Below are 121,718 nucleotides of genomic sequence, written 5' to 3'. Positions count from 1 at the left end.
TACTAACACTTGCATGAATACAGTAAAATTGTAAGAGAAACACTGGTTTTCTCCAATCATATTGCCAAATGTTTAGGTCCTTTCAAACTTTTTCCAACTTCACTTGCTTATAACTGGTGAATGGCAACTGCTATGTATTACTAGATGCTTGAGGTTAAAGGGGAAGGGGAAAGAGAAACTTTTGGGGGGCAAGAATGATTCATTTTCTTTTTATAAAATGATTGGTCACATATGATTCACCATTTTTCAGATCTTGGATCTCCTCATCACTGCCATTAAGGTATGGTAGGCAAAAGAGTGTTAAGAACCATTGACAGAATTCCATATTATCTCTTTAGGAGAATGAGCATTGTCTCTGTAAAGAGAAAAGAGAAGTCATGATTTGGTTTGTTAATAGCACCAGAAATTAACGTACTTTACCTCAATCTTCTCCTCCCATATGACCAGTGATGTTAATGGCTTGAAACACCCTCGGAGTTCTTAGCATTCACTTTATGTATGCTCTTTGGCTTAGTTTATGATTATCTATAAATTCTGCTTGCATTTTTCATGATCACATCTGTCTCCATCCTGCCCACCTTGCCATAGGTGTAATTGTGAATTATATTTACTACTTTTACCCTATTCCCAACCCACTTGACAAACTCTCAGTGATATCTCTTTGCCTTCTGCATAAAACCAGGCTTCTCCAACCCAGAACCAAGCCTTTCTTTTTATTAATTAACTAATTAATTAAAATAGCATTCTTCCAGTTATTTATAGAGGTAATTTTGAATTCATTCTTACAAAATTTTGAATTCCAAAGTTTTCTCCCTCCCTCCTAAACCTTTCTTTTTATTATTGTCTCCTACTAAATTAGATTCAATTCAATAGACCTCTATAAAATGCTGTATGCAAAGCACTATTGTTAGATGCTTGAAATAAAAAATAAAAAGAAAGTAGTTCTTGCTCTTAAGGAGCATACACTTGATGACTTATCTTTATGTGTCCTAACCTCCATGGGAAAAAAAAGGACTAGACTACTTTTTCTGGATTTCAAGACCTCCACCTTCTCTCATCTGAATCTTTGCTCATGCTGTTCCCTCCTTTTGGAATGTTCTCTCCCCAATCCCTGACCTCTCTCTTCTCCTGTCTTCATTGTTACCCTTGTAAATGTTATTTGTCCTTTAAGGCTTAATTCAAATACCTTTTTATATAGTAAGGCATATATACATATATATATATATGTACATATATAATATGTATGCCTTAATTATTCAGTGAAGGTTTCTCTGGTTTCCCACCCATTACCCTTCAATGAACAGCAACGTGTCATGGTTCTGAAAGACTATTCCTTATCTATTCCTCTGGTAATGATAACTTACTATTTTCTACTATGAGACTTATTCCATTCTGTTTTGTATGAAGGAGCTATTCTTTTGGTTTTAGTATGAATATCTTATTCAATATTCATTATTAGCTTATTGATAAGTACCTCATTGCCAAGGACCACGTCTTATTCATTTTTCAAACCATTTCTCCCTCCTACACTCAGGCTGACCTCCCTAACTTCATCCCATCACAACATGGACTCTGCTATTAGGCTTATGGGCTCCAATTGGTAAGCTTTTGTATTTTCTTTCCCAGAATGAGACCCTCAAATCACTTGTCTCCAAACCATATTTCTGTGTGCATCCCCTTTTGCAACTTCTAGCCACCCTTTTATGTATTATCTTTTCGTATTAGAGTATAAGCTTCTAGAGGTCAGTCTAATTTGTTTTTGTGTTTCTGTAACTTAACATAGGGCCTGTCACATGGTAATTACTTAATAAATGCTTATTCATTTGTTCATTTTTATATCCGTGCATCTATTGTCCTTCCTTCTCCATCACCACAGTGATGGCAGAGTGCTTTGTTAAATTACAGGACTCACTACTTTTCCTCCCAAACTCACTCATCTACTTTCCTATTGAGAGCTTCCCTGTCTTTCTTGTCATACAGTTTTGCAATCTCAGAGTCAGCCTGGACTCTTCATTTTCTCCACATTCAATCAGCTCCAGATCTTGTCATTTCACCTCCACATTATTGGTGTCCCATAAGGACTTTGGTAGAAGCCATCCTTTTACTATGTTTGCAAACAGTTTGTGTAAGGTTGGGATGAATTGTTTGACCATCTGATAGAATTAACTTGTCAGTCCATCTAGTCACCAGTTTGTTTCCTTTGAGAGTTCTTTTATGTCTAAGAAGGAAAGGGAGGGGGGGACAAAGAGAAGAAGAGGAGGAGAAATGGGGAGGGAGAAAGAGAATGGGAGGAAAGGAGGAAGGAAGGGAGGAATGAAGAAAAGAGGGAAGGGAAGGAGAAAGGAGGAAGGACAGAAAGAATGAAAGGAAGGAGAAAGAGAGAGGAAAGGAAGGAAAAGAGGAAGAGAGAAATCTAGGGGAGCAAGTGAGAAGGAAAGGAAGAAGAAAGAAAAAAGAGTGGAAGAAAGAAAGAAGTAAAAAAGTCTTAGAGACTCTTGCTTTGCTCTTATCGCTATTACTGCTATTAATGGTACCATGTCTAGCTAACATTTATATCACACTTTGAGGTTTACGAAATATTTTCCCTTATTTCATTTTTCAAACAATCCTGTGAGGTTGGTTTTATCTCCGTTTTCAGATAAGAAAATTTAGAGAGGCTATGTCCCTCCCCAAGATCACACAGCTGGGGAGTCTGGGAAGAGATCTGAACCCAGGGCTTCTCAATTCTAATTTCATTGGGCTCTCTACTGCCCCCTGCATCCTCTCATATTAACAGTATCTTTTTTCGGTCTCAGTCACCTCATCTGAAAAGTAGGATGCTGCTTTGATGCTGTCCTTCATATAAACTTATGAATGTGCTTGGTAAAACTGAAATAAGATTTACTCATGAAGGAATGTGAGTTAATGCAATCCTAAGTATGGTCAATAACGAAATTTTCCAGTAACTCACAGATATAAATTGGTTTTAGGAGGACTCTAAATCAGCTACTCATTTGTTCATGACATTGGTACAGTCATTTCCTTCTCTGGGTCTCAATATCCCCCTCTGTAAGATCACAGACTTGTAGTTCATGGAGTCTAAGATACTTTCCAGTTCTCTTGTACCATTTATTTGCTAAATAGAAACAATCTTAGACCTGGCCACCATCAGTCTGTCAAGGATAATTGAATATTGGCATGTGATCTTTTTTTATACCTTTGGTAAAGTCCTAAGCAGAAAAATAAACACTTGAGTGAAAAGGGGCTTGCAAATGGCTTTAAAACAGGAGGGAAAATGAGAAAATACCTGAAAAATTCCATTTTCCCCTAGTCATTCAGAGAATAAACAAAGGAAGAAACTGGGACTCCAACCAAATGAGAATTTTCCTGACTTTGCCTGCACTTTGTGTTGTCATCAATGTGTACCACTGAGTCCACAGATCTCTTTGGGCACCTAAAACCATTCTCTGAGAAGGGACTTTGGATTCACTCTAGGTCACATAAAAATCAGCCTGCTCACTTTTCTAAAAAAAGAAATAAACCCGACAACCCCAAAACTTACAACATTTTGCAGTGTTTATTTCATAAACATTCTCATGGTATGGACAGTACAAGTGTCATTATTCCTATTCTACTTACGAAAACACTGAGAATTGGAGAAGTTAATTGAATTGCTCAAGGTTACGTGATTAATAATAATCACTCACATTGACTGTAATATCATATTCCTAAAGCGTTCCCTGTTTCTTAATGGCACAACCTTGAGTTTATACAAAAACTATGTTGTGTCTTGAAAAAAGTTGAAAAGGATGCTAATATAAATATTGCTGGAAATCAAATGGATTTAACTATTTGTGTTTTTAAACAATTTAGGTTAGTTTGATTAGTGTCAGAGCCCAGATTCAAACCCAGATTTTTCAACACCATGTCCAGTGCTCATTCCCCTAGAGTGTAAAATGAAGGGAAACTTCCTAGAACAGAGACAATTTGATACACTGGAAAGAATGCTGTTACTAGGAGTTAGAAAGACTTGGATTCAAATCCTGGCACTCCACCATTTACAATACACGTTAGTGGATGCTGAGTAGCAAGGGAGAAAAATTGTCTATAGAATCAAAGGACTTCGGCTCAAATTCTATCTTTTTTACTTATTACCTGTCTGGGTAGTGCAGTGGATAGAGCACAGGGTGAGTTTAAATCTGGCCTCAGACACTTACTAGCTATGTAACCCCAGGCAAGTCATTTAACTTTGTTTGCCTCAGTTTCCTCATCTGTAAAATGGACTACAGAAGCAAACCTCTTCCGTGTCTTTTCCAAGAAAACCCCAAATGGGGTCACAAAGGGTCAGACAGAACTGAAATAACTGACCAACAACAAATTTGATCAGTTATTTTTGGTTTATCTGACCATCAGTTTCTTCATTTATAAAATAAAGGGGTTCAACTAGACCACCCCCAGGGTCCCTTCCAGCTGTACACCTATAGTCCTGAGAATAGTCAGTTTGAGTGGAACATAGAGCATATGTAAAGGGAGTACTATGAAATGAGGTAGAACATGTAGAGAGGAGGACAAAGTGGAGGAGGGATTTTGAGAAGGGTATGTGGATTGAGATGGGGTAGGGGCAGAGGATGGGGGGACACTTGAAAGGGAGGGTGGTATGGAATGGGAGGGTAGGAGGAAAAGATAATGTAAAAAGGATGAGGTAAGAAGAAAGGCTGAGAAAGAAAACGGTGAGTAAAAATAAGATGGAGGGAAATTCACAAATAATAACTATAACTTTGAATGTGAATGGGATGTTTATGGCAGTTCTCTTTGTGATCGCACAGAAGCGGAAATTTCAGAGCTGCTCATCCATTGGGGAATGTCTGAATAAATTGTGCTGTGTAGTTGTGGTGGAAATACTACTGTACTATAAGACCTGATAATGTCATTGATCTTAGAAAGGCATTGAAAGACTTGTGTGAAATGATGATGAGTGAAGTGAACAGAATTGCAAGCACATTGTATGCTAAGTCATATTGTTTTAAGAACAACTTTGAGTGACTAAGTTATTTTTTCTATTATAAATACACAAATTAAAAACAAGACTTAGGAAGAGACATGCTATCTGCACCCAAAGCAAGAATGGATAAAAGTATATATAGAATAAGATATATATGTATATATGCATATGTCTTCATATGTATGTGTTTGTGTGTGTGTGTGTGTGTGTGTATGACATAGGCATCTCTTGGCCAGGAAGGAAGGAAAAAGGAAAAAAAGTTACATGATAATTTTGTTGTATATTTGCAGGGAATCACAAATTGTACATGGTAAATTTGCAGTTTCATGTGCAATCGTCTTTTTTTTTTATTGTATTGTTTTTTGGAAATGCTTTTTTAGTGCTTATATTGAAAATAAAATAAATTTTAAAAAAAGACAATTTGGAGAGATGATCCCCTGGGGATCATGAAAACTTCATCAGATAGTAGTTACTGGGAAAATTGTGTGATCGTACATAGTACTATTAGACACTGTTGTTATTATTAGTATTGTTAATAATAATAATTTTTATTAATAGAGTTACCAGAAATGGGATGAACTGATTCTGTGGGTAATACGTTCCCCATCATCAGAGGTTTAGAGGGTAATTGACCATTCTTTCAAGAATGTTGTATAAGAGATTTGATTTTTTTAATTCAACATTGTTCTTAAAAAAAAAAGCCTTGAGTCCATATTTCTTACCTCAATTCCTAAGCTACTTAGGAAGAAAGACAGCTACTACAATCATCAAGGTAGAACAAGAACATGTTAAGTTGTTAAGAAACTTCTGTTCATGTTGTTTTTGCCTAAAGAGATAAAATAGGACAATATGTTTGCTGATAGTATTAAATGTTGGATTAAAAATGAAACCATGCTGATTAGCCCAGGCCCAGGGTCCATAAGAAACTAGGATAATTCGTGATGGAACAAAGCTATAGGAAAGGGAGAGTTAGAAACCACTGCGAATGTGACCCATGACTTCTATCACAAGCAACATTATTAGAATAAATAATAGCCATGAGATAGATTGGTGTCCAATTTTCAGGCTCTCAGATAAAAGAAAAATTCCTTAAGTCTATAAAAATCTGTATGAATATGTCCTGTGCAACAAATTAAAATTATGCATCATTCTGAAATAAAGATGTGTGATAGTTCCATGATCATATCCACCATACCTTGCCTTTTTTAAAATGAACTCCTTTGGACTCACCATTAAAATTACTTTATTTATAACTTCTCATGCTCTTGGGGACTTCTTTTGTCCCTGAACAATTTAAAGTTGAAGTGCCGAGGACACGGAAAGTAACATTTTGGCACTTTAGGAATAGTGTCTTAGATACCCAATTAATCTTACTTGGTTATTGGGCTATTTTTCTCCTGTACGTTAGTTAATCTTTCATACAAAGTTGCTACTCATAAGATGTAGGTTGGTACTAATTAAATGTTTTGTCATATACTCATTCAGGAAAAGATTTTCTAAGGTCTTAAGGAAAGTGTTTTTTAAGTCTTCTGTCTTGGATGTCCCATGATTAAATTATTCAAGGACTAAAAATGTATCTTAAATGCAATATACAGCTGTCAATTGCATATTATTCTATAGCATATTTTTTAAAAGTGGTGTGGGGGTTCTAAAACTTTTTGTTTGTCATGGACCCCTTTGACAGTCTGGTGAATCTTGTGGACCCTTTCATAGAATAATGCTTTTAAAGGAACAAAATACATAGGTTTACAAAGGAAATCATTCATATTGAAATAGTTATCAAAATATATATTTTAAAATATCAAGTTCAGATACTCCAGAATAAAACTCCCCTATTTTAGAGTCTTTAATTTAAAATACAGTTCAGTTGATTTCAAGTTAGTAATGGATGAGATTAGTTCACCTTAATAGTAGTGTCATTTCCTATTTTCCCTTAATGCTAGCTCCTTCCAAGATCAAACTCCAATTTATCTTGTCTGTGGTTTGTTTATAAATGCTTGTTTTCTGCCCTGAGACTGTCAGCTCCTTGAAAGTAGAGACTGCTTCCCCTCCCCTCCCTTTTGTTTTTATATCCCCAGCACTTAGCACGGTTCTTGGCACATCAAAGCTTCTTGACTTGTCTTGATTCACAGTTACTGGGTACTTTATGTTAAGCAAAGTTTTGTTTTTCACTGGTAAAATTTCAGCCAAAGAGGAATTCTGAAATTCTGAAAACTTTGAGCTGGTTCCCATTTGTGTGTTCCTTCCTACCCCTCCCCAACCCCAGTCATAAGGTATTTGGAATTTCTGGAATTCTGGAACTTCTGAACCCCTCTGAAATCTGTAAATTCAAATGTGCTTTTAAAATCACACTTCAACTTTCTCGTATTCAATGAAACAATTAAGAAAGAAATTCATCTCAAAAATTTCAAATCAGGCTTATATAACTTTAAAAAGAATTTTTCTTGAAGTGCTTCCAAGAAACAAGTAATAAAAGTACTGTACCACCCACTCAGATTCAGATCATCCAGTTTCAAATCCATATTCCATGCTTTCCTATGCTTTAGGAACCCTTAGTTTTTTTCTTAAAGAGAGAGAGAATTTGTCAGGCATGGGATTTAAACTCAGAATGGGAAGAAGCTTATTTCTGATCCACACAATAAGTGGAAAAGGGGTACATATCTAGAGAAAACTAGCTTACGATCCCCTACTGCTCACATCATAGATTCTGTGACATCAAATTTTACTAAATTGCCACTGGCATTCCCTATTGTTCATCCCTTGAGTTCTAAAGGCTGAGAAAATGAGTCAGCTGTGGAAAAAAGAAAGTATCAAAGGAGAAAGTGACTGAAGTTTTACAGCCACAGGGTAGCAACAAGCTCTGATGGGACTTCAAAAGGGAAAGTATGGGTCACTTTGCTCTTCCAGAGTAACCACATTACAAACATGGATTTTTATTAGATAGAAGACCGTAGACAAACCTTAAAACATTGCAACTACGAACAAATTACTTGATCCCTTTGTTTCCCATTTGTAAAACAGGGAGTCAGTGCTGTAGTGGAAAATGTCGAATTAGGAGAATTTCAACTGTAAGTGACCTCAGACAAGTCACTAAAGCTCTCTGGGTCTCTATCAAATGAAAAAATTGGATCAAGATTACCTACAAGTAGGAATGTGCAAGAGCCATCTCCAACAGAGAGTTCCTTGTTAAATTTTCAGGCTGAATATTTATTTACACCTTGGAAACCTGCAAATCCTTCAAATCCGGGCTCTACTTATTGTTTTGCTGATTGTCTAAATATAAGAAAGGAATGGAGAAAATGTTAATCATGAAGGCTGTGTTTTAAGTGTATATGCATTCATTTCCCCGAAGAAAGTCAGTTGTTAAACATTTACTAGCACATCAATGCCTCTAAAGTTTCATTCCGCTTTAAATCCTTGAACTAAGTAGTACTGAACTCACAAGGTTGCTGTGAGGAAAGGATGATGTCAATTTTTAAGTCTTTTGGAAATATAAGCAATTACCAGTATGGAATTTTTTATAAATGGCTTTGAGATGAAACCCTGTAAGTAGGGAGAAATGTTTGAAGCCTTGCAAGGAGAAAGCAGGATGTGTGGGTTTCTGAGAGATGTAGTTTCAGGATAACAGTTCCTGTTCCCAACTTGGAAGAGCCTGGGGATTTCCTTAGCAGTGGTGGTTGGAGACAGGGTGGGTCCTTTTGAACTTAGAGCCAGCGCTTTGCTGATCCACATGAGAGGAGAGTTGGAACCCAGGAAAAAGATAGATCAAGATAGAGACTTCATCTACAGGGGGAAGGTTGGCCAGTTGTAATCAGAGCTCAGGGAATGTCTGATTAACAGTAAAACTTTCCCCTGACTGACTTTTTTTTGCATTAAACAGTTCTTTTTCTCTCCCTTTCCCTTCCCACCTTTCCATGGAAGACAAACAAAGTCTTGTGACAAATATTCATAGTTAATCAAAACAAGTTGTCACATTGGTCTTGTCCAAAAATGTCTCATTCATTACTCAGAGTCCATTGCCTCTTTGTCCAGAGGGGGGTATTTCTCTAAAACTGTGGCTGGTGATTGCATTTGTCATAGTTTTAAAGTCTTTTAAATATGTTTGCTTTTAAATTGTTGTTTTTTGTGTATAGTGTTGTTCTTTTCTGTATTGTCCTATGTAATCTCACTTCACTGTCCATCAGTTCATGAAAGTTTCCCCAGGTTTCTCAGAAACTATCCTTTTCATCAACTCTGGTGGTGCAATAATATTTTGTTGCTTCCATATACTGTACTTTGTTCACCCAATCTACAACTTAAAGGCACCTTTTAAATTGTCAGTTCTTTTCCACTATAAAAAATTGCTATTAATATTTTTGTACAGTTTAGTCTTTTTTCTTTTTCTTTGATCTTTTTGAGATGTAGTTGGCTGAGAATTCAGGCAGCAATTTTCTTCCTTTTCCACAGATATTGTAACCTACAGTTTTCTTTAAAATTCTTTACTGGCTATTTGAGTTAGGGCTCATCTGATATAAAGATACTAAATTTCTTTTCAACTGTGTATTTCTTTGAAAATGGAGAGTTTGTAATAGGGAGAAAGTGTTTAGTAATAGACTATGGAGATACAGGAAGAAATTATTACAGAGGTAGAGACACAGACAGATTTAAGCCCTTATTCAAAATTCCTAGGCTTTCTAGTGGCTGGAGACTCAGCAATTTGAGAGAGAATGTTATGATTTTGATGTATTAATATCATTAAGTCTTTTAAAATAAAACTTCTCATGAGACAAAATTAAATTAGATCAGGGTTTTTCCTTTGCCCTAGACTAAAATGAGTCAGAATGCCATTTTGCTTTTTGAGACAAGGCTGTGTTGTCAATTCACTGATTCCTCAGTAACGCCTTCACCCCTGCTAGCTAGCACATATAGAGAAAGTTCTCTGATGGGGTGAAATTGAGGACCATGACAAGGTAACAGAAACTGCCTAGTGGGAGGAGAAAAGGTATGGCTGGATTTGGCTGGTAATGTCCACAGTAGGGAAAATGGGAAGAGTAGTTTTTTTTTCCTTCTAAATTTATTATTTATTTTAACACTTTTTAAATTTTTAAATTCCAAATGCTCTCTCTCCCTCTTACCCTCCTTGTCTCCCTCCCACTCCTTCATCTTCTGAGAAAACAATATGATATCAGTTGTATTTGTGAAATGATACAAAACATATTTCCATATTAGCCTTATTGCAGAAAAATAAAGAAAATTAGAAAACTATACTTCAGTTTGCACTCAGAGTTCATCAGTTTTCTCTTTGGAGGTATATAGCATTTTTTTCATCCTGAATCCTCTGAAATTGTCTTGGATCATTGTCTTGATCTGAGTAATTAAGTCTTTCACAGTTGATCATCATAACAACATTTCCATTAACATGCACAGTGTTTTCCTGGTACTTGTCACTTTACCTTTTATCAGTTCATATAGCTCTTGCCATGTTTTTTTGAAACCACCCCCCTTTTCATTTCTACTAGCACAATAATATTCCATTACAAACATAACCACAGCTTGTTTTATCAATTGATGAGCATGTCCTTGATTTGCAATTCTTTGCTACCACAAAAGAGCTGATATATGTATTTTTACACATAGGACCTTTTCCTTTTCCTTTGATGTCTTTGGGGTATGCATCTGGTAGTGTTATTACTGCATTAATGGATACACACACACACACACACATATATACATACAATAAATATACCTACACACACACACACACACACACACACACACACACACACACACACACACATATATATATATATATATATATACACCATTAGGCACCATTCCAAATTGTTCTCAAAAATGGTTGGATGGATCAGTTCATTTCTCTACCAACAGCTCATTAGGATGCCTGTTTTCCCTCATCCCCTCCAGGATTTATAATTTCTGATAGATATAAGGTGCTACCTCAGAGTTGTTTTCATCTGCATTTTTCTAATAAATAGTTCTTTAGAGCATTTTTTTACATGACTGAATAGTTTGGATTTCTTTCTGAAATTCCCTGTTTTTACCCTTTGACCATTTATCAATGGGGAATAGCTTCTATTTTTTATTAATGTGATTCAATTCTCTACATATTTGTGAACTGAGGCCTTTTCAAGAAAAACTTTTTGTTAAACTTTTTATATTATTTCATTATATATGGTATCTTTTGGTAGAATGTGGTTTCTCTGATTATCTCTTTTAATGAGGTCTATTTTTGCTTTGTCTGAGATGATGATTGCTACTCCTGTTTTTTTTTTTTAAATACAATTGAAGTATATTAGATTCTGCTCCAGTCCTTTATTTTAACTGTGTGTCTTTCTGTTTAAAGTGATTGTCTCTTGTAAATGACATATTGTTCCATTGTAGTGTTTAATCCATTCTGCTACTTCCATTTTATTGGTGATCTCATCTCTTTCGTACTCACAGTTATGACTACTATATATTTCCTTCCTTTCTATTTTCTTCTGTTTCTTCTCCTCCTCCTCCTCCTTCTGCTCTTCCTCCTTGTCCTCTTCTTCTTTCTCTTCCTTCTCTTTCTCTTCCTCCTCTCTCTCTTTTCTATCCCTCCTCTAAAGTCTATATTGCATGTAACCATTACTTCCCTTAATCTGCCTTCCCTTTTATCATCCTCCACTTTCTTTTCTCCCCTTACCTTTCTATTTCCCTATTGGGTAAGACAGAATTCTATATATAACCGACTATGTGTATATATACCCACATGTGCGTATATATTTTTTCTTCCTTCTTTGGGTCAATGAAAGTGAGGTTCAAGTATTGCCTGTCACTCTCCCTTTTCTATTCTACTGTAAAAGTTCATCCTTGTGTGTCACTTTCACTTGAGAAAAATTTTTCCATTCTATCTCTTCTTTCCTTCTTCTCCCAGTGCATTCCTCTTTTTCACTTTCACTTTTTTGAACACTATTTTAATGTAATCGACTCACTCCCACACCCTTGTCAATGTAAAACCTTTTAACTGCCCTAATAATGATAGAGTTCTTAAGAGTTAGATGATTCCTTTTACCACATAAAAATGTACACAGTTTAACCTTATTGACTCCTTTAAGATTTTTCTTTCATGTTTACATTTTTATGCTTCACTTGAGTCTTGTGTTCGAGTGCCAGATTTTCTATTGAGCTCTGGTCTTTTCAGCAGGAATACTTGAAATTTCTATCATTCATTAATTGTCCATTTATTTTCCTGAAGAATAATACTCACTTTATCTGGGTAGGCTATTCTTGGTTGTAATCTAGCTTTTTTGCCTTCCTGAATATCATATTCGAAGCCCTATAGTCACTTGAGGTGGCAACTACTAAATCTTGTGTGATCCTGACTGTGTCTCTACAGTTTGAATTATTTCTTCCTAACTGCTTGCAATATTGTATGTTTGACCTGGGATTTCTGACACTTGGCTATAAAACTCATGGAAGTTTTCATTTTGGGATCTCTTTCAGGAGGTGATCAATGGCTTCTTTTAATATGTATTTTATCCTCTGGACCTAAGATATCAGGGCAGTTTTCCTTTATAATTTCTTGAAATGTGAGGTATAGAATCTGTTTTTTATTCTAGTTTTCTGTTAGTCTTTATACAAGTTACAGTGCTAGTACTTGGTATCCAAAGAAAGAAATGAAAAACAGTCCTTATCCTCAAGGAGATTAGTTCCTCCTGGGGGATATAAGCAAGTAAACAAATAAGAAAATGAAACAAAATTTGAATGGGGGGATACCTTTAACTAGGGGGAATATATATGCATATGTATGTATACACCCACATAGGATTCTAAGAAGCAGAGATGAGATGGAAAGTAAGAACGATGACCCACTTAGAGACACAGTGGCAAAAGATGGAATACCAAGAAGCATAAGGTTAAAGAATGAGATGCTCTTGAGCAGCAGATTCTCACGAGGAGATTCTACCATCAAGAATCTCAGAACTTTTGTTGTGTGATAGTAATGGGGTAGTCGTCTAGGATAAGGGTCATCATCAATATGTAGATGCTACATCCCACTTCTGCAGTCATCCACGTTCGTTTGGAGAATCTTTCTTATTGTAGACAATGAAGAAATCTCTGTTTTCGTTTCTGATTTTCTTTCCAGAGTTAAGAATTTGGTCTCTGCTAATTTGAATAACTTCATAAGATTTTATTGTCTTGGTCATTTAGCTTGATGGACTTTGAACCTTCCCCTTGTGGAGAATTTTCAAAGCCCTGAATATCCATCAATCCCTTTCTCAGTGAGCCAAAGTTTGTCTCAACATTGTAGTCCTGTTGAATAAATAAAAGAATGAATTCAAACAGACAGCCCCTTTCTGTGCCCTAACAGGTCTCAGATAAAATAAATAATAACCTGACAAGAAATTGAGAATATTTAAGTAAACAATCACCTTTGCATGAGTATTATGCCTAGGAAAAGTGAAAGCTTGTGAATTTGGATTCCATTAATTAGAACAACTAGCATTTCTATAGGACTTTAGGGTTTGTCCAACACTTTATAAATGTTTTGTCAATCTTTCCTCATAATAATCCTGGGAAGCGAGTGCTACTATTATCCTCATTATACAGATGACAAAATTGAAAGTCAGAAATTAATTTGGTCAGCCACAAAAGTAGGAAATATCAGTTATGGAATTTGAACTCAGATCTTCCTTAGTCCAGTTCCAGCATGAAAGCTATCTAATTAGTTCTGATTGTGTAACAATTTCATCTAGTTTGTCTCACAGAAGTGTCTTGAACTGTGACTGACCCCAAGGTGAGGATTCTATGTACTGCATCAAGTTCCTTGACAATATATCCTCTGTTATTTCTAGCTTTTTATTTCTAGAGGCTAGTACATTGTCTACCATGAATAGGCTCTTAAGTGTTTGTTGAATTCAATCTGTTGAATTCTTTGAAAACACATTTAAAGTCAATTTTCACTAATTCATATTGTTTTGAGACTTTATTATTGTGTATGAGTCCATTTTTCTGTGCATAACCAACCATTTTCTTGGTATTGTGAAGTAGTGCCTTTAAATCATGCATACTCCTGTCAAATATAGGGAAAAAGATCTTTCCTTGAAGGGGTTACTAACAGGAAGGGTCATCCAGTTAGTCATGCTGTCAGAAGAGCTCTGTGTATTGAAAATAGGAAGATCAGATATTTTCCTGGCATAAGGATATTCTTCAGTAGCCAGTAGTGTAGAAAGACACAAGAATTGTGGTCCTATGGAAAAATGCTTAGTGACTTTACCCATTCAAAATTTTTTTCTGTGGAACTTTATATAGTAGAAAAGTAATCTTGCATATCTTCAAATGTTGAAGTGGCTAAGGTTTGTGGAAAATTAAAGACAGATGTGAGAACCTGTAGACTAGTGACACTTTGTAGTGAGCAAGCATTTCTTCTGGAACATAAAGTTTTTATTCTATCACACTGAGGATATATAGAGTAGAGTCAAAAATATTTCAAGTTTATTGGTTGTCAGTGAATAGTGGGAGCCCTTGTGGACAAGGACAAAGTGATGGATAAATAGGGAGAGTCCAGTGTGCATGAGAGGAAGCAGAGGAGTGGAAAACATCACTTTCAGGTACTCCTTTTTTCCTCAAGTAGGGAGCCTTATCCTAATGAAAAACTCCTTAATGGGTAGAAGTACAGGAAACGGATACAGATACAGATATTTTGAGGTTAAAAGGCAACAGTTGAAGAATTTGAGGAGCACATGGGCACATATTCTCAAGATATTAAAGAATGTGAGGAAAGTTTTCAATCCATTGTGTAAATATTCTATACTGCACTTTGGGGAACATATGGAAAAGAATCAATCAGTGAGCATTTATTAAGCACCTTTTACATACCCATTAGTGTACTAGGTTCTGGGGATAGGATTACTAAAGATTCATAATCACAGGGAGATAGTTATCTTTTAGAAAGAATATTCCTAAAAATTCTAAGAATTCCATTTAATGAATATCATGACAAGGAGAATGATATAATCGGGCTGGAATGGACATGGATGGAAGGATGGATATCAACACTGGGTATAGTGTCAATGACTTCTGAGTGTATTCTCTATTTTTATACTGGAAGTGTAAAACAGAGAACAATGGTACATGTTTCATGTTCTATGAGGGAACATTACATTTTGCACTGCTGTCTTCACCTCCTTTTTCCTCCAACTGTAGAAAATGGGATTTAGCATGGAGGTTCCTGTACCATAGGATAAAGCATTCAGTTTGTCTGAATCTGGGTCCTTTGCCTTGGATTTTGAATACATTGAGAGAATGGTGCCATAGAATACGATGACCACAGCGAGGTGTGCTGAACAGGTGGAAAAGCTGTCTTCCTTCTGTCAGCTGACTCTCAGAATGGTGGCAAGGATAAGTATACATTAAATGAAAACGAGCAGCACTGGAGTCATTATCATCACTGTAACTGCTCCCATCATGACAAAAGCATTGAGGGAAATGTCCACACAGGCCAGTTTCAGGACAGCCAGTATTTCACAAAAAAATGATCAATGATGTTATTTCCACAGAAGGAAAGCCTCAGTGTGAGAATCGTTTGGAATAATGAATTTGTACTCCCAACTATCCAGCTCACAGCTGCTAACTGCACACAGACTCTCATCTTCATGATGATTGCATATCTTAAAGGATTGCAGATGGTCACATACTCATCATAAGCCATCATGGCCAACAGGACAGACTCCGTGGTTCCTGAAGGATGAGTAAGGTACATTTGTAGTGCACATTCTGGGAAAGAGATGGTTTTCCTGACTGATAGGAAATTGACCAACCTTAAAGGAACAAAAGAGGATGTACCAAAGATGTCCATGAAGGAGAGGTTAATATAGAAGAAATACGTGAGGGTGTGAAGATTGCAATCCAGAATACTCAATGCAATGAGAGAGAACTTCTGCAGCAAAATGTTTACGTATATTCCCGTATAACAATATAGTATTCCCAATATAACACAAAGAGAACAATCTCAACATTGTGATACTTAGAAAGGCCCAACAGAATGAATTCCAGCACAACCATCTGATTTGCTTCATGGGTTCTTTTAGCTTTAGCATTAAGAACTCAGAGAAAGATTCAGGACATTCATATACACATTATTGTTTATGATGGGGCAGCTAGGTGGTGCAGCAGATAGAACACCAGTGCAGGAATCAGGAGGACCTGAGTTCAAATCTCACCTCAGACATTTGACACTCACTAGCTATGTGACCTTGGGCAAGTCACTTAACCCCAATTGTCTCATCCTGGATCATCTCCAGACATCCTGATGAATATCTGGTCGCTGGATTCAGATGGCTCTGCAGAAGTGAGACTGGTGACCTGCACACCCCTCCCTCACTCAAAACAAAGTCAAGTATAAGTCATGTAATTATTTCTCTGATGGCATGGTCTTCTTTGGCATCGAAGGACTAACACACACACACACACACACACACATCCTTTATGGTATGGATGAAGTGACCCAAATAGGGTTAGATCTGACTGCATTTTGCATACTTATCTTGAACTACACAGTTGGGTACCTATTCTTGAAGTACAGGCTCTAGTGTATAATCCATGACTGCAATGTCATTCCTGTGCTATACCTAATCCTACATAGTCACAAATGCTACAGTTTCTATAGATCTGCGAAAGTTAAGAAACACAAATATCCAAATAGGAAATGCAATAAGATCAACTAAAATAAGTATCTTCACTCTATCTCATAGTTTACTTGCTTAGGTATGGGGTAAGGGAGATGCTATATATTACCCTGTACATTAAGTGAGGGAAGGGAGGAAAAGGCCCTTATAATCAGATTTTAGAAATTCCTGATTTATACCATTTATACCCATGAAAGTTTACATCCCTTTCTGCTGCAGATGCCCTTACATCCACGAGATAATCCAGGAGCAGGATTCTTCAAATTTCTCAGTTTCTTTGTGAATGCCATTTGATAATTCCAGCCATGTTAGTGTTAAGAATCATTGACACAACTCTAACTCTCTATGAAAATGATCATCATAGCTGTAATGAGAAAATAGGAGCAGTGATTGAGCTAGTTGCTTGGTCTTAACTATATTCATCATCTCCAATATTATTATATTGAAAAGAACTATATTTGTCTAAGGTAACCACCATAACATACACCTGAGACAGATATCAAGATAGATGCCATTAAATTAGCTTTTAAAGGACAAAATCAAAGAAGACCAATGACTTTATAATGTTGGGGCCAAGGTACAGTGTGTTCAATTGTGGCTGATCAGTCCAATAAGAGCACAGAAAGCTCTCCCACAGGTTATGCACAAATAGTCCATTTGAACATTTTGGATGTAGATGTCTGTAGATTTGTGCATCTCATATCTCCTTTGTGCTACTGTAATTCTGCTTTGCTTGTAGAGCACAGTACCTTCTTTGATGCAGGCATGCCATGCTTGGTGGTCCTGTCCTATTGTATTCCATGTCTAAGAATTGATACTAAAGTTTTTCAGAGAGGTCTTAAGTGTGTTCTTGTACTGCTTCTTCTGACCTCTGTGTGAGCTCTTGCCTTGTGTGAGTTCTCCATAAAATAGTCATTTAGGTAAATGTTCCTTTTGGCGTTAGGGCTGCATGGCCAGCTAATCAGAATTGGGCTATCTGTAGTAAAGTTGTAATGCTTGGCAATTCAGCTCTAGAGAGGACCTTAGTGACTGGTATTTAATCTTGCTAGGTGATCTTCCCAAGATAATTCAAATAGAAGTGTTGCAGTTATCTGGCATGGCACTGGTAGATTGTCCAGGTTTCACAGCAATAAAGTCAACATAATGTTTGTGTAGAACTTCAGTTTGATAGGCAGCCTAATACCTCTTCTCTCTCACTTTCTTTGGAGCCTCCCAATGCTTTACTAGCTCTGACAATACATGGATCTACCCCATCATCTATGTGGACATCCCTGGACAAAAATGCTCTACTTCTTGTTATTTTGGAAACATGAAGGTGGAGAGTTTTATGCTTTTTATTTTTCATGGCATCCCCAAATCTCAGAATTCCAAGTAGCTCAGAGGCTCTCTAGTCCAAATCATACTTGAAGAGAAATTTTCCCTCTAGTAGTACTGACAAGTGGTCACCCAATTTTTACTTGAATAACTCTAGGGAGGGAAAACTCATTGTCTCCAAAAAGAGTTCTTTACTTTATTTTGAATAGCATTAATTATTGGGAAGTTTTTCCTTACATTGAGCCCATGGGACAATCGCAATGAGCCTAATGCCACTTTACCATGACTGTTCTTCCAAGAGTTAATAGCTATCATGTCCTTATTTCCTTCTCCAAGTTAAAGATTCTTACTTTCCTCCTCCAAACCTTTCATGACATGGTCTCAAGTTGGCTTACCATTCCAAATTTTTCGTATCCATCAATGGTGAGCATGTGCCTTGCAATACTAAGAATTTGCTTCTTAGTTTTCACTAATTCATAATGGTATATACTCTATTCATCTATATGAGTAAGATGAGAGGGTAACAAATTATTGCTGGGTTTTGTAAGTGCCTTATAGTATATGAATATATTCATTAGAAATCTTGAGTATTAGAAAGGTTGTTGTTCTTGTTGTTTGTCCTTCATTCTTGAAGAGTACCATGACTTCAAGATGATAACATGACTTGACTTTGATTTTAATTTGAGTGAGGGAGGTCTGTTCAAGGTCAGCAGCCTCACTTTCTTCTCCTGAGCCATCTGGGTTCAGGGGCCTGATATTCTTCAGGAAGACTGGAGATGGCCCACTATGCACTGTGAGAACCTAGCACTTTCAGACTAAGGGTTTATCACATTCTCACTTAGTGTGAGATCCACCCATTGAATGAATAGGCTTCTTTAAGTAGTAGTTACTCAAAGGATGGCCCCTTTAATAAAATCTAAATCAAACTGGGAGGGGAAGACACTGAAGGTTGTTAGGGGCACTGATCTCCATGCCATCTGGGATGCCACACTGGCGGACATCAGGTAAATTGAGTCCAGAGTAGGGAAGGGTGAACAAGATGGTGTTGGAAGGGATGGCCCCACCCCTGGTTTGTGTTTGTTATTATAGTTCTGGCTCATGTTCATTACTATAGTTTCGGGTTTGCTTGTGTGTGTTGCCATGGTTCATTGGGCTGGCTGGCAGAGACTATATAACCAGAGTGCTTGCTTGAATAAATCAGAGTTGCTTCATGACCTGTTCTCCCGCCTCATTCTTTTACTCGCGAGCTCCACAGGAGGATAAGCAGCCTGCTGGCCAGGCATAAGACTTGATCCTCTTGGTGTGCTATGCCAGTACCATAGCAGAAGTTTCCTGGGTAAAAAGAAGCAGTTGCTATTTAGTAATTACATTCACTCAGTGCTAGGTGGGTGGCAACTTGTCCACTCTATGAACTCCAGAGTGAATTGGATTTAAGGCCTGATCTTTGAGCAAGAACTATAGCCAGTATATCCAAAGGAAAAAGCCAACTGTTGGCCATGGTGTTTACCTTTCCCTGGGTAGAACACTAGAGGAGAGAAGAGGCAAGGAGAGCAGAGGAGAGAACAAGAGAGATCAAGAGAGGAGAGGATGTTTTAGTCACTCATAGGTTGTGTTCATCCTTTGTTCTCAAAGAGGGCCATGACATCAAGATAACTACATGACTTGCAGCTGACTGATTTCAGTGAGAGAGGGCTGTGCAAAGTCACCAATCTCACTTTCTATAACTGATCCATCCACATCAGAAAGACCTGGATCACATATATAAAAAAAAATCACATAGAATAATGGATATAAAGCTGTAAGGTACTTCAATTTTTCTCTTTTTACTTTTTTCATTTATTTATTTATTTTTAGGTTACGACGTTTGTTTCCACAAAATTTTGAGTTCCAATTTTTCTCCTCATCCCTCCCCTCCCCCTACCCCATTAAACTTTGCATTCTGATTACCCCTTCCCTCAATATATCCTCCCTTCTATCACTCCTCACCCTTCCTTATCCACATCTTCTCTCTTTTCTTGTAGGGCAAGATAAATTTCTATACCTTGTATATCTGTATTTCTTATTTCCCAGGTATATGCAATAACACTTCTCAACATTCTTTTCTAATACTTTGAATTCCAAATTCTCTCCCTTCCTCCCTCCCCACCCATCCTCACCAAATTTAACACAGGCTATATATGTATCGTTTTGCAAAAGACTTCCATTGTAGTCATGTTGTGTAAGACTAACTATATTGCCCTCCATCCTCTCCTGTGCCCCTCTTTTGTTCTATTCTCTCATTTTACCTAGTCCCTTCCCAAAAATGTTTACTTCTACTTACTCCCTTCTCCCATTTGTCCTCTCTTCTGTCATCCCCCTCATCCCGTCTCCCCTGCTTTCCTGCAGTGTAAGGTAGATTTTCATACCAAATTTAGTGAGCATGTTATTCCCTCCTTAAGGCATATGTGAAGAGAGTAAGCTTCACTTTTCCCCTCTGATCTCCTCCCTTTTCTCCTCCATTGAACAAGATTTTTCTTATCTCTTTTATGAGTGATAGCCTGCCCCATTCCATTTCTCCCTTTCTCCTCCCAATATTTTCCTCTCCCATCCCTTAATTTAATTTAATTTTTTATGGATATCATCTCTTCTGATTCAACTCAACCTGTACTCTCTGTCTATATGTGTGTGCGTGTGTGTGTGTGTGTGTGTGTGTGTGTGTGTGTGTGCATATCATCCCTCCATCTATCCAAATACTGAGACAAGCCTCAAAAGTTAGGCATATTATCTTTCTATGTAGGAATGTAAACAGTTCAGCTTTAGAATGTCCTTTATGTTTTCTCTTTCCTGTTTACCTTTTCATGCTTCTCTTGATTTCTCTTCTCTTCTAGTCTTTTCATCAAGAATGCTTGAAAGTCCTCTTTATCATCAAATGACCAATTCAATGGTCCATCCAATGGGATAGACATTTCCTGTTGGCCTTCCAGATTACCTTTGGCTGGAAACGTCTTTCACTTTGTACTGTGCCTTCTGCTGCTCTAGAATATGTTGAGAGTAATTTTTTACAAGTATTTTGTGGGCTGTGGGGGAAGCACTAGAGTATATGTGTCTTTCTATTCCTCCATCTTGGCTTTGCCCCCTTAAGGTTCTTTAAAGACCATCTAGTCCCACACATTCTTTATGCAGATCAAAAAATTGAAGCCCAGAAAGATTGAGTGACTTCTCCAAGGTCACATAGGTAGTAATTAGATCTGAATTTTGAACTCAGGTTCTGAGATTCTAAGTTCAGTGCTCTTACTACATGGGATAATAAAATGATCTTTAAATGAGAGACTGAAGGACTGATGAAGAATTTTTTATTTGAAGTTATCTCAGGGAGAAATGATATAGGGAGATCTTCTGAGGTGTGGAATTATAGAAAAGTGCTCAATATCTTGATTCTTTAAAATGTTTCCTGTGACCCTGTGTAGAATTTACTGCTACTTCTTGCATAATGTCAAACTATTCATTTCATTTGGGTTGTTGGAAATCAAACACCGGGGTGGTGGTGGTGGTAGAAATATTACTGGAGAAACTGGACATAAAGAAGACCTCCTTTAACATGTTTTTTTCCAAAGACACCTCTTTCATTACCAAATCGTAACGTCCCAAATCCTTCATGGCCGTTAGTATTCAATGAGAGATGAGCTCTGTGGAACTCACATTAACTGATAATCAGGAAGACTCGATAAATCAAAAAGCTTTTGTTAAATGTTTTTGTCAATAGATGAGTATCTATTTGCAAGGCTGTCATCCAAATTGGGGAGAAAACAAATGCTTATATAAATTTGTAAAGGACAAATATGAAGTGTGTAAATACAAGTATATAGAAACAGTTAAAAACAAGATAGTTTGGGTAGGAAGACACTAGCAATTGGGAGGAATCAGGAAAGGATTCATGTCGAAGTTGGTACTTGGGTAGTATCTTGAGAGAAGAAAGGGACTGTGAGGTGGAAATAATGTAGGAATTTATTTCAGTTGTGTACGACTGCCAGAGAAAATAGCTGAAAATGAAGAACTGCATGCAAGGAAAAGAGAGAAGATCAGCTTAGGTGAACTGCAGAGTGCAAGTGTGGTTATAGTCAATGAGGCTGAAAGGATAGACTGAGGCCAGAGTGATTGTGGTGGTTTGATGCATCCCTTTCAAGAATTAATTAGATCTGTACAAAAGTGGAATTGACTGACTCAAGAGGTAATGTTTTCCTTCTAGTTCTAGGTCTTTGAGTAAAGGTTACATGATTATTCTTGTTGAGTTAAATCATGTCTGACTCTTCATGACCCTATTTAAGATTTTCTTGGCAAAGAAATGAAGTATTTTGTCATTTCCTTCTCCAAATCATTTTATGGATGTGGAAACTGAGGCAGAGTTAAGTGACTTTCTCAGAATCACACAGGTATTAAATATCTGAAACCAGATTTGAACTCAGGATGATGTATTTTCCTGACTTCAGGCCCAACACTCTATCTGCTGTGACTCCTACCTGCTCCTAGATGAAGAATCTACTTCCCAGATATAGTATGCTTTTGTGGGAATTACTTTCAGATAAATTTTGGATTATGTGACTATTGAGACCTTTCCCAACCCTCAGTTTCTATGAGTCTGTGATTTTCCCTTTGTCTGGAGGAGATTGCCTGAAATTATACAAGCAGATGTGATGGGATATGAATATAAAACTTGTTCATGGATACAGTTTTAACCAATTTTCACATGAAACAAGATAAGGGGCCTATAGTCTCCTGCATTTCTTTTAAATATCATTGCAGACAGGTGTGCTATTCATTTTAAGTATTTGACACTCAAAGGTGAGCCTATCAATCTGTGCTATTGACTCTATGCAATTCCTGGAGCATCACACTCTTGGAAGATTCAAGTTGTAAGTGGCCAAAAGGTCAATGGAACTTGTACATGATGTTCATAAGGAGTTGAAGTATATTTCCTATAATGACTTACTGCAAAATGTGATGTAAAGGATACCACTGAGGTATTGTCTGACCAGAAGAGGAGACAGGCATGTAAGGTAAAAGCAAAGGTATGCTGGAGTTAGTTTGTACCAGCTTTCAAGAGTTAATGATAACATTTTCAGTGTGAGGATTTACACCTGGGAAATCAGCAAAATACTACAAATCTGGGGGTTAATTTATAGTTTTGTTGTCTAGGCTTAAGAAGTGATGGACAAAAAGTTACGAACATAGATTAAACCTGAATGTTTGTTTTATTAACTGGCTTTTTTTTTGAGCTAGTTGATAAACAGTTAATAGTACATCCGTTTGCATAAGAAAACCACAAAATCTCCAAACTGAAAATCATTCTACATATCATCTAACTTGCCCTTTCCTCACCAAGCATCTCTACAACTTCCCTGAAAAGCGTTCTTCTAGTCTGCTTCAAGTCTTGTAGAGAAGAAAAACTCATTACCTCCCAGTTCAGCCTGCTGATTTTTGGATAGCTGCAGTAAAGAGGGAAGTTTTCCTTATATTTGAGTGATAGTCTATGTCTTGGCTACCTCTGTCTTCTTGGTTCTGCCCACTGGGGTCAAGGAAAGCTATTCTTATTTCCCTTTACCATCACAACTCTTCAAATATTTGATGCTTTGAGAATAAAGGCAACATATTTGCGTAGCCGAACTTCTGAAGTATATCTATACATATACGTCTATATCTCTATCTCTACCTATATATATGGGGCAGCTAGGTGGGGCACTGGACCTGGAGTCAGAAAGATGCATTTTTGTGATTTCAAATCAGGCTTCAGATACCTTGTAGTTGTATGACCTTGGGCAAGTCACTTAAATCTGTTTGCCTCAGTTTCCTCATATATAAAACGAGTTGGAGAAGAAAATGACAAACAACTCCAGTAGATTTGTCAAGAAAACCCAAATGGGGTCTTAACGAGTCAGATACAACTGAACAATACACATATTTATGAATATATATATATAATGTATGTATATATGTATGTATGCATCCACACATATGTGTATCTGTGTATACACACACACACACACACACACATTCCAAGAAGGAGATTGCTAGTTCATTGTGAAAATGTATTTTTGTGAAAATATACAATTGACATCGGTGAACTGAGGATCACAGAATTCAAGGTAACAATATTTTAAAAACTAAATTTTTGAGTTCACAGACTAACAAAATGAAGGCTATTAGGTAATAATGTCATTGATTGGAGAATATATTTTGGGTAATTTTGAATATTTAATATCTATAACGAAAATAGTTGTATGTGCTTCATGTTCTATTGGAGAATACAATCTTTTGCACTGCTGCCTTCACTTCCTTGTTCCTCAAACTGTAGATGATGGGATTTAGCATGGAGGTCACTGCACCATAGAATAAGGCAATCAGTTTGTCTGAATCTGGGTCTTTTACCTTGGGTTTCAAGTACATGAACAGTATAGTTCCAAAGAATATGATGACCACAGGCAGATGGGCTGAACAGGTGGAGAAGGCTTTCTTCCTTCCTTCAGCTGAGTTGAGTCTCAAAATGGTGGCAAGGATAAACATATATGAGATGAAAATGAGCAGCACTGAAGTCATTATCATCACTGTAACTGCTCCCATCATGACAAAAGCATTGAGGGAAATGTCCACACAGGCCAGTTTCAGGACAGCCAGGATTTCACAAAAAAAATGATCAATGATGTTATTTCCACAGAAGGAAAGCCTCAATGTGAGGATTGTTTGCAGTAATGAATTTATATTCCCAACTATCCAGCTTATGGCTGCCAATTGCACACAGACTCTCATATTCATGATGATGGTATATCTCAGGGGATTACATATGGCCACATACCGGTCATAGGCCATCATGGCCAACAGAACAGACTCTGTGGTTCCCAAGGCAAGAGTTAGGTACATTTGTAATGCACATCCTGGGAAAGAGATGGTTTTCCTGACTGATAGGAAATTAATCAACATTAAAGGAACAAAAGAGGATGTGCCAAAGATGTCCATGAAGGAGAGGTTACTAAGGAAGAAATACATGGGGGTGTGAAGGTTGGAATCCAGAATACTCAATATAATGAGAGAAGAGTTCCCCAGTAAAATGATCAAATATATCGCCAGGCATAACACAAAGAGAACAATCTCGACATTGTGATGCTTAGAAAGGCCCAGCAGAATGAATTCCAACACAACAGTCTGATTTGCCCCATTCATTCTCTTATCTCTCTTTTATTTTTAGCATTAGCTACTTTGAGGAACACAGGGTAAATTCAAATACTCAAAGCTCCTTGCTCTATTAAGCAGCTGTATAAAACAGGGAGGACCCCTCTGGTTGCATTCCATATCTTCATTTAAAGTTCTACAAATGATTTTTATCTGAAATTTGAGGATAAATCTTGGCTACAATTTAATGCTGTAAGATGATTCCTGTGTTTCACCTAGTGCTGCCTTAGTTCCAAATGCTAACCCTTCTATGAATGCAGTAAAATTGTAAAACAAATACTGACTTCCCCCCCATCATCTTGCCAAATGTTTAGGTGCTTTGAAACTTTCTCCAACTTAACTTGCTTATTACTGGTAGATGGCCGCTACTACATATTACTAGATGCTTGTGATTAGAGATAAAGGGGACAAGAGGTGATTTGGGAGGCAAGAATGTATAACTTTGGTTTTTGAAAATGGCTGCTCATATATGGGTCCTTTGTATGTATAAGGTCCTTGTCCTTACACATGAATAATACAGATTCACCATTCTTCAGATCTTGGATCTTCTCCTCATTGCCATTAAGGGATGGCAGTCAAGAGAGCGTTAAGAACAATTGACAAATTAACACATTATCTCTTTAGGAAAATTTTCTCTGTAAAGAGAAAGGAGAAGTCATGATTTAGTTTGTTAATAGGACCAGAAGTTAATGTACTTTACTGCAACCTTGTCCACTTGTATGGCCAGTGATGCTAATGGCTTAAAACCCTCATGAATTCTTAGCATTCATTTTGTGCATGCTCAATTTTTTCCTTCTTTCTCTGTGACTCAGTTTATGATTATCTATATATTTTGCTTCCATTTTTCACAATCACATCTGTCTTTATTCTACCCACCTTACGGTAGGCATAATTGCAACTGAGAATTATATTTTTTGCTTCTATCCTAATTTCATCCCTCTTCATAAACTCTTAGTCATATCCTTTTGCCTTCCGAATAAAGTCAGGCATTGAAGGCCTTCTGTAATCTAAAGCCAAACCTTTCCTTTAATTAATCAATTAATTAAATAGCATTTTTTCCAGTTATATATAAAGATAATTTTTAGGATTTGTTTTTACAAAATTTTGAGTTCTAAATCCCCCTCTCACCAAAACCTTTCCTTTTATCATTGTCTCCTACAGCCTGATTCAGTTCATTTAGATTCAATTCAATAGGCTTCTTTTAAATACTGTATGCAAGGCCCTATGCTAGATGCTTGAAATAAGTAAGAAAAAAAGTATTCTTGCTCTTCAGGAGCATACATTTGACTACCTACCTTTATATGTCCTAATCTCCAGGAAAAAGAAAAGACTGGAGTACTGTTTCTGGATTTTGGGACCTCTACCTTCTCCTATCTGAATCTTTGCTTATGCTGTTCTCGCCTTTTGTAACGTTCTTTCTCCAATTCCTGAACTCTTCTGTCTTCATTCTTGCCTTTCTAAATCCTATTTGTCCTTTAAAGCCTAGTTCACTTACTGGTTCTTCAATGAAGATTTCTCTGGTTTCCCACCCACTGCACTCTAATGAACTGTAATGTGTCATGGTTCTGAAAGACTATTCTTTATCTGTACCTCTGATAATGATAACTTCCTATTTTCTGCTGTGAGACTTTCTCCATTCTGTTTTGTATAGTGGAGCTATTTATTTTTGTTTTAGTATCAATATCTTATTTCTCTAATTGGATTTTTTATAAGTTTCTCATTGCCAAGGCTCATGTATTAACCATTTTCCAAACTGTTTCTCCCTCTTCCACTCAGGTGCATCTAGCTCATCTCCTCCCATCAGAACATGGGCTCTGCTATTAGACCTCTGGGCTCTGATTTGTAAATTTTTGTCTTTTTTTTTCCGGAATCAGATCCCCAAGTCAACTGTTTCCCAACCATACTTCTGTGTTCATCACCCTCTGCAACTTGTAGCCATCCTTTTTTATGTTATCTTCTTGTATTAGAGTGTGAGGTTCTAGAGGTCAGTCTAATTTGTATTTGTTTCCATAACTTAACATAGGTCCTGTCACATGGTAACTACTTCATAAATGCTTATTCATTTGTTCATTTTATATCCTTCCATTTATTGTTCTTCCTCCTCCATCATTACAGTGAATGTAGAGTTCTTTGTTAAATAACAAGATTCACTATTTTTCCTCCCTAACTCATCCGTATCCCCAATTTTTCTGTTGAGAGCTTCCCCATCTCTCTAGTCACACAGTTTTGTAATCTCAGAGTCAGTCTGGACTCTTTATTTTCTCTACATCCAATCAGTTGTGTGACAATTGGTAAATCAGAAATTTGGACCAGTTGATATCCCTTCCAAGTCTAAATCATTCTTCTCCTTGCCCTCACCTCCTTGGTGTTGTATACTGGCTGTTCCCTCAAAATCCCCTTTTCTGTTCAAACATCCTTTTTCCTTTCTTTATGCCCTTCTCCCAATTAGAGGACTCCTAGGAGCAGATAAAGAAATGTCCAAAACACAGAAAGGATTCATGACAGGTCCAAATCAGTCATTACATTTTCCCCTCTTTATTGGCTCTCTTCTTACACAGGATCCTACACAATCCTCCAATTCATACTTATATCACCTTGTGGTTTGAACTCTGCTAGGGAAGGGAAACAAGATTTTGGGGGTGTCAGGCAGGTAAATAGCCAGTTTCTGCTCATATTCTCGTATATGCAATGGACACCAGAGATTTTTAATCTGAGGCCCCTGAATGTTTCTTAGGTCTTAATTTTTTGTTGTGTATTTCAATATAATTGATTTCCTATGTATTTTATTTTATGCATATAAAAACATTTTTCTGAGAAGTTCATAGTCTTTAGCAGACTGTCAAAGGAGTTGATCACACACACACACACACAAGCACACACACACACATTTAGATTAAGAACTTCTGACAGACCGTATGAGGACATGGACTCCCTAGGAAGAGAAATAATATGATTTAGGTCTATTATAGAGGCATTGCCCTTCCTATGAGAACTGAACTTTCCAATCACTTCTCAAGATTAGCTATCTCTTTTCTACTAGTAAGTTCATAGGTTCAGAAGGTTTACAAGATGAGTGTTTTTTATTTAGAAGTCAATGCAAACAGGATATACCTCATAGAAAGTAATGATTTCCATCCCTACTCACCTACCCCCACCATGGGCTATCCTCATTTACATATCTACCATCCATGATCAACAGCGATGTGTGGGGAAGACTCGAGGTGGGAGAGAGGACTCTCTAGGGTTGTCCTGTGATTGTCTTTCTTTCTGTCTTTCTTGTCTTTCCCCAAACCTTAAAACCAGTGCACTCTGCAAACCATAGACTGGACAACAATAGGTTCCACCCAAACTCCACTTAATGACAGTTCTCTGGACCCTCCTGGCATAGAGTGATTATCAATAGTAAGTGTTTCCCTTTCCCTTCCAGCTATATGTAGTCATTTTTTTCTTTCACTCATTAAGGGGGCCATTCCCTGACTCCATCTTAAAGAGCCCTGTTCACTGAATGGGCATCATCTCCGTCTTAAGCGAGTACCTGAAAAGGCCGTAGCCTTTAAAGGCCAAGGTCTCCTATTGCATCCTGGACTGTCTCCAGTCATCCTGATGAATATCTGGTCAGTAGATCCAAATGGCTCAGGAAGAGAAAGTTAGGCTGGTGACCTTGCACAGTCCTCTCTCACTCAAAACAAAGTCAGATGCAAGTCATGTCATCAATTCTCTGATGTCATGGTCTTCTTTGAAAACAAAGGATGAACACAACAACAAAATCCGTACAGTTCCAGATCTTATCATTTCTACCTCCATATTATTTGTGTCACATAAAAAATTTGGTAGGATCCATCCTTTTGGTATTTTTGCAAACAGTTTGTTTAAGGTTGGGATGAATTGTTTGAATATCTGACAGAATTAACTTGTGAGTCCATCTAGTACCCAGTTTTTTTCCTTTGAGAGTTCTTTTATGTCTAACAAGGAAAGGAAGGAATGGAGGGAAAAAGGGAAGGAGAGGAGGAGACATCGAGAGGGAGAAAGAGAATGGGAGAAAAGGAGGAAGAAGGGAAAAGAAGAAGGAAGGGAGGAAAGAAGGAAAGGAGAAAGGAGGAAGGACAGAAAGAATGAAAGGAAGCAGGAAGGAGAAGAAGGAAAGAGGGAAGGAAGAAAAAGAGGAAGAGAGAAATCTGGGAGAGAAAGTGAGAAGGAAATTAAGAAGAAAGGAAGAAAAAAGAAGGGATGAAATAAAGAAGGAAAAAAGTCTTAGACACTTTTGTTTTGTTCTAATCACTGCTATTGATCTATCATTACTAGCTAACATTTATATCATACTTTGAGGTTTACAAAATATTTTTCCTAATTTGATCTTTGAAACAATCCTGTGAGGTTGGTGCTGTCTCCATTTACAGATCAGGAATCTTAGAGAGGTTGTTATGTTCCTCACCAAGATCACAGAGTGAATGAGTCTGGGAAGAGATCTGAATCCAGATCTTCTTGATTCCAAATCCATTGTGTTCTCTACTGCCCCCTGCTTCCTCTCATAGTAACTGTATCTTTTTTCAGTCTCAGTCACCTCATCTGAAAAGTAGGGTACTGCCTTGATGTTATACTTCACATAAACTTATGAATGTGCCTGGTGAACAGAAATAAAATTTAGTCCTGAAGGAATTTGTGTTAATGCAATCCTAACTATGGTCAATAATGAAATTTTCCTGCAACACACAGACACAAATTGGTTTAAAGAGGACTTTAAATCTGCTACTGAGTACCTCATGACTTTGGTTGAGTCATTTCCTTCTCTAGATCTCAGTATCACCTTCTGCAAAATCATTGACTTGTACTTCATGGAATCTAGTATCCTTTCTAGTTCTCTTTTATCATTCAGTTGTGAAATACAAACAGTCTTAGACCTGGCTGCCATCAGTCTGTCAAGGATGATTGGATTTTGACATGTGATCCTTTTTTACCCTGAGTAAAGTCCTAAGTAGAAAAACAAAGACCTGAGTCAGGAGAGGCTTGCAAAGCCTCTTTAAATCAGGAGAGAAAATGAGAAAATACCTGAAAAAAAGTCCATTTTTGTCCCTAGTCATTCAGAAGATAAGAAAAGGAGGAAACTGGGAGTCCAATCAAAGGAGAATTTCCATGACTTTGCCTGCAGTTTCTGGGGTCATCAATTTGTACCACTGAGTCCATGGAGCTCTTTGGGAGTCTAAAACGTTTATCCTATGGTTCTGTTCAAAATAAAACTCTGATAAGGGGCCTTGGATTAACTCTAGGTGACAGAAAAAATCAAGGTGATCATTTTTCTCAAAACCAAACCAAACCAAACCAAACCAAACCAAACCAAAACAAAGCAAACTAAACCAAACCAAAGCACAAGAACAACCCCAAAACTTATAGAGCTTTACAGTGTTTATTTCATAAACATTCTCATCATATGGGCTGTACAAGTGCTATTATTCATATTCTTTCTATGAAAGTATTTCAGAATGGAGAAATTAATTGAATTCCTCATGGTGACATGGTTAATAATAATTACCTTGACTGTAATATCATATTCCTAAAACTTGCCCTGTTTCTTAATGGCACTTTTTTGAGTTTATACAAAAACTGTTTTTTTATCATGAAGAAATGTTGAAAAGGATGCCAATATAAATTTTTCTGGAATTCAAATGGATGCAACTATTAGTGTTTTTGAAAAATTTAGGTTTCTTTGATTAGTGTCACAGTCCAGATTCAAACCCAGGTTTATTAACACCATGTTCAATGCTCATTCCCCTAGAGTGTGAAATGAGGGGAAACTTCCTAAAACAGAGACAATTTGCTATGTTGGAAAGAATGCTTAACAAGGATTCAAAAAACCTGGATTCAGATCATGGCTCTCCACTAAAGATATCTACAACACACTTTAGGGCATGCTGAGTAGCAAGGGGCAAAAATTGCCTATAGAGTCAGAGGAGCTGGGTTCAAATTCTATCTTTTTTTACTTGTTACCTGCCTCGGTAGTGCTGTGGATAGAGGACTGAGTTTAAATCTGACTTCAGGCCCTATGACCTCAGACTAGTTGTGTAACCCCAGGCAAGTCACTTCATTCTCTTTGCCTCAGTTTCCTCATATGTAAAATGAGCAGGAGAAGGAACTTTCTTCAGTGTCTTTGTCAAGAAAACCCCAAATGGGCTCACAAAGGGTCAGAAACAACTGAAATAACTGATCAACAACAAATTTGGTCAGGTAACTTAGATAAGTAGTCCTGGAATTTCCAGTTCTGTGCTACCACAAAGAGAGCTGCTATAAACATCCCATTCACATTCAAAGTTAAAATGATCATTTGTGAATTTCCCTGCATCTTATTTGTATTCACTATTTTCTTTCTCAGCCCTTCTTTATACCATATCCTTTTTACCTTACCATTTCCTACTACCCTCCCACACCACTTCACCCACCTCTTCGAGTGTTCCCCCACCTTTTCCCCCCTACCCCATCTCAATCCACATATCCTTCTAAAAGTCCCTACCCCACTCTGTCCCCTAGTTTTCTTTCCTCTCCACATTTTCTACCTCATTTCATAGTACTCCCTCTATATATGCCCTATGTTCCACTGGAACTGATTATTTGTAGGATTATAGGTTGACACCTGGAAAGGACCTTGGGGGTGGTCTAGTTGAAATCTTTTATTTCATAAATGAAGAAACTCTTGGTTAATGGCTGAATAAGATGTGGTGTATAGTTGTGATGGAATGGTACTATGCCATAAGACATGATGAGCTCATTGAACTTAGAAAGGCGTGGAAAGACTTGCAGGAGATAATGAAGAGTGAAGTGAGCAGAATTGAAAGAACACTGTATACAGTAAAGGTCATGTTGTTTTAAGAACAACTTTGAGTTGACCAAGTCATTTTGACTATTATAAATCTAGAAATTGAAAACTAGGGACATATGAAAAGAGATGCTATCTGCACCTAGAGCAAGAACTGATAAATAAAAGTATGTATTGAATGACATACATATATATGTGTATGTGTATATATGTGTGTGTTTGTGTTTGTGTGTGTGTGTGTCTGTGTGTGTGTGTATGTATGAGGTAGACATCTCTGGGGCAGGAGAAAAGGAAACAAAGGAAAAATATGTACGTTATAATTTTGTTATATATTTGAAGGGAATAACAAATTGTACAGGGCAAATTTGTAGTTTCATGTGCAATCATCTCTTTTTTGTATTGTATTGTGTTTTGTAAGTGCTCTTTTCGTTCCTTGAACTGGAAATAAAACAAATTTTTAAAAAAAGGCAGTTTGGAGAGAAGATCCTCTGGGAATCCTGAAATCTTCATCCCAGTAGTGTTGTGCAAATTGTGTGATCATATATAGTAGTGTTAGGTGCTGTTATTACTATTAATAATAATAATTTATGTTATTAGAGTTACTGGAAATGGGATGAACTGCCTGTATGGATAATACATTCCCCATCATCAGAAGTTTAAAGTAGAGGGTAATTGACCATTCATTCAAGAATGATGTATAAGGGATTCGATTTTGTTTTAACTCAACATTTTTCTTAAAAAAAAAAAAATTTGAATCAATATTTCTTACCTCAATTCCTAAGCTACTTAGGACCAGAGACGTCTCCTGCAATCTTCAAGGTAGAGCAAGAGCATGTTCAGTTATCAGGAAGCTTCTGTTCACATTGTTTTTTTACTACAGAGATAACACGGAAGAATAGGTTTGGTGATGGTATTAAATGTTGGATTGAAAATGCAACCATGCTGATTAACATGGCTTATAGATTCACAGGCCCATGTTCCACAAGCAACTAGGATAATTCATGATGGAATAAAGCTGAAGAAAAGGGAGAGTTGGAAACCACTGTGAATATGTACCATGACTGCACAATACTTCTGTCACATGCAACATTAATAGAATTAACAGTAGCCATGAGATAGATTGGTATCCAATGTTTAGGGTGCTCAGATAAAATGAAAATATCATTGTGTATAAAAAGTCTCTATGAATGCGTCCTGTCCAAAAAATTAAAGTTATGCATCATTTTGGAATAAAGATGCCTGATAATTCCACGATTGTGTTTACCATACTTTGCCTACCTTAAGATAAACTCCTTTGGACTCACTATTGAAATTACTTTGTTTATAACTTCTCATGCTCTTGGGGACTTCTTTATTCCCTGAACAATTTAAAGTTGGAGTTCTGAGGATACAGACAGTAACATTTTGTTGCTTTATGAATAGTCTCAGAGATCCAATTAATTTCACTTGCTTATTGGACTATTATTCTCCAGTACTTTACTTATTCCTTCATACTAAGTAACTGCTCAGACAAGGAAGGTTGGTACTAATTAAATGTTTTGTTAGGAAAAGATTTTCTAAGGTCTTAAGGAAAGTGTTTTTTAATTCTTCTCTCTTGGTTGTCCCATGATTAAATTATTCAGGGACTTAAATGTATTTAAACATAATATACTATTGTCAATTGTATACTCTTCTATGGCACATCTATTAAAACTGGGTGGGCTGTTCTTTTATTTATATATTTACAAATATGCAAATTTTATATTTATAAATATAAAATTTAGAATAAATATAAATTATAAATAATTTATTTATTTTTCAGTTCTTAGCATACACTTCCACAAGAATTTGAATTCAAAATTTTCTCTCCATCTCCTCCTACCTCCCACCCCAGGAGAGCATGCATCCTATCCACCCCTTCCTCTGTTGTATCCTCCCTTCTGTTACCCATCCTTCTTCCATCTTCCTTCCCCTCTCTTATCCTGTAGGGTATAACAGATTTCTATATTCCATTACTTGTAAAACTTAATTTCTAGCTTCATGCTAAAATAATTTTTAACATTCATTCTTAAAGTTTTGAGTTTTAAATTCTCTCCTTCCCTTCCCACCCAACCTCATTGACAAAACAAACATTTCAATATAGGTCATATATGTGTAACAATAGAAAGCACTACCATAATAGTTATGTTGTAAAAGACTAACCACATTTCCCTCTTTTCCATCTTACCCTTCATTTATTTAATTCTGTCCCTTGACCTGTCCTCTCACAATAGTGTTTGCTTCTGATTATCCCTTTCTCTAATTTGCTATCCCTTCTATTGTCTTCCCTCTCCTATCTCTTTCCTCCTTGCCTCCTGCAGGGTAAAATAGATTTCCATATCCAACTGAATGTGTGGTATTCCTTCCTTAAGCCAAGTCCCATGTGAGTAAGACTCAATTTCCTTTCATTTCCCCTCTCTTCCTCTCTTTTGTAGAAGCTCTTTCTTTACTCCTGTATATGAGATGATTTGTTACCTTCTACCTCTCCCTTTCTCTTACTCCTAGTACATTGCATTCAACTGTAAATTTTATTTTTTTTAGGCATTCTCTCTTCATATTCATCTTACCCTGTGCCCTCTGTCTATGTATATATACAGATATGCATATACATACATATATACACACACATACACACATGTGCATATACCTTACACATATATAATATTCACATACATACATACCCATATGCAACTACATGTATATATATATATACCTTCTAATTACCCTAATACTGACAAAGATTTCATGAGTTACAAATAACATCTTTCCATGTAGCAATGTAAACTGTTCAACTTTAATGAGTTCCTTAAGCCTTCTCTTTTTTGTTTGTCTTTTCATGTTTTCTTGATCCTAGTATTTGCAAGTCAAATTTTCTATTCAGGTCTGTTCTTTCCAACAAGAATATTTGGAAGTCCTTTATTTCATTGAAATTCCATTTTTTCCCCTGAAGTACTATACTGAGTTTTTCTGGGTAGGTAATTCTTGGTTTTAATCCTAGTTCCTTTGACCTCCGGAATATCATATTCAAAGTCCTTTGATTCCTTAGTGTAGAAGCTGCTAAATCTTATGTTATCCTGATTGTATTTCCACAATACCTGAATTGTTTCTTTCTGGCTGCTTGTAATATTTTCTCCTTGACCTGGGAATTCTGGAATTTGACTGCAATATTCCAGGAGTTTTCCTTTGGGCATCTCTTTTGGGAGGTGATCAGAGAATTCTTTCCCTTTCTATTTTGCCCCCTAGTTGTACAATATCTGGGTCCTTTTCCTTGCTAATTTCTTGGAAGATGCTGAGTAGGCTCTTTTTTTGAGCATGGTTTTTAGGTAGACCAACAATTATTAAATTATCTCTTCTGGATCTATTTTCTAGGTCAGTTGTTTTTCCACTGAGATATTTCACAATGTCTTCTATTTTTTTCATTCTTTTGGTTTTGTTTTATAATTTCTTAGTTTCTCATAAAGTCATTAACTTCCGTTTGCTCTATTCTAATTTTTAAAGAACTATTTTCTTCAATGAGCTTTTGAACCTCCTTTTCTATTTGACTAATTCTGCTTTTTAAAGCATTCTTCTCCTCTTTTGCTTTTTGGACCTCTGTTGTCATTTGGGTTAGTCTATTTTTAAAGGTGTTATTTTCTTCCACATTTTTTTGGTCTGTTTTAGCAAGCTGTTTATTCACTTTTCATGGTTTTCTTGCATCATTCTCATTTCTCTTCCCAATTTTTCGTCCACCTGTGTTATTTGATTTTCAAATCCTTTTTGAGCTCTTTCATGGCCTGAGACCATTACATACTTTTTTGGGAGGTTTTTGTTGTAGAAGGTTTGATTTTCATGTCTTCCTCTCATGGTATGCTTTCTTCTTCCTTATCCTAATGGATGGAAGAAAGTACCTTTTTACCCAGGAAGTGACCTTCTATAGTCTTATTTTCCCCCCTTTTTGGGCATTTTCCCAGCCAGTTACTTGACGTTTGAGTCCTTTGTCAAATGCAGGGTGTACTCTAGGGACCTGTAAGTTGTCAGTTCCTTAAAGGTGAAACAATTAACGTAGAAGAGTTTACTCCTTCCCTGGCCTGCACTCTGGTCTGGGAGTAACCATAAGCACTCTTTTCTGTCCACGATCTGTAAGTACAATTCCCTCTCCAGAACCTTCACCAACTCTGCCATGCCAGCATGCCTACCAACTCCCAGACCTCCACTCAGGACTGAAACCCAGATACGCTGCTTGATTCTCTCAGGGTCTCAAGCCTGAGGGCTCCAAAATCAGATACTGTGCCGCAGTGGCTTCTGCCACCCTGGGGCCAGTTCCTGACCTAACATCCCTCTCTACCAAGTGAAAGAGCTTTTCCCCTGCTTTTTCAAGCTGTCTTACATGTTTGTGAGTTGAGAAATCAGAGAACCTCAGCTGCTGCCTGTGATTCCATGCCCTGAAATCTGCTCAAGTCCCAGCCAAGTCATGTGCCAAAGCTGGGCTGTCCTCTGCTCTGGGCCCAGTGTATGTGAATGGGATGAACTCTCCCATGAAATGGAGGCAGATAGCAGAATGTATTAAAAACCATAATAAAACCGTATTGTGTTTACAAGAAACACATTTGAAATGGGAGGATACCCCCCAGGGTAAAGGTAAAAGGTTGGACTTGAATATATTGTGCTTCAGGTGATACAAAAAAAGCAGGGGTAGTAATCCTAATCTCAGATAAAGCAAAAGCAGAGATAGATTTAATCAAAAGAGATAAGAAAGGAAACTCTATCCTGCTAAAAGTTACCTGAGACAAAAAAGCAATTTCATTACTCAATGTGTATGCTCCAAGTAGTATAGCATCCAAATTCTTAGAGGAGAAATTGAGGGCACTATGGAAGAAATAGACAGTAAAACTATAGTAGTGGGGTACTTCAAACTCCCCCTCTTTGAACCTGATAAATCTAACTTCAGATTAAGAAAGAAAGAAGTTAAGGAAGTGAATAAAACTCTGGATAATGTACATATGATGGATCTCTGGAGAAAACTGAGTGGGGATCGAAAGGAATATACCTTTTTCTCAGCAGTACATCACACATATACAAAAACTTACCCTGTACCATGGCATAAAAACCTCCCAATGGAGTACAGATAGGCAGAGATAGTCAATGCATCCTTCTCAGATCACAATGCAATAAAAATTATATGTAATAAAAGGCCATGGAAAGATAGACCAAAAATTAATTGGAAACTAAATAATCTAATCCTAAAGAATGAGTGGGTTAGGCAACAAATTATAGAAACAATCAACAACTTCATTCAAAAGAATGACAATAATGAGAAAACCTACCAAATCTTATGGGAAACTGCAAAAGCAGTTCTTAGGGGAAGCATTATGTCTTTGAATGCCTACATGAAGAAAAGAGAGATCAATGAATTGGGTATGCCCCTGAAAAAAACTAGCTAAAGATAAAATTGAAAATCCCCAAATAAGTACCAAATTAAAAATATTGAAAACCAAAGGACAGATTAATAAAATTGAAATTAAGAAAACTATTGAAGTAATAATGAAAACTGAGTTGATTTTATGAAAAAACCCAATAAAATAGATAAACCTTTGGTCAGTTTGATTTAAAAAAGAAAGAAGAAAACCAAATTACCAATATCAAAAATGAATCACCTGCAATGAAGAGGAAATTGAAACAATATTGGGAAATTACTTTGCCTCACTGTAATCCCATAAATTCAACAATCTAGATGATATGGATGGTTATTTTAAAAAACATAAATTTTCAAGATTAACAGAAAATGAAATTCAATACATAAATAACCCTATGTCAGAAAAAGAAATTGAATAAGCCATCAACGATCTCCCTAGGAAAAAATTTCCAGGGCCAGATGGATTTACAAGTGAATTCTATGAAACATTTAAAGAACAGTTAATTCCAAAACAATATAGACTATTTGGGAAAATTGGGGAAGAAGGAGTCCTCCCAAATTCTTTTTATGATAAAAGTATGGCTTTGATTCCTAAACCAAGAAGAGCCAAAATAGAGAAAGAAAATTATAGACCAATTTCTCAAATGAATATAGATGTAAAAATTTTAAATTTAATTTTTGTCAAATGAATACAGCAAGTTATCATGAGAATAATACATTATGATCAGGGAGAATTTATACCAGGAATGCAGGGCTGGTTTTGTATTAGGGAAAACTATTAGCATTATTGATCATATCAATATGAAAGCACATGATTATCTCAAGAGATTCAGAAAAAGCTTTTGACAAAATACAGTACCCATTCCTATTGAAAACACTGTAGAGCACAGGAATAAATGGAACTTTCTATAAAATAATAAGTAGTATCTACCTAAAATCTTCAGCTAGCTTTGTATGCAATGGAGATGAGCTACATGAATTTCCTATAAGGTCAGGGCTGTAACAAGAATATCCATTATCACCACTGTTATTCAATACAGTACTAGAAATGTTAGCTTTAGCAATAAGAGAAGAAAAAAAATGGAAGGAGTTAGAACAGGCAAAGAAGAAATGAAGTCATCCCTCTTTTCAGATGATATGATGATATACTTAGAGAATCTCAGAGATTTAAGCAAAAAAACTACTTGAAATAATATGCAACGTTGGCAAAGTTGCAGGTTACAAAATAAACCCACACAAATCTTCCACATTTCTATATATTACCAAGAAAGCACAACAGCAGGACATAAAAAGAGAAATCTCATTTAAAGCTAGGGTAGACTCTATAAAATATTTGGGAGTCTACTTGTCCAAACATATCCAGGGACTATATGAACACAATTATAAAACACTTTTCCCATAAATAAAGTCAGATCTAAGTAAGTGAAAAATCATCAGTTGCTTATGGGTAGACCAAGCCAATGTAATAAAAATGGCTATTTTACCTAAATTAATTTACTTATTTAGTTCCAAACCAATCAAAGTATCAGAAAAATATTTTCTAGAGGGAGAAAAAATAATATCAGAAGACATCTGAAAGAACAAAAGGTCCAGAATATCAAGAGACCTGATAAAAAGAAATGCTAGGGAAGGTGACCTAGCTCTACCAGATCTCAAAATGTATTACAAAGCAGCATTTATCAAAACCACTTGGTAATGGCTAAGAAACAGAAGGGTAGAGCAGTGGAATATGCTAGGTACTCAAGACACAGCAGTCAATGAATATAGAAATCTGCTGCTTGATAAATTCAAGGACCCCAGTTTCTGGGATAAGAACTCACAGTTCAACAAAAATTGTTGGGAAAACTTGATAACAGTGTGGCAGAAACTAGGCATAGACCAATGTTGGGGTCCCCTAGACCATTACGGGAACCCCTAACCCGACCCAAGGCTCTTGTCCAGCAAGAGGCCTTGATCTAGTGAGTAATGAATGAGGCAGGAAACAAGGTGGTGAAGACTCCGTTTATTCCAGCTAGCTCACATGCATATATAGTGTTAATTATGTGAACATCCCTAAGCCTATACATTGAACCTATCACCTAACACCTTTCCTTACATGGGTGTCTTCTCCACTGGACATCCGGAGCTGGACAAAGAACTGCCACGTTGCAAACAAAGACAAGACCTGTCCTCCTGAAATCCATCTAGTTCCACCCCTACTGACAAGCCCCTAGGTTATCTAGGCAGGCTCTCAGTGTGGCGTCCTGCAATGGATAGGGGTCGGCTCTAACTCGTCCCATTACAGACCAATGCCTGACATGATCCACAAGAATAAAGTCCAAATGTGTACGTGATCTAGGTATAAAGATTGACACTGTAAACAAATTGGTGGAGCAAGGAATAGTGTATTTATCAGATTCATGGAGAAGGGAAGAATTTTTTACTAAACAAGAGACAGAAAGCATTATGAAGTGCAAAATGCATAATGTTGATTACATTAAACTGAAAAGTTTTTGTGCAGCCAAACCCAATGCAACCAATATTAAGAGGGAAGCAGAAAATTGGGAAAGAATTTTTGCAACTAGTGTCTGTGATAAAAGTTTCATTTCTAAAACATGTAGAAAACTTTGTCAAATGTACAAGAATACAAGTCATTCCCCAATTGATAAATGGTCAAGGAATATGAACAGACAGTTTTCAGAGAAAGAAATTAAAGCTATCTATAATCATATGAACAAATTCTCTAAATCAGTATTGATTAGAGAGATTCAAATCAAAACATCTCTGAGATACCACATCACACCTATCATATTGGCTTACATGACAATACAGGAAGATGATAAATGTTGGAGAAGATGTGGGAGAGTTGGAACACGAATCCATTGTTGGTGGAGCTGTGAGCAGATCCAACCATTCTGGAGAGCAATTTGGAACTGTACCCAAAGGGCTACAACAATGTGCATACCCTTTGACCCATCAATACTGCTTTTAGGACTGTATCCCCAAGAGATCACAGAAATGGGAAAGGGTCCCACACGTACAAAGATATTTATAGCAGCTCTCTTTGTGGTGGCCAAAAACTGGAAATCAAAGGGATGCCCATCAATTGGGGAATGGGTAAATAAATTGTGGTATATGAATGTAATGGAATACTGTGGTTCTATAAGAAATGATGAACAGTCAGAGAGGACTGGAAGGACTTATATGAACTGCTCCTGAGTGAAAGGAGTAGAACCAGGAGAACTTTGTACACAGCAACAACCACAGTGTGCGAGGAATTTTTCTGGTAGACTTAGTACTTCACTGCAATGCAAGGACTGAAATAATTCCCAACAGTTTCTTAAGTGAAATTCTTCCACACCAAGGAAAAGAACTATGAAATTTGATTGCAGAATTAAGAAGATCATTTTCTTTCATATTATGTTTTGGTTTGTTTTATGATTTCTGCCTTTCATTTTGATTCTTCTGTGCAACATGACTAAGGTGAAAATGTGTGTAATAGGAATGTATGTGTAGAATCTATATAAAACTGTATGCTTTCTTAGGGAGGGGGACAGGAGGTAGGGGAAAAGTGGGGGAGGGATTGTTAACATCTAAAATATATAGAAGTGATTGTAGAACAGTGGAAACAAAAAAGAATTAAAAAAAAAAGATACAGCAAAAAAAAAATTGAGGCCCAGAAGGGTTGAGTGACTTCTCCAATGTCACATCTGTAGTAAATAGATCTCAATTTTGAACTCAGGTGCTGAGTTTCTAAGTTCAGCGTTATTACCACATGGGATGGGAAAGTAATCTTTTGATGGGAGACTGAAGGACTGACCAAGAATTTTTGAATTTATATTTTCCTAGTTTCTGGTAGGAGTATAGGCAGATTTTCTGAGGTGTAGATTTATAGCAGAATTTTCAATACATTCATTCCTTAAAATGTTTTCTGTGACTCGGTAGAGAATATTTTCCTTTCCTGAATAATGTCAAACTCTTTATTTTGCCTGGCTTGTTGGAAATAAAACACTGGGGTGGTGGTGAGGGTGGAAGTAATACTGGAGAAATTGGAAATAGAGAAGACCTCCTTTAACGTGTGTTCTTTCCAAAGACACCTCTTTTATTACCAAATCGTAATGTCCCAAATGATTCAGGGTCATTAGTATTCAATGACTGGTGAGCCCTGTGCAGCTGTAAACACCTCAACATGCACAAGCGGGCCTGCTATCACAGGTTCTTAGATCTGCATTCATAAAAGGGAAACAACTTTCAAGGGGTTAACAATCACTTTAATTAAGCACATATATCATTCCTTTAACCAAGTACATATATCATTCAGTTAGTTCAAGGAGTCAGCATCCTGAATTTCAAAGAAAATACAGAGACATGTCTTCTTCTGCCAAAATTCAACAGACAATTGTACCCCAACTGTTCCCATAGTAGTAATTGTATTTCAACACTTTATAGTTGTCCTTTGCGTATTTATGTATGCATTTGTTTTCTCCTCCATTTGGATGCTTGTCTTTCTAAGATCAGAGGAGATCAGAGGGAAGCAGGTGGACACTGAATGTAAATAACAGTTTCACATTCTCTTATGAAAAATTCCACAAATGCAAATATATTTTAAAGATCATGTAGTTGCTATTGTTTTACTGATTTGCTGTGGCCAAAAAACCTCTCCAACTACTCCAAAAGATGATGAAAAGATGAATAAAGAGGCTACAACATGTTATCAACAAAGGCTAAAATGCAAAAAAAGGGTGGAAGAGACATTATCAAATACATAGAATCAGAAAAGGAGACAGGAGGGTTCCATAGCGAGAATGAAGCAATAGATGGACAATCCAAGTTGTACACTGATATTTTTGTGTCACTTTAAAAAACAGAGTCAGGCTTAAGGTGGATTGCATAGAACATCTGCTGAGAATTTATCAGAACACCTGGACCAGAATTGTAGAAGAGAAGGATGAGAGAGGGAGAGAAGGATCGTGACCTACCTTGTAGGAGAATTTACCCCAAACTGAGGAATTCAAAGTATCCAAGTAAGTTGTTGCCCTAAGAAGTGCACCTGCAGCATCGACCCAAACCAAATCTTTCACTGTTTTCCTAAGGACAGATTTCTGCTCAGCACTCTTTTCACTGCAGCATTCACATCCTTGTTCCTCAAACTGTAGATGATGGGATTGAGCATGGGGGTAAAAATCCCATAAAACAAGGCAATTAGCTTATCTGTGGTCAGAGAAGCTTTAGACTTTGGCTTCATATACATGAAGAGGACAGTTCCATAGAAGATGATCACCACGGTGAGATGGGCTGAGCAGGTAGAAAAGGCTTTGCTTCTCCTCTCAGCAGAGCGGATCTTTAAAATGGTGGAGAGGATGAAGACATAAGAAATAACAATTAATAGAAGAGGCGTCAAGGTGAGTATTATAGTTACTACCAGTATGATGAGTTCATTTAGGGAGATGTCGGCACAGGCTAGGTGCATGACAGCCAGGATTTCACACGTGAAATGGTCAATGACATTTTTCCCGCAAAAAGGCAACTGCACAGTAAGAACAGTTTGAAACAGAGAGTTAAGACCACCTATTAGCCAGGACAAAGCTGCCAGGTTCACATAAACGGTCCTATTCATGACAATGGGATACCTGAGGGGGTTACAGATGGCTACATAGCGGTCATAAGCCATCACAGTCAGCAGGACACACTCTGTAGTTCCCATCGAATAGGAGATTGACATCTGGGCTACGCATCCTGAGAAGGACAAAGATTTTCGGGTTGCCAGGAAGTTCACCAGCATTTTGGGCACAAATGAAGATGTGTAACAGATATCTAAGAAGGAGAGGTTACTGAGGAAGAAGTACATGGGGGTGTGAAGATGGGAATCCAGAATGCTCAGAATGATAATGACACTATTTCCAAATAGGATAACTATATATATTACCATGCATAACACAAAAAAGATAATCTCCAGTTTGGGGTATTTGGAAAGTCCCAGAAGAATGAATTCAGTTAGAACTGTCTTATTCATCCCTTCCATTTCTTTCTCCTTTCAGCTGCAAGAAGTGAGAGTAGAACAAAGTACCATTAGCATTTCAAGAAATATTTGAGTCTTACTATAAGGCTATTCAAAGGTTGTATTATTGTATAGAATTCTGTTCTTAGAGTCAAGGGACCTCAGTTTAAATTCTGCTTCAGACTCTTTGAAACCCTGGGAAAGTCATTTAACCTCTGTCTGCCTCAAATTCCTCATCTGTGAAATGGGGATATTAATAGCAATTACGTCATGGAGCTATTGTGAGGGTGAAATGATATGACATATAAAGCATTTTATAAAACTTTGTTTCCATTCAAAATCCTATAGTCTTTTCTCCATATACCATCTAGATGAAGTCATTTGTTTCCTTCAAAATTATGTATTCTTTTCTCCAGAAAAGTATTCATATGAAGTCACTGACTCTAGTATCTGTATTCTAGCCTATCAATAACAGAAATAATTGCTAAAACCAATCTTAGATGAATTTAGAATCTCAGTAACTTGATTTCTATGTTTAATCAAAGTGAAACGTAACTTCACACAGAGAGATAAGCACACATATGTAGAATGCTTTGCAAAACTTTAAGGACTATTGTTATATCATTCTGAGACATGAATGGAGTTAGGAAAGAGATGAGATTGTCTTATAATAAGTTTTTATTGAGGGGAGGTGTGGGAGTTTGCCTTTCGTTGCCAAAAAAGACATGTTGACATGACTGGCACTTAACTTTGTTTTTTAGTGTAGGAGGGCTGTGCAGGTCACCAGTCTCACTACTCTTCCAGAGTCATCTGAATCTAGCGACCAGATATTCATCAGGATGTCTGGAGATGCCTCAGGATGAGGAAATTGAGGTTAAGTGATTTGTACAAGGTCACATACCTTCTGAGGGCCAAGTGTCTGAGGTGAGATTTGAACTCAGGTCCTCCTGACTCCTGCACTAGGGCAGTACCTAACTGCCGCTTTTGAGGAGGTACCTCCGTAACCAAACGCACTTTGGCGTGGTCCCAGTTAGACCCACCTCATATAGAAGAAAGCATGTCAGGAGTAATTTCATTGAATGTAGAACTTTAAAAAATTTACAAGTGTATGCTTCCAAAAGTCTTTGAAATTATTGTTTCCTTCTAGGAAATCTAAGATGCTAGCAGTGTTAATGAAAGTAAATACCATTAATTACAGCTGAATAAATCCTTTTGTTCCATTTTCAAATATGCTAAAGAAAATCACTTTGCTTTGTTGATATTTCTGACTATCCCTTATGGATTCAAACAATAAAATTAAAGCTGGACAGAACCTAAGTTATTCTTTTCTCTAGGAGATTCTTAAGTTTTTCTCTGTGATGGACTCCTTTGGCAGTCTGGTGAAGCCTAAAGACCTGTTCTCAGAATAATGCTTTTAACATAATAAATTAAAATTTATAGGATTACAAAAGAAACTAATTATACTGAAACATAGTTTTCAAAGTATTAAAAAACGAAGCTCACTGTTCCCACATTAAGAACCTCTCCTCTGCCTTTCCTTCCTTCCTTCGTTCCTTCGTTCCTTCCTTCCTCCTTTCTCTCTTTTTTCTTTCTTTCTTTCTTTCCTTCCTTCCTTCTTTCTTTTTCTTCTTTCCTTCCTTCTTTTTCTTTCTTTCTTTCTTTTCTTTCTTTCTTTCTTTCTTTCTTTCTTTCTTTCTTTCTTTCTTTCTTTCTTCCTTCCTTCCTTCCTTCCTTCTTTTCTTCCTTCCTTCCTTCCTTCCTTCCTTCCTTCCTTCCTTCTTTTCTTTCTTTCTTTCTTTCTTTCTTTCTTTCTTTCTTTCTTTCTTTCCTTCTTTCTTTCCTTCTTTCCTTCTTTCTTCTTTCTTTCTTTTCTTTCTTTCTTTCTTTTCTTTCTTTCTTTCTTTCTTTCTTTCTTTCTTTCTTTCTTTCCTTCTTTCTTTCCTTCTTTCTTTCCTTCTTTCTTTCTTTCTTTCTTTCTTTCTTTCTTTCTTTCTTTCTTTCTTTCTTTCTTTCTTTCTTTCCTTCCTTCCTTCCTTTCTTTCTTTCTTCCTTCTTTCTTTCCTTCTTTCCTTATTCCTTCCTTTCATTTTCCTATCTGTCTATCTATCTATCTATCTATCTATCTATCTGTCTGTGTCTAGAACATTTAGATGGTTTAGAATCAATTCATAAAACAATGGATTAGGGGTTGGAGAGAATATGAAAGAACAAAGAACAATGCAAATATTTATTGAAGAACTCATAGTATATCAATCACTTATTTCTAAGACATAAAATGAAGGAATAGTCAGGAAGCTTAGGCTGAGAAGGAAACAAATAAAGCTACTTAACTCCTTTTTTTTGTGTTTGACAAAAGAGATCTAATTTTCTTCACAGGACTTGACAATTCTGTGCGTTCATGATAGCCATATTGGGTCATCTGGTTTTTCTTTTACCTATTGTTACTGTGTGGAATTGGAGATAAGTTTGAGTTAGACTCTTTATTAAAGTATTTAGCGTGAGACATTTTATTTTTATTTGTGCTTCATATGCAGTAAGAACTTAATGCATGCTTTTTTCACTCACTCAGTCATAAAATGGAGATAACAATATCACCTCCCTCATAGGGTTGTTGTTGTTGTTGTGGTTGTTAGGTATAAGACCTTGAATATTGTCACTTTGCTTCTCTGGGAGTCATCAGTTCTTTTTCAGTAGTGTCTGACTCTGTGACCTTATTTGGGGTTTTCTTGGCAAAGATATTAGGGTGGCTTGCCACTTCCTTTGCCAGCTCATTTTTATAGAAGAAGAAGTGAGACAAACAAGGTAAAGGGACTTGTCCAGGGTCACACAGCTAGTAAGTGTCAGAACTGAAGAAGATGAGTCTTCCTGTCTGTAGGCACAGCACTCTATCCACTATGTCACATTGCTGCCCAAAGCTTTTTACATAGTAGATATTTAAGAAACATTTATTTTCCTACAGCTTAGTACTTCAATTGAACAATATCTGTAACTTCCAACTTTACTAGGTTTCTTCAGCTACGTGATACAGTGGATACAACATGGAATTTCGAGAGAGAAAGATCTGAGTCCAAACTCTGCCTTATAAACTTACTAACTGTGTGACTGGGAAAGTCACTTATTATCTCTCAATCTCAGCTTTCTCTTCTGTAAAATCAAGATAATGTATCACCATCTGAATAGATTCTTGTGAGGTAACATAAGTACAGCACTTTGCAAACATTAAAGCAGGATATAAATGCTTGTTATTATCACTTTAGTAATAATAATGGCTATTACAGTTTTATATTATAGGATTACTTTATTATGTTATATATTTACAGTGTATGTTTATAACATACTGTCATATGATAATATATATTATATATAATATATTATTATAATAATTATTGTATGTATAGTGGTAATAGTATTTATTATTAGTTCTTGATTTTAGCAGGAGATTTTATATTGTGCAGAGCAAGAATGAATTCCTGGTATAAGCTCTTTTAAAGAAATCCCTCAGGATAACAAATATCTACAATTCAGGAAAGTTACCAAATAATCAGTTTCTAGGGTGAACTATTCATGTCTAAAAGTAGTTATAGATTGAAATCTAATAACTCATGCCATTCATAATCTATATAACTAAATTCTCATGTAGTTATCATTGGAAATTGAAAAATTCCGGGGTGGCATCTGGTCAGTATATCCAAGGTTTACCTGGAGGTTTGAGAAATTATTTCCACCGCTTCAAATAGATTCCCTTACTTCTTCCAAAACATCACCAAACAAATTCTGACATTAAGGTAGTCTGTGTATATTTCGTAAACTGCCAGAGTCTCATAGATGGATCACCGTAAATATCTGCAAAGCAGCCATTACCCAACGCAATCAAGGCTAATCCCAAAGCAATTTAAAGTTGAAAAGTGCAAGGTGCCAAATTTAGAAACTTTGGGATGCTTCAGGGACAATGGGCCACAGAGCAATTAGAAAGAAAATGTTGGTGCATTCTAATTGAAGAGTAAGCCAAAGGAACAAGGAAACATCTCTGGTAATAGAGTTTTAGGGAAGGGAAATTTTGAAGAATAGTTGACCAATTTAAGACTGTGGGTCAGGCAAATTGGACGATTAAGACAGAGCTTTTAAATATCCATCTATCTCCACTTATCTAGTCCTCTATCTGTCTCAATGTCTCTCTGTCCATCAGAAGATGCACAGGTACATATGCGTATTTTTGTTGTTTGACCTCAGCTCTGAAAGAGGACCAATGACGTCAGGAGGGTGAGGTCTTGACTTACCAGGGAATTGGATTTCAGTGAGGCAGGGCTGGGCAGAGTCGTCAGCCTCACTCCTTCCTCCAGTGATTGGAATCCAACAGCAAGAATGAAGTCAGATCAACTGGCAACGACCCAGGATGCAGTGGAAGAGCTTGACCTTTTTGAGATAAGGTCTTTGCCTGGCCTCAGTCTGTCAGAGGCAATACCCAGTCAATATTGAAGGCCAGGTTAGAATCGAGACAAAAGATAGCTCACTTTGCCTTCCCAGGAGAAACAGCCTGGGAGGGGAATACTCTCAAAGTTTGTTCCCAGGCCAGAAAGTAATTGAGATTAAGTGACTTGTCCATGACTATATAGCTAGTAAGTGACACAGACAAGATTTGAATCCAGATCTTCCTAAAGTAAACACCATAAAACTATGTGATGGAAAGAAGAAATGAGCAGAGTGACTCAAAATAAAATATTTTTTTCAATAATCAATGTTTTCAGTGAAAAATTACTTCTGTTGTGAATTAAAGAAGGGAGTTGTAGTAGGTAATTTCCAATTCTAATTTTGTATGAGCTGCTGTTAAACATTTTTGTTTGGAATCCCCCTCTCCCTGCTAATTCATTTATAAAGGAAAAATACAAACACAAAAGTGAGATGATTCAGCTTTCAGAAGCACCACTGAGGCCCATAAATGCAGAGATGTTTTCTGTGACCTTTGAGAAGTGTCTCAAACTTTTTGTGGGCCTGAATTTTGGAGAGGAAAAAGATGCTAGTGTTGGGTTTCCACGTTTAACTCTTTCTGCTGGGTACCTCGACTTGGGTGTGTGGCCCAGGATCTGATGCCCTGCCTGTGGAGCAAGGTTGGGATTAAGGATTGAGGCCACATTCATGGACTGAGAACAGACTGGAAGAAGCAGGGATGGAGCAGATTAGTAATGGGTACTGGATTGGCACCAAGCTAGCAAGTACTGCCTACCTGAGATCAAGAGGCAGCTTGGTGGTACAGTGGATAGACCACTGGTCCTGGAGTTAGGAAAACCTGAATTCAAATTTGGCTTTAGAAATTTACTAGAAGTGCAACTTTGGATAAGTCACTTAACTTCTGTCTGCCTCAGTTTCCCAATCTATCAAATGGGGCAGCTATGTGGCACAGGGGATAGAGTGCAGATTCTGGAGTTGGAAGGACGTGAGTTCAAATCAAGTCTCAGACATTTACTAGTTGTCTCACCCTGGACAAGGCACTTAACCCTGTTTGTCTCAGTTTCCTCCTCTGTAAAATCAACTGGAGAGAGAAACCGCTCCAGTATCTCTGCCAAGAAAACCCCAAATGGGGTCACAAAGAGTTGGAGATGACTAATAGATTAAATAAGAATAAAATTCAGATAATATAATAACACCTAGGTCCCAGGGTTGCTGTGAGGATCAAATGAGATCTGTGTAAAGTGTTTGGTGAACCTTACAATGGTATAGAAATGCCATTACCATTATTCACTTTATAGTTTCTTCTTCCTCTGTGTACTCAGAGTGCTTGCAATCGAAACTCCCAGCAGATTATTTTATACACTGAGTCCTTTTCCTTTCCATCTCTTAGATCAACTGTAAGGAAGAGTCAGAGGAGTCTATATGGAGGGTAAGAGGAGTCTGTATGGAGGGTAAGAGGAGTCTATCTAAAAATATTACTACATTAGCATTTATTTGGAGGAACATTGCTGTAGATTGTAACCCATCTACAACTTAGTGGATGATTCTGAGAGAGTTGGCTGAGTTTTAGCGATCTTAAGTAACTTGCCTCTGGTCAGCCAACTGGTAAATGGCTGTGACATTATTTAATGCCAATCTTTCCAGACTCCAATTACATCTATGTATCTAATTACATACGCAATACATGTATTTAATTATATGTATCTAATTATATATGTATGTACCTAATTATATATGTAATACATGTATATGTGCATACACACATATATAATCCACTGTGCTCTCCTGCCTCTCTTCCACTAGAAAATACTCAGTAAATGCTATTGAGTTCCTTTAGGATCTCAAACACACAAAGGAACACGCATTTATGAGGCTCCTCCTAAACATTGCTCTATGCACATTACCAATATTATGTCATTTGAGCAGAACATGCTTTTATTCAGACTCTTCCTCAGACAGTGCATCTCTGATGGGCTGGCCAAGTTGTTCAAATGCAAAAGGTATGCTTGTCAAAAAGACTATTCTATGGAGAACTCACACAGGGTAAGTGTTGCCATGGTGGTCAGACGAAGCAATCAAGGACACTCTCAAGGTTTCTCTTAAGAACTTTGCAATCAATTATGTGACATGGAAGACGCTGACACAGGGCTGCTCAACACGGCATGCCCACATCAGAGAAGATGCTGTGTTCTGTGAGCAAAACAATTGAAACAGTTCAAAGGAAAGACAGGATGCACAAATTTAGAGGATTCCTCCCAAATGTTCACACAGACTATTTGTGTCAGGCCTGTGGTAGAGCATTCTGAGCTGATATTGGTCTGATCAGGCACAGGTGAACACCCTGAAACTTGACTGTATCCTAGTGACATCATTTTGGACCTCTTTAAGAATGGACAACAACCACCCAATCAACCAACCAACCAACCAACCAACCAACCAACCAACCAACTTTTATTCAGCTCAAAAAGGAGATCAGAGGGAAGCATGTGGACACTGAATGTAAATAACAGTCTCATATTCTCTTATGAAAAAATGCATAAATGCAAATATGTTTTAAAGATCAAGTAGCTGCTACTGTTTTACTGGTTTACTGTTGCAAAAAATACCCCTCCACCTACTGCAAAAGGTGATGAGAAGATAAATAAAGAGGCTACAACATGTTATCAATTAAGGCTTAAATGCAAAAAAAGTTTTAAGAGATGTTATCAAATATATAGAATCAGAAAAGGAGACAGAAGCGTTCCATAGTGAGAATGAAACAATAGATGGACAATCCAAGTTATACACTGATACTTTTGTGTCACTTTTTAAAAAATAGAGGAAGTCCTCAGGTCGATTGTATAGAACATCTGCTGAGAATTTATCAGAACACCTAGACCAGAATTGTGGAAGAGAAGGATGAGAGAGGGAGAGAAGGATCGTGACCTTCCTTGTAGGAGAATTTACCCCAAACTGAGGAATTCAAAGTATCCAAGTAAGTTGTTGCCCTAAGAAGTGCACCTGCAGCATCGACCCAAACCAAATCTTTCACAATTTCCCTATGGACAGATTTCTGCTCAGCACTCTTTTCACTGCAGCATTCACATCCTTGTTCCTCAGACTGTAGATGATGGGATTGAGCATGGGGGTAAAAATCCCATAAAACATGGCAATGAGCTTATCTGTGGTCAGAGAGGCTTTGGACTTGGGCTTCATATACATGAAGAGGATAGCGCCATAGAAGATGATCACCACGGTGAGATGGGCTGAGCAGGTAGAAAAGGCTTTGCTCCTCCCCTCAGCAGAGCGGATCTTTAAAATGGTGGAGAGGATGAAGACATAAGAAATAACAATTAATAGAAGAGGCGTCAAGGTGAGGATTATGGCTCCTACCAGCATGATGAGTTCATTTAGGGAGATGTCGGCACAGGCTAGGTGCATGACAGCCAAGATTTCACATGTGAAATGGTCAATGACATTTTTCCCGCAAAAAGGCAACTGCACAGTAAGAACAGTTTGAAGTAGAGAATTAATACCACCTATGAGCCAGGACAAAGCTGCCAGCTGCACATAAACGGTCCTATTCATGACAATGGGATACCTTAGAGGGTTACAGATGGCTACATAGCGGTCATAAGCCATCACAGCCAACAGGACACACTCTGTAGTTCCCATGGCAAAGGCGATTGACATCTGGGCTACACATCCTGAGAAGGACAACGATTTTCGGGTTGCCAGGAAGTTCACCAGCATTTTGGGCACATATGAAGATGTATAACAGATGTCTAAGAAGGAGAGGTTACTGAGGAAGAAGTACATGGGGGTGTGAAGATGGGAATCTAGAATGCTCAGTATGATAATGACACTATTTCCAAATAAGATGACTATATACATTGTCATGCATAACACAAAAAAGAAAATCTCCAGTTTGGGGTATTTGGAAAGTCCCAGAAGAATGAATTCAGTTAGAACTGTCTTATTCATCCCTTCCATTTCTTTCTCCTTTCAGCTGCAAGAAGTGAGAGTAGAATATAGAACAAATTACCATTAGCATTTCAACAAATATTTGAGTGTTACTATAAGGCTATTCAAGGGTTATGTTATTGGATAGAATTCTTTTCTTAGAGTCAAGGGACCTGAGTTTAAATCCTGCTTCAGACTCTTGGTAACCCTGGGAAAGTCATTTAACCTCTGTCTGCATTAGATTCCTCATCTGTAAAATGGGGATAATAATAGCATTTACCTCATGGAGCTATTGTGAGGGTCAAATGAAATGACATGTAAAGCATTTTATAAAACTTTGTTTCTGTTCAAAATTCTATACCCTTTTCTCCATTATATTATCCAGATGAAGTCACTATTTTATTCAAAATTATGTATTCTTTTCTCCAGAAAACTATCTATACGAAGTCACTGATTCTAATGTGCATTTTCTTGCTTATCAATAGCAGAAGTAATTGCTAAAAGCAATTTTAAATGAATTTGGAATCTCAGTAATTTGATTTCTGTGTTTAATCAAAGTAAAAAGTAACTTCACACGGAGAGAAAAGTATACACATGTAGAACACTTTGGAAAACTTTAAGTACTATTGTTATATAATTCTGAGACATATATGGAGTTAGGAAAGAGGTAAGATTCGTTTTATAATAAGTTTTTCTTTTGGAGAGGTACCTGTAACTAAACCCACTTGGGTGTGGCATAAGTTAGACCCACCTTACGTAGAAGGAAGGGTGTTCAGAATAAATTCAATCAATGTGGAATTTTAAAAAAGTGTACACGTGTATGCTTCTAAATGCCTTTTAAATTACTTTTTCCTTCTATGAAATCTAAGATGCTAGGAGTATTAATGAAAGTAAGCGTTATTAATCACAACCCAATAAACCTTTTTATTTCATTTTCAAATATGCCAAAGAAAATGAGTTTGCTTTTCTAATATTTATGGTTATCTCTTATAAATTCAGATAATATAATCCAAACTGGACAGGACCTAAGTGATTCATTTCTCTAGGAGAATCTTAACTTTTTCTCTGTCATGGATTCCTTTGGCAGTCTGGTGAAGCCTAAAGACCTGTTCTCAGAATAATGCTTTTAAAATAATAAACTAAAATTCATAGGATTACAAAAGAAAGTAATTATATTGAAAAATAGTTATCAAAATATTAAAAAACCAAGCTCACTGTTCCCATGTTAAGAACCCCTCTACTATCTTCCTTCCTTCCTTCTTTCCTCCTTTCCTTTCTTCCTTCCTTCCTTCCCTCCTCCCTTCTTTTCTTCCTTCCTTCCTCCTTCCTTTTTTCTCTCTCTTTCTTTCTCTCCTTTTCCTATCTATCATCTATCTATCTGTCTGTCTGTCTATCTATCTATCTATCTATCTATCTATCTATCTATCTATCTATCTATCTATCTATCTATCTATCTGTCTGTCTGTCTGTCTGTCTGTCTGTCTGTCTGTCTGTCTGTCTGTCTTTCTATCTATCTATCTATCTATCTATCTATCTATCTATCTATCTATCTATCTATCTATCTTTCTCTCTATATCTATCTATCCATCATCTATCTCTCTGTCTGTCTTTCTGTCTGTGTGTCTGTCTGTCTCTAGACCATTCAGATGGTTTAGAATCAATCCACACAACAATGAATTGGGATCAGAGAGAATATGAGCGAGTATAGAACAATATAATTGTCTATTGAAGAACTCACAATCTATCAGTCACTTATTTCAAAGAAATAAAATAAGGGAATAGTCAGGAAGCTGAGGTTGATAAAGAAACAAAGTTACTTACCTCCATTTTTTTTTCTGAGAAGAGAGAACTAATTTTCTTCACAGGACTTGGCAATTCTGTGTGGGTTCATGATAGCCATATTGTTCATCTGGTTTTCCTCTTACCTATTGTTAGTGTGTGAAATTGGAGATAACTTTGACTTAGATTCTTTATTAAAGTGTTTTTCATGAGACATTTTATTTTTATTTGTGCTTCATACATAGTAAGAACTTAATAAATGCTATTTTCACTCACTCAGTTGTAAAATGGGCATAACAATATCACCTACCTCATAGGGTTATTGTTGGTGGTGTGGTTGTTAGGTATAAGACCTTGAATATTGTCACTTTCCTTCTCTGGGAGACATCAGTTATTTTTCAGTAGTGTCTGACTCTGTGACCTCATTTTGTGACCTCTTGGCAAAGATGCTAGAGTTACTTTCCACTTCCTTTGCCAGCTCATTTTACAAATGAATAAGTGAGAGAAACAAGGTTAAGTGACTTGTCCAGATTCACACAGCTAGTAACTGTCAGAAGCTAGATTTGAACTCAGTACAACGAGTCTCCCTGACTCCAGGCTTATCTAGTATTTACTATATCTACTTTATCTACTGCACCTGTCTTGTGGGAATCAGTTTACTGGTATGTAAAAATGAGCAATCCTACATTCAGAACTGGAAGGAACCTTGGAAATCATTTAGTTTATGGATGGAACATCCAAAAAAAGGATGAATACAAATGAAACCTCAAATCTGAGTCCTTTATCATTTGGAGGAGAGAGAGAGAGAACTCTAAGAAAAGGGTTCAGGGTACGTTAAAGGGGAGCTTTCTGGGTCAGGCAAGTGGAATAAAACCAAGGTTAGAATCAGCTGTTATTTTTCTGTTGTGTTCATCAATGTAGAAAAGTGTCCCCTTGATTATACATTTTGCCTAATGCTCCTGCTCTGTATTTAGCATCCATGGGATAATAGCTTGAGACTGAGAAAGGATCTTAAAGGTCATTGGGTCCAACATTCTTCATTTTCCAGATGGGGAAATTGAGGCAGAGAAAAATTCTGTGATCTGCCCAGGGCCAAACAGCTATTTTGTATCTGAGGAAGTATGAACAGAAGTATAGCAGCCCTTCCTGGATTTCTTCTTTCCTTCTGTCTTTCCTTCCTTCCTCCCTCCTTTTTTTCCTTCCTCCCTCCCTCCCTCCCTTCTTTCCTTCCTTCCTCTTCTTTCTTTCTCTCAAGCAAGGGAATGTTTTGGATTATCATGACACTTGGAAGATTTATGCACTAAAAATTCTGAATGAGGTGAAAGGAATAAAAATAAAATATAAAATAAAGGTGAAGAAGAAAAGAATTTAGGGGTATGTATTGGGGGAGGGAGGATAATAGTCATTGTTAAGTATTTGAGGATAGCTAGGTGGTACAGTGAATAGATTGCTGGACCTGGAATCAGGAAGACTTGAGTTTAAGTGCTATCTCAGACCTAGCTGTGTGATACTAGGCAAGACACTTAACATCGATCTGCCCCAGTTTTCACATATATAAAATGGGGCTAATAGTAGTAAGTAAAGTAATTACATAAAGTGCTGCACAAACCTTAATATATTATATAAATGCTAGCTATTTTTATCATTATTATTACAGAAGATGGATAAAACTCTTAAATGACTCTAGAGGGCAGATTTGGGATCAAAGGTAGGATTATTTTTTAAAAAGGAGAGTTTCAGTTCAATTTAAGAAAGACCTTCTAACAATTAAAGTTGTAAGAAAATGGAGTGGCTTGCCTTATGGATTTATGAATGGTTTTCTCGGGAGTTTTACAGGAAGAGCTTGGCCAATCACTTATTGAGGCTGTTGTAAAAAAGGTTTCATGATTTTTTGTATAAGGGCTTGACTAGCTGACCGCTGTGTTACTTTTCAACACTGAGGGTCAACGTCAGGCTTTAGGACTTTTTGTGAGTAATGAGAGCAGCGACAGCCATTGAGAAGTATAAATGGAATTGCAGTGGTAGCAGGAGGCTATTTAACTCAGGTCAGAGGAAGAGTCAACACTCACAGCTTGAAAAGGTTGAGATAGAGAAGCCCAATCTTCATCTGTAACACAAGGGGACTGAATCTGAAGACAGTGGTGTCAAACTCAAATAGAAATGGGAGCCACTAAAGTGTACATAAGGATGCCTGTGGGTATATTGACTTAAAAAGCAATATATTAATATTATCTTTATTCTATTATATTTTTGTTCGTTTTGTTACATATATCCCAAGAACATTTTTAACTTGGTTTAGGTCACAATCTGGAGTGCTGTGAGCCTCACTCAGCCTGTAGGTTGTGTATTGGACACCTCTGCTTCAGATCTCTTGACATTATGGAAAGGAGGGCGGGTTTTGGAGCTGAAGAAGCTCAGATAATGAGAAAGTCAATATCTATCAGCTTGAAGCTAAGGGAAGGGAGGAATCATGGTGCTGTGAAAAGCACAATGGATTTGAAGTCAAAGAACCTGAGTTGCCATTCTAGCTCTCCTACTTACTACCTGTATAATCTTGATTCAGACACTTAATCTCCTGGACCTCAGTTTCCTCATCTGTAAAATGAGGGGGTTGGACTAGATGACCTCCCAGATCACATTTAGTTCTAAATCTATGGTCCTTTCATCTCTAGATCCTGTGATTCTGTGGAATGTTTCTTGTTTTAGTGACTTAGGCACAATGACTCAGTGAATGATTCTGACAATACTGGTCACTACTCATGTATCCTAGCTCATAAGATTTTCTTCTGTGGAGTATGCAACTTTGCTTTGTAATCCTTTTATTAAAACTAAATAATTTCCATCATTAATATATAATTAAAGCACAATTTAAATTTTTGTAGCTTTAAAGCTTTTCCCTTTGGAAAATAAATTCAGTTATGCTCTGTATATGGCAGCTCTAGAGTTTTATGACAGTGTGTGTATGTCTTTCTGTGTGTATGTGTGTGTGTGTGTGTGTGTGTGTGTGTGCGCAAGGTGGTCTCAGATTTGTGATTTCAATGGTGTAGGGAACTCTGATGTAGAAAATCCTTCCATTAAAACAGATCAGCCACTGGACTATAACTTATAGTTACCTGTAGGGCACTTAGAGAATGACTCACCAATCCAAAAGGCAGACCATTCCATTCTTATATTGAAAATGAGATCCTTCTTTTTGTAAACGTTGCCCTTTGGTCCCATATCTACCCTCTAGAAGTCAAGCAAAAACAGTTTTCTCAAAAATAAAAGGTATTTTTTCTAAATAGCAACAATACTAATAGAAACAATGTTGATGATGTTGATAATGATGTGATCTGCCTACAGACACACTGCTAAAATACATAAGAGATAGAACTTGAACCCATACCTTTCCAAAGCTGGGCATTTACACTGCCCCATATCGCCTTTCATGAACAAATAATAACCAAATATTTATAAAATCATGAAATTTCACTGTAATACCATTGCTGTTTTATATCTACATTTAAAATTATTGTGTTTGTCTTTTGTTGCTGAAGAAGATCATGTCATCAGAGGTATGATGACATGACTTGCACTTGACTTTGTTTTGAGTGAGGGAGGGCTGTGTAGGTCACCAGCCTTACTTCTCCTTCAGAGGCATCTGAATCCAGTGACCTGATATTCATCAGTATGACTGGAGATGACCCAGGATGCATGAACTGAGCAATTTAGTTAAGTCCAATAGTCAAACCATTTGGTATATATCGACAGAACCTCATTTCTTAATATCTTAAGATATTACACTACTGAGAATCAGCTGTAGATTTTGTGTGCTCAATGTGGTTAGAGATTTCTCCTTCCCTAACTCAAAATATTAAACCTGATCCATCCAGTTCTTACATAGTTCAGATATCTTTGATTTCATTAGTGTGAACAGTCTTTACACCAATGTAGATGAATAACCCACTATAGCACCTGATGCCCCACAATAACTTCTGTGGCCAAATAATTTATTGCCCTATGCCATGACACTTTCCAGCTTTAATTAAGATGTTCCTTGTATGGAAACAATGGCTACAATGGCTGCCTGGTGAAGCAGTGAGCTTCCTGTCTTTGGAAATAATCATTCAAAGGCTAGATAGTAATTTTTTGAGGATGTTGTATAGAAGATGCATGCTTTCAATAAGGATTGGACTAGGTAAACTGATGAAATGCCTTTCAATCTGAGATTTTATAATTAACCTCCAGTGTCATGTTCTAGCCTCAGCAACTTTGGTGAGCAACACCAGTAATCATTAAGAAGCAAGGAGAGCACTGAGATGTCACTAGAGAGTAGCTCCAGTTGAAACAAATACATAACATATAGAATTCATAAAATGCTAATAATGCTAGAATGAAACCATCAACACTGAACTTTAATTTACAAAACATTGAATCACAATTTTAATTTATTTGTACATATTTCTTTTAGATCAGAATTAAATGGTTTCTTTCCTGGTCATTCTGTTGCAGAGGTGGGGAACCTACAGCCTCAGGGCCACAAGTGGCCCTCTAGGTCCTCAGATGTGGCCCTTTGACTGAATCCAAACTTCACAGAACAAATTTCCTTAATAAAGAGAGATATTGGAAAAGAAATTTTCTGGTACTTACCTAGCAATGACGAAATAAATTCTAGTGCCTTTCAATGAGTTAAAAGATTCAGCTTAAGAGGCAGCTGAGAGTCAGGAGACCTGGCTCCTGGCTCCACCACTGATTACTCATGTCACCTTAATGTACTCATTTGCCGTATTTGAGACTATTTTTCAACAAGAGGCTTGAATTAGATGTTTGATCTTCTTCCAGCTCTGATATTCTGAGATTTTGTAAATTTCCAAAACTAAGTTCTTAGGTATCGAATCATCTCATATGGAAACCACGTGATGGGAATTTTAGTTGGTCCACAAGCTACAATTGTAAGTTACGTGAAAAGAAAATTTCTAAAAGATCAGGCACTAGGGCCAGCAGATAATTTAAATCTCTTGTCTCTTTAAGAGACTTTTTAAAAATCCTAGCAGCAATTTAAAGTTGTGAAGTGTGAGTGTTCAGAAGTGAAGAAATACAGCAGAATGCTTAAGGGATCATATCCCCAATATCCAATTATATGGAACTTAGTAATAAACTTTAATTAATATAGAATTTCATGGACCAAAAAAATTTAACCACGCATACACACAAACAAACCTCTTCCCTTGGAGAATATATAGAGAGAAATTTCTTACCAGTGCAGGAGTATTCTCTACTAAACTCTTCTGAGGGTTTTCTCCTAGCTTACTCAGGAAAAAATTAATAGATACAGAATGTGTTCAAAATAGGAGATAATGGATGTTTAGAAAAAAGAACATTGTGTTTACCTCTGGAATACAGGGAAGGCCTTTAGTTAATCTCATGAGAAAATTGATGTTTGGGGTGATGAAAACTTAGGAAAGAAATGGAAATGCTTAGTTTTTTTAATTGTTGAAGGTCAGAAGTTCAGGACACAATCTAAGCTGAATCTTGAGAGGAGAATTTCAAGAGAGACTGTATGGTACAATGCAGAGAATGGGATTTATTTTGAGAAGATGTGAATTCAAGCCCCGTCTTTGTCACTTACTACTTATACAGCTGTGAACAAGTACTTAACTCAATAAAGAAATGCCAGGAGTACCTATTTCAAAGACTTGCTATGAGATTCTAATAAGGGAGTGAGTGTAAAGCAAACTTAAAAGCACCACATAAATATCAATTATTAGTATTATTGTTCTCATGGATTAGTCACATTGTGTGCTGGGAAGGGAAGCCAATGGTCTGTTTGTCTCCTCCACTGGTGTTCTTGAAATTCCAAGGCCAAGTCTTCCAACTTTTCATTGTATTGGCGATATCAGTGGAGTATACAATGAAAAGATGGAAGGCTTCTAGCTCTTTGGGTGGACTCCTTCCGTGATAAACTTATGGAAGGCCAAGGGCAAGAGTCATGCAAGATAGGCAAGGTTGAATGGGTTGTAATCATGATCATGGGACAGAGCAATCACATCCATGACATGAAAGATCTTCTTGAGTAAAACCCTGTTTTTGTTGAAGATGCCCTCATACTTCTAGTCACTCAGGTTTGCAACCTTGGAGTTGTGGTTTTTCAGTTCAGTCATGCATGGCTCTTTGTGACTCCATTTGGGGTTTTCTTGGCAAAGATACTGGAGTAGTTTGCCATTTCATTCTCTAGTTCATTTTACAGATGAGGAAAGTGAGGCAAGCAGGGTTAAGTGAGTTGCCCATGGTCATACAGCTGTCCGAGGTTACATTTTAAGTCAAGATGATGAGTCTTTCTGTCTCTAGGCCTGGTGCTCTATCCATTATGCAACCCAGCTGTCATACATCACTCTTCCCTTATTCTCATCTTTCATATTCAATCATTTGTCTTAATGACTTTATTCTCAGGTCTACCCTTCTTTTATCTCAGATGACTGCTACCTTAGTTCAGGCTCTTATTATCTCTCACCTGGACCAATGCCTTTCTAATTAGTCTCCCTGCTTCAGAAGGTCTCCATGTTGTACAATTTACCCTGTGTACAACCCTCAAAGTACAATATGATCTCATTTAAAACCCTTTTCAAACTTGAGCCTGCCTATCTTTTCAGACTTATTTCATATTGTTTATTTTTATTGCTCTCACTTATGTTCCCACTAAACTGCTGCCTAAAACCAACATTCTATCTCATTCCTCCATGCTTTTGCAATAAGATATGCCTTGTGCCTTCAAGCACCCCTCCTTAAACTTGTCTCTTAGAAATCCTGTTCCTGTCAAGGCTCAGCTCATGTGTCTTTACCTACTAGTAGACTTTTCTGGGTCCCTAGTTATTAGTTCTGTCTCTCTCCTGGAATTACTTTGCCTTTACTGCATACATATTGTAACTGTTCAGTTAACTGTTCATTCCATGAGGACAGATATTAATTTTTTGGTTTTGTATTCTCAATACCTAGTGTAGTTCTTAGGCTACTCAACAGAGGTGTGCTGGATTTGAAACTCATTTGGGAGCTGAAAAATTCTATCCTGTTGAGATTTAAAAAACAATTCTGATGATCTTATCAGTGTATTGACAATCAACTCCAGGTTTATGTTATTATTAATGTGAAAATGTGTCATTTATGCCTTTGTGTAATCACTGACAAAATGTTGAACAAAATAGGACCAAGTATAGAACTGTAGAGCCCTCCACTAGGTACTTCCCTCCAGGTTGCTATTTATCCATTAATCCACACTCTTTGGATGTGGTCATTCAAGTGTTTCTCAGTGCACCTAAGTATTATACGAACCAATCCATTTCTTTCCATCTTGCTTCCACAAAATATTTTTTGAGATTCTGTCAGATGATTTGCTGAAATCCTTGTATGGAATATCTGTGGTATTTCCTCTGAGTAGTAACCTAAACTTATTGTAAAAAAAGGATATGACATTATTCTGGAATGACTCATGAAACAACAAAAAAAATAACACAATAAAACACGGGCTAACTTGTAGTGCTAGCAGTGAATCTTGTTTCCCCTGTCTTATTGTTCTTAAACTGTCAGTTGGGGTAAGATGAAGATTAGTTCCACAGTATTATCCAAAAGCTTATTAAGCAAATTAGTACTATAAACAAGATTATGGGAATTCCTACTTATTTAACATGCTTGATTGAAAATAATTTTAAAAATTATAGCACAAGAACCATTTACATGGAAATTGATCCTATTAATTACCAGTTAGTTTTACTTTTTCATTTAAGTAGGTCCTTCTACCTGGAAACCTTTTCACAATTATTTAAAGTTATTGTTTGCATGTATTGTCATTGTTCATCCTTCCTACACACAGAAGACCAATGATATCATGATGTTGGGTACAGTGTGTTCAATTGTGACTGATCAGTCCAATAGGATCTCAGAAGGTACTACAATAGTTTTAGCACAAATAATCCATTTGAACATTTGGGATAGAGATATCTCTAGATTTGTGCTTCTCATTTCCTTTGTGCTACTGTGCTTTTGCTTTGCTTGTAGAGCGCAGTGCTTTCTTTGATGCAGGCATGTCATGCTGAATTGTCCTGTGCAAGTGTCTTCCATGTCTCACAAGTGATACTAAAGTTTTTCAGAGAGGTCTTAAGAGTGCCCTTGTACAGCTTCTTCTGACCTCTGTGTGAGTTGTTGCCTTGTGTGAGTTCTCCATAAAATAGTCTTTTAGGTAAATGTATGTTTGGCGTTAAGGTTACAAGGTTAATCACTAAGAATTGTGCTGTCTGTAGTAGAGTTATAATGCTTGGCAGTTCAGCTCTAGAGAGGACTTCAGTGATTGCTATTTAATCTTGCCAGGTGATCTTCAGAATCTTCCCAAGATATTTCAAATAGACGTGGTCCAATTTTCTGGCATGGTGCTGGTAGACTGTCCAGGTTTCATAGGCATATAAAGATGAAATCTGCATAATGTCTGTGTAGAACTTCAGTTTGGTAGGCAGCCTAATACCTCTTCTCTCTCACTTTCTTTTGGAGCCTCTCAAATACTTTACTAGCTCTGACAATGCATGGATCAACCTTGTCATATATGTAGACATTCCTGGACAAAATCCTCTACTTGTTTGTTATATTGTAAACCTGAAGTTGGAGACTTATTTGTTTTTTGTTTTTCTTGGGATCCCCAAATGTCAGAACTCTAGGGAACTCAATGCATCCCCAGTTCAAATCATACTTGAAGAGAATTTCTCCCTCTAGTAGTAGTGAAAAGTGACCATACAGTGTTCTCTTGAATACCTCTAGTGAGGGAAAACTCATTACCTCCAAAATAGTCCTTTACCTTTTTTTTTTGATCGCACTAATTGTTGGGAAGTTTTTCCTTACATTAAGCCCATGGTACAATCAGAATGAGCCTAATATCACTTTACCATGATGGTTCTTCCAAGTGTTAATAGCTCTCGTGTCCCTGTAATTTTATTCTTCAAGCTACAGAGTCTCACTTCCCTTCACCAGACCCTGTATGATGTGGTCTCAAGTTGGCTTACCATTCCAAAATTTCATATCCATCAATGATGAGCATGTACCTTGCAATACTATGAACTTAATTCTTAGTTTTTACTATTTCATAAGAGTCTATACCCTATTCATCTGGATGAGTAAGATGAGCAGGTAATAAAATGTTTCTGGGCTTTGTAAGAGTTTTATAGTATGTGAATATATTCATAAGAAACCTCTTATTATTCTTATATGGGGCCACCAAGTATCAGAGATTCACATCCCGTATATAAAAAAAAATAACATAGGATTATGGATATAAAACCGGAAGGTACTTTAAAGGCCATCTAGTCCAACACATTCCTCATGCAGATCAAAAACCTGAGGCCCAGGAGCACAGCCCAGCATAGCCACAGAATGGAGCACCATGGAAAGGACAGGACTGGAGCAGGCTTCAAGACGTCAGGCCACCAGCCTGTGGGTCCCAGATTCCTCAAATCACAAATGCCAAAGAGAGCTTCAAAGGTCAGTGAGAAAGCTCTTTCACCTGTGTGAGAAGGGAACTGAGAAGTCTAGCCCTGGATCCAGCCAGCAGCAGCTTCCATTGTTGGCAGTCTAGCCTAAAGCCCCCGGGAGAATTGAGCAACTGATCTGAATCTCAGCCCTGAGTGGGGGCCTTGGGGTAAGGAGGAGCGGTGGCTGGCATGGTGGAGCTGGTGCAGGCTCTGGAGAGAGAATCCTGCTCACAGACCATAGCATAGGCCAGAAGAGGAATAAACTCCTCTCCCACGATTGTGCAACCTTGGAGGAACTGAGAACTTACAAGTTCCCAGAGTATACTCTCCCCTTGACAAAGAACTCAAAAGTCAAGTTACTTGCTGGGAAAATGCTCAAAAAAGGGAAAAAAGAATAAGACAATAGAAAGTTACTTTCTTGGTGAGCAGGTATTTTCTTCCATCCTTTCAGATGAGGAGGAACAATTTAGGTCTTCAGAGGAAGACCTAAAAGTCAAGGCTTCTGCATGCAAAACCTCCAAAATAAATTTACAATGATCACAGGCCATGGAAGAGTTTAAAAAGCATTTTGAACATCAAGTAAGAGAGGTAGAGGAATAATTGGGAAGAGAAATGAGAGCAATGCAGGAAACTCATTAAAAGCTTGCTAAAGGAGACCCAAAACAATGCTGAAGAAATTAACACCTTTAAAAATAGACTAACTCAAATGGCAAAAAAAGACCCAAAAAGCCAATGAGGAGAAGGATACTATAAAGAGTCGAATTAGCCAAATAGAAAAGGAGATTCAAAAATTCGCTGAAGAAAATAGTTTTTAAAAATTAGAATGGAGCAGATGGAAGCTAATGACTTTATGAGAAACCAAGAAATTACAAAACAAAACCAAAAGAATGAAAAAAAAGAAAACAATGTATAATATCTCATTGGAAAAACAACTGACCTGGAAAATTGGTTCAGGAGAGACAATTTAAAAATTATGAGACTACATGAAAACCATGACCAAAAAATTACCTAGACAGTATCTTTCATGAAATTATCAAGGAAAACTGCCCTGATATTCTGGAACCAGAGGGTAAAATACATATTAAAAGAATTCATCAATCACCTCCTGAAAGAGATCTGAAAAGAAAAACTCCTAGGAATATTGTAGCCAAATGCCAGAGCTCCCAGGTCAAGGAGAAAATATTGCAAGCAGCCAGAAAGAAACAATTTGAGTATTGTGGAAATACAATCAGGATAACACAGGATCTGGCAGCATCTACATTAAGGGATCAAAGGACTTGGACTATGATATTCCAGATGTCAAAGGAACTACGATTAAAAAGAAGAATCACCTACCCAGCAAAACTGAGCATAATGCCTCAAGGCAAAAAATGGTAATTCAATGAAATAGAGGACTTTCAAGCATTCTTGATGAAAGTCCAGAGCTGAATAGAAAATTTGACTTTCAAACACAAGAATAAAGAGAAACATGAAAAGGTAAATAGGAAAGAGAAATCATAAGGGACTTACTAAAGCTGAAATGTTTACATTCTTACATGGAAAGATATTTGTAATTCTTGAAACTTTTCTCAGTATTTGGGTGGCTGGAGGGATTATACACACACGCGCACACACACACACACATATATACATACATACATACATACATACATACATACATACAGAGGGCACAGGGTAAGTTGAATAGAAAGGAATGATACATAAATAAATAAAATTAAGGGGTGAGAGAGGAATAGATTGGGAGGAGAAAGGAAGGAATGGAATGGGACAAATTATCTCTCATAAAAAAAGGCAAGAAAAAGCTTTTTCAATGGAGGGGAAAAAAGGGAAGGTGAGGGGGAAAAAGTGAAGTTTACTCTTATCCCATTTGGCTGAAGGAGGGAATAACATGCACACTCAATTTGAAATAAAAATCTATATTACACTACAGGAAAGTAGGGGAGAAGGGGATAAGTGGGGTGCAGGGAAATGATAGAAGGGAGGGCAAATGAGAAGAGGGGCTTAATTAGAAGTAAACACTTTTGGGGAGGAATGAGGTCAAAAGAAAGAATAGAATAAATGGGTGAGCAGGATAGGATGGAGAGAAATATAGCTAGTCTTTCACAACATGACTATTATGGAAGTCTTTAGCAAAACTATACATATGTAGCCTATTTTGAATTGCTTGCCTTCTCATTGGGGATTGGTGAGGAGGGAGGAAAGGAGAGAAACTGGAACTCAAAATTTTAGAAATGAATGTTGAGAAGTTTTTGCATGTTACTGAGAAATAAGAAATACAAGTAATGAGGTATAAAAATCTACCTTGCCCTACAAGAAAAGAGATGGGATAAGGGAAGGGAGTGTGTGATAGAAGGGAGGGTAGATTGGGGGAAGAGATAATCAGAATGCATGGCATTTTGGGGTGAGGGAAGGGGAGAGATGGGGAGAAAATTTGGACCTCAAAATTTTGTGGAAATGAATGTTGAAAACTAAAAGTAAATAAATAAACTGGGAAAAACAATTGAGGGCCAGAAAGGTTGAGGGCCTTCTCCAAGGTAACATAGGTAGTAAGTATATCTGAATTTTAAACTCTGGTACTGTGATTCTAATTTCTGAGCTCTTTTCACTGTACTACATGAGATAATAAAGTGATCTTTAAATGGTATACTGAAGGACTGATGAAGAATTTTTGAGTTGAAGTTATCTTAGAGTAGTTATAGGTATAGGGAGATCTTCTGAGGTGTAGCTTTATAGGGGAATGCTCAATACCTTCATTCTTTGAAATGTTTCCTGTAACCCTCTGGAGAATATTTTCCCTTCTTGCTTAATTTCAAATTATGTACTTGGTCTGGGTTGTTGGAAAACAAACACAGGGGTGGTGGTGGTGGTGGTGGTGGTGGTGGAAATAATACTGGAGAAACTGGAAATAAAGAAGATCTCCTTTAACATGTTTTTCTTCCAAAGATACTTCTTTTATTACCTAATAGTAATGTCCCATATGCTTCAAGGCCATTAGTATTTAATGATAGATGAGCTCTGTGGGACTCACAGTAACAGATCATCAAGTAGACTTGATCATTCAAAAAGCTTTTGTTATATGCCTTTGTCAAAAGAAGAGTATCTATTTGCAAGGCAGGCATCCAAATGCAGAAGAAAGCAAATGCATATATAAATATGTAAAAGACAAATATAAAGTGTGTAAATACAGGTATATACAAAGCAGGTAAAGACAAGATATTTTGGGAAGGAAGACACTAGTAATTGAGAGGACTCAGGAAAAGACTCATGTAGAAGTTGGTACTTTGGCTGCATCTTAAAAGAAGAAAGGGACTCAGAGGTGGAAATAATGAAGGAATTCATTTCAGTTGTGTACAACTGCCAGAGCAAAGATTTGGGGATGGAGAGTTGTATGAGAAGAAAAGAGAGAAGATCAGCTTAGCTGAACTGCAGAGTGCAGGAGGGGAATCATGTTCAATGAGACTGGAAGGACAGGCTAGGGCCAAGCTGTGAAGAGAGATAGAGTGGTTGTGGTGGCAGGGTGCATCCTTTTCAAGAATTAATTAGATGTAAAAAAGTGGAATTGACTAACTCAAGAGGTAGAAGAGGTAATGTTTTCCTTCTTATTGTAGGTCTTAAGTAGAGGATAGATGACTATTGCTGGTGTTGAGTTGTTCTAGACTCTTTATGACTCCATTTGAGGATTTCATGGCAAAAACACTGGAATGGTTTGACATTTCCTCCTCCAGCTCATTTTATAGATGAGGAAACTGAGGCAAACAGGGTTAAGTGACTTGCTCAGGGTGACACAGCTAGTAAGTGTCTGAGGCCAGTTTTGAAAGCAGGAAGATGTGTCTTCCTGACTTCAGATCTGACATTCTATCCTTTGTGCGCCCTAGCGGCCCCTTGATGAATACCTACTTCTCAAGTACAGTATGTTTTTGAAAAGGTCTCAGTAGCGTCTTATAATCTAAAGCTACTATGAAAGAAATTCTCTCAAAATCATTTTGCAGATGACTACTTCTCAGGTACAGAATGTTTTTGTGGGAATTTTTTTAAGATAAGTTTTGGATTATATGATTACTCAGGTCATTTCTCACCCTTAATTTCTATGATTCTGTGACTCCATTTGTCTGGAGGAGATGGTCTTAAATTATAGAAGCTCACAACCTGTGGGCAGAAGTGCTGGGATAAGAATATAAAACTTGATGGCAGATAGTGGACACAAGTTTAACCAGTTTTCAGGTAGAAAAGATAAGGGACCCATAAGCTCCTGCCTTTCTTTGCAGACATGTGTGATATGTATCTTTAAGTACTTGATGTTCAAAGGCAAAATTAGTGACACTGACCCTGTGCAATTTCTGGAGCACCACACTCTTGGAAGAATCAAGTTATAAATGGCCCAAGGGTCAATGAAAATTGAGCATGATGTTCATAAGCAGTGGAAGTATATGATGACTTAAATGAAAAATTTGATGTAAAGGATACCACTGAGGTCATATCTGACCAGAAGAGGAAGTGGGCATGTAAAGTATAAGCAAGGGTGTGCTTACAAGACTTGATAGTAACATTTTTAGTGTGAGCATTTACAGCTGGGGAATCGGCAGAATACTACAAATCAGGGGTTAGTTTGTAGTTTTGTTAATTTTCTAGCCTTAATAAAGTGATGGTCAAAAGGTCACTAACTTAGATTAAACCTAAACTTTTGTTGTTTACTACTTTTTTTTTGTTTGTTGATAAACATTTACCAGCACATCCCTGTGTATAAGAAAACCACAAAATCTACAAATTAGTTCTTTTAACTGTCATCTAACTTGTCTTTGCCTCACCAAAATTCTCTACAACCTCCCCCAAAAGTGTTCATCTGGATTTTGCTTAAAGGCATGTAAAGAAGAAGAACTCATTACCTCCCAGTTCAGCCTATTGATTTTTGGATAGCTCCAGTAATGAGGGGATTTTTCCTTATACTGAGTGACAGTCTATGTCTTGGCTACCTCTACCTTCTTGTTTCTGCCCTTGGGGCCAAGCAAAACTATTCTTGATTCTCTTTTCTATCACAGCTCTTCAAATATTTGTGAGAATAAAACAACATATTGGTATAGTGGGACCCCTGATAAGTATGTATATATGTATGTATATTTTGTGTATCTATACACACATATTTATATCTATATCAGTATCTGTACCTACATATGTGGGGTAGTTAGGTGGGGCAGGAGACAGCCCTGGACCTGCAATCACAAAGACTCATGTTTGTGAGATCAGATCTGGCCCTCAGATACTTTCTAGCTGTGTTCCTTTGGGCAAGTCATTTAAACCTGTTTGCCTCAGTTTCCTCATCTGCAAATTGAGCTGGAGAAGAAAATGCAAACTACTCTCGTATCTTTGCCAAGAAAACACAGATGGGGTCATGAAGAGTCAGATATGATTGAAAAATACACACATACATACACACACATACACATATATATGTGTGTATATGCGTATCCATACATATGCGTATCTGTGTACACACACACACACACACACAAACACATATCAAGAAGCAAATTTCTAGTTCATTGTACAACTCCATTTATGTGGAAATATACAATCTATACCTATGAACTGAGGATCACAGAGTTCAAAGTAAAAATATTTTAAAAACCAAATTTTTGAGTTCACAGGTGGACAAAATGAAGGCAGCTAGGTAATAACGTCACTGATTCCCAAATATGTATTTTGCAATTTCCTTGTATTTAGTGTCTATAATGAAAACAATGGTACATGCTTCATGTTCTATTGGAGAACACCTCCTTTTTCACTGATGCCTTCACCTCCTTGTTCCTCAGACTGCAGATGATGGGATTTAGCACCATAGAATAAAGCAATCAGTTTGTCTGGGTTCTTTGCCTTGGGTTTCGAGTACATGAAGAGAATGGTGACATAGAATATGATGACCACAGCCAGATGGGCTGAACAGGTGGAGAAGGCTTTCTTCCTTCCTTCAGCTGAGTTGACTCTCAGAATGGTGGCAAGGATAAACATACATGAGATGAAAACAGGAGTACTACCATCAGGAGAAAAGCACTGAGGGAAATGTCCACACCGGCCAGTTTCAGGACAGCCGGGATTTCACACACACAAAAAATGATCAATGATGTTATTTCCACAGAAGGAAAGTCTGCATGCTAGGATTGTTTGCAAAAATGAAGTTATACTCCCAGCTATCCAGTTCATGGGTGCCAACAGTACACAGACTCTCATATTCATGATGATTGTATATCTCAGGGGATTACATATGGCTACATACCAGTCACAGGCCATCATGGCCAGCAGAACACACTTTGTTTTTCGTAGGGCAAGAGTTAGACACATTTGTAACGCACATCCTAGGAAAGAGATGGTTTTCTTGACTGATAGGAAATTGACCAATATTAGGGGAGCAAAAGAGGATGTACCAAAGATGTCCATGAAGGAGAGGTTACTAAGGAAGAAATACATGGGGGTGTGAAGGTTGGAATTCAGAATGCTGAATACAATGAGAGAGGAGTTCCCCAGCAAAATGATCAAAAATATCCCCAGGCATAACACAAAGAGAATAATCTCAACATTATGATGTTTAGAAAGGCCCAGCTGAATGAATTCCAGCACAACAGTCTGATTTTCCCATTCATTTTCTTATCTCACTTTTATTTTTTAGTATTAATTAACTTTGAGAAACACAGGATCAATTCAAATACTCAAAGCTCCTTGCTCTATTAAGCAGCTGAGTAAAACAGGGAGGACCCTTCTGGCTGCATTCCATGTCTTCATTTAAAGTTCTAGAAATGATTTTTATCAGAAATTTGAAGATATGTTCTAGGCTACAATTTCACCCTCAAGATGATTCCTGTGTTTTGCCGGATGCTGCCTTACTTCCAAATGCTAACCCTTCTATGAATGCAGTAAAATTGTAAAACAAATACTGATTTCCCCCCATCACCTTGCCAAATGTTTAGGTGCTTTCAAACTTTCTCCAACTTAACTTGCTTATTACTGGTAGATGGCCACTACTACAAGTTACTAGATGCTTGTGATTAGAGAGGAAGGGGAGAAGAGGTGATTTGGGAGGCAAGAATGTATAACTTTGGTTTTCGAAAATGACTGCACATATATGGGTCCTTTGTATGTATAAGATCCTTGTCCTTACGCATGGATAATACAGATTCACCATTCTTCAGATCTTGGATCTTCTCATCATTGCCATTAAGGGATGGCAGTCAAGAGAGCGTTAAGAACAATTGACAAATTTCCACATTATGTCTTTAGGAAAATTGTCTCTGTAAAGAGAAAGGAGAAGTCATGATTTAGTTTGTTAATAGGACCAGAAGTTAATGTACTTTACCGCAACCTCGTCCACTTGTATGACCAGTGATGCTATGAGATAATGAAGAATGAAGTGAGTAGAATTGAAAGAACACTGTATACAGTAAAAGTCATTGTTTTAAGAACAACTTTGAGTTGACTAAGTCATTTTGACTATTATAAATCCAGAAATTAAAAACAAGGGACATATAAAAAGAAATGCTATCTGCACCAAGAGCAAGAACTGAAAAATAAAAGTGTGTATTGAATGACATATATATGTGTATGTGTGTGTATATATGTGTGTGTTTGTGTTTGTGTGTGTGTGTGTGTGTGTGTATGAGGTAACTGTCTCTGGGGCCAGAGAAAAGAAAACAAAGATAAAATATGTACCTTATAATTTTGTTGTATCTTTGGAGGGAATAGCAAATTGTACATGGCAAATTTGCAGTTTCATGGGCAATCATCTTTTTTTTTATTGTATTGTGTTTTGTAAATGTTCTTTTGGTTCCTTGAATTGAAAATAAAATAAATTTTTAAAAAAAGACAGTTTGGAGGGAAGATCCTCTGGGAATCCTGAAATCTTCATTGCAGTAGTGTTGTGCAAATTGTGTGATCATATATAGTACTGTTAGGTGCTGTTATTATTATTAATAATAATAATTTTTGTTATTAGAGTTACTGGAAATGGGATGAACTTCCTGTATGGATAATGCATTCCCGATCATCAGAAGTTTAAACTAGAGGGTAATTGACCATTCATTCAAGAATGTTGTAGAAGGGATTCAATTTTGTTTTAACTCAACGTTTGTCTTAAAAAAAAAATTTGAATCAATATTTCTTACCTCAATTCCTAAGCTATTTAGGACCAGAGACGTCTCCTGAAATCTTCAACGTAGAGCAAGAGCATGTTTAGTTATCAGGAAGCTTCTGTTCACATTGTTTTTTACTACAGAGATAAAATAGAAGAATAGGTTTGGTGATGGTATTAAATGTTGGATTGAAAATGCAACCATGCTGATTAACATGGCTTATAGATTCACAGGCCCATATTCCACAAGCAACTAGGATAATTCATGATGGAATAAAGCTGGAGGAAAGGGAGAGTTGGAAACCACTGTGAATATGTACCATGACTACACAATACTTCTGTCACATCCAACATTACTAGAATTAATAGTAGCCATGAGATAGATTGGAATCCAATGTTCAGGGTGCTCAGATAATGAAAATATTATTGTGTATAAAAAGTCTCTATGAATGCGTCCTGTCCAAAAAATTAAAATTATGCATCATTTTGGAATAAAGATGCCTGATAATTCCATGATTGTATTCACCATACTTTGCCTACCTTAAAATAAACTCCTTTGGACTCACTATTGAAATTACTTTGTTTATAACTTCTCATGCTCTTGGGGACTTCTTTATTCCCTGAACAATTTAAAGTTGGAGTTCTGAGGATATAGAAAGTAACATTTGATGCTTTAGGAATAGTGTCTCAGAGATCCAATTAATTTCACTTGGTTATTGGACTATTTTTCTCCAGTACTTTACTTATTCCTTCATACTAAGTAACTGCTCAGACAAGGAAGGTTGGTACTAATTAAATGTTTTGTTAGGAAAAGCTTTTCTAAGGTCTTAAGGAAAGTGTTCTTTAATTCTTCTCTCTTGGCTGTCCCATGATTAAATTATTCAGGGGCTTAAATGTATTTAAATACAATATACTATTGTGATTTTTATACTCTTCTATGGCATATCTTTTAAAACTGGGTGGACTGTTCTTTTATTTATATATTTATAACTATGTAAATTTTATATTTACCAATATAAAATTTATATAAATATGAATTATAAATAATTTATTTATTTTTCAGTTCTTAGCATACACTTCCACAAGAATTTGAATTCAAAATTTTCTCTCCATCTCCTCCTACCTCCCACCCCAGGAGAGTATGCATCCTATCCACCCCTTCCTCCATTGTGTCCTCCTTTCTATCATTCATCCTTCTTCCATCCTCCTTTCCCCTTCTTTTCCTGTAAGGTATAACAGATTTCTATACTCCAATACTTGTATAAATTAATTTCTAGCTGCATGCTAAAATAATTTTTAATATTTATTCTTAAAGTTTTGAATTTTATATTCTCTCCCTCCCTTCCCACCCAACCTCACTGACAAAACAAACATTTCAATATAGGTCATACATGTGTAGCAATGGAAAGCACTCTCATAGTAGTTACGTTGTAAAAGACTAACCACATTTCCCTCTTTTCTATCCTACCCTTCATTTATTTCATTCTTTCCCTTGACCTGTCCTCTCACGATAGTGTTTGTTTCTGATTATCCCTTTCTCTAATTTGCTGTGCCTTCTATTGTCTTCCCTCTCCTATATCTTTCCCCCTTGCCTCCTGCAGGGTAAAATAAATTTCCATATCCAACTGAATGTGTAGTATTCCCTCCTTAAGCCAAGTCCCATGTGAGTAAGACTCAATTTCCTTTCATTTCCCCTCTCTTCCTCTCTTTTGTAGAAGCTCTTTCTTTACTCCTGTGTATGAGATGATTTGTTACCTTCTACCTCTCCCTTTCTCTTACTTCTAGTACATTCCATTCAACTATAAATTTTATTTTTTTTAGGCATTCTTTCTTCATATTCAGCTTACCCTGTTCCCTCTTTCTATGGATATATACAGATATGCATATATATATATACATATATATACACACATACACACATGTGCATATACTCTACACATATATAATATTCACATACATACATACCCATATGCACCTACATATATATGTATATATATTTGCAGGTATACCTTCTAATTACCCTAATACTGAAAAAGATCTCATGAGTTGCAAATAACATCTTTCCATGTAGCAATGTAAACTGTTCAACTTTAACGAGTTCCTTAAGCCTTCTCTTTTTTGTTTAACTTTTCATGTTTTCTTGATCCTAGTATTTGCAAGTCAAATTTTCTATTCAGGTCTGTTCTTTCCAACAAGAATATTTGGAAGTCCTCTATTTCATTGAAATTCCATTTTTTCCCCTGAAGTATTATACTGAGTTTTTCTGGGTAGGCAATTCTTGGTTTTAATCCTAGTTCCTTTGACCTCTGGAATATCATATTCAAAGTCCTTTGATTCCTTAGTGTAGAAGCTGCTAAATCCTGTGTTATCCTGATTGTATTTCCACAATACCTGAATTGTTTCTTTCTGGATGCTTATAATATTTTCTCCTTGACCTGGGAATTCTGGAATTTGACTGCAATATTCCAGGGGTTTTCCTTTGGGCATCTCTTTTGGGAAGTGATCAGAGAATTCCTTCCATTTCTATTTCACCCTCTAGTTCTACAATATCTGGGTCCTTTTCCTTGCTAATTTCTTGGAAGATGCTGTCTAGGCTCTTTCTTTATCATAGTTTTCAGGTAGACCAATAATTTTTAAATTATTTCTTCTGGATCTATTTTCTGGGTCAGTTGTCTTTCTAGTGAGATATTTCACAATGTCTTCTATTTTTTTCATTCTTTTGGTTTTGTTTTATAATTTCTTAGTTTCTCATAAAGTCATTAACTTCCATTTGCTCCATTCCAATTTTTAAAAAACTATTTTCTTCAATGAGCTTTTGAACCTCCTTTTCCATTTGACTAATTCTGCTTTTTAAAGCATTTTTCTCCTCGTTTGCTTTTTGGACCTCTTGTCATTTGGGTTAGTCTATTTTTAAAGGTGTTATTTTCTTCCACATTTTTTAGGTCTCCTTTAGTAAGCTGTTTATTCATTTTTCATGATTTTCTTGCATCGTTCTCATTTCTCCTCACCATTGTTCCTCTGCCTCTCTTACGTGCTTTTCCAAATCCTTTTTGAGCTCTTTCTTTGCCTGATACTGTTACATTTTTTTTGGAGGTTTTAGTTATATAAACTTTGACTTTCATGTCTTCCTCTCATCGTATGCTTTCTTCTTCCTCCTCTGAATGGATGGAAGAAAATACCTTTTTACCCAGAAAGCAACTTTTTCTCATTTTTGGGCATTTTCTCAGTCAGTTACTTGACTTTTGAGTACTTTGTCAAATGGAGGGTGTACTGTAGGGACCTGTAAGTTCTCATTTCCTTAAAGGTGAAACCATCAAAGTAGAGGAGTTTACTCCTTTCCTGGCCTGCACTCTGTCCTGGGAGCAGCCACAAGCACTCTTTTCTGCCCAGGATGTGTGAGTACAATTCCCTGTCCAGAAACTCTACCAGTTCTGCCATTCCAGCACTCCTCCTAACCCCCGGACCTCCACTCAGGACTGAGACCCAGATATACAGCTTGATTCTCTGGTCTTCAGACTGAAGGCCTTCAAAAACAGATGCTGTTCCACAGTGGCTTCTGCCACCCTCAGTCCAGTGCCTGACCTCACATCCCTCTCTCCCAGGTGAAAGGACTTTTTCACTGCCTTTTGAAGCTGTCTTTGGTATTTGTGGGTTGAGAAATCAGAGAACCTCAGTTGCTGCCTGTGATTCCATGTCCTGAAATCTGCTCAAGTTCCAACCAAGCCATGCGCCAAAGCTGGGTTGCCCTCTGCTTGGGACCCAGTGAATGTGAATAGGATGAACTCTCCTATAAATGGAGATGGATAGCAGAATGTATTAAAAACCATAATACAACAATATTTTGTTTACAAGAAGTACATTTGAAATGGGGGGATAACCCCAGGGTAAAGGTAAAAGGTTGGAGCAGAAGATATTGTGCCTCAGCTGATGTAAAAAAAAAAAACAAAAAACAGAGGTAGTAATCCTAATCTCAGACAAGCAAAGGCAGAGACAGAGTTAGTCAAAAGAGACAAGGAGGCAAACTATATCCTACTAAAAGGCACCATAGACAACGAAGCAATTTCATTACTTAATATATATATTCCACTTGGTATAGCATCCAAATTCATAGAGAAGTTCAGGGCATTACAGGAAGAAATAGGCAGCAAAACTATACAAGTGGGGGACTTCAACTTTCCCCTCTCTGAATTTGATAAATCTAACCTGAAAATAAGAAAGGGAGAAGTTAAGGAGATGAATAAAATTCTGACCAAGGTAGATATGATAGATCTCTGGAGAAAATTGAATGGGGATAGAAAGGAATATACCTTTTTCTCAGCAGTTCATCACACATATACAAAATTTGACCCTGTACTATGGCATAAAAACCTCCCAATGGAGTGAAGGAAGGCAGAGAAAGTAAATTCATCCTTCTGAGATCATAATGTAATAAAAACTATATGTAATAAAGGCCATGGAAAGATAGACCAAAAATTAATTGGAAATTAAATAATCTAATCCTAAAGAGTGAGTGGGTTAAACAACAAATCATAGAAACAATCAACAACTTCATTCAAGAGGATGACAATAATGAGAAAACCTACCAAATGTTATGGGATACTGCAAAAGCAGCTGTAAGTGGAAGTTCTACGTCTTTGAATGACTACATGAATAAAATAGAGAAAGAGGAGATCAATGAGTTGGGCATGCAGCTGAAAAAGCTAGAAAAAGAACAAATTGAAAATCCCCAAATAAATACCAAATTAGAAATAGTGAAAACCAAAGGAGAGATGAATAAAATTGAAATTAAGAAAACTATTGAATTAAGAAATAAAACTAAATGCTGGTTTTATGAAAAGACCAAAAAAATTGATAGAGCTTTGGCCAATTTGATTTAAAAAAGTAAGAAGAAAACTGAATTACCAATATCAAAACTGAAAAGCGTGAACTCACCTCCAATAAGGAGGAAATTGAAACAATAATGGAAAATTACTTTGTCCCACTATATGCTTATAAATTTGACAATCTAAATGAGATGAATGGTTAAATTAAAAAAAATATAAATTGCCCAAATTAACAGAAAATGAAGTTGAATACTTAAATAGTCCAGTCTCAGAAAAAGAAATTGAACAAGTCATCAATGAACTCCCTAGGAAAAAGATCTCCAGAGCCAGATGAATTTACAAGTGAATTTTATGAAACATTTAAAGAACAGTTAATACCAACACAATATAGACTATCTGAGAAAACTGGGGAAGAAGGAGTACTCCCAAATCCTTTTTATGATACAAATATGGCTTTGATACCTAAACCAGGAAGAGCCAAAATGCGGAAAGCAAATTGTAGTCCAATTTCTCTAATGAATCTAGATGCAAAAGTTTTAAGTACGATTTTAGCCAAATGAATATAGCAAGTTATGAGAATAATACATTACAATCAAGTAAAATCTAAATCAGGAATGCAGTACTGGGTCAATATTAGGAAAACTATTAACATTGTTGATCATATCAACAACAAAACTAACAGAAACCACAAGATTTTCTCAAAAGATACAGAAAAACTTTTGACAAAAGATGACACTCATTCCTGTAGAAAACACTGTAGAGCATAGGAATAAATGGAACTTTTTATAAAATAATAAGCATTATCTACCTAAAACCTTCAGCAAACATTGTATGCAATGTAGATAAGCTAGATGCATTTCCTATAAGATTAGGGGTGAAACAAGTATGTCTATTATCACCACTATTATTCAAAATGATACTAGAAATATTAGCTGTAGCAATAAGAGAAGAAAAGGAAATTGAAGGAATTAGAAGAGGCAAAGAAGAAACTAAGTTATCACTTTTTGCAGATGATGAGATGATATACTTAGAGAGTCCCAGAGGTTACATAAAACACTACTTGAAATAATAAGCAACTTTGGAAAGTCGTATGTTACAAAATAAACCCACACAAATCTTCTGCATTTCTATATATTACTAACAAAGTCCAGCAGCAAGACATAGAAAGAGAAATCTCATTTAAAGCTAGGATAGAAACTATAAAATATGTAAGAGTCTACCTGTCAAAACAAATCCAGGGAGCATATGAACACAGTTGCAAAACAATTTTTGCATAAAAAAAGTCAGATCTAAGTACGTGAATAACCATCAGTGGCTTGTGTGTAAGCTGAGCCAATATCATAAAAAAGACAATTCTACCTAAATTAATTTACTTATTCAGTGTTATACCAATCAAACTATCAGATAATTATTTTCTAGAGTGAGAAAAAATAATATAAAATCGTCTGAAAGAACAAAAGGTCCTGAATATCAAGGGAACTAACAAAAAGAAATGTTAGGGACTATGGCTTAGCTCTACCAGATCTCAAATTGTACTATAAAGCAGCATTTATCCAAACCAGTTGATGATGACTAAGAAACAGAAGGGTAGACCAGTGGAATATGTTAGGTACTCAAGACGCAGTAGTCAATGAATATAGAAATCTGCTGCTTGATAAATCCAAGGAACCCAGCTTCTGGGATAAGAACTCACTGTTCAACAAAAATTTCTGGGAAAACTAGATAACAGTGTGGCAGAAACTAGGCATAGACCAAGGCCTGACATGATCCACAAGAATAAAGTCCAAATGGGTACATGATGTAGATATAAAGATTGACATTATAAATAAATTAATGGAGCAAGGAATAGTGTATTTATCAGATTTATGGAGAAGGGAAGAATTTTTTACTAAACAAGAGAGAGAAAGCATTATGAAGTGCAAAATGCATAATGTTGATTACATTAAACTGAAAAGTTTTTGCACAGCCAAACCCAATGCAAACAATATTAGGAGGGAAGCAGAAAACTGGGAAAGAATTTTTACAACTAGTGTCTCTGATAAAGGCTTCATTTCTAAATACATAGAGAACTTTGTCAAATGTATAAGAATACAAGTCATTCCCCAATTGATAAATGGTCAAGGAATTTAAACAAACAGTTTTCAGAAGAACAAATCAAAGCTCTCTATAGTCATGAAACAATTTTCTAAATCAATATTGATTAGAGAGATGCAAATCAAAACATCTCTGAGACACCACATCACACCTATCAGATTGGCTAACATGACAATACAGGAAGATGATAAATGTTGGAGAAGATGTTGGAGAGTTGGAACACGAATTCATTGTTGGTGGAGCTGTGAGCAGATCCAAGCATTTTGGAGAGCAATTTGGAATTGTACCCAAAGGGTTACAACAATGTGCATACCCTTTGGCCCATCAATATCGCTTCTAGGACTGTATTCCCAAGAGATCATAAAAATGGGAGAGGGTCCCACATATACAAAAATATTTATAGCAGCACTCTTTGTGGTGGCCAAAAACTGGAAATCAAAGGGATGCCCATCAATTGGGGAATGGCTAAATAAACTGTGGTGTATGAATGTAGTGGAATACTATTGTTCTATAAGAAATGATGAACAAGAAGACTTCAGAGAGGCCTGGAAAGACTTAAATGAACTGATCCTGAGTGAAAGTGACAGAACCAGGAGAACTTTGTACACAGCAACAACTACAGTGTGCAAGGAATTTTTCTGGTAAATTTAATACTTCATTGCACTGCAAGGATTTAAATAATTCCCAGTGGTTTCTTAAGCAAAATGCCTTGCACATCCAGGGAAAGAACTATGAAATTTGATTGCAGAATGAAGCAGATCATTCTTCTCTGCAACACGACTAAGGAGAAAATATATTTAATGGGGATACATGTGTAGAACCTATATAAAACTGTATGCTGTCTCAGAGATGGAGTGGAGATGTAGGGGGAAAGTGGGGGAGGGAGAGAAAAAATCTAAAATATATGGAAGTGATTGTACAACACTGAAAACAAATTTAAAAAAATAACAAAAAATATTGAGACACAGAAGGTTTGAGTGAGCTCTCCAAGGTCACATAGGTAGTAAATCCACCTGAATTTTCAACTCAGGTGCTGAGATTCTAAGTTCAGTGCTACTACCTCATGGGATGGTAAAGTGATCTTTAAATGGGAGACTGAAGGACTGACCAAGAATTTTTGAGTTAATGTATTCCTAGTTGATGTCAGTAGTATAGGGAGATCTTCTAAGGTGTAGATTTATAGAAGAACATTCGTTCTTTAAAATGTTTTCTGTGACCCTGTGGAGAATACTTTCCTTTCTTGAATAATATCAAACTATTCATTTTGTCTGGCTTGTTGGGAATCAAACTCTAGGGTGGTGGTGGTGGTTGAAGCAATACTGGAGAAATTGGAAATAGAGAAGACCTTCTTTAACATGCGTTCTTTCCAAAGACAACTCTTTTATCACCAAATAATAATATCTCAAATGCTTCAAGGCCATTAATATTCAATAACTGGTGAGCCCTATGCAGCTGTAAGTATGCCAACATGTATAAGGGGGCCTGCTATCACAGGTTCTTAGATCAACATTCATAAAAGGAAAACAACTTTCAAGGGGTTAACAATCACTTTAATCAAGCACATATATCATTCCTTTAACCAAGTACATATGTCATTCAGTTAGTTCAGGGAGGCAGCACTCTGAATTTCAAAGAAAATACAGAGACTTCTTCTGCCAGAATTCAACAAACAATTAGACCCCACCTGTCTGACCATAGTTACCAGAGAGGGAAACAGGACATCTTGGTACTCAAAACTGGGGTCTCCTTAGTAGTTTCCCACAGTCCTCATTTGGCACTCAAACCTTCTTAAGAAAAACTAAGCCCCAAAGTAAAACCTTGACTCAGAGTATTTTACACCTTTTTTAGAGCCAGAGGGCATCACAACCCTCTGACCCAATGCCTCAATAGAAAAAACAAATGGCACTTGGGACCCTTCTACAAAACAACTCCCCTAATCAAGCTTCCCGTGATGGGTAGATCCATCAATGGGTGGAAAGATCTTTAATCACATTAATATAATTAACAGTACAAATACATACACTGTTTCTACTTAAAGAAACTCCTGTTTCTCTACTCTACTCCTTGTAAAGTCTTTTGATTGATAAAGGCAATATTGAATCAGAGGCACTAGGTTATACTAAAACAAAAACCAGCAAGAGATCCTACTTTGATTGCCATCACTCCCTTTGGGACTCACATTAACAAACCATCAAGAAGACTGATCTATCAAAAAGTGACTGTTAAATGCGTTTGTCCATAGGAGAGTATCTATTAACAAGGCAAGCATCCAAATGGAGGAGAAAACAAATGCACACATAAATATGTAAAGGACAAATATAAAGTGTTGAAATACAAGTATATACAAAGCAGTTAAAAACAAGATAGTTTGGGAAGGAAGACGGTAGTAATTGTCAGGAATCCGGAAAGGATTCATGTAGAAGTTGGTACTTGGGCTGCATCTTAAGAGAAGAAAGGGACTCTGAGGTGGAAATAATGAAGAATTCGTTTCAGTTGTGTATAGCTGCCAGAGGAAACAGTTGATGATGGAGCATTTCATGTGAGGAAAAGAGAGAAGATCAGCTTAACTGAACTGCAGAATGCAGGAAGGGTTATGTACAGTGAGGCTGGAAGTATAGACTGGGAGCAGGCTATGAAGAGAGGCAGAGTGGTTGTGGTAGCGAGGTGCATCCCATTCAAGAATTACTTAAATCTTTACAAAAGTGGAATTGACTGACCCAAGAGGTGCAGTTTTCCTTCTCTTTTTCAGTCTTTGAGTAAAGGTTAAATGGCTATTGTTGTTGAGTTAAGTTATGTCTGACTCTCCGTGACCCCAGTTGAGGTTTTCTTGGCAAAGAATTGGAGTGGTTTCCTTCTCCAACTCATTTTACAGATGAGGAAACTGAGACAGAGTTAAGTGGTTTTCCCAGAATCATATAGGTAGCAAGTATCTGAAGCCAGATTTGAACTCAGAAAGATGTACCTTCCTGAGGTCCAACACTGTATCAGCTGTGCCCCTTAGTTGTTCCTAGATGAAGTACCTACTTCTCAGATACAGAATGTTTTTGTGGGAATTTCTTTCAGATAAATTTTGTATTTTGTTGCTACTGAGACCTTTCCCAACCCTCAATTTCTATTTATCAGAGGGAGATTGCCTTAAATTATAGAGGCACCCAAACTCTGGGCAGAAGTACTGGGATATGAATATAAAACTTGTTGGTAGATACAAGTTTGAGCAATTTTCACATGAAAAAGGAAAGGAGCCTGTGATCTCCTTCCTTTCTTTTAAATGCCTTTGTGAACAGGTCATATATTTATCTTTACATATTTGACAGTCCAGTGCAAACCTATGAATTAGTGGTATTGACCCTGTGCAATTCCTGGAGCACCACACTCTTGGAAGAATCAAGTTTTAAATGGCCCAAAGGTCAATGGAATTTGTGCATGATGTTCATAAGCAGTTGAAATATATTTCCTGTGATGACTTCATGCCAAATGTGGTGTAAAGGATACCACTGAGGTATTGTCTGACCAGAAGAGGAGGGGGGCATGTAAAGTAAAAGCAAGGGTAGGCTGGAGTTAGTTTGTACCAGCTTATGAGTTAATAATAAGATTTTCAGTGTGAGAATTTATACCTGGGAATTCAGCAAAATACTACAAATCAGGGGTTAATTTATAGTTTTGTTGGTGGTCGGCTTCAGAAACTGATGGTCAAAGAGTTTCTGATATAAATTAAACCTAAATGTTTCTTTTGTTTACTGGCTTTTTTTTTTGAGCTAGTTGATAAACATTTACTAACACATCCCTTTGCATAAGAAAACCACAAAATCTCCAAATTGGAAATTATTCTAAATATCATCTCACTTGCCTTTTCCTCACCAAGAATCTCTACAACTTCCCTCGAAAGCATTCTTCTAGATTTTGCTTCAAGCCATGTAGAGAAGAAAAACTCATTACCTCCTTGTTCAGCCTATTGATTTTTGGATAGCTGCAGTAAAGAGGGAAGTTTTCTCTATATTGAGTGACAGTCCATGTCTTGGCTGCCTCTACTGTCTTGGTTCTGTCCATTGGGGTCAAGCAAAGCTATTCTCATTTCTCTTTTCTGTCACAACTCTTCAAATATTTGATGCCTTGAGAATAAAGGCAACATAGTAGTATAGTTAGATCCCTCATACACACACACACACATATAAATATAAATATGTATATATATGCATGTGCCTGTGTATATTTATACACACACATCTGTATCTGTATCTCTACCTATATTTGTGGGGCAAGTAGGTGAGGCACTGGACCCGGAGTAACTTGTTTTTGTGAGTTCAAATTTGGCCTCAGAGACTTTCTACCTGTGTGATCTTGGACAAATCCCTTAAACCTGTTTGTCTCAGTTTCATCATCTGTAAAATGAGCTAGAGAAGAAAATGGCAAACAACTCCAGTAGATGTGGAAAGAAAACCCAAATGAGGTAATGATGAGTCTGATAAAACTGAACTATACATACATTAACATACATCTATATACATATATATCCACGCATATGCATATCTGTGCACACACACACACATACACACATTCCAAGAAGGAGATTTCTAGTTTGTTGTACAAATCTATTTCTGTGAAAATATAGAATCTACATCATTGAACTGAGGAGCACAGAGTTCAAAGAAACAGTATTTTAAAAACTAAATTTTTGAGTTCACAGACTAACAAAATGAAAGCTATCAGATAATAATGTCATTGATTCCCAAATATATTCTGTGTAATTTTCTTGTGTTTAATTGTGGTATATGTTTCATGTTCTATTGGAGAATACCAACTTTTGCATGGCTGCCTTTACTTCCTTGTTCCTCAAACTGTAGATAATGGGATTTAGCATGGAGGTCACTGCACCATAGAATAAGGCAATCAGTTTATCTGAATCTGGGTCCTTTGCCTTGGGTGTCGAGTACATGAATAGTATGGTTCCAAAGAATATGACGACCACAGCCAGATGGGCTGAACAGGTGGAGAAGGCTTTCTTCCTTCCTTCAGCTGAGTTGACTCTCAGAATGGTGGCAAGGATAAACATGTATGAGATGAAAATGAGCAGCACTGGAGTCAACGTGACCAACACAAGTGCTCCCATCATGACAAAAGCATTGAGGGAAATGTCCACACAGGCCAGTTTCAGGACAGCCAGGATTTCACAAAAAAAATGATCAATGACGTTATTTCCACAGAAGGAAAGCCTCAGTGTGAGGATCGTTTGCAATAATGAATTTACACTCCCAACTATCCAACTCACTGCTGCCAACTGTACACAGACTCTCATATTCATGATGATGGTATATCTCAGGGGATTACATATGGCCACATACCGGTCATAGGCCATCATGACCAACAGAACAGACTCTGTGGTTCCCAAGGCAAGAGTTAGGTACATTTGTAATGCACATCCTGGGAAAGAGATGGATTTCCTGACTGATAGGAAATTGACCAACATTAAAGGAACAAAAGAGGATGTACCAAAGATGTCCATGAAGGAGAGGTTACTAAGGAAGAAATACATGGGAGTGTGAAGGTTGGAATCCAGAATACTCAATACAATGAGAGAGGAGTTCCCCAGTAAAATGATCAAATATATCCCCAGGCATAACACAAAGAGAACAATCTCAACATTGTGATGCTTAGAAAGCCCCAGCAGAATGAATTCCAGCACAACTGTCTGATTTGCCCCATTCATTCTCTTATCTCTCTTTTATTTTTAGCATTAGCTACTTTGAGAAACACGGGGCAAATCCAAATACTCAAAGCTCCTTGCTCTATTAAGCAGCTGAGTAAAACAGGGAGGACCCTTCTGGCTGCATTCCATGTATTCATTTGAAGTTATACAAATGATTTTTATTTGAAATTTGAGGATAATTTTCAGCTACAATTTAATGCTGTAAGATGATTCCTGTGTTTTATCTGATGCTGCCTTGGTTCCAAATACTAACTCTTCTATGAATGCAGTAAAATTGTTAAACAAATACTATTTTCCACCCCTCTCCATCACCTTGCCAAACACTTAGGTGCTTTCAAACTTTCTCCAACTTAACTTGCTTATTACTGGCAGATGGCCAGTAGTATATATTACTAGATGCTTTTGATTAGAGAGGAAAGGGAGAAGAAGAAATTTGCGAGGCAGGAATGAATAATTTTGGTTTTAGAAGATGACTGGTCACATATGGATCCTTTGTATGCATAAGGGCCTTGTGGTTGCACATGTATTTGCTTCCATTGGGTAATACAGATTCACCATTTTTCAGATCTTGGATCTTCTCATCATTGCCATTAAGGAATGGTAATCAAGAGAGTGTTAAGAACCTTTGACAGAATTCCATATTATCTCTTTAGGAAAATGAACATGGTCTCTGTAAAGAGAAAGGAGAAGTCAAGATTGAGTTTGTTAATAGGACCAGAAGTTAATGTACTTTGCCTCAACCTGGTCCACCTGTATGACCAGTCATATTAATGGCTTTAAACATCCAAGGCATTTTTGGCATTCATTTTGTGTATGCTCAATTTATTCCTTCTTTCCTGTAACTCAGTTTATGATTATCTATACTCTGCTTACATTATTCACAATCACCTCTGTCTCTATTTTACCTACCTTACCACAGACATAATTACAATTGAGAATTATATGTACTGCTTCTACTCTACTAGTCACCCACTTTGTAAACTGTCAGTGGTATCCCTTTGCCTTCTGAGTAATGTCAGGTATTGAAGGCCCATCTGCAACCTATAACCAAACCTTTCTTTTAATCAATTAATTAATTAATTAAGATATCATTTTCTGAATTTTATATAAAGACAATTTTTAGGATTTGTTTTTGCAAAATTTGGAATTCTAAACCCCACCCCGCCCAAAACATTTCTTTTTATCATCATCCCCTACAGCCTGATTCAGTTCATTTAGATTCTTTTCAATAGGCCTCTTTTAAATACTGTATGCAAGGCCCTATGCTAGATGCTTGAAATAAGAAAGAAAAAAAGTAATCCTTGCTCTTCAGAAGCATACATTCGACTACCTACCTTTATATCTCCTAATCTCCAGGCAAAAGAAAAGACTAGACTCCTTTTTCTGGATTTTGGGACCTCTTCCTTCTCCCATCTGAATCTTTGCTCATGCTGTTCCCTCTTTTTGCAACGTTCTCTCTCAAATCCCTGAACTCTCCTGTCTTCTGTCTTCATTGTTGCCTTTCTAATTCCTATTTGTCCTTTAAGCCTTAGCTCAAATGCTGGTTTTTCAATGAAGATTTCTCTGATTTCCAACCCACTCCCTTCCAATGAACAGTAATGTGTCATGGTTCTGAAAGACTATTCTTTATCAGTACCTCTGATAATGATAACTCCTATTTTCTGCTATGAGACTCCATTCTGTTTTGGATAATGGAGCTATTTGGTTTTGTTGTGATATCAGTATATCATTTCTCTAATTAGGTTATTTATAAGTACCTCATTGCCAGGGATCATGTCTTAACCATTTTCCAAACTATTTCTCGCTCTTCCACTCAGGCTGATCCTGCTGACCTCCTCCCACCAGTACATGAGTTCTGCTGTTAGGCCCCTCGGCATTGGTTGGTAACTTTTGTCTTTTCTTTCCCAGAATCAGACCCACAAGTCACCTTTTTCCCCCTGTTTTCTGTGTGCATTCCCCTCTGCAACTTCTGCTTCTAGAGGTTAGTCTAAGTTGTTTTCATGTTTCTATAACTTAACATAGGTATTGTCACACGGTAACAACTAAATAGATGCTCCTTCATCTACTCATTTTTATATCCTTCTATCGCTTGTCCTTCCTCCACCATCATCGTGATGATGGTAGAGTGTTTTGTTAAATAACAGGACTCACTACTTTTCCTCACAAACATACCCCTTTCAAAGCTTTTATGTTGAGAGTTTCCCCATCTTTTGTGTCATTCAGTTTATAATCTCAGTGTCAGAGTGGACTGTTCATTTTTTCCACATCCAGTCAGTTCCAGATCCTGTCATTTCACCTCCACATTATTGGTGTCCCATAAGGACTTTGGCAGGATCCATCCTTTTGCTATTTTTGCAAACAGTTTGTGTAAGTTTGGGATGAATTGTTTGACTATCTGATAGAATTAACTTGTGAGTCCATGTAGTCTCCAGTTTTTTTCTTTTGAGAGTTCTTTTATGTCTAAGAAAGAAAGGAAGGGAGGGCAAAATGGAAGCAGGGAAGGAGAGATGGGAAGGCAGAAAGAGAATGAGAGGAATAAAGGAACGGAGGGAAGAAGGGAAGGAGAAAGGAGGAAGGAAAGAAACAATGAAGGAAGAGGGAAGGAGAAGAAGGAAAGAGAGAAGGAAGGAGAAGAGGAAGAGAGAAATATAGGAGAGAAAGTGAGAAAGAAAGGAACGTTTGGGGTGTTGTAGTCGAAACCCTTTATTTTGTAGATGGAGAAACTCATGGGGAATGGCTGAATAAGTTGTGGTCTATAGTTGTGTTGGAGTAGTAGTATGCTATAAGACATGATGAGCTCATTGATCTTAGAAAGGCATGGAAAGCCTTGCATGAGACAACGAAGAGTGAAGTGAGCAGAATTGAAAGAACACTGTATACAGTAACAGTCACATTATTGTAAGAATAACCTTGAGTGACTAAGTCATTTTGACTGTTATAAATACATAAATTGAAAACAAGGGTCATATGAAGAGAGATGCTATCTGCACCCAGAGAATGAACCGATGAATAAAAGTATGTATTGAATAATATATATGTATATTTATATGTGTTTATATATGTGTGTGCTTGTGTTGTCTGTGTGTGTGTGTGTGTGTGTGTGTGTGTGTGTGTGTATGAGGTAGCCATCTCTGGGGCAGGAGAAAAGGAAACAAAGGAAAAATATGTACATGATAATTTTGTTGTATATTTGGAGAGAATAGCAAATTGTACATGGCAGATTTGCAGTTTCATGTGCAATCATCTTTTTTTTTTTATTGTATTTTTTTTTGGAAATGCTTTTTTGGTTCCTTGATGTGAAAACATAATAAATTTTTAAAAACAGACAGTTTGGAGACAAAATTCTCTGGGGATCATGAAATCTTTATTACAGTGGTATTGTGCAAATTGTGTTATCATATATGGTACTATTAGGTGTTATCAATAACAATAATTTTTGTTATTAGAGTTACTGGAAATGGGATGAACTGTCTCTATGGGTAATGCATTTCCCATCATTAGAAGTTTAAACCAGAGCGTAATTGACCACTGTTTCTGAAATGTTGTATAAGGGCTTCGATTTTATTTTAACTCAACATTTCTCTTAACAAAAACAACAAGCCTTGAATCAATATTTCTTACCTCAACTCCTCTGCTACTTAGGACCAGAGACAGGTACTGCAATCTTCAAGGTAGAGCAAGAGCATGTTCAGTTATCAGGAAGCTTCTGTTCACATTGCTTTTGCCTTAATAGATAAAATAGGAGAATATGTTTGCTGATGGTATTAAAAGTTGAATTAAAAATGCAACTATGCTGATTAACATGGGTTATGGACTCCCAGGTCCAGATCCCACAAGAAACCAGGATAATTCATGATGGAAGAAAGCTACAGGAAAGGGAGAGTTAGAAAAGACTGTGAATATGTCTCATGGCTACACAATAACATGCAACATTACTAGAAATAATAGTAGCCGTGAGATAGATTGGTATCCAATTTTCAGGGTGCTCAGATAAAATGAAAATATCATTCAGTGTATAAAAAGTCTGTATGAATGACTTCTGTCCAAAATATTGAAATTATGCATCCTTGAAATAAAGATGACTGATAATTCCATGATTGTATTCACCATACCTTGCCTACCTTAAAATAAACTCCTTTGGACTCACCAATAAAACTACATCATTTGTACCTTCTCATGCTCTTGGGGATTTCTTTAGTCCCTGAACAGTTTAAAGTTGGAGTTCTGAGAGTATAGAAAGCAACATTTTATCGCTTTAGGAATAGTGTCTCAGAGATCCAATTAATTTCACTTGTTTAATGGGCTATTTTTCTCCAGTACTTTAGTCAGTTCTTCATACTAAGTTACTTCTCAGAGATGGTAAGTTGGTACCAACTAAATGTTTTGCCAGGAAAAGATTTTCTAAGGTCTTAAGTAAAGTGTTTTTTTAATTCTTCTCTCTTGGTTGTCCCATGATTAAATTATTCAGTGACTTAAAATGTATTTAAACACAATGTACAATTGTCAATTGTGTACTCTTCTATGGCATATCTTTTCCAACTAAGGGGGGGGGTGTCTTTTTTTTTTTAATATACAATGTATTTATTTTTCAGTTCTTGACATTCACTTCCACAAGAATTTGAATTCAAAATTTTCTCCTCATCTCCCCCCACCTCATACTCCAGGACAGCATGCACCCCATCCACACTTTCCTCCATTGTGTCCTGCCTCCTGTTACCCATCCTTCTTCCATCCTCTTCCCCTCTCTTTCCCTGTTGGGCAAAATAGATTTCTATACTCCATTGCCTGTATAACTTAATTTCTAGTTGCATGTTAAAACAGTTTTTAACGTTCATTTGTAGTACTTTGAGTTTCATATTCTCTCCCTCCCTCCCCACCCAACCTCATTGAGAAAACAAGCAATTCAATATAGGTTATACATGTGTAAAAATGCAAAGCAGTACCATAATACTTACGTTGTAAAAGACTAACCATATTTCCCCATCCTGCCCTTCATTTATTCCATTCTGTCCCTTCACCTGTCCTTCCACAATTGTGTTTGCTTCTGATTCTCCCTTTCTCTAATATGTTGTTCCTTCTATTATCTCCCCTCCCCTATCTCTTTCCCCCTTGCCTTCCTGCAAGATAAATAGATTTCCATATCAAATTGAGTGTGTGATATTCCATCCTTCAGCCAAGTCCCATATGAGTAAGGCTCAATTTCCCTTCATCTCCCCCCTCTTTCGTTCTGTTGTAGAAACTCTTTTTTTTCCTCTTGTATGTGGGATAATTTGCTACATTCTACCTCTCCCTTTCTCTTACTCCTAGTACATTCCATTCCATAGCAAATTTTGTTTTTGTAGGTATCCTCTTTTCATATTCAGTTCATCCTATTCCCTCTGTCTAGGTATGTATACACATATATACACACATACACATATGTACATATACACACATACACACATGTACACATACCCTACACATATATAATATTCAGATACATACATACCCATACTCACCTACATATATATACACACATGTATACATATATACAGACACACACATACACACACACACACACACACACACACACACACACACTCCAGTTACCCTAACACTGAAAAAGATCTCATGAGTTAAAAGTAATATCTTTCCACGGTGGAATGTAAACTGTTCAAATTTAATGAGTTCCCTAAGACTTCTCCTTTTTGTTTACCTTTTCATGTTTCTCTTGATTCTAGTATTTGAAAGTCAAGTTTTCTATTCAGCTTTGTTCTTTTCAACAATAATGTTTTGAAGTCCTCTGTCTCATTGAGATTCTATTTTTTCCCCCTGAAGTATTATACTCACTTTTGCTGGGTAGGTGATTCTTGATTTTAATCTGAGCTCCTTTGACTTCTGGAATATCATATTGCAAGCCCTTCACTCCCTTACTGTAGAACTTGCTAAATCCTGTGTTATCCTGATTGTATTTCCACAATACTTCAATTGTTTCTTTCTGGCTGCTTGTAATATTTTCTCCTTGACCTAGGAACTCTGGAATTTGGCTGCAATATTCCTAGGAGTTTTCCTTTTGACATCTCTTTTGGGAGGTGATCAGAGAATTCTTTCCATTTGTATTTTACCGTTTAGTTCTAGAATATCAGGGCCCTTTTCCTTGATAATTTCTTGGGAGATGATATCTAGGCTCTTTTTTTGATCATAACTTTCAGTAGACGAATAATTTGAAAATTATCTCTCCTGGATCTATTTTCCAGGTCAATTGTTTGTCCAGTGAGATATTTCACAATGTGTTCTATTTTTTCATTCTTTTGGTATTGTTTAATAATTTCTTCATTTCTCATAATGTTATTAACTTCCATCTGCTTCATTCTAATTTTTAATAAACTATTTTCTTCAAGGAGCTTCTGAACTTCCTTTTCCATTTGAGTAATTCTGCTTTTTAAAGCATTCTTCTCCTCATTGGCTTTTTGGGACCTCTTTTGTCATTTGAATTAGTCAATTTTTAAAGGTTTTATTTTCTTCCACATTTTTTGAGCCTGCTTTAGCAAGCTGTTTACTCACTTTTCATGATTCTCTTGCATTGTTCTCATTTCTCTTCCCAAGTTTTCCTCTATTTCTCTTACTTGATTTTCAAAATCCTTTTTCAGCTCTTTCATGACCTGAGACTTACATATTATTTTTCGAGATTTTGGTTGTAGAAACTTTGACTTTCATGTCTTCCTCTCATGGTATGCATTCTTCTTCCTCATCCTAATGGATGGAAGAAAATACCTTTTTACCCAGAAAGTGACTTTCTCTAATCTTATTTTTTCTGCTTTTTTAGGCATTTCCCCAGTCAGTTAACTTGACTTTTGAGTCCTTTGTCAAGTGGAGGTTATACTGTAGGGACTTGTAAGTTCTCAGTTCCTGAAAGGTGAAACAGTCAAGGTAGAGGAGTTTACTCCTTTCCTGGCCTGCACTCTGGTCTGGGAGCAACCACAAGCACTCTTTTTTGTCCAGGATCTGTGAGTACAATTCTTTCTCCAGAACCTCCACCAATTCTGCCACGCGAGCACTCCTCTAACTCCCGGACCTCCACTCAGAACTGAGATCCAGATATGCTGCTTGATTCTCTCAGAGTCTTAAGATTGAGGGCTCCAAAAGCAGATGCTGTGCCACAGTAGCTTCTGCTGTGCTGTGACCAGTGCCTGACCTCACCCACCTCTCTCCCAGGTGAAAGAATTTTCTCCCTGCCTTTTCAAGCTGTCTTTGGTGTTTGTGGCTTGAGAAATCAGAGAACCTCAGCTGCTTCCTGTGATTCTATGCCTTGACATCTGCTCAAATCCCAGCCAAGCCATGCACCAAAGCTGGGGTATCTTCTGCTCTGGGCCCACTGAATGTGAATGTGATGACCTCTCCCACAAAATGGAGGCAGATAGCAGAATGTATTAAAAACCATAATCCAACAACATTTTGTTTACAACAAACACATTTGAAATGGTGGGATAGCCCCAGGGTAAAGGTAAAAGGTTGGAGCAGAAGATATTGTGCTTCAACTGATGGAAAAAAACATGAGTAGCAATCCTAATCTCAGAAAAAGCAAAGGCAGAGATAGATTTAATCAAAAGAGATAAGAAAGGAAACTATATCCTGCTAAGAGGCGTTATAGACAATGAAGTAACTTCATTACTAAATGTATATGCTCCAAGTGGTATAGCATTGAAATTCTTGGAGGAGAAGTTAAGGGCATTATAGGAAGAAATAGACAGCAAAACTATACTAGTGGGGAACTTCAACTTCGCCCTCTCTGAACTTGATGAATCTAACCTCAAAATAAGAAAGAAAGAAAGAAGATAAGGTGGTGAATAAAACTCTAGGTAAGGCAGTTATGCTAGAGCTCTGGAGAAAATTGATTGGACATAGAAAGGAATGTATCTTTTTCGTAGTGGTACATGGCACATATAGAAAAGTTGACCATGTACTAGGGCATAAAAACCTCCGAACTGAGTGCAGAAAGGCAGAGATTGTCGATACATCCTTCTCAGATCATGATGCGATAAAATTATATGTAATAAAGGTCATGGAAAGATAGAAGAAAAATTAATTGGAAATTAAATAATCTTATCCTAAAGAGTGAGTGGGTTAAACAACAAATCATAGAAACAATCAACAACTTCATTCAAGAGAATGACAATAATGAGAAAACCTACCAAACATTATGGGATACTGCAAAAGCAGTTCTTAGGGGAAATTTTATGTCTTTGAATGCCTACATGAATAAAATAGAGAAAGCAGCAATCAATGAATTGGGCATGCAGCTGAAAAGGCTGGAAAAAGAACAAATTGAAAATCCCCAAATACATATCAAATTAGAAATACTGAAAACCAAAGGAGAGATTAATAAAATTGAAATTAAGATAACTATTGAACTAATAAATAAAACTAAGTGTTGATTTTATGAAAAAACCAATAAAATTGATAAAGCTTTGGTCAATTTGATTAAAAAAAGGAGGAAGAAAACCAAATTACCAATATCAAAAATAAAAAGGGTGAACTCACTTGCAATGAGGAGGAAATTGAAAGAATAATGGGAAATTTCTTTGCCTCCCTGTAGGCCCATAAATTCAACAATCTAAATGAGATGGATGGTTATTTTAAAAAAGATAAATTGCCCAGATTAACCGAAGAGAAAGTTGAATACTTAAATAACCCTATCTCCACAAAAGAAATTGAACAACCCATCAATGATTTCCCTCGGAAAAAAATCTCGAGGGCCAGATGGATTAACAAGTGAATTCTATGAAACATTTAAAGAACAGTTAATTCCAAAACAATACAGACTCTTTAGGAAAAGTTGGGGAAGAAGGAGTCCTCCCAAATTATTTTTATGATGCAAATATGATTTGATACCTAAACAAGGAAGAGCCAAAAGAGAGAAAGAAAATTATAGACCAATTTCTCTAAATATCGATGTAAAAATTTTAAATAAAATTTTAGCCAATTGAATACAGCAAGTTATCATAAGAGTAGGAATGCAGGGCTGGTTCAGTATTAGGAAAACTATTAGAATTATTGTTCATATCAACAATAAAACAGAAACCACATGATTATCTCAATAGATGCAGAAAAAACTTTTGACAAAATATGAAACTCATTCCTACTGAAAACAGTGTATAGCATAGGAATAAATGGAACTTTCTACAAAATAATACGCAGTATCTACATAAAACCTTCAGCAAGCATTGTTTCCAATGGAGATAAGCTAGATGCATTCCTATAAGAACAGGGGTGAAACAAGGATGTCCATTATCACCCCTATTATTCAATGTGGTGCTAGAAATGTTAGCTGTAGCAGTAAGAAAAGAAAAAGAAATTGAAGGAATTAGAATAGACAAAGAAAAAACTAAATTATCACTCTTTGCAGATGACATGATGGTATACTTAGAGAAATCCACAGATTTCAGTAAAAAGCTACTTGAAATAATAAGCAACTTTGGAAAGTTGTACGTTACAAAATAAACCCACACAAATTTTCTGCATTTCTATATATTCCTAACAGAACCCAACAGCAAGACATAGAAAGAGAAATCCCATTTAAAGGTAGACAATATAAAAGACAATATAAAATATTTGGGAGTCTACCTGTCAAAACAAATCCAGGGACTGTATGAACAGAATTATAAAACACTTTTCTCATAAATAAAGTCAGATCTAAGTAAGTGAAAAACCATCAGTTGCTTGTGGGTAGGCCGAGCAAATATAATAAAATTGACAATTCTATCTAAATTAATTTACTTATTCAGTGTTATACCAATCAAACTATTGGATAATTATTTTCTAGAGTGAGAAAAAATAATACAAAATCATCTGGAAGAACAAAAGGTCCTGAACATCAAGGGAACTAACAAAAAGAAATGTTAGGGACTATGGCTTAGCTCTACCAGATCTCAAATTGTACTATAAAGCAGCATTTATCCAAACCAGTTGATGATGACTAAGAAACAGAAGGGTAGACCAGTGGAATATGTTAGGTACTCAAGACGCAGTAGTCAATGAATATAGAAATCTGCTGCTTGATAAATCCAAGGAACCCAGCTTCTGGGATAAGAACTCACTGTTCAACAAAAATTTCTGGGAAAACTAGATAACAGTGTGGCAGAAACTAGGCATAGACCAAGGCCTGACATGATCCACAAGAATAAAGTCCAAATGGGTACATGATGTAGATATAAAGATTGACATTATAAATAAATTAATGGAGCAAGGAATAGTGTATTTATCAGATTTATGGAGAAGGGAAGAATTTTTTACTAAACAAGAGAGAGAAAGCATTATGAAGTGCAAAATGCATAATGTTGATTACATTAAACTGAAAAGTTTTTGCACAGCCAAACCCAATGCAAACAATATTAGGAGGGAAGCAGAAAACTGGGAAAGAATTTTTACTAGTGTCTCTGATAAAAGCTTCATTTCTAAATACATAGAGAACTTTGTCAAATGTATAAGAATACAAGTCATTCCCCAATTGATAAATGGTCAAGGAATTTAAACAAACAGTTTTCAGAAGAACAAATCAAAGCTCTCTATAGTCATGAAACAATTTTCTAAATCAATATTGATTAGAGAGATGCAAATCAAAACATCTCTGAGACACCACATCACACCTATCAGATTGGCTAACATGACAATACAGGAAGATGATAAATGTTGGAGAAGATGTTGGAGAGTTGGAACACGAATTCATTGTTGGTGGAGCTGTGAGCAGATCCAAGCATTTTGGAGAGCAATTTGGAATTGTACCCAAAGGGTTACAACAATGTGCATACCCTTTGGCCCATCAATATCGCTTCTAGGACTGTATTCCCAAGAGATCATAAAAATGGGAGAGGGTCCCACATATACAAAGATATTTATAGCAGCGCTCTTTGTGGTGGCCAAAAACTGGAAATCAAAGGGATGCCCATCAATTGGGGAATGGCTGAATAAACTCTGGTATATGAATGTAGTGGAATACTATTGTTCTATAAGAAATGATGAACAAGAAGACTTCAGAGAGGCCTGGAAAGACTTAAATGAACCAATCCTGAGTGAAAGTGACAGAACCAGGAGAACTTTGTACACAGCAACAACTACAGTGTGCAAGGAATTTTTCTGGTAAATTTAATACTTCATTGCACTGCAAGGATTTAAATAATTCCCAGTGGTTTCTTAAGTGAAATGCCTTCCACATCCATGGAAAGAACTGTGGAATTTGATTGCAGAATGAAGGAAATCATTTTCTTTTGTATTATGTTTTGGCTTGTTTTATGATTTCTGCCTTTCGTTTTAATTCTTCTGTGCAACATGACTAAGGTGAAAACGTATTTAATAGGAATGTTATGTGTAGAACCTGTATAAAACTGTATGCCATCTCAGGGAGGGAGTGGGGAGGCAGGGGGAAAGTTAGGGATGGAGAGGAATATTCTATGATATGTGGAAAGGATTGTAGAACACTGAAAACAAAAAAAAAAATTGAAAAAAGAAATAACAGAAAAAGCCTGAGGTCCAGAAGGGTTGAGTGACTTCTCCAAGGGCTCATAGGCAGTAAATAGATCTGAATTTTAAACTCAGTTGCTGAGATTCTAAGTTCAATGCTATTACTAAATGGGATGGTAAAGTGATCTTTAAATGAAAGACTGAAGGACTGACCAAGAATTTTGAATTGAAGTTTTCCTAGATGATGTCAGTAGTATAGCAAGATCTTCTGAGGTGTAGATTTATAGGAGAATCCTCAATACATTCATTCTTTAAAATGTTTTCTGTGACCCTGTGGAGAATATTTTCCTTTCTTGAATAATGTCAAACTATTCATTTTGTCCGGGTTTTTTCAGAATCAAACTTTTGGGTGGTGGTGGTGGAAGTAATACTGGAGAAATTGGAAATAGAGAAGACCTCCTTTAACATGTGTTCTTTCCAAAGACACCTCTTTTATTACCAAATCACAATGTCCCAAATGCTTCAAGGTCATTAGCATTCAATGACTGGTGAGTCTTGTGCAGCTGTAAACACCTCAACATGCACAAGCGGGCCTGCTATCACAGGTTCTTAGATCTGCATTCATAAAAGGAAAACAACTTTCAATCACTTTAATCAAGCACATATATTGTTCCTTTAATCAAGTACAGTTATCATTTAATTAGTTCAGGGAGTCAGCACTCTGAATTTCAAAGAAAATACAGAGACATGTCTTCTGCCAGAATTCAACAAACAATTGGATCCCACTTGTCTGACCATCGTTACCAGAGAGGGAAGCAGGACATCTGAGTTTTCTAAGTTGAGAGGCTCCTTAGTGCTTTTCCAGAGTCCTCATTCGACACTCAAACCTTCTTAGTAGAAACTAAGTCCCAAAATAAAACCTCAACTCAAAGTCTTTACACCTTCTTTAGAGCCAGAGGTCATCACAACCTTCTTACCCAGTGCCTCAATAGAAAAAAGAAATGGCACTTGGGACCCTCCTACAAAACAACTCCCCTAATCAAGCTTTCTGTGATGGGCAGACCCATGAATGCGTGGAAAGATGTTTAATTACATGAACATAATTAACAATACAAATGCATACACTGTTTCCAGTGAAAGAAAGTCTTGTTTCTGCACTCTACTCCCTGTAAAGTCTTTTGATTGATAAAGGTAATATTCAATCAGAGGCATTTGATTATACTAAAACAAAAAATAGCAAGAGATCCTATTTTGAGTGCCATCATACCCTTTGGGACTCACATTAACAAATCATCAAGAAGACTGATCTATCAAAAAAAGCATCTCTTAAATACCTTTGTCAACAGAAGAGTATCTATTAGCCAGACAAGCATCGAAACAGAGGAGAAAACAAATGCATACATAAATATGTAAAGGACAAATATAAAGTTTTGAAATACAAGCATATTCAAAGCAGTTAAAAACAAGATAGTTTGGGAAGGAAGATGCTAGTAATTGGCAGGAATCAGGAAAAGATTCATCTAGCAATTGGCACTTGGGTTGTATCATAAGAGAATAAAGGGACTCTGAGATGGAAATAATAAAGGAAATCATTTCAATTGTGTTCAGCTGCCAGAGGAAAGAGATGAAAATGGAACATTTTATGTGAGGAAAAGATCAGTTTAACTGAACTGCAGATTTCAGGAGGGGTTGTGTTCAGTGAGGTTGGAAGAATAGACTGGGACCAGGCCATGAAGAGAGGCAGAGTAGTTGTGGTAGTAAGGTACATCCCATTCAAAAATTAATTAGATCTGTACAAAAGTAGAATTGACTGACTCAAGAGGTATAGTTTTCCCTCATGTTGTAGGTGTTTGAGTAAAGGTTAGATGGCTATTGTTGTTCAGTTAAGTCATGTCTGACTCTTCATGATCCCATTTGAGGTTTTCTTGGCAAAGAACTGGGGTGGTTTCCTTCTCCAACTCATTTTACAGATGAGGAAACTGAGAGAGAGTTAAGTGACTTTCCCAGAATCATACAGGCAGTAAGTGTCTGAGACCAGATTTGAACTCAGGAAGATGCATCTTCCTGACTTCAGGCCCAACACTCTATCAGCTATGCCCCCTAGCTGTTCCTAGATGGAGTACCTGCTTCTTAGATGCAGTATGTTTTTGTGGGAATTTCTTTCAGATAAAATTTGGATTATGTTGCCACCGAGACCTTTCCCAACCCTTAATTTTTATTAATCTGTGATTCTCTGTTTTTCTGGAGGAGATTGCCTTAAATTACAGAAGCACCCAAACTGTGGACAGAAGTCCTGGGATATGAATATAAAACTTGTTGGCAGATAAAGTTTTAAACAGTTTTCACATGAAAAACAAAAGGGACCTGTATCTCCTTCCTTTCTTTTAAATATCTTTGCAGACAGGTCATATATTGACCTTTAAGTATTTGATGCTCAAATGCAAATGTGTGAATTATTGCTATTGACCATATGCAATTGCTGGAGCACCACATTCTTGGAAGAATCAAGTTTTAAATGGCCCAAAGGTCAATGGAATTTGTGCATGATGTTCATAAGCAGTTGAAATATATTTCCTGTGATGACTTAATGCCAAATGTGGTGTAAAGGATACCACTGAGGTATTGTCTGACCAAAAGAGTTGGGGGGGCATGTAAGGTAAAAGCAAGGGTATGCTGGAGTTAGTTTGTACCAGCTTACAAGTGATAATGATAACACTTTCAGTGTGAGGATTTACTCCTGGGAAATCTGTAAAGTACTACAAATCAGGGGATAATTTGTAGTTTTGTTGAGAGAAAATGGCAAATAACTCCAGTAGATTTGCCAAGAAAACCCAAATGAGGTAATGACCAGTCTGATAAAACTGAACAATACAATACACACATGCATATATATCTATATACATATATATATCCACACATATGCGTATCTGTGTACACACACACACACACACACACACACACACACACACACCCCAAGAAACATATTTCTAGTTTATAGTGAAAATCTATTTACATGAAAATTTGCAATCTACATCAGCGAACTGAGGACCACAGAGTTCAAAGTAACAATATTTTAAAAACTAAATTTTTGCGTCACAGACTAACGAAATGAAAGCTATCAGATAATAATGACATTGATTCCCAAATATATTCTGTGTAATTTTCTTGTATTTAATTGTGGTATATGCTTCATGTTCTATTGCAGAAAAACAGAACCTTTTGCACTGCTGCCTTCACTTCCTTGTTCCTCAGACTGTAGATGATGGGATTTAGCATGGAGGTCACTGCACCATAGAATAAGGCAATCAATTTATCTGAATCTGGGTCCTTTGCCTTAGGTTTTGAGTACATGAAGAGAATGGTGCCATAGAATATGATGACCACAGCCAGATGGGCTGAACAGGTGGAGAAGGCTTTCTTCCTTCGTTCAACTGAGTTGACTCTCAGAATGGAGGCAAGGATAAACATATATGAGATGAAAATGAGCAGCACTGGAATCATTGTGAACAACACAAGTGCTACCACTATGATAAAAGCATTGAGGGAAATGTCCACACAGGCCAGTTTTAGGACAGCCAGGATTTCACAAAAGAAATGATCAATGATGTTATTTCCACAGAAGGAAAGTCTCAATGCCAGGATTGTTTGCAATAATGAGGTTACACTCCCAACTATCCAGCTCATGGCTGCCAACAGCACACAGACTCTCATATTCATGATGATGGTATATCTCAGGGGATTACATATGGCCACATACCGGTCATAGGCCATCATGGCCAGCAGAACACACTCTGTTATTCCTAGGGAAAGAGTCAGGTACATTTGTAATGCACATCCTGGGAAAGAGATGGTTTTCTTGACTGATAGGAAATTAACCAACATTAAGGGAACAAAAGAGGACGTACCAAAGATGTCCATGAGGGAGAGGTTGCTAAGGAAGAAATACATGGGGGTGTGTAGGTTGGAATCCAGAATACTCAATATAATGAGAGAAGAGTTCCCTAGTAAAATGATCAAATATATCCCCAGGCATAACACAAAGAGAACAATCTCAGCCTTTTGATGCTTAGAGAGCCCCAGCAGAATGAATTCCAGAACAACAGTCTGATTTGCCCCATTCATTCTTATGTCTCTTATTTTTAGCGTTAGTTACTTTGAGAGGCATAAGGGAAATTCAAATACTCAAAGTTCCTTGCTCTATTAAGTAGCTGTACAAAACAGGGATGACCCGTCTGGTTGCATTTCATATCTTCATTTAAAGTTCTACAAATAATTTTTATCTGAAGTTTGAGGTAATTCTAGGCTACAGTTTAACCTTGCATCATGATTCCTGTGTTTTATCTGATGCTGCCTTGGTTCCAAATACTAACCCTTCCATGAATTCAGTAAAATTGTAAAACAAATACTGATTTCTACCCCCCTCCATCACCTTGCCAAATTTTAGGTGCTTTCAGACTTTCTCCCACTTTATTTGCTTATTACTGGTAAATGGTCCCTACTATGTAGTACTAGATGCTTGTAATTAGGGAGGAAGGGAATAAGAAGTGATTTGGGAGGTAAGAATGCATAATTTTGGTTTTAGAAGATGACTGGTCACATATGGGTCCTTTGTATGTATAAGGGCCTTGTGGTTGCACATGTATTTGCTTCCATTGGGTAATACAGATTCACCATTGTTCAGATCTTGGATCTTCTCATCATTGCCATTAAGGGATGGCAGTCAAGAGAGTGTTAAGAATCTTTGACAGAATTCTACATCATCTCTTTAGGAAGATGAACATTGTCTCTGTAAAGAGAAAGGAGAAGCTATGATTTAGTTTGTTAATTGGACCAGAAGATATTGTATTTTACTTCAACCTTGTCCACCTGTATGACCAATGATGTTAAGGACTTAAAAGCCCGAAGGAATTCTTAGTATTCATTTTGTGTATGCTCAATTTATTCCTTCTTTCTCTGTGACTCAGTTTATGATTATCTATAAATTGTACTTACATTATTCACAATCACATCAGGCTCTATTTTACCTCCCTTACGATGGGCATCATTGCAATTGAGAACTATATTTACTGCTTCTACTCTACCCGTCACCCACTTCATAAACTCTCAGTGGTATCCCTTTTTCTTCTGAATAAAGTCAGGCATTGAAGGTCTTCTATAACCTAAAGCCAAACCTTTCTTTTAATTAATCAAGTAATTAAAGTAGTATTTTCCCAATTATGTATAGACAATTTTTAAGATTCGTTTTTACAGAATTTTGAATTCTAAATCCCACCCTGCCCAAAACCTTTCTTTTTATAATTGTCCCTACTATCTGATACAGTTCATTTAGAGTCAATTCAATAGGTCTCTTTTAAATACTGTATGCAAGGTCCTATGCTAGACGCTTGAAATAAAAAAGAAAAAAAAAGTAGTTCTTGCTTTTCAGGAGCATACATTTGACTACCTACCTTTATATGTCATAATCTCCAGGAAAAAGAAAACACTAGACTCCTTTTTCTGGATTTTGGGACCTCTACTTTTTCCCATCTGAAACTTTACTCATGCTGTTCCCTCCTTTTACAATGTTCTCTCTGCAATCCCTGAACTCTCCCTTCTTCTGTCTTCATTGTTGCCTTCTAATTCCTACTTGTCCTTTAAAGCTTAGATCAAATGCTGGTTTTTCAATGGAGATTTCTCAGATTTCCAACCCACTCCCCTCCAATGAACAGTAATGTGTTATGGTTCTGAAAGACTCTTCTTTATCAGTACCTCTGATAATGATAACTTCCTATTTTCTGCTACGAGACTTACTCCATTCTGTTTTGGACAATGGAGCTATTTAGTTTTGTTGTGATATCAGTATATCATTTCTCTAATTAGGCTATTTATAAGTACCTCATTGCCAGGGATCATGTCTTAACCATTTTCCAAACTATTTCTCGCTCTTCCACTCAGGCTGATCCTGGTGACCTCCTTCAATAAGAACATGAGTTCTGCTATTAGGCCCCTTGGCACTGGTTAATAAGCTTTTGTCTTTTCTTTCTCAGAATCAGACTCACAAGTCACCTGTTTCCACCTGTTTTCTGTGTACATCTACCTTTGCAACTTCTGGTCACCCTTTTATATATTATCTTCTTGTATTCGAGTATAAGCTTCTAGAGGTCAGTCTAATTTGTTTTTGTGTTTCCATGACTTAACATAGGTCCTGTCACATGGTAATTACTTAATAAATGCTCACTCCTCTACTCATTTTTACATCCTTCCATCACTTGTCTTTTCTCCCCCATCATCATAATGATGGTAGAGTGTTTTGTTAAATAACAGGACTCACTACTTTTCCTCCCAAACTCACCCCTTTCCCCAACTTTTCTGTTGAGAGTTTCCCCATCTTTTCTGTCATTCAGTTTTGTAATCTCAGTGTCAGAGTGGACTGTTCATTTTTTCTACACTCAGTCAGTTCCAGATCTTATCATTTCACCTCCACATTATTGGTGTCCCATAAGGACTTTGGCAGGATCCATCCTTTTGCTATTTTTGCAAACAGTTTGTGTAAGTTTGGGATGAATTGTTTGACTATCTGATAGAATTAACTTGTGAGTCCATGTAGTCCCCAGTTTTTTTCTTTTGAGAGTTCTTTTATGTCTAAGAAAGAAAGGAAGGGAGGGCAAAATGGAAGCAGAGAAGGAGAGATGGGAAGGCAGAAAGAGAACGAGAGGAATAAAGGAACGGAGGGAAGAAGGGAAGGAGAAAGGAGGAAGGAAAGAAACAATGAAAGGAAGAGGGAAGGAGAAGAAGGAAAGAGAGAAGGAAGGAAAAGAGGAAGAGAGAAATCTAGGAGAGAAAGTGAGAAAGAAAGGAACGTTTGGGGTGTTCTAGTTGAAACCCTTTATTTTATAGATGGAGAAACTCATGGGGAATGGCTGAATAAGTTGTGGTCTATAGTTGTGTTGGAGTAGTAGTATGCTATAAGACATGATGAGCTCATTGATCTTAGAAAGGCATGGAAAGCCTTGCATGAGATAACGAAGAGTGAAGTGAGCAGAACTGAAAGAACACTGTATAAAGTAACAGTCACATTATTGTAAGAATAACCTTGAGTGACTAAGTCATTTTGACTGTTATAAATACATAAATTGAAAACAAGGGTCATATGAAGAGAGATGCTATCTGCACCCAGAGAATGAACTGATGAATAAAAGTATGTATTGAATGATATATATGTATATATGTATATTTATATGTGTGTATATATGTGTGTGCTTGTGTTGTCTGTGTGTGTGTGTGTGTGTGTGTGTGTGTATGAGGTAGCCATCTCTGGGGCAAGAGAAAAAAGAAACAAAGGAAAAATATGTACATGATAATTTTGTTGTATATTTGGAGGGAATAGCAAATTGTACATGGCAGATTTGCAGTTTCATATGTAATCATCTTTTTTTTATTGTATTTTGTTTTGGAAATGCTTTTTTGGTTCCTTGATGTGAAAATATAATAAATTTTTAAAAAGAGACAGTTTGGAGAGAAAATTCTCTGGGGATCATGAAATCTTTATTACAGTGGTATTGTGCAAATTGTGTTATCATATATAGAACTATTAGGTGTTATCAATAACAATAATTTTTGTTATTAGAGTTACTGGAAATGGGATGAACTGCCTCTATGGGTAATTCATTCCCCATCATCAGAAGTTTAAAGTAGAGGGTAGTTGACCATTCATTCAAAAATGTTGTATAAGGGATTCGATTTTGTTTTCACTCAACATTTGTCTTAAAAAAAAAAAAAAGCCTTGAATCAACATTTCTTACCTCAATTCCTAAGCTACTTAGGACCAGAGACAGTTACTGCAATCTTCAAGGTAGAGCAAGAGCATGTTCAGCTATCAGGAAGCTTCTGTTCACATCGTTTTTGCCTCAATAGATAAAATAGGAGAATATGTTTGCTGACGGTATTAAATGTTGCATTAAAAATGCAACCATTCTGTTTGACATGGCTTACGGACTCACAGGCCCAGGTTCCACAAGAAACCAGGATAATTCAGGATGAAACAAAAATATTGGAGAGAGAGAGTTTGAAACCACTATGAGTATGTCTCATAGCTGCTTCTATCACATGCAACATTACTAGAATTAATAGTAGCCATGAGATAGATTGGTATCCAGTTTTCAGGCTGCTAAGAAAACATGAAAATGTCATTAAGTATATAAAAAGTTTGTATGAATGTATCCTGTCCAAAACATTAAAATTATGCATCATTCTGAGATATGCCTGATAATTCCATGATTATATTTACCACAACTTGCCTACCTTAAAATAAACTCCTTTGGACTCACCATTAAAAGTACTTTATTTATAACTTTTCATGATCTTGGGGACTTCTTTAGTCCCTGAACAATTTAAAGTTGGAGTTCTGAGGATATAGATAGTAACATTTTGGCACTTTAGGAATATGTCTCAGAGATCCAATTAATTTCACCTGGTTACTGGGCTATTTTCCTCCAGTACTTTAGTTATTCCTTCATACTAAGTTACTTCTCAGAGAAGGTAGGTAGGTACTAATTAAATGTTTTGTTAGGAAAAGATTTTCTAAGGTCTTAAGGAAAATGTTTTTTAATCTTTTTGTTGTCCCATGATTAAACTATTCAGGGATTATAAATGTATTTATTGTCAATTGTATACTCTTTTATGGCATATCTTTTAAAACTAGACTGATGTTCTTTTTTTAAATATACATTTTATTTATCGTTCAGTTCTTAACCTTCACTTCCACAAGAATTTGAATTCAAAATTTCCTTCTCATCTCTCCCCAAATCTCACCCCAGAACACAATGCACCCCATCCACACTTTCTCCAATTTGTCCTCCCTTCTATTACACACCCTTCTTCCATCCCCCTTCCCCCTCTTTTCCTGTAGGGCAAAATAGATTTCAATATTCCATTGCCTGTATAACTTAATTTCTACCTGCATGCTACTGCAATTTTTAGCATTCATTCTTAAAGCTTTGAATTCCATATTCTTTCCCTCCCTCCCCACCCAACGTTATTGAGAAAACAAGCAATTTCATACAGGTCACACATGTGTAACAAAGCAAAGCACTACCATTACAGTTACGTTGCAAAAGACTAAACACATTTACCTCTGTCCTATCCTGCACTTCATCTATTCCATTCTCTCCCTTGACCTGTCCTCCCACAATAATGTTTGCTTTTGATTATCCCTTTCCGTAATTTGCTGTCCCTTCTATTATCTTCCCTCTCCTATCCCCTTCCCCCTTGCCTCCCTGCAGGGTAATGTAAATTTCATCTTAAAATTCAGTGTGTTTTATTCTCTCCTTAAGCCAAATTCCAGGTGAGTAGGGCTCAGTTTCCTTTCTTGTCCCCCCCTTCCTCTCCATTGTAGAAGCTCTTCCTATCTTCTTATATGTGAGATGATTTGCTCCATCCTACCTCTCCCTTTCTCTTACTCTTACTTACATTCTATTCAACAGAAAATTTTATTTTTTTTAGATATTCTTTCTTCATATTCAGCTCACCCTGTGGCCTCTGCCTATGTATATATACATATACTTATATATACATACTCGCATATACATATACATCCACACATGTACATATACATCCCTACACACATATAATACACATACAAACATACATACCTATACACACCTATATATATACATATTCTCTCTAACTACCCTAATACTGAAAAAAGGTCTCATGAATTACAAATAATATCTTTACATATAGGAATGTAAAGGGTTCAACTTTAATGAATTCCTTAAGGCTTCTCATTCCTGTTTATCTTTTCATGTTTCTCTTGATTGTGGTATTTGAACGTCAAATTTTCTATTCGGCTCCAGTCTTTTCAACAAGAATGTTTGGAAGTCATCTATTTCATTGAAATTTCATTTTTTCCACTTTAGTATTATACTCAGTTGTGCTGGGCAGATGATTCTTGGTTTTAATCCTATCTCCTTTGACCTCTGCAATATCACATTCCAAGTCCTTCATTCCCTTAGTGTAGAACCTGCTAAGTCCTGTGTTATCCTGATTGTGTTTCCACAGTACTTGAATTGTTTCTTTCTGCTTGTAGTATTTCTCCTTGACCTGGGAACTTTGGCATTTGGCTACAATATTCCTAGGAGTTTTCCTTTAGGGAACTCTTTCATGAGGTGATTGGTAAATTCTTTCCATTTCTATTTTACCCTGTAGTTCTACAATATCAAGACAGTGTTCCTTGATAATTTCATGAAAGATGATGTCTAGGCTTTTTTTTGATCATGGTTTTCAGGCAGATCAATAATTTTTATATGCTCGCTCCTGAATCTATTTTCCAGGTCAATTGTTTGTCCAGTGAGATATTGTACATTGCCTTCTATTTTTTCATTCTTTTGGTTTTGTTTTTTAATTTCTTGGTTTCTCACAAAGTTATTAGCTTCCACCTGCTCCATTCTAATTTTTAAAGAACCATTTTCTTCAGTGGGCTTTTGAATCTCTTTTTGCCATTTGACTAATTCTGCTTTTTAAAGCATTCATCTCCTCATTGGCTTTTTGGACCTCTGTTGTCATTTGGGTTAGTCTGTTTTATTTATTTATTCATTCATTCGTCTATTTTAAAGGTGTTATTTTCTTCAACATTTTTTTGGGTCTCCTTTAGCAAGCTGTTTACTCACTTTTCATGATTTTCTTGCATTGCTCTCATTTTTCTTCCCAATTTTTCCTCCACCCCTCTTACTGGATTTTAAAAATGCTTTTTGCACTCTTACCTGACCTGAGACCATTGCATATTTGTTTTGGAGGTTTTGGATGTAGAAGTCTTGACTTTTATGTCTTCTGCTTGTGGTATTCTTTGTTCTTCTTCCTCTAAAAGGATGGAAGAAAATACCTTTTTTACCCAGAAAGTGACCATCTATAGTGTTATTTTTTTTCCCATTTTCCCAGTCAGTTATTTGACTTTTGAGCCCTTTGTTAAGGTGGAGTGATACTCTAGGGACCTATACGTTCTCAGTTTCTTCAAGGTGGCACAATCAAGGTAGAGGAGTTTACTCCTCTCCTGTCTTGCACTCTGGTCTGGGAGCAACCACAAGCACTCTTTTCTGTCCAGGATCTGTGAGTAAGATTCCCTTTCCAGAACCTTCACTAACTCTGCCATGCCAGCACTCCTCCTAACCCCAGGACCTCCACTCAGGACTAGACCCATATATGCCTTTTGATTCTCCCAGGGTCTTAAGGCCGAGAGTTCCAAAAGTGCATGCTGTGCCCCAGTGACTGCTGCCACCCTAGGGCTGTGACCAGAACTCGCTCCCCTCTCACCCAGGTGAAAGGGTTTTCTCACTAACCTTTGAAGCTGTCTTTGGTGTTTGTGGGTTGAGAAATCTGGGAACCTCAGCTACTGCCTGTGATTCCACTCCCTGAAATCTGCTCAAGTGCCAGCTGACCCTCCTGTCAAAGTTGGACTCCACTCTGCTCTGGGCTCAGTGCAATACAGCTTTCCTGTTGGTCTTCCAGGCTCTCTTGGGCTGGAACTTTCTTTCACTCTGTAGATTTGTGGCTTCTGCTCCTTCAGAATTTGTTTAGATTCTTTTTTTTACAGGTATTTTATGAGTGATACGTGGAGTGGCAGAGCAGGTGGTCTTTCTTTTCTGTCATCTTGGCTCCGCCTCCCCCCCCAAAGGTTGTTCTAAAGCCTTCTTTTTTGTCATGGACCCCTTCAACAGTCAGGTGAATCTTGGGGACCCCTTCACTGAATAATGCCTTTAAAGGGATAAAATAAAATACATAGGTTTACAAAGGAAATAAGTGATATTGAAATAGTTATTAAGATATATTTTTTAAAAAAATTGAGTTCAGAGACTCCAGAACAAAACCCTCTATTTTAGAGTCTTTAATTTAAAATACAGTTCAATTGATTTCAAGTCAGTAATGGATGAAATGAGTAGATTTTGATAGTAGCGTCATTTCTTGTTTTCCCTTAAGCTAGCTCCTTTCTTCTAAGATTAATTCCAATTTATCTTGTCTGCGGTTTGTTTATATATAATTGTTTGTTTTCTGCCCTGAGACTGTCAGCCCCTTGAAAGAGGGACTGTTCCCCTTCCCCTATTTTTTGTTTTTGTATCGCCAGCACTTAGCACAATTCATGGCACATCAAAGCTTGTTGACTTGTCTTGATTCATATTTTCTGGGTACTTTATGTTAAACAATGTTTTGTTTTTTATTGGCAAAATTTTTGCACAATGGGAATTCTTAAATTCTGGAAACTCTGAGTTGGTTCACATTTGTCTGCTCCTTCCCCTTCCCCTCAGTGATAAGGCAATTGGAATTTTTGGAATTCTGGAAGTTCCGAATCCCTCCAAAATCCGGAAATTCAGGTGTGCTTTTAAAATCACACTTCAATTTTCTCTTACTCAATGAAAAAAATCAAGAAAGAAAGACAACTCAATAATATCAAATCAAGTTTATGTGACTCTTTATAAAAATTTTTCCTTTAAGTCCTTCAAAGAAACAGGCAGTAAAAGTATTGCTATCTCCATTTAGAAGATGAGAAAACTGAGACTGTGTGACTTTCGATGGTCAGATGACTAGCATCAACTATCCTACCACCCATTCAAATCCAGATCACCCAATTCCATATCTATATCTAGTGCTTTCCTATGCTTTAGGAACCCTTCATTTTTTTCTTAAAGAGAGAGATACTTTGTCAGGCATGGAGATTTAAAGTTAGAATGGGAAGAAGCTTGTTTATGATCAACACACAGTAAGTGGGAAAGAGGTACATATCTAGAGAAAAGTAGAAGTTTAGGATCCCATACTGGTCACATCATACATTTGGTGGCATGAAATTTTATTAAATTGCCACTGGCATTCCCTATTATGTCATCTCTTGAGTTCTAAGAACTGAGAAAATGAGTTAGCTGTCAAAAAAGAAAGTATAAAAGGAGAAAGTGATTGAAGTTTTACAGTCACAGGGCAGCAACAAGCTTTGATTGGACTTCAAAGGGGAAAGTATGTGGTATATTGCTCTTCCAAAGCAACCACATTAAAATCATGAAATTTTGTTATCATGTAGAAGACCATAGATTAACCTTAAACTTTGCAACTATGAACAAATCACTTGATTCCTTTGTTTGTAGAGCATTTATAAAGCAGGGAGTCTGTGTGGTGTGGTGGAAAGTATTGAATTAGGAGAATTTCAACTCTGATTGACCTCAGAAAAGTCACAAAAGCTCTCTGGGTCTCTGTCAAATGAAAAGATTGGATCAGATTGTCTCCTAATAGGAGTGTAGTGGAGCCATCTCCAACAGAGAGCTACTTTTAAAATTTTCTGCATGAATATTTATTTACTCCTTGGAAACCTGCAAATCCTTCAGATCAGGGCTCTACTTACTGTTTTGCTGATTGTCTAAGTGTAAGAAAGTAATGGAGCAAATGACAATAATGTAGATTAAGTTTTGAAATGTATATGCGTACATTTCCCCCAAGATAGCTGGTTGTTAAACATTTACCAGCACATAAATGCCTCTAAAGTTCCCTTCAGCTTTAAATCCATGAACTAACTAGCACTGACCTCACAAGGCTGCTGTGAGGAAAGGATGCTGTCAAGTTTTAGGAGCTTTGGAAATGTCAGCAATCACTAGTATTCGAAATTTTGATAAATGGCTTTGAAATGAAAACCCTCTAAGTAGAGAGAAATGTTTGAAGCCTTGCAGGTAGAAACCTGGATATGTCTGTTTGTGAGAGATGTAGTTTCAGGATAACAGTTCCTGTTCCCAACTTGGAAAAGCCTGGGAATTTCCTAAGCAGTGGTGCTTGGAGACAGAGTGGGCCCTATGGAACTTAGAGCCAGAACTTTGCTGATCCTCATGAAAGGAGAGTTGAAATCCAAGAAAAAGATAGTGAGATCAAGATAGAGACTTCATCTACAGGGAGAGATTGGCCAGCTGTAATCAGAGCTCAGGGAATGTCTGATTAATAGTAAACCTTTCCCCTGACTGAATTTTTCTTTTACATTAAACAGTTTATTTTCTCTCCCTTTCACTTCCTACCTTCCCATGGAAAACAAACAAATCATTGTGACAAGTATTCAGAGTTAAGCAAACCGAGTTGCCACATTGCTCATGTCCAAAAATGTCTTGTTCTGTAATCAGAGTCCATTACCTCTTCATCCAGAGGTGGGTAGTTCTGTACAATTGTGACTGGTGATTGCATCTGTCACAGTTGTAAAGTCTTTTAAGTGTGTTTGCTTTGAAAGTGTTGTTCTTTTTGTGTAGTGTTGTTCTTTTTTGTATTCTCCTATATTAGCTCACTTTACTGTGTGTCTGTTCCTACAAGTTTTCCCAGGTTTCTCTGAAACCATCTCGTTCATCAACTCTGATGGCACAATAATATTTTCTTGCCTCTATGTACTGTACTTTGTTCACTCATTCCCCAACTTAAGGGCAACTCTTACATTTTCAGTTTTTCCCCACTATGAAAAATTGCTATTAATATTTTTTACGTTTTGGTCTTTTTTTATTTTTCTTTGATGTTCTTGGGATATAGTTGGCTGAGAATTCAGGCAGCAATCGAGGCACTTTCCCATATTATTTTCTTCCTTTTCCACAGATGTTTTAACTCATAGTTTTCTTTTCTTTACTGGCTGTTTGAATTGGGTCTCATTTGATATAAAGATATTAAATTTCATTTAGACATTTTATTTCTTTAAACAAGGTGGCTGCAGCAGGTAGAAAGGATATGGTAATGGACTATAGAGATACAGGAAGCAATTAATACAGAAGTAGAGACACAGGTTTAAACCCTTGTTCAAAATCCTAGACTTTCTAGTGACTGGAGACTCAGCAATTTGAGAGAGAATGTTATGATTTTGATTTATTAATATCATTAACTCTTTTAAAATAAAACTTTTCATGAGATAGAATTAAATCAGGTCAGGGTTTTTCATTTGCCCTAGATTACAATGAGTCAGATATTTGCCATTTTGCTTTTTGGGACAACCCTGTGTTGCCAATTCACTGATTCCACATTAATTCCTTCACCTCTGTGAGCTAGCACGTATAGAGAAAGCTCTCTGATGGGGTGAAGTTGAGGAGTATGACAAGACAATAGAAAGTGCCTAGGGGGAGGAGAAAAGGTATGGCTGGATTTGGCTGGTAATGCTCATTGTAGGGAAAAGAGTAAGAGAGTAAGTAGTTTTCTTTTTCCTTCTAAATTCATTATTTATTGTAACATTCTTTTAAAATTTTAAATTCTAAATACTCTCTTTTCCTCTTTCCCTCCTTGTCTCCCTCCCAGTCCCTCCCCTAGTGAGAAAACAAGTAACATGATATCAATTGTACTTTTGAAATCATGCAAAACATGTTTCCATATTAGACTTATTGCAAAAAAAAAAATGACAAAACTATGCTTCAATTTGCACTCAGGTTTCATCAGTTTTCTCTTTGGAGGTAGACAGCATTTTTTTTTTTATCATGAGTCCTTTGGAATTGTCTTGGATCATTGCCTTGATCTACATAGTTAAGTCTTTCCTAGCTGATCATCATTAGAACATTGCCATTACTGTGTACAGTGTTTTACTGGTACTTTTCACTTCACTTCTTTTTATCAGTTAATATAGATCTTGCCATGTTTTTCTGAAACCACCCCCCCCCTCCTTTTCATTTCTTATGGCACAATGATACTCCATTACAATGATGATGACAACTTGTTTTACCGTTTACCTATTGATGAACATACTCTTGCCTTCTAATTCTTTGCTACACAAAAGAGTTGATATTAGTATTTTTTACATAGTGGTCCTTTTATTTTCTTTGATCTCTTTGGAATACGGAAAGTGGTAGTGGTATTACTGCATTAAAGGATATACATAGTTTTATATCCTTTCAGCCACAGTTTCAAATTGTTCTCCAAGGTGGTTGGACCAATTTATTTCTCTACCAACAGCTCATTATGGTTCCTGTTTTCCCTCATCTTCTCCAGGATTTGCAATTTCTGAAAAGTGTGAGCTGGTATCTCAGAGTTGTTTTAATCTACATTTCTCTAATCAATAGTTATTTAGAGCATTTTTACATGACTCTGGATAGTTTGGATTTTTTTTCTGTACTTGCCTGTTTATATCCTTTGACCATTTATCAATTGGGGAATGGCTTTTGTTTTTATTAATATGACTCAGTTCTCTATATATTTGAGAAATGAAGCTTTTACAAGAAAAACTTGCTGTAAAATTTTTTGTATTATTTCATTGTCTGTGATATCTTTTGGCAAAATGTATTTTCCCTGATTATCTCTTTTAATTAGGTCTATTTTTGCTATTGCTTTGTCTGAGATGATGTTTGCTACTCCTTCCTTTTTTTAAACTATAATTGAAGCATATTAGATTCTGCTCCAGCCGTTTATTATATCTCTGCATGTCTTTCTGTTTCATGTGTTTGTCTCTTGTAAGTGATGTATTTTTGCATTCTGATTTTTAATCCATTCTGCTATTTCCTTCCATTTTATTGGTGATGTCATCTCATTCATATTCAAAGTTATGAGTATTGTGTATATCCCTCCTTCCTGTTTTCTTCTGTTTCTCCTCCTCCTCCTCCTCCTACTCGTCCTCCTCCTCCTCCTCTCTATCTCTTTCTCCTGTCCCTCTTCTAAAGTCCATTTTTCAACTAACCATTACTTCCCTTAATCTGCCTTCTCTTTTATCATTTCACCCCTCCACCCTTCTTTCATTCCTTTCCTCTTCTATTTCCCTATTGGGTAAGATAGATTTCTATATATAAGTGAGTATATGTATAATACACATGTGCATATGTATGCATCTATATGCCCACACATATTATATATGTAATATATAATATATTCCTTCTTTGAGTCAATGAAAGTGATATTGAAGTATTGACTACCACTCTCCCTTTTCTCCTGTACTGTAAAAGCTCATCCCTCACTTTCACTTGAGAAAAATTTTCCCTTTCCATTTCTCCCTTCCTTCTTCTCCCAGTGCATTCCTCATTCTCCCTTTCCTTTTTTTTTGGAGACTATTTTAACATAATTGACTCATACCTACACCCTTGTTAATGCCAAACCCTTTACCTGCCCTAATAATGATAGAGTTCTTAAAAGTTACATGATTCACTTTACCACATAGGAATTTAAATAGCTTAACTTTATTGAGTCCCTTAATATTTTTCTTTCAGGTTTACATTTTTATGCTTCTCTTGAGTCTTGTGTTTGAGTGTCAGATTTTCTATTTAGCTCTGCTCTTTTCATCAGGAATGTTTGAAAGTCTTCTTATTCATTAATTATCCATTTATTTTCCTGAAGAAGTATACTCAGTTTTGCTGGTTAGGTTATTCTTGGTTGTAATGTAGCTTTTTTGTTTTTTTGAGTATCATATTTCAAGCCCTACACTCACTTAAGGTGAAAGTCACTAAATCTTGTGTGATCCTGACTGTGGCTCTGTAGTATTTGAATTATTTCTTTTTTGACTGTTTGCAATATTTTCTTTTTGACCTGGGATTTCTGAGACTGGGCTATAATATTCATGTAAGTTTTTATTTTGGAATCTCTTTCAGGAGATGATCGGTGGATTCTTTTAACATCTATTTTACTCTCTGGATCTAAGATATCAGGGCAGTTCTCCTTTGCGATTTCTTGATGTGATGTATAGGCTCTTTTTAAAAAAATCTTAGCTTTCTTGTAGTATTTATACAAGTTACAGAGTTAAGTACTTGGGATCCAAAGAGAGATTACTTCCTCCTGGGAGATATAAGCAAGCAAACAAATAAGAAAATGATACAAAATTTGAAGAGGGGGGATACTTATCACTATGGGCATATATATATATATATATATGTAATATATGTATATATATGTACACACATATATGTAACATATACATACATACATTTATGTATATATATATATATATGTACACATATACAGGATTCTGAGAAGCAGAGATGAGAAGAAAGATAAGAAGGATAACCTAGTTAGAGAAATGGTGGCAAGAGATGGAATGCCAAGAAGCATAAGAAGTTAGAATGAGAAGCTTATGAGCAGCAGACTCCCCACTCGAGATTCTACCATCAATGATCTCAGAACTGTTTTTTATGTGATGTTTATGGAGCAGCAGTCTAGACTCTTGAGATAAGAGCCATCATCATTGTGTAAGTGCTTCATCCCACCTCTGCAGTCAGTCACATTTGGTTGGAGAGTATTTCTTATTGTATGGAATGAAGAAATTTCTGTTTTTGTTTCTGATTTTCTCTGTAGAGTTAAGAATTTGGTCTGTGCTAATTTGAAAAGCTTCACAAGATTTTGTTGTCTTGGTCATTTAGCTTGATGTGCTTTGAAACGTCCCATTGTGGAGAATTTTCAAATCCCTGAATATTAGTCAATCCCTATGTCATGCATCCTTTCTTAGGGAGTCAAAGTTTGTCTCAACATTGTATTCCTGTTGAATCAATAAAACAATGAATTCACATAGACTGCCACTTTCTGTGCCCTAACAGGTCTCAATACAATAAATAATAATCTGAAATGAAATTGAGAATATTTAAATAAACCATTACCCTTGCATGGGTGTTTTGCCTATGAAAAGTGGAAGCTTGAGAATTTGGATTGCATTAATAACAATAACTAGCATTTATATAGGATTGTATAGGGCTATTTATATAGGTTTGTACAACATTTTGCACTTATTATCTCATTTTACCCTCACAACAATCCTGGGAGACAGGTGCTATTAGTATACATATTTTACAGATGAAGAAATTGAAGCTGAGAATTTAATTTCTTCAGTCACAAAGTTAGGAAATATCTGTTATGGAATTTGAACTCAGATCTTCCTCAATCCAGGTACAGCCCTCTAGCCACCACATTACAAAGCTATCTAATTAGTTCAGATTGTGTAATGATTTGACCCAGTTTACTTCCTATAACTGACTTGAACTATGACTGACTCCAACGTCAGGATTCAATGTACTGCCTCAAGTTCCTTGAGAGTAGACCCTGTTATTTCTATCTTTGTATTTCTAGAGGTTAGCACATTGTCTAGCACTAACAGACACTTAAGTATTTGTTAAATTGAATCTGTTGAGTTCTTCAAAAACACATTTAAAGTCAATTTTAATTAATTCATATTGACTTGAGACTTCATTATTGTGTATAAGTCCATTTTTCTCTGTATACATTTTGCTGTACTTAAGTATTTGCATAAATAATCATTTTCATGGTATTGTTAAGTGGTGGTTTTAAATCATGCATATTTTTGTCAAATATAGGGAAAAGGATCTTTCCTTGAAAGGGCTACCAGCAAGAAGGGTCATCCAGTTAGTCATGCAGTCAACTGAGTTCTGTGTATTGAAAATAGAAAGATCAGATATTTTTCTGGAATAAGGATATTCTCCAGCAGATAATAGTGTAGAAAGACATGAGAATTGTGGTCTTGTGGAAGAATGCTTAGTGACTCTTCTCTTTTAAAATGTTTTCTGTTGAACTTTGCATAGTAGAAAAATAATCTTGCATACGTTCAAATGTTTAGTTTGTTAAGGTTTGTGGAAAATCAAAGGCATATCTGAGAACTTGCAGACTAATGACATTTTTTTGTGGGCAAATATTTCTTCTCCAACATGACTTTTTTATTACATCAGATTGAGGATATATGGAGTAGGGTAGAAAATGTTTCAAGTTTATTGGTGGTCAGTGAGTAGTGGGAGCCTTTCTGGACAACCACATAATGATCAATAAGTAAGAAAAGACAAGTGTGCATGGTAGAAACCAGGGGAGTGAGGAGCATCTCTTTCAGTTACTCTTTTTTTTTTTTCTGGAGGAGGGATCCCTATCCTTATGAAAAACTTGATGAGCAGAAGTATATGAAACAAATATTTTGAGGTTAAAAGGCAACAGTTGGAGAGTCAGAGGGGCACGTACTCTCAAGATGTTAAAAATATGAGGAAGGATTTCAATCCATTGTGTAAATGGTCTATACTGTACTTTGGGGGAAATGTGGGAAAGAATCAGTGAGCATTGATTAAGAACCTTCTATGCACCAATTGTTACACTTGGATCCTGGGAGCAGAATTACTAAAGATCCACTCTCACAGTGAGTTAGCTGTCTATTAGAAAGAATCTTTCTAAAGATTGTAAGACTTCTATTTAATGAATAACATGACAAGGGAGATGGTATGATGGGGTTGGAATGGATGTGGATGGAAGGATGTATATCAACACTGATTATAATATTAGTGACTTCTGAGTGTATGTTCTTTATTCTTACATTGGAAGAGCAAAACAGAGTACAATGGTATATACTTCATGTTCTATTAGAGAACATCACCTTTTCCACTGCTGCCTTCACTTCCTTGTTCCTCAGACTGTAGATAATGGGATTCAGCATGGAGGTCACTGCACCATAGAATAAAGCAATCAGTTTATCTGAATCTGGGTCCTTTGCCTTGGGTTTTGAGTACATGAAGAGAATGGTGCCATAGAATATGATGACCACAGCCAGATGGGCTGAACAGGTGGAGAAGGCTTTCTTCCTTCCTTCAACTGAGTTGATTCTCAGAATGGAGGCAAGGATAAACATATATGAGATGAAAATGAGCAGCACTGGAATCATTGTGAACAACACAAGTGCTACCACTATGATAAAAGCATTGAGGGAAATGTCCACACAGGCCAGTTTCAGGACAGCCAGGATTTCACAAAAAAAATGATCAATGATGTTATTTCCACAGAAGGAAAGCCTCAATGCGAGGACTGTTTGCAGTAATGAATTTATACTCCCAACTATCCAGCTTATGGCTGCCAACTGCACACAGACTCTCATATTCATGATGATTGTATATCTTAAGGGATTGCAGATGGCCACATACCGGTCATAGGCCATCATGGCCAGCAGCACACATTCTGTTGTTCCCAAAGCATGAGTCAGGTACATTTGTAATGCACATCCTGGGAAAGAGATGGATTTCCTGACTGATAGGAAATTGACCAACATTAAAGGAACAAAAGATGATGTGCCAAAGATGTCCATGAAGGAGAGGTTACTAAGGAAGAAATACATGGGAGTGTGAAGGTTGGAATCCAGAATACTCAGTACAATGAGAGAGGAGTTCCCCAGTAAAATGATCAAATATATCCCCAGGCATAACACAAAGAGAACAATCTCAACATTGTGATGCTTAGAAAGCCCCAGCAGAATGAATTCCAGCACAACTGTCTGATTTGCCCCATTCATTCTCTTATCTCTCTTTAATTTTTAGCATTAGCTACTTTGAGAAACACAGGATAAATTCAAATACTCAAAGCTCCTTGCTCTTTTAAGTAGCTGTGTAAAACAGGGAGGACCCTTCTGGTTGCATTCCATATCTTCATTTAAAGTTATACAAATGATTGTTATTTGAAATTTGAGGGTAATTTTTGGCTACAATTTAATGCTGTAAGATGATTCCTGTGTTTTATCTGATGCTGCCTTTGTTCCAAATACTAACTCTTCTATGAATGCAGTAAAATTGTTAAACAAATACTATTTTCCACCCCCCTCCATCACCTTGCCAAACACTTAGGTGCTTTCAAACTTTCTCCAACTTAACTTGTTTATCCCTGGCAGATGGCCAGTAGTATATATTACTAGATGCTTGTGATTAGAGAGGAAGGGGAGAAGAAGCGATTTGTGAGGCAGGAATGAATAATTTTGGTTTTAGAAGATGACTGGTCAGATATGGATCCTTTGTATGTATAAGGGCCTTGTGGTTGCACATGTATTTGCTTCCATTGGGTGATACAGATTCACCATTTTTCAGATCTTGGATCTTCTCATCATTGCCATTAAGGAATGGTAGTCAAGAGAGTGTTAAGAACCTTTGACAGAATTCCATATCATCTCTTTAGCAAAATGAACATTGTCTCTGTAAAGAGAAAGGAAAAGTCAAGATTGAGTTTGTTAATAGGACCAGAAGTTAATGTACTTTGCCTCAACCTGGTCCACCTGTATGACCAGTCATATTACTGGCTTTAAACACCCAAGGCATTTTTGGCATTCATTTTGTGTATGCTCAATTTATTCCTTCTTTCCTGTGACTCAGTTTATGATTATCTATATTCTGCTTACATTATTCACAATCACCTCTGTCTCTATTTTACCTACCTTACCACAGACATAATTACAATTGAGAATTATATGTACTGCTTCTACTCTACTAGTCACCCACTTTGTAAACTGTCAGTGGTGTCCCTTTGCCTTCTGAATAATGTCAGGCATTGAAGGCCCTTCTGCAACCTAGAACCAAACCTTTCTTTTAATTAATTAATTAAGATATCATTTTCTGAATTTTATATAAAGACAATTTTTAGGATTTGTTTTTACAAAATTTGGAATTCTAAACCCCACCCTGCCCAAAACTTTTCTTTTTATCATCATCCCCTACAGCCTGATTCAGTTCATTTAGATTCTATTCAATAGGCCTCTTTCAAATACTGTATGCAAGGCCCTATGCTAGATGCTTGAAATAAGAAAGAAAAAAGTAATCCTTGCTCTTCAAAAGCATATATTCGACTACCTGCCTTTATATCTCCTAATCTCCAGGCAAAAGAAAAGACTAGACTCCTTTTTCTGGATTTTGGGACCTCTACCTTCTCCCATATGAATCTTTGCTCATGCTGTTCCCTCTTTTTGCAACGTTCTCTCCCCAATCCCTGAACTCTCCTGTCTTCTGTCTTCATTGTTGCCTTTCTAATTCCTTTTTGTCCTTTAGCCTTAGCTCAAATGCTGGTTTTTCAATGAAGATTTCTCTGATTTCCAACTCACTCCCTTCCAATGAACAGTAATGTGTCATGGTTCTGAAAGACTATTCTTTATCAGTACCTCTGATAATGATAACTCCTATTTTCTTCTATGAGACTCCATTCTATTTTGGATAATGGAGCTATTTGGTTTTGTTGTGATATCAGTATGTCATTTCTCTAATTAGGTTATTTATAAGTACCTCATTGCCAGGGATCGTGTCTTAACCATTTTCCAAACTATTTCTCGCTCTTCCACTCAGGCTGATCCTGCTGACCTCCTCCCAGCAGTACATGAGTTCTGCTATTAGGCCCCTTGGCACTGGTTGGTAACTTTTGTCTTTTCTTTCCCAGAATCAGACCCACAAGTCACCTTTTCCCCCCTGTTTTCTGTGTGCATTCCCCTCTGCAACTTCTGCTTCTAGAGGTTAGTCTAAGTTGTTTTCATGTTTCTATAACTTAACATAAGTCTTGTCACATGATAAATACTAAATAGATGTTCCTTCATCTCCTCATTTTTATATCCTTCTATCGCTTGTCCTTCCTCCACCATCATCGTGATGATGGTAGAGTGTTTCGTTAAACAACAGGACTCACTACTTTTCCTCACAAACATACCCCTTTCAAAGCTTTTATGTTGAGAGTTTCCCCATCTTTTGTGTCATTCAGTTTTGTAATCTCAGTGTCAGAGTGGACTGTTCATTTTTTCCACACTCAGTCAGTTCCAGATCCTGTCATTTCACCTCCACATTATTGGTGTCCCATAAGGACTTTGGCAGGATCCATCCTTTTGCTATTTTTGCAAACAGTTTGTGTAAGTTTGGGATGAATTGTTTGACTATCTGATAGAATTAACTTGTGAGTCCATGTAGTCCCCAGTTTTTTTTCTTTTGAGAGTTCTTTTATGTCTAAGAAAGAAAGGAAGGGAGGGCAAAATGAAAGCAGGGAAGGAGAGATGGGAAGGCAGAAAGAGAATGAGAGGAATAAAGGAAGGGAGGGAAGGAGAAAGGAGGAAGGAAAGAAACAATGAAAGGAAGAGGGAAGGAGAAGAAGGAAAGAGAGAAGGAAGGAAAAGAGGAAGAGAGAAATCTAGGAGAGAAAGTGAGAAAGAAAGGAACTTTGGGGGTGTTCTAGTTGAAACCCTTTATTTTATAGATGGAGAAACTCATGGGGAATGGCTGAATAAGTTGTGGTCTATAGTTGTGTTGGAGTAGTAGTATGCTATAAGACATGATGAGCTCATTGATCTTAGAAAGGCATGGAAAGCCTTGCATGAGATAACGAAGAGTGAAGTGAGCAGAATTGAAAGAACACTGTATACAGTAACAGTCACATTATTGTAAGAATAACCTTGAGTGACTAAGTCATTTTGACTATTATAAATACATAAATTGAAAACAAGGATCATATGAAGAGAGATGCTATCTGCACCCAGAGAATGAACTGATGAATAAAAGTATGTATTGAATGATATATATGTATATATGTATATTTATATGTGTGTATATATGTGTGTGCTTGTGTTGTCTGTGTGTGTGTGTGTGTGTGTGTGTGTGTGTGTGTGTGTATGAGATAGCCATCTCTGGGGCAAGAGAAAAGGAAACAAAGGAAAAATATGTACATGATAATTTTGTTGTACATTTGGAGGGAATAGCAAATTTTACATGGCAGATTTGCAGTTTCATGTGCAATCATCTTTTTTTTATTGTATTTTGTTTTGGAAATGCTTTTTCGGTTCCTTGATGTGAAAATATAATAAATTTTTAAAAAGAGACAGTTTGGAGAGATAATTCTCTGGGGATCATGAAATCTTTATTGCAGTGGTACTGTGCAAATTGTGTTATACATAGTACTATTAGGTGTTATCAATAACAATATTTTTTGTTATTAGAGTTACTGGAAATGGGATGAACTGTCTCTATGGGTAATGCATTTCCCATCATCAGAAGTTTAAACCAGAGGGTAATTGACCATTCTTTCTAAAATGTTGTATGAGGGCTTCGATTGTATTTTAACTCAACATTTCTCTTAAAAAAAAAGAAGCCTTGAATCAATATTTCTTACCTCAATTCCTAAGCTACTTAGGACCAGAGACAGCTACTGCAATCTTCAAGGTAGAGCAAGAGCATGTTCAGTTATCAGGAAGCTTCTGTTCACATTGCTTTTGCCTTAATAGATAAAATAGGAGAATATGTTTGCTGATGGTATTAAACGTTGAATTAAAAATGCAACTATGCTGATTAAAATAGGTTATAGACTTCCGGGTCCAGATCCCACAAGAAACCAGGATAATTCATGATGGAAGAAAGCTACAGGAAAGGGAGAGTTAGAAAAGACTGTGAATATGTCTCATGGCTACACGATAACATGCAACATTACCAGAATTAATAGTAGCCATGAGATTGATTGATATCCAATTTTCAGGGTGCTCAGATAAAATGAAAATATCATTCAGTGTATAAAAAGTCTGTATGAATGTCTTCTGTCCAAAATATTGAAATTATGCATCCTTGAAATAAATATGCCTGATAATTCCATGACTGTATTCACCATACCTTGCCTACCTTCAAATAAACTCCTTTGGACTCACCAATAAAACTACTTCATTTGTACCTTATCATGCTCTTGGGGATTTCTTTAGTCCCTGAACAATTTAAAGTTGGAGTTCTGAGGTAATGGAAAGTAACGTTTCATCGCTTTAGGAATAGTGTCTCAGAGATCCAATTAATTTCTCTTGGTTATTGGGCTATTTTTCTCCAGTACTTTAGTCATTCCTTTATACTAAGTTGCTTCTCAGAGAAGGGAGATTGGTACTAACTAAATGTTTTGCCAGGAAAAGATTTTCTAAGGTCTTAAGTAAAGTGTTTTTTAATTCTTCTCTCTTGATTGTCCCATGATTAAATTATTCAGTGACTAGAAATGTATTTAAACACAATGTACAATTGTCAATTGTGTACTCTTCTATGGCATATCTTTTGCAACTAAGGCGGGGGGTGTTCTTTTTTTTTTTTTTAATATACAATGTATTTATTTTTCAGTTCTTGACATTCACTTCCACAAGAATTTGAATTCAAAATTTTCTCTTCATCTCCCCCCACTTCATACTCCAGGACAGCATGCACCCCATCCACACCTTCCTCCATTGTGTCCTGCTTCCTGTTACCCATCCTTCTTCCATCCCCCTTCCTCTCTCTTTCCCTGTTGGGCAAAATAGATTTCTATACTCCATTGCCTGTATAACTTAATTTCTAGTTGCATGTTAAAACAGTTTTTAACATTCATTTGTAGTACTTTGAGTTTCATGTTCTCTCCCTCCCTCCCCACCCAACCTCATTGCGAAAACAAGCAATTCAATATAGGTCATACATGTGTAAAAATGCAAAGCAGTACCATAATACTTATGTTGTAAAAGACTAACCATATTTCCCCATCCTGCACTTCATTTGTTCCATTCTGTCTCTTCACCTGTCCTTCCACAATTGTGTTTGCTTCTGATTCTCCCTTTCTCTAATATGTTGTTCCTTCTATTATCTCCCCTCCCCTATCTCTTTACCCCTTGCCTTCCTGCAAGATAAATAGATTTCCATATCAAATTGTGTGTGTGATATTCCCTCCTTCAGCCAAGTCCCATATGAGTAAGGCTCAATTTTCCTTCATCTCCCCCCTCTTTCTTTCTGTTGTAGAAGCTCTTTTTTTTTCTCTTATATGTGGGATGATTCTCTACATTCTACCTCTCCCTTTCTATTACTCCTAGTACATTCCATTCCCCAGCAAATTTTGTTTTTGTAGGTATCCTCTTTTCATATTCAGTTCAT

At 36.7% G+C, this 121,718-nt stretch overlaps 6 protein-coding genes and 2 pseudogenes across 6 annotated transcripts; all 8 read right to left on the bottom strand.

Annotated features, from left to right (window-relative positions):
* Positions 1-15,084: 15,084 nt before the first annotated feature.
* On the bottom strand, positions 15,085-21,582 carry LOC140503167 (olfactory receptor 13C2-like; annotated as a pseudogene).
* Positions 21,583-24,207: 2,625 nt separating this feature from the next.
* LOC140523113 (olfactory receptor 13D1-like) lies at positions 24,208-25,137 on the bottom strand. Its single transcript, XM_072638165.1, has one exon. It carries the CDS (start codon positions 25,135-25,137, stop codon positions 24,208-24,210), a length of 930 nt encoding a protein of 309 aa, XP_072494266.1.
* Positions 25,138-42,417: 17,280 nt separating this feature from the next.
* On the bottom strand, positions 42,418-43,362 carry LOC140523102 (olfactory receptor 13C9-like). The gene has a single exon (XM_072638161.1). It carries the CDS (start codon positions 43,360-43,362, stop codon positions 42,418-42,420), a length of 945 nt encoding a protein of 314 aa, XP_072494262.1.
* A 7,449-nt stretch (positions 43,363-50,811) lies between these two features.
* On the bottom strand, positions 50,812-51,756 carry LOC140523091 (olfactory receptor 13C9-like). The gene has a single exon (XM_072638152.1). It carries the CDS (start codon positions 51,754-51,756, stop codon positions 50,812-50,814), a length of 945 nt encoding a protein of 314 aa, XP_072494253.1.
* A 16,981-nt stretch (positions 51,757-68,737) lies between these two features.
* Positions 68,738-82,067, bottom strand: LOC140503069 (olfactory receptor 13C7-like; annotated as a pseudogene).
* A 727-nt stretch (positions 82,068-82,794) lies between these two features.
* On the bottom strand, positions 82,795-83,724 carry LOC140523081 (olfactory receptor 13D1-like). Its single transcript, XM_072638146.1, has one exon. It carries the CDS (start codon positions 83,722-83,724, stop codon positions 82,795-82,797), a length of 930 nt encoding a protein of 309 aa, XP_072494247.1.
* A 14,625-nt stretch (positions 83,725-98,349) lies between these two features.
* On the bottom strand, positions 98,350-99,282 carry LOC140523070 (olfactory receptor 13D1-like). Its single transcript, XM_072638144.1, has one exon. The coding sequence runs from the start codon at positions 99,280-99,282 to the stop codon at positions 98,350-98,352; it is 933 nt and encodes a 310-aa protein (XP_072494245.1).
* A 16,147-nt stretch (positions 99,283-115,429) lies between these two features.
* On the bottom strand, positions 115,430-116,359 carry LOC140523060 (olfactory receptor 13D1-like). Its single transcript, XM_072638142.1, has one exon. It carries the CDS (start codon positions 116,357-116,359, stop codon positions 115,430-115,432), a length of 930 nt encoding a protein of 309 aa, XP_072494243.1.
* Between the last annotated feature and the right edge of the window lie 5,359 nt (positions 116,360-121,718).

The sequence above is a fragment of the Notamacropus eugenii genome, chromosome 1 (assembly GCF_028372415.1).
Source record: "Notamacropus eugenii isolate mMacEug1 chromosome 1, mMacEug1.pri_v2, whole genome shotgun sequence".
NCBI lineage: Eukaryota > Metazoa > Chordata > Mammalia > Diprotodontia > Macropodidae > Notamacropus > Notamacropus eugenii.
The sequence above is the reverse complement of the archived record's forward strand: the minus strand, read 5'-3'. Positions and strand labels throughout refer to the sequence as shown.

Bases quoted from the DNA above. Each gene is read 5' to 3' on its own strand.
- LOC140523113 (XM_072638165.1), bottom strand. From the start codon at position 25,137: ATGAATGGGGCAAATCAGACTGTTGTGTTGGAATTCATTCTGCTGGGC.
- LOC140523102 (XM_072638161.1), bottom strand. From the start codon at position 43,362: ATGGAAGGGATGAATAAGACAGTTCTAACTGAATTCATTCTTCTGGGA.
- LOC140523091 (XM_072638152.1), bottom strand. From the start codon at position 51,756: ATGGAAGGGATGAATAAGACAGTTCTAACTGAATTCATTCTTCTGGGA.
- LOC140523081 (XM_072638146.1), bottom strand. From the start codon at position 83,724: ATGAATGGGGCAAATCAGACAGTTGTGCTGGAATTCATTCTGCTGGGG.
- LOC140523070 (XM_072638144.1), bottom strand. From the start codon at position 99,282: ATGAATGGGGCAAATCAGACTGTTGTTCTGGAATTCATTCTGCTGGGG.
- LOC140523060 (XM_072638142.1), bottom strand. From the start codon at position 116,359: ATGAATGGGGCAAATCAGACAGTTGTGCTGGAATTCATTCTGCTGGGG.